We start from the raw sequence: 142588 nt of genomic DNA on the forward strand, positions 1-142588 counted from the left end.
TTATTATTTCTCTCACACAAACTGCTGTCCTCAGTCTTCCCTAGATCCTGCAGTTGAGCGTCTGGAAGAGAGGATTTTTTTGTATAGTTAGTTTTGTCTGGTTTTCGTTTAGCCTGCGAAGTGTTTGTGATTCGAGGTGCTCTTTGTCCTCCGTTTGCTACATATGCACTCGATGGACACACTTTCTAATATTTTACTCAAATTGTTAGAGATGATCAGAACAGGGCCACGCACGGAGCCTGTGGCAGACCACTGGAGAGTTCCTACCAGGAAGACACTCGTCAGCATAGTTCAGTCTGTTACTGGTGTAACACGGGTTTCTTTCTAGGAGCCGTGTTGGAAACAGGGGTCGACTGGAATGCTGGTTTACTGGAATCAAAACCCAGTGGTTTGTGCGAATTACTTTTCTGGTTGGTTCACAATGCTTGAATTTTGGCCTGATCAATAGTCTCTTAAACATCTTCCAATAAATAACCTGTGTTTGCTCAAGAAGAAGGAGGCACGTTGTGACGGTCACGGATGACCACAGGAGCAACGGTATCCGTGTCCCCCCGAGTCATGCCTGCTCCGTTCTCTCAGAAAGTCTGAAATTGATGGGAAAACAGGGATTCTTCATGTGGCTCGTTGAGAAACCAGAATCCGGTGTCTGAAGGAAGGCTTCCTTGTAGGTTAATTCTGAAGATCCAGTTATTAATGGGGAAACCAAATCACTGAGGTAATGTTCAGATACTTGCTGATTATAGTTGAGCTGGGGAATTTACGTCTTGGTGCATTGTGAGGAGACATAGTTTACCAGCCTCAGAGCTGGATTTGGGAATACACGCAGCCAAGTTTGTAGGGAGCGCAGGGTACCCGCCAGGTCGTTCGGGGGGTGTCTGGGCCCTGTGAGAAACTAGGTGCTGTCCCTTTGGTCAAGTCTCTGTTCCTGGGCTTTGAATGAGTAGTGAATATCTCAGACAACGAGACTGGCTATTTGAGGGCTCGTGCATTTCTTCCCCCCCCTTTTTTTTTTTAAAAGATTTATTTATTTATTAGAGAGAGTCCATGCGGGAGGGAGCAGAGGGAGAGAGAGAATCCTGAAGCAGACTCCCCACCAAGTGCAGAGCCTGACCCGGGGCTCAAACCCAGGACCCTGAGATCACGACCTGGGCGGAGACCCAGAGCTAGCCGCTGGCTGACTGACCCCCAGGCGCCCCGACGCTCCTGCGTTTCTTAATGAAGAGCGGGCCGCTAACCCTAAGGGCAGACTCAGAGCCTTCTCCCCTTGCCCGACCTGAGTGTTTGCACAACCTTGAACGATAACCTTAACTGCATGGCCTCATTTTCTCAGGCGGGTTTCAAGACTGCATGCGTGTGAGGAGCAGAGGGTAGGAGCAGAGAAATATTCACAAGCCTGGAGAGGCCCTTGCTGGGAAGGAGTCTTACGTTTTGGAGGCACAAGGGTTCTGGCCCTAGTTGGAACTGTGGCTACGCAGCCCGTCTGCCTGGTGGCGCGCTGTCGTTCCCCACCAGGGAGAAGTCACGGTTCTCGGGGATGACCTTGGAGCGTTGCGACGCACTCTGCTGGGAAGTCACTTCCCCCACACTGACTGGTCTCGCCCAGCCCACCTCCTTCTCTAACACTGATGGTACTTCTCATCACATTCTCACTTACGTTTACTTTGTGTTTTGTTTCTTCCCCACTGGACTGTCGATTCTTGGTACCAGAGACCAAGCCTTGTGTCGTACATCAGTGTGTACGTTGGCCCCCAGCAGAGCGCCTGATGCGTAGGGGGCACTCAGCTTCAAACCAGAGTTGAAATCAAATGTGTCATGAAGATCTGAAATTTGAACCTCTCATGCTTCTTCCAGGATTATGCCAAGGACTCATCCTCGGGCATCACGTAGGTGGTGGGGTTGGAAATCCCATGTCCCCACACTGGGCGCCCTCAAACCAACATGGGTTTAGGACGAAGGACTCCCCTGTGGCTGAACCCTGTTCTGGAGTTCTGTTCCTCGGGGCTCTGGAGATCACAAAGGAGGAGTCTGTGGTCAAATTGAAGGGTCTAGACCAATTCACGCAAAGCGATCAGTGCTCATTACTAGGTAACCTACAGCCACGGGCTCAGGCCACGGGACAGGGGACTCCAGGAGAAAGACATGATTGCTTACCAGCCACTCTCGAACAGCCCCAGTCCTGGGCCTGCTCCCCAGAACACGCTCTTGTGCTGTTTCTCTGTATTCGCGTGCGTTGTGCGGAAGGACGGCGGTGACGGGCGTGGGGACTGGCTGTCGTTGGACTTTGCCAGGGAGCTGTGGGCATGCAGCTGGGGTCCAGCCCTGGACAGAGGCACAGACATTGTGTTCAGATCACCTCGTACCCCTGTCAGCGGTCTTGGTTTCATGCCTCACTCTTGGCCTCGTCTCTCAGAGAGAAATAAACAAGGGCACAGGAGCAGACTTCTGTCCTTTATTTCCGTTCTTCCCTGGAAAGGACTGAATAGTGTGGCTTTAGGGACACATGGTGGCTGCTCAGTGCCTGTGGGCCCCCGGGGACATTTGACTCTGTGCACATGCCTGGGGCCATGTCGGTGCGGAGCCATCTGGAGAGCTGTCCGGGCGGTGGCTGTCCAGGGAGCTTCACGCCACTGGCTCGAGCCTCAGGGACGCCTTGGCTGGTGCCTCTCACGCATGCACACGCACACCCCGTACGAGATCCCGGGACCCTCTGTGGTCTCTATCAGATGCTAGTTTCTCCGGAGATGTTGCACCCCGTCCTGTGGCAGCGGCTGTCATCTGAGGAGCTGTGCCCAGACCACATACCCTGGGTTGACTGAAATCTGGAAAGACCACCGTTGGGGTAGCTGGAGAGGCTGGTAGGGAACCAGTGCTGGAGAGGCCAGTCACGGATAGAAGGACGGTCGCTGGCTGGGCTGGCGCGTGGGACGGGGATCTGCAAGGACAGAGGAGTGGAGGCGTCAAGGAGCAGAGTAGTGGGCAGGTGCGCACCAGAGAACGACGCCAGAACCTGGTGCTAGCCCGGGGCCGTGCACGCTCTGCCGTCTGAGGCCAGATGCTTCCAGCTTCCCGGAGCTGCCGGTGGGGGCGAGGTGGCTCCGCATGGGCAGGTTGTGCATGAAGGATGGGGCGACCGGTTACCTTAACATTAGCAACAAGAATCAGTTCAAAGTTACTTCTTTTAAGCTATTTGTAATTCAAAAGGAGGAATGACTTTTGCATTCAAGGAGGCCATTTTAAATTAAAGGATAAATTTGGGGGCAAAGGAGGTCATTTTGGATGACCCGTCCCTCAGGAGGGACATCTATAACATGGTCTCATTCTTCCTGGTCACAATGCTGCCTGGATATCTGGGGTGTAAATTCTTTTAAAACATTGATCCGAAGTTATAATCGCATCCAAGGGAAAACTCTTGTACTGTTTTTGTGAAGTTGGTGAACTTGCTGTGTGTCTCCCTGTTTACGGGAGAGATCATTACTGAGCAGTCTGACACACGCTCTCCCTGCAACACAGAACATTCAAAAGCTTGTCCTGTTCTAGCCGAGTAGAGACCTGAAAGTGCAAAGAAGACCACCACTCCAAGATCAGTTGATTAGATATTCAGCATCTAGCTGTGTGTGTCGGGCACTGTGGGCACAGAAGTAAAGAATAAAATCCAGTCCCTGTTCTCTGCTCTCACGAGACAATAAACAGATGCACACGTCCTTGCGTCATGCACGCGTGCACAGTTTCATTCATTTACTCGTCAGCTTAACAAGTAGTTATTGAGCATCTGCTCTGCGCTGGGCCCTGGGCATACAGCAGTAGACAAGGCAGAAAAATTCTTCTATTCACGGAGCATTTCTTCTAGTGTAATGAGGGCGATCAGCGAAACAAGTAAGTAAGGTGTGTAACACGTTAGAGTCGGGCGTGCTGGAGAAGGGCTGCAGTTTTAAACGGCAGCAGAAGAGCCGAGTGAAGGGGGAGGGGGGAGGGTGCCGCCCAGACGTCCGCGTGCAGACGGTGACCCGGACCCTCCAGCAGGCCAGTGGGCAGGAGTGAGGAGCTGGGAGGGTTGGCTGGGTGGGGGCCCAGCTGGTGGGTGGCCCGTGGGCAGCACAGAGAAGCAGAAGGGACCCGGCTTGGGTTTCGTCTGTGTGTTTCTAAGTTGAGTGCCCTCAGGGAGCATTCGTCTGGTGACGGGAGTCTCCTTGTACAAAAGAGAGACCCAGCAGCATGGGAGAGGGAAGCGTGGTTGTAGGGGTGTGAGCCGGCGGGTGCACATTGAGGGTTGGTCTTAGACCCTCTGTTTGTGCAATAGCAGAGAGAGGGGACACGGGGAAAGATGCAGGTAATGAGGGGTCGGCAGGTGAGAGGGACATAGGACCGTTACGGACCATTGATTTTGGAGGATGGGGTACCTGGACGTTTAGAAGGGAGGAGGAGGCAGGGACTGGCTGTCAGTGACGTGTGGGCGTGGGTTTCACAAGGGGCCGAGCAACACTGGCCTGCGTCCTGGGACCACTGGCCACACACTTGATATGAGTCTTGTTAGGTCGAGGGATTTTTCTCCAGGGACTGTCCCCTGATCCGATGCAGGTACCACACAAGCAGGTAGCTGGGCTTGACCAGAATCAGCGATTTTCCAGGTAAACCAAATCTGCATTAATTAATCCAGAAAGGAGAGCAAGGGAAGTAAAGCTATTAGTAACAGTTGTAGTGAAATCTCAGAGTCTGAGCCAGAGGAGGGACCGAGGGCGCACGGAGACCCGGCCAGTGTGAGCAGCGCACTGGGAGGGCGACGGGGCCGCAGCCAGTCCAGGCTGAGGCTGTGGAAGTGGTGTGGTCTGGCGGTTACCCTTTGAGGGTGTCTCACGTGGGCAGAGGATGTGATTGTGAGAGTTAAGAGGGTTAAAGAATTAAAAGTTCAGATAGGATAAAGTAAGAAATCTTTGTGGAAAGTGTCACTCGGGGCCTCTGATAACATCTGGAAACATTTTGGGGTGTCCCAGCTGGGAGGGGCTCCTGGCCTAGTGGGCAGAGCCCAGGGATGGTGCTCCCCGTCCTATGATTCTCACAACAGCACCCACACAAACTGTCCCCCAATACTGGTAAGTGCTGCTGTGGAGAACGGCCGGTGCACGCTGGTATTGGAGCCGGCAGGGCGGATCGAGGTGGTGGGTTCAGCCATGAAGAAGGGAGAGCCACAGAATAGGAAGGGGTAGCCAAGTTTGCTCCTGTGTCCTTGAACAAATCTTTTACAGAAGAGGGGGAGGTGGTTTGCACGTGCAGGGAGGGCATGGGGTCGTGTGAAGGCAGCTCGTGAGGGCAGCGTGCCCGGAGCACCACCAGCTGTGGTCGGAGCAGGAGGAGAATGTGCGGGCAGGTGGGACTTGCCTTTGGCAGGCAGGACTGCTGGGGCCAGGAGCAAGGAGAGCAGGGCGGAGGCCCGGAGTCCTGTGGGGACTGCTCATCAGAAATGAGCATTCGGGTGTGTGTGAAGCATAAGATGGGTCCTTGAGGCTGAAGGGGTTTGAGATTTGGGCCAGCTACTTTATGCCCTGAGTACACAGTGACCAAACACCCCGGGGGAGTGGTCCCACCCAGACGGAGGTGCTGTTTCAACCTGCGGCAGAGGGTCCAAATGGTTGTCATGAGGAAAATGGGAACGTTTCCCTCTGAGCCTGCTCTGAAAACACAATGGCCTTTATTCAACATAACCGATGGGGGAGCCTGGTGGTGGGTATCAAGGGGGGCACGGATTGCGTGGAGCCCTGGTGTGGTGCACAAACAATGGAACTTGGGACACTGAAAAAGTAAAATGAAATTTAAAAAAAGACAATTTATGTTAATGCCAAGCTAATAAAGGTGAGGAAGAGGAGAAATGCTTAGTATTTTAAAGATTTTCCATAACTGCCTTCACTGGTTCTCATCAGCCATCTATGATATGCATTTGGACAAAACATTCTGACATGTAAATGTGTGTAACAGGGACCCGTCTGGAATACTTGAACCACCAGGAAAGCACTGCGGTGCTCGTAGGGACAGTGATGGCGGCAAGCAGGTGTATTTCAAGCCTTTCTTAAAACCCCGAAAGCACTGACGTACTCAATATTTCGTGGCTTTCAGGGCCATTGACATTCCTTAATTGTATTACAGTTTAAAGACGTTACTGTGAAGTAGATCGATGAGAAAGTGTATGAACTGTAAAGGAAGGCTGGTAAACAATTTTAGCAAAAGTATGTGGATCTACACTCTTACCATATTTTTCCTTCTCCTCCCCAATTTCTTTGACGTGAGTGGGAATTATTTCCTTGGTTCTCTTTATCATTTTGCCACCCATTTGTGCCTCCTGAAACCACCAGTATGGAAAGGTCTACTGGGGACTTTAGATTAATTATATCATGTAGTCTCTATTCTTCCAGGTCTTGCTTCTCTCACCCAATATCGTGTTAGTGAAGTACATCCATATTGTTGCCTGTCATCATAGCTTGCTTTTCATTCCATATGGTTTCTTTTTAATTTATGTTTGGTTTTCCATTGTTTGAACATACCAGAATGTATTTATCCCCTCTCCCATTGATCACTAGGTGCTGCTTTCAATTTGTGGTTATTGCACAAAAACACTGTGGAGAATGTTCCTTTACATGGGCCTTGCTGTACATACGCATGAGATTATTTAGGGAATAAATGAGAGTGACATTGCTGGGTTGAGGAGTATATCTGTGTTCAACACTACAGGTTGACAAGATTGACAGTACTAAGTGTGGGGGAGACGTGGGCTGTTTATAAATTTCATCACTGCCAGTGGATGTCCACATATTCTCCTAAATGGTATGGCAATTTTCACATCCACCGGCTTCTCAGCACACCTCCTGCCCTCATGTTTCTTGCACCTCTGCGTTAGAATGAGTACTGGGACAGCCTGACCCACAAGTCCCATTTCTGTAGCCTTGTGTCACAGAAATGACGAAAATCACAAACACTCCGCATCTCACCAACACTTGGTATTGTCAAGCTAATGGGGTACTGTGGTATTTCATTGTGAGTATTTCTTTTTCTCCGTTATTTAAAAAAAATCATTATCATATTATTTTCATCAAGATACAAAGCAATGGTAGCTACTTTCCTTTTAAATCTCAGAATTAAATATTAAGAATTTTATTCTCATTTTGAGTTTGTGTTGCCCTATAGAGAAAAAAGGAAAAAGAAACATTGATAAATCCTGGACACACTGTTATGATTAGCTGGGCTAGTAAACATGGCTGAATATTTCCCAGGTTTAGGCTCTAGTAACAAGAAGCCCAGGTTACAATATTTTTAATGAATAGTACAATAAAAAGGGTTAATTAGTTCTAAACCAGGTAATAAAAGGGGGCAAGAAGGTCATTTCGTTCCAGAAATAGATTTTTTGAAGATTCTCAATTCATCAGGGTATTTTTTTCCTAACCCAAATGAGTTTTAGGGGATACAATTAATATGACCTTCAAAGTATTGTCTATGGGAGATGGTTGTGGTTACCTTTCTGGGGAGGGGGATGGCAAGTTGAGATGAATTCTCTGATACTTTTCAATGTACTGCTCTACTTGGCTTGGCTTCAGGGTCTGAGAATTTCTCCACCAGGGGTCCTGACACGGTCCGGTCTACTGGACTTGCTCACAGTACTGTGAGAACTCCTGCTAGGAAAAGTAAAGGAAGAGAAACATCTCATGCTGGTTCAGGTTCGAGTTTTGTTGTAGGAATTATTGATCTTATGGTGGTACCGGACTCAGAATCCACTATGTGCAAGTTGAAATTTGTGCGAAGGGTGGAAGAGCTCAGTCCGATGAACTGATCCATAGATAACCTCAGGGTCCGAACAACTGTATGTGTGTCTGTGGGGGAGGCTTAAAGGAGTGTGACTGGTAAATAGTAGAACTAGAGGGGAGGCTACCTTTTCAATTCAAGCACTTGATTTGGTTAAAGTTTGGAGTTCACACATCGTTGCCTCTGGTACTCCACTGTCTGTGGCTTTGCACAGGAGAAACTTTGCATGTTTCTGGACTGGGCTGTTAGAATTTGGAGCTGGAAGATCATCTAGAAAGAGGGAAAATCCTGAAAGAGAGAGTGCCCCAAATCTGCACCTAAAATCCACCCAGATAACAGGCCAACCACTTAACAATGCTTTGTGCAGGGGAGATCTCAGAAAATCTGGAGGAAGGCAGCATCTGAAAGCCAACGTCCTTAAACAGAGATGTTAGCAGTTGTCTGCTGCAGAGCGTGGAGTTTGAGCCTGCCTAATTAACTGCTTTCTAAAATAAAAATCATTGTCCAGAGCAGCATAAAAGAATCCAGAGACTACAATGTGTTACTCATAATTACTTGTATTTAATAATAAATCAAAAACTAGATACACGAGGAAACAAGAAAATGTGACTCATAATCAAGAAAAAGGCAGCGGCAAATAACCAACTCTGAATGAAACAGAATTGTATTGTAATTGAGCAGACAAATACTTTAAAGCCTTAATAAAGCATGTACTAGAACCTGAAGGAAACCAAATGCATAATAACTGAATAGGTGGCAACTATGGCCAAGAACTGAAAATAGAAATTATAGACCTTAAGTGTTCAATAAGAGAAATGAAAGATTCAGAGTTGACTTAACAAAGGAACGTTGGTGGCAGAAGAATCAGCAAACTTGAAAATAAGTCCATAGAAATAATCAGTTCAGAAGTATAAAAACCTTGACGAAAATGAACAGAGCCTCCAAAACCTGTAGAGAAATACTGAGTCATCTAATATATGGTAATTAGAGTCCCAAAAAGAGATGAAAAAGATAATGGGACAGAAAAATATATTTGAAGAAATCATGGTTAATAATGTCTTGAATTGGATTAAAGACATCAAGTTACAAATCCAACAAGCTCAGAAACTCTGCGTATGAAAAAAACAAACCCACACAAGTAGGCGTATGGTAGTTAAGTTACTAAAATACAGATGTAAAGTATTAAACAGCAGTCAGAGAAACTGGCATGTTACATAAGGTGAAGGATCCTACAGTTAACAGCAGATTTCTTGCCAGAAACAATAGAAACTAGAAGACAATGGAATGACATTTTTAAAGCAATGCAATAAAAAAAAAAACCTGTCAGGGCACAGGGGTGGCTTAGTTGGTCAAGAGTCCGACTCTTGGTTTCTGCTCATCATGATCTCGTGGTTGTGAGACTGAGCCCCATGTCAGGCTCCACACCCAGTGCCGAGTCTGCTTGAGATTCTCTCTCTCCCTTTCCTTCTGCCCCTCCCTCTGTTCATGCTCTCGTTCTCTCTAAAATAAATTCACAAATCTTTAAAAAATATCAACCTAGAATTCTATAGTGATGAAGCTAGTCTTCATCACTGAAGCAAAGAGATGTTCCAGGAGTGTGCCGTCCAGTTTGCTGGCCACGAGTGAAGGCTACTGAGCGTTTAAATATGAGTCATCTGAATGGAGATGTAGGTGGAAGATAAGCCAAATTTAACAGACGAGGCATGAATGAAAATAAGGTAAACTATATCGGTATTAATTTTATTACATTGAGTGCATGTTGAGATGATATTCTAGATATGCTGAGTTAAATAAAACATTAATACAATTTTTAAAATGAATGTGAAAGACATTTTGGATCCACAAGCTCTAGGAAAATCCATGTGCAGCACAGTCACACTCATAAATGCTAAAGGAAGTTCTTCCCATCCAAGAGAAATAATGGGGGGTGCTTGGATCTAGAAGACGTAGTGACATCCCTGGAAATGGTGAACACGTGGGTGAAGACTATATTGATATTTTTCTTTTAATTCTTAAGAAAGACAGAAGAATCTTAAAAAACACAAGTTATAAGAGCATTCTGTCATGAATGAGCAGTAGTGCACTGAGGGGAGGAGACCACAGACTGTAAGATCCCTCTATGTCACAGGAGGTGATGAAATAGCGAATATAAGTAATTCTCTGTAATAAATTACACATGTACAGTGTAATCTCCAGAGCAACCACTAAAAAAATTTGAAGAATATAGCTAAAAAGCCTAGACAGAGATTAAAATAGAATGCCAAAAAAATCTGTGATTTACCTAAAAGAAGGCAAGAAAGGAGAAACTGAGAAACCAAAATGAGAAAAGATACATAGAAACAAAGAGAAAATGGTAGACCTAAATGAAACCATGTTAATACTTGGTAGATGTATAAATGACTAAGACACTAATGAAAAGGCATAGACTGTCAGACTTAAAAAAGCCAGGTCAACTGTATGTTATCTTAAGAGATACACTTTAGATTTATATATATTTAAATTTAGTGTGTGTGTTTATATAAACATACTGCAAACTGTAATCATTAAAAATTGGAGTAGAAAAAAAAATTGGAGTAGCTACGGTAGTACTAGGCGAAGTAGACTTTGAGGCAAAGCACATTACCCAAAGTAAAGAAGGACACTTTACAATAAGGAAAGGCTGCATCAGCAAGACGAAATTAAAATTTACATAAACTTAGTAACAGAGATTCAAAATACACCAAAAAACTAAAGAAGAGAGATACATGCAGTATCATAGTAAAATTCTGTTCTCAATAATCTATAAAAACGAAACATTAAAAGTCAGTAAAGATATAAGATCCAAATAATAAATGATGATTATAAATCAATACATTTATAAATCTATACATTTAAACTATAAATCTAAGTTATAGGATCTAAATGACTTAATCGACATTTACGGAAACTCCACTCAACGCTGCAGAATCCACATTATTTTCAAGCATATATGGAATGCTTATCACAGTAATTCACATGCTGAGCCATAAAACAACACTTAATCAATTTCAGGAGATTGAAATATTACAGAATCTGTCTTATGACCACAATGGAATTGCATTTGAAATCAATAAGAATAAGAGCTCTAGAAAAACAACAAATATTTATGTTAAATGATGAACTTCAAGAAAACGGAAATGTCAATGAAGAAATCACAGTGGAAAAGAGAAATAATTCAAACTGAATGAAAATGGAAAATACTACATATAAAATTTTATGGAACATAGTTGAAGCTGTACTCAGAGGGAAATTTATAACTCTAAAATGTTTATTGTAAGAAGGAATTGATTTAAATCAATGATCTAATTTCCCACTTTAAGAAACTACAGGAAAAATGAACACGTGAAACCCGAAGTCAGTGTGAGGAAGAAAATAAACGAAGTAGGAAGGGACAAAAACAATGGAGAACATGACAACACCCAGTGAGGCCTTTGGAAATAATAATAGAATAAACCCTGGCTGTAACTACTCAGAAAAAAGAGAAAACATAAATTAATAATTTCAGTAATGGAAGAGGGAAGATCATTATAGATCCTATGGGCATTAAAAGTATAATAAGGAGATATTATAAACAACTTTGTACCCATAAGTTTAATAAATTTATTGATAATTGGTCAATAAATGTCAAGTTGAAATGGACAAGTTCCTTATAAAGAATCACTTATCAAAAATGACATAAGAGAAAAGGAAAAGTCTGAATAGGTTTATAGCTATCAAAAACCTTAAACTTTCTCAGAATAACTTCCCACAAGGAGAACTCTAGGCACAAATGGTTTTATTAGCGAATTCTTTCAAACACCTAAGGAAAAAATATTACCAGTCCTACAACATTATTTTAGAAAATAGAGAAAGAACACGGAGTGTTATATGCAACTAACGAATTGTTGAACATGACACCAAAAACTAATGAGGTACTGTATGTTGGCTAGCTGAACATAAAAAGTAGGTTTAGAAAAAGAGACGTGGCTAGAAACAATGCCATATTACTCAGCCATAAAGAAGGCATCTCACCATGCGTGATGACATGGTTGCAGAGAAGCAAAATGCGTCAGGCAGCGAAAGACAAATACCACGTGATCGCACCCATATATGGAATTTATAAAGCGAAATAGATGAACATAAGGGAAACAAAAAAAGGAGGCAAACCATAAGAGACTCCTAACTTTATTTTTTTTCAAGATTTTATTTTATTTATTTGACAGATAGAGATCACAACTAGGCAGAGAGGCAGGCAGAGAGGGAGAGAGGAGGAAGCAGACTCCCTGCCAAGCAGAGAGCCCGATGCGGGGCTCGATCCCAGGACCCTGGGATCATGACCTGAGCGAAAGGCAGAGGCTTTAACCCACTGAGCCACCCAGGTGCCCCGAGACTCCTAACTTTAGAGGACACACTGCGGGCTGCTGGAGGGCGGTGGTTGGGGGATGGGCTACGTGGCTGACGGGCATCAAGGAGGGCACTTGGGAGAGCACTGGGTGTCATATGTACGTGATGAATTACTAAAATCTACTCCTGAAGCCAACACTGCCTGTTAACCAACCGGGATTTAAGTAAAAACTTGAAAAAGTAAAAAAATAAATTAAAAAAAGTTAAAGAAAATAGAGAAAGATGATTGTCAACTCGTTTTTTGAGGGTAGCGTAGTTGGGACACCTGACGCTGGAATCACGGAAAAAGACAGTTACAGACCACTAGCTCTGAGGCACACACAGGATTAAATCTTTCACAAGGTGGTGGTCCGCTGAGCCCAGCAGTACCGCGAAAGGGTACCTCGGGGCCAGACGGGCTTCATCCTAGGAACGCGAAGTTGGTTTAATGTTTGAAAATCAATATGTTCCACCACAGTCATTGAATAAAGAGAAAAGGGTGTATTTATCTCAATAGATGCAGAAAACACTGGGATCGGGAGGGAGACAAACCATAAGTGACTCTTAATCTCACAAAACAAACTGGGGGTTGCTGGGGGGAGGAGGGTGGGGAGAGGGGGGAGGGGTTATGGACATTGGGGAGGGCGTGTGCTACGGGTGAGTGCTGTGAAGTGTGTAAACCTGGCGATTCACAGACCTGTACCCCTGGGGATAAAAATGCATGATATGTTTATAAAAAATTAATAAAAACTTAAAAACAAAAAAAAAACTAATGATGTACTATGTGTTGGCTATTGAATTTAAGTAAAAAAAAAAAAGACAGACAAAAAAAAAAGGCTAAAACCCCTTCAGGACAGAAAATCTCAGGTACCAGCGATAGAGGAAACTTCCCCAATCCGGTAAAATGCAGCTCCAAAGCCCTTCATGTAACGTGATAGCCCATGTTGAAAGACCGGGTGCCGTCCCCCAAGACGGGGACAAGGCAGAGCGGTCTGCTGTCATCACGTCCACTCAGCATTGTCCTGGGGGTCCTCGCCGGTGGGCGGGGGGGGGCACGCCTCTGAATCCGCAGTGAGGAAGTGAGGCCGTGCGCGTCCAGGCGGCCTGATCACGTAGGAAGTTCTGCATTGTCGACGGCAGTAGTAGCTTATAGGATCCGTGTGAGTGCTTAACGATGTCTTGGGATAAAAGGTCAACGTTCCAAAATACAACTGGATTTCTATATACTAGCAGCGAGCAAGTGGAAAATAAAATAAAAAGTTCAGGTGTGATTGTACCAAAAAGCATAAAATCTCTCCCTTCTCCCAGAGCTACTCCTTAGGGGATGACTGGCATTCTTACGGGGGGGAAGAAAAAGGGCATTGATTTTCAACTTTTGTCATCCCAAATAGGATTTTTTAAAAAGATTTTATTTATTTATTTGACAGACAGAGATCACGAGGAGGCAGAGAGGCAGGCAGAGAGAGAGAGGGAAGCAGGCTCCCTGCTGAGCAGAGAGTCCGATGCGGGGCTCGATCCCAGGACCCTGAGATCATGACCTGAGCCAAAGGCAGAGGCTTAACCCACTGAGCCCCCCAGGCGCCCCCCAAATAGGATTTTTATGAAGACAAAATAACCATAAAGTCCAGGCTTTGTCAAGAGGGATCTTGTCTACGGTCCTCCCCTCCGTCCAGGCTATGGAGAACAGGCCGTGGAGCAGCGACGCGCCGGAAGGGGCAGGCCCAGGCCAGGAGGCACAGGCATGAGAACCGCGTGCTCCTGACCCTCAGGCTGTGGAAGGGAGGGAGGAGGAGAGCGGGATGAGGCGAACAGAAGACACCACCCCTGTCTTGGCCCCACAGGGCGGAGGTTCCAGAGGACACCGCTTGCCGGGAGAGTCAAGGGCAAGGGCGTCCCCTCGCCGCCCCCAGCGCTGCTGCTGGAGCCAAGATGGTGCCACAGCATGTGTGGGTCTGGCCGGGGTGTGGGTGCGCGGCCTGAGGCCCGACTCCAGGGTTTCCTGGGTCCACAGGGAGGGACGGGGCCTCCCGTCATCACCCTGGGTCCTGCCGAAGGATGCAGAGGGGCTGGGGTTCAGTGTAGGGGCCGCACCTTGGGACGAAAGAGAGACCTTTGAATGGGGTTTTCAGAGCTGGTTGCTGCTCCGCCGTGACCAGCCGCAGGCCCCGGCGGGTCAGCCGTGATGCCGTCTGGAGGGCCCCCGGGGTACCAGGACCCTTCGGTCCTGCTGATGTTGGTCCCGGAAACCGCGGACGTCTTAGAAATGCCGTGCGTTTGCCCCATAGACGGGACCGAAACAGGGGAGCCCGGATGCCCCCTCTGCCGTCGACCCGTGGCCCTCAGCCCGGCCCGCTCCAGCCACGGCCCCCAGGTGCCCCTGCTGGTTCTTGCCCTCCGGGAGGGGCAGACCCGGCAGGAATAGGTCTGGAGCCTCAGGTCTAGGTGTTGACCTTGCGGCGTCTAGTCTGGCTTCTTAGGGGTTCAGCCAACGCTGGGCGTGTTCCGGCCACACCACACCCAGCCCGGCGCCCCGGAGCGCGGTCTGATCCCGGCTCTCCCTTCTTCCAGGAGGACACCGAGGCTTCTGAGTGCACGGATCTTTTTTATGTTTATTTTAGCGAACAGCAATCAGCATAAGCCCCCCAAATAAATGCCCAATAAAGATCAGCTGACGGAAGCGGCGTGGAAGGAAGCGGGTCAGTTCTGCACGCTAAGGGGCCGCGTTGGGCTGGGATCCGCTCCAGCCAGAACCGGCTGCCTTCGCCAGGGTGACGTGTGGCGCTCGAAACAGTGCGCTTGTTGGTTTCGTATTTCTTTTGTACATTTGATGAAAGAACGTAACTTTAAGGATGCTGCTGTGGAATGTGTCTTCCCATGATGGCATGAAGTAGCTGATATTTAGACATTTCCAAGTTCTTGTGTTCCAAACATTGTCTCTGAAAGAGGGAGAAGCGGCCGTGTTAGACAACATTGCTCTAAGTGGAGAGGTGTGTGAGTGCAGTACGTCGTGTCCAGGACTGCTGCGTGGAAAGTAGATCCCACTGTCCAGCGCATCACCGGGTTCTCCTTTGGAAACTCTCTCAGAGGGGTGTTTCTGTGGTTCAGACACCCACCCGGTGCCAGTGGGGTTCCGGTTATAGGGAGAGCCCCTGGTCGGGTCCTGCATCATGCTTGAGGTCTTGCCTCACACCAGAGCAGGAGGGTGGCCTGCCGCCCGGACAGAGCAGCCTGTCCCCTACGAGGGCAGGTGTGGCGGTCCCCACTCACTGCGCTGCCGGGCCTGCATCCGCTCCTGCGTCGTTGACCCGGGGAGGCGGTCCCGGACGCTGTGCGTCGTCAGCAGCCACCATAAAGGTGAGATGTACCCGGTTGCCCCTTTTAAGATGCAAACCTTCAGGAAAGGGAGTAAGAATTTTGGAATTTGTTCCCCAGCATACAAATCCTCCCCATGAAAACTTATTTGCAGCTGCGCCCGATGCCGATTGACTTATCCCATAAACCAGGGATCCATAAACACTGCGAACCTCATAAAGAGCCGAACAAGTCCTTGCTCATCAGCCGCTTGATTGCAGGGGCTCGATCAAAGCCCCACCCACTGAGTCACCAGCCGCAGGGCAGGCTTGTGTTGGACACGGGTGTTTCGGTCCTTGTTTTTCCACCTGTTAAAATGAAAGATTCTTGGAATATCTCGTATGTGAGGCTTGTTTATGATGCAAATACACAGATGCCCTTTCATCTCCCAGTGGCTTTGATGTCGTGATAGCCAGCCACCTCCTCGCAGACGCACCGAGATGTTATCAGGCTCACGAGCTCGCGGCCCGGTGTACAATGTGGGAACCGATTACGGATGAACCGGCCACTTCCCAATTAATAGAAAGACGAGAAGGGCTTGTGGATTCGTGTTTCGTTGAGGTTTTGGGATTGCGTCTGGAGTACCAAGGTGAGGGGAGTCTGCTGAGACTGGAAAAGGAGGCGGCCCTGGACGTTGGGCAGTGCGACTGGGGACCGTTCCTCCAGGGACGTGGCCATCCGCGCCCACAGAGACGGGGTCGCCTCTCCTGTCCAGACGAGACAGAGCGTTCTTGTTTTAATACACATTCAGCGAAGAAGATTGTTTTTTTCTCCGCCACAGTCCTGGGTTTCAACTCGGGTTAGAGTCTCCCTGAACAGTGGAGGTACGCCCGCCTGGGCCCCAACCCAGAACATTTAAATTACCAAAAAAAAAAAAAACAAAAAAACAATCTCAGGCACGGGCCTGGGTGTGGTCTTTTTAAAAGACTCCTGGGTCATCGGTGTCCTCGTGGTGCACGGCCAAGGTTAACAACTGCAGACTTACTGGACTGCGTGACCTTTTCATCTCATTTTCTTCATTTAGAAGTTATTCTTACTAATCAAGTGCTTCTGAGCACAGAGGCATGAATTAACCTACATGTCCCAAGCCCGAACCCCGAAACAATAGTTAATACATTCTTTCTCTGTTCATTAGATAATCTTCGAGTGAATGGATATGAAGCTGAAGAAAAGCCGGGTAAATATGCCAGATTTAATTTTAACTGCTTCAGTTTCTGCTGAGATGGCTGTTAACATGTGTGACCAAAATAGAATTTTATAGGGAGAATACTAATTAACTAATTCCTGTAAGGAGAGACAGACAAAACTGTGGGAGTGAGGAAACGCCTAACATTCCGGCTCCCTGCAAATTTCCTCCAACTTTCTCCTCGTTCCTCCTGAAGCCTGGAAACCGTGTTCCTTAACTACCCTTTGTCGAGAACCGGAGCTGCCGGGAAGGCGGCGTAGCGCGCTGAAGTGTCGGCTGGTGAAGGCGGCGGGCCCTCGGACACCTGAAATGCAGTTTCACAGACGATCGGGAGTCAGGGAAGACTTAATCTTCTCCTTCAGGCGCGCTGCGTTTCTGGGACAGAGGCTTCCTCCAAGCCGCTGCCCAGCCGTGCAGCACGCGGCCCCGGACGAGGTTGTCCGGTCGTTCTGGAATCGTGCGGCTGCGTCAGGCCTGGTGTGACTGTAGGCCTGCGTCTATCTGATTATATCCTGATTCTGTAGAAGCTGGCCTTCTGCATATATATGTTCTCCTTTTACTGACCCGAATGTTTAATTAATTAGAACACCCCATCCTACCATCATCCTCTGTAATGAGAGTTTACTGTACAGCTATTTTCGGCAGGCTGAACGAGTGGAAAGCTATTCACGGTGATGAGACCTGAATCCGCTGATTGTAGACGCGGGTAATTCACAATATCCCATCAGCGGTGATGGGGAGCAGACAAGCTAATTGGCCCACTTAAGGGATGGAGCTCCCCAAAGAGGCCTGTCTTTCATGGTTCAAGTTCCATTAATCAACAAATACTCATCGAGCTCCTGCTGGGTGCCTAGCATGATGCTGGAGACGCCAGGGCGCGGGCGTGAATGCGGGCCGTGTCCTGCAGCTCTGATTCGGAGGGAGAACAAGACGTGACGCGCACTGCTTCAGTGAAAAATACGGTCTTTATCAGACCGTCCCCGTATGTACCCAGGAGAGGAAGGGCTCCCTTGCTCCAGAGTGGCACCAGGAATAAAGGAGTATACGGGGTAAGACAGCAGCGGCGGGCCCCACACAGGGACCACAAGACGCAGAGCCCGATGAAAGTCACCCGGCGCAGGAGATGTCCCGCGTCCTCGCACACGGCCGCCTGCGGCCACCCTTGCCTCAGAGAGGGGGCAGCTGCCGAGACGGCTTCTGGCTCCCGTAAAGCCAAGTCTGTCCAATTGTGGGGGTTGGGGCTTTTGTCTGTTGGGTTTGCGCTGCCCGTTTACCCCAAGATTTTGCTCCCAGGAACGCAGAGTGGGTGCCTCTTAGATCTGGGCCCCGGAGTCAGCGTGGCCATGCCAGGGCCAAAGCAGAAAGCGGAGGGAGCGGCCGCTTCTGCTCAGTGACATGGCTGCGCCCTGCGAGTCGGCCCGCGAGCCTGGACCCACTCACGCGTCCAATGTGTGAGTTTTAAAAAATATTTTCATTCACTTACAGGCCCCAGGCTGACATCAAAATAATCTTCGTGTCTGAAGACAGCCTGGGTTTCCCTGAGGTCGTGGGCAGGCTGTGGGCCTGCGTGCACAGAAGGTGGGGCAGAGAGAGGGGACAGGACCTTGTGCTTCGTGTCCGTCCCATCACTACTTCCCTGACTGCTTTCACGGGGTGAAGCTTCAAGAAGCCTGGGGCCTGTCCAGCCTCCCGGGCAGGGAGCGTGGAGGAGGAGGCCGTGGCCGCTGCCCCTTTGCACATCACCCGAAGAGCTTTCTGTCCATGGATGTTTGTGAAAACAGTTCTCAGGTGTGCACAGCTCTGCCACGAGCGGCCAGTCGCCTGCGTAGCCCCAAGGATCCCCAGTCCAGGGGTGGTGCCTGTGGGCTCTGCTCTCTCCGCTTCCAGGTTTGGGGTGAGGCAGGGCCGGGGGCGAGCCGGGGGAGGGAGCCGGCTGCACCCCAGCCCACGGCCGCGCTGACTGCCCCGTACCTGACTACACACTCCCACCGCGGGAGCCCTGTTTGCACCAACCTTGTGCTAAAGGCGTGACAGTGAAGCCAAACTTCGTGGCAGGTTTTAGGAAGATCGGGATAATGGTGACGTGAGGCAGAAACTATTTCAAGAAACACTCGATAGTCTGCGTCGGAACTTGCACCGGAGGGAAACTGTTCTGCCAAAAAGTGATTAGTTCCCTCCAAGATGGTCTCTCGTTTTTAAATTCAGCCTCACAATGCAATATGTTACCCCTCCTTTGATTTCATCCCCACTTATCTCTCCCACTTGGGCTCATTTCACAGATTTTGATTTGATTTACAAATTCGCGATTGGGTTTTAGAGGCATTATGGAGCCCACGCCCGTGCCAAAATACCCATCACCGGCGTCTGTGTTCAGCTCTCGTGGGATCACTTGTCATCCTATACCCCTGTCGGGACATGCCTGAGCACTACCCACGACCCCCCGTGGGGCTGAAGCCACAGAGGCGAGCTCTGAGCCTGACCCCAGCGGCCGCGCTGTCCTTCCTGCCCAGGTGCCCTGCGTCCCCAGAACGTGTGGCCCTGCGGGGTGGCCCCAAGCGGCCCGCACCCACCCTCGCAGACACTCTGCCTTCCGTGGGTATTTTGTCTCTCTCGTCCTCTCCATTCGGGCCTCGGATCCTCGTGAGAGAAGACCTGTGAGGCAGCAGGGGTCAAACGGAGGACACGTGGCGGAGCGTGAGCGTGGCAGCGTGTTGGCGGAAGGCAGCCCTCGGCCCCGGAGCGCGCGCCCTGTCACCTGTGGCCCGGGGCTGAGCTGGCTTCCCTGAGGTCCGGCATCGGAGGTCTGTGTCCACACCCACCCCTGCGGCTGTGCTGGAATCCGAGCTGCAAACAACGTTACCCGCCTGCCCTCCCAGGTGGGGCCTGTGTCTACACAGGTCTGTCGCCGGACCCTGCTGGCAGGGGCAGGACACCCTGGCTCCTCTCTTCGAAGGCCTGGCCGCCCACCCCAGATGCCCGGTCATGAGTCCACCACGGGCTACTAGGGTGACCTGGTTCTTGTCCCCTTACGGTCATGTACGCTGCTTAAGTATGTCCCAAATAGGGTTTTCTTTTTCTGTTTGTTAATATGGTTGCAAGAATCATCTTTTCCCTCTTCTTGGCCGTCTTCCCCAGAAGCCGCCGGTGCTCTGCCCGGCCCCCGAGCGTCCTTCCTCCGTCCGGGGGCGTCACCGCTGGTACCTGCGGCTCAGCCTGCTCTCCCCACGCGGAGCCCCACGCGGAGGTCAGACGCGCTGGCTCGCTGGTGTCCCCGGTGTCCTCGGCAGCCGCCGGGTGGATGAACGGCACAGGCGTCTCCCGTCTCAGGCAGGGCCCCTTGGAGTGCACTCCTGCGCCGGCTCCCCGGGCCCTCGGGGCGTTTCTGCCTCTCCTCTGCCCGTGTCGTTTCCAGCTGCTCGTCCTCAAACCCTCAGCCCCGGCCCGGCTCTGCAGGAGTCTGAGGTCTGTTTGTCTGCGTTTCCTCTGGAAACAGTGCTGCACAGGAGACCCAGTCACGGCTGGCAGTTTGTTGTCGAGGGCTCGGTCCGTCTGCTGCCTCTGTCCCCTTCTGCCTCCCCGCTGCCCCCGCACCACAGGGACGGTTTCCTCTGTCCCTCCTTCCTCCCTCCCTCCTTCCCTCCCTCCTTCCCCTCCTCCCTCCTTTCCTTCTGAACTTCCTTCCTTCCCTCCTTCCAATAATGTGTCCTTTTCCCAACTGCTGAAATGTCCTTCTAGAACATGACATGACTCTCTTGTAAGGATACCACCCGTCAGCCTCTCAGTGAACACCGTTCCTCCAGCTTCCGGTTCAGGATTCTGCTTGGCTGACAGACTGCGGCCGTCCATGACGTCTTAGCTTCAGACCCCTGGGCCCGAAGCCCCCAGACCAGGCTGCCTCGTGTTGTTAAAGCTTTTGCTGCGGTTTCCAAATGGACCTCCCCAGAGTTTAGGCCTGTACCGTCTGCACGGGATGCGTCCCGCTTCCCCAAACACCTGACGAGGGTGGGCTTTAGCCTTTGCCAATGGGATGGGGGAAGTGCAGACTTGCTGATTTTTTTTCTCTGAATTACCTTGCTTTAAATACCACTTTGGATATTACATCTCCTGTCGTTAAATGACCTCCCGTTTGGGCCATACTTTCCCTAGTGTACTTAGTGATTGTAGCTGCAAATGTCTCAAAAGGTTGCTAGTTTTCCTTTTCATTGTGTTTATGACATGTTTTAATTTGCAGAACTGACAAGTGATCATGTTATAAATCTGTCAAGGTTTTCCTTTCGGTTTTTCCCTTGAGGCTGTGCTGCCATAGGCAACCTCAACCTTAAGGTTAGAACAGGGTTTTCTGAAAAACAAACTACACTTTCCTTGGTGTCTTGTGGTGTGTTTTCAATCAATCAATTAATCAGTCAGTTCATTATCACTTATTCTAGTCTGTTGCTCTCTTAGTTCATTTAGGATTCTTGCAGGTTGTTTTTATGCAGTTTGGAATGAGGTCCTCATTTTATTTCTTTCCAGACGGTCGAGTTTTCTCTGTATCATTTAAAAAAGGGTTACTTGTTGCCCCACTAACTTTGGACGTCCACCTTATCCCATCCTAAATTCTCACTCCTGGGAGGGCTCGGGGCCAAGGGTACGTGGTATTCGAAGAGATGTCAGGTTTGAAACAGGCCTGCTCCATTCAAACCGTCCTCTGGAAGCTGGGGAGGAGCGAGATTAACCTTCTCCCCTGTAGGAGTTCTCAGTCTGTGTGTGCTTGTGCGCACGGGGGTGATGGCAGCCGTGGGCGGCCCATCCGAGCGGTGGCGACCCGGCCAGTCCTGTTCTGAGCACGTCCCGCGTGTTCATGGTGTAACTAAGTGTCCTCTGGTGCCGTTGCAGCCCCCACGGGACAGGCCAGAAACTGAGGCTTCAACACTGGGACGGTGCGCGGCATTGCTAAAACGCGTTGACCCCGTAGGCACGCGTGTGTGCCGTGGCCCCACGAGGCTCTTCTTCACCACCGTGGTCCCTCCGGAGCCAGCGCCAGCGTTTCCCGGGCTCCCACCGCGCTCCTTCCCTCGTCCCCCTTCTTCCCCATCAGACTGTGCGGCTTTTCTCTTGACATTTTCAGTTACGTTTCACTTTTTGCCAGATTATTTTTCATATACATTTTAGATTCACTGATCAAATTATAAAACAGCAATCAAGCTATTTGAAATTGAAATTGCAAGATGCACACGAGCTAACCTGAGGAACGTCGGTCGTGGCATAATCCTTCGTTTAACGGACGTGGCGGTGACGCTGTACCCCGCCGTTTCTGCAGAAGGCCTTGCTCATGTCTCCCAGCTTAGCTTCTGAATCTGCTTCCAGCGTCCCCCACATTCCCCAAGATGTCCTACATTTTCTGTTTTTGCTATAACTTCTTGTTAAGTGAGACCTTTTAAGTTATAGACCTTAAAGTACAGAAAACAAAGAAGCAACGAGAAGTCATCAAATGGAAACGTAACTATTAACAAGAGAAATAAAATATCAGCTCTGACAATAAATACAAATGGGTTAAGATTTTGAATGAAAACCAAAGCCTTTCATCATGGCCCAGAAAGAAAAACAAGCCACTCGTAAAATACATACCTAAACAAAATGTCAGAGCCGGGGTAGGCAAGAGTACATCAAGAAAACACGAACAGAGAGACTCAGCGATGGTATTAACACGAAAATGTCCTTAAAAGCCAAAGTCATGACGTGAGACCGAGTGTCATATAAGAAGGTAAAGTAAGCCACACCATTGGAGCAATTATTAATCTTTAATGCCCCTCAATTACGGAAGGGTAGACAATAAATGTGATTATAAGTAGACAGATAATAATTTTTCCCTATGTTATCTTTAACCAACTTCCTTGTTTTTCTTCTTGTGGTTCTTTCTACAGTCCACATGTAATGGATTTATATGCACAGTGAAGTAATAATCAGGGCCTTTAAAAATATATACTGTATCTAATTGCCATAGAATCTTCTATTACAAATAACTTCTCTGCACTTTTGCATCTGATTGTCCTAGAATCTAGTATTACAAAGAACAACTCTCCCCGTCTTACTGCCACATTTGTGTTACAGTGACTGTACATTTAGGGGCCTGTCTGGCTGCCTGTTCTGTTCTGATTGTCCATTGTCATCAATACTAGGGCACATTAATTCCTGTGACTTTAAAAGACCTTCGTGTGGAATAGAGCGCGTCTCCTGCTTTGTTCTTATTCGAGCACATTTTGGCTATTCTTTGCTCTTTGAATTTTCATGTCGTTTTTAGAATCAGCGTGTCAAGCTTCTAAAAAAGGTCTTCTGGGTTTTGATTAGCATTGTGTCTGATGCATAGATGAGTTTTGGTGACTGGATATCGTCACCATACGCGTCCTTCCAACCTACAAATGCTTTATGATGCTCTTTCGCGGTTTTCTGCAGAGAAGTCTCGCATGTCTTCCATAAGGTGCGTTCATAGTCACACACTCATCTGAAGCTCTTGTACGTGGTTTCTGTTCATGCTGTCCTGAAGGAGAGCCCGAGGCGAAGATATGGGCACAGGGAGTTTACTTAGAACCTGGCCCCAGGATGCAGAGCAGCGCCTGCGGGACAGGAAAGAGGAAAGCCAGGAAGGCAGGTGCTCGTGAGCACCTGTGGACAGCGGGGACTCCGTCTCATGGGAAGCAGAGAAAGGGTCCTGGGATTTTCCCACCAGAGGACAGACTGGGACATTGGCCGACGATCCCGTTCCCGCCACGCTTGAGGGCTGCCTCCAGAGCTGTTCTGTCTCCGTGCCTCTGCCCGTCTCTGTGCGCAGACCGAGAGGACGCCAGGGCTTGGACGGATGCCCGCAGCAGACAGCAGACCCCACACGCGTGCTGGCTGTGGGCCGGCCGCGCGCCTGGAGCTGTCCGCTGCCGCTGTGCTGAAGTCGGGCCAGCCGGCCGGCCGCCGCCCAAGGCACTGCGAGCAGCGGCTCCGTTATCTTTCTTCTTCCCCCCAAACTGTGTGTGTGTTTGCCCTCAGGACGAAGGTAGCCAGTTGACCTGTGTATGTCGACCACAGCCAGCAGCCCCTGAATTCACTTACAGGTTCTAGTCCTTTTTATCTATGGAGTCTCCTGGATTTTAGACTTACGAAGTGATACCAACTGTGGGTATGGACCATCTTGTTTTTTCTCCTCTCCGTTCTTCCGCACTCGGTTTCGCTCTCGTCTTCCTGAAGCTCACAGGCCTCCAATGCCGTGCTGGACGGAAGTGGCGGGATGGACGCCGCTCCCTGCCTCGCAGAGAACGCTTGCGGCTCACAAGACGACGTTTGATGCCGATTTCTTGAAGATGTCTTTTATCTGGTGGAGAACGTCTTCTTCTGGTCATTTCCTGCAAGCAGCAGGCAATAACTGGTTCTGGATTTCACCATCTTTAATTCATTACAGGTAGTTTTTCTTCTTTTTCCTCATTTTTGTGTCGACTTACTCTGGACCCCGCGGCTCCTCAGTTATTATCAAAAGTCACTTGCCCACAACGGCGTTGATGGAGAAACCTCTGAAAGAGATTCAGCGCATGTAGCATTTTCTTAAATATGTCGTTATTTCTTAAATCAGTTGCCTACAGACCGGGGGTGGGCCCCTTCTCAAGACAAGATTTTGCGGTCAGGAAACAGGCACTGGCTGTTTCAGGGGAAATGTGTGTTGTAGGAACGTGAACCTATCGGTGGCGTAGGACGCTTCTGCTTTCAGAGCTGCTCAGGGGTCGGACCTGGTGGCTTCGTGTCCCCTGGCCCTGGGGCTGCGCTGAGTCTGAGCACTGTTTTGTGAGATCTTCAGCAAGGTCATCAGATGTGAAATTTTCTGTGATCTCAGGGATGCCCGTCTTGGTCACCTATGTTCATCACTGGAGGAACACCAGAGTTCAGTGAAAGTTTAGTGAAAATAAAGATGTGCTTTTTCCAAACATCTGTCCGCAGACCCCCGGGTTCTCTGCTGGACTCCGGGGGGTCCAAGAGTGCCCTCACCCGCTCACCCTCCCATCTCCCCTGGAAAGCCCCCCCCCCCCCCGCATGAGTGGCTCCTTCTCGGCCTTCAGGATGTGCTCAGGACACTGCCCCACCCAGGATCCCTGCCGCCCTCTGCACGTGTGCTCACATCCCTGCACACGCTGGTCGCGCGCCGCGTGTCTGTGCAGCCTGCGTGCTTGCCGCCCGTCTCCTGCTGGACCATCAGCATCTTGGGACTTTCCTGTCCTCGCTGCACGACCACTGCTAGCCGGGCACTGGGTCCTCCCTGGTTGTTGGAGGACTAAAAAGTGCTCCTTTCTGAGTGACATTTTAGCAACGGAGGCCACAGCGGGAGGGGACCCAGGACACGGCCGTGAACCCGTGAGGCTGCCGCTGTGTTGTTTGCGCCCGTGTCTTGAGGGGCTGCCTCGGCGCCTGGGAGAGCGGAGGGTTCCCGTTTGTTTGACACTAGACGCTTGGACCCAGACCCGTGGGCCCCGCTCAGACACTACAGGACCCCAAGCATGTCGGCTGTGCCCCGTCCCTCCCGCTTCATCTCACTGTCCCCGTCCGTCCTCTTTGTTCCTATTGTGCTCATTTAGGAATCTTATTTTTTGTGCTGTACTTATTTCTAAAAGCACCGATTCATCATTTTCTTTTTAAGTATGTTTTTCTGTGGCTATCGGGGAGGGGTGGTGAGTAGGGGACGGTAAACAGACACCTGGGTCCCTCTCCCCCTGCCTGGCAGGACCACGTGCTGCCCAGCGTGCTGCTGGCCCCCCGGACAGTAACAGGCGAGGTGAACACATGCTGCCCAGGCTGGACGACGTTGAGGCCGCTTGAGGACTGAGGTGGGCGGGTGGGGGGAGGCAGGGAGCCCTTGTGGAGCAGGGGGCGGGGCAGGGCCCTGCACTTCACCTTCTGGGCACGCCTTGGAGAAGAAGGAAGTTGCTGCTTGCAGGGCCCATTGGTGGAGAACTCCTGGTCATCAAGAGAAGTGCCGGTGACTGTTGAGACACCACGTGCCAACAGCAGGGCATGCTCACTTCTGTGTCTGCCCGTGGCACACCCCATTCATAACGACCCCCGTGCACACTGGCCTGCGCGAGGGCTGCTGGAGGGTGGCTTCTCTGGACGCAGCGTTCTTGGCAGGACCCGTGAGAGCTCTCAGCGCCTCTGCGCCTCCCAACCTTCGTCCTCCAGGTCGCGCGCTGAGCTCTCTTCGTTGTCGCAGACCACCTCGCCCAGACCCCACGAAGTTAGGGAAACCTGTCCGTGGTGAGCAGCACGGACGGAAGCCTGGTCTGTGGCCCCGAGAGGACGTGGCTTTCTGTTGCAGAGACGACAGCATGGAACACCGTCGTGTCGTCTCTATGGGGACCGCGCACAGTGTCCTGGCAGGGTAGTGAGTGTCTGCCTGACTGCAGATCGTCTCTCCAGTGAGCCCTGCTACAAACACCTGCTTCTGCCCACACGAAAGGAAAAGAGACCAGTTCCTGCCCCATGTCAGCCCTTCATGCCGTCGCAAAGGATTTGGGGCTGGGCAGGAGACAGGCACTTCCGAGGCCACTGTCCTTCTGAATTCCAAACATACCTGGAACTCCCCACCTCTTCCAAAAGTCGGGGCTCTTATCTGGGAAGCACACTGCTGTTGGGTTGGGCGAGAATTCTAGAGAAATACGGCCTGCCTCGGAGTCACCTCTCTGCGTGGCCCAAATAAACCAAGAATTATGTAAGACCGCACACTCTTGCCGCCGCGGATGGACACTTGATTGTGAGCTACAAAACCGTCTTGATTTTGCAGAAGCCATTAGATTTTGGCACCTGATAAATATTGCTGCCTGTGATTATAATCAGCACCTGCTGTCTGTGGAGCCGTCTGCGGAGGAGACACACTTGCCCAAATTAATTGGAGGGAAATGATGAAAGGCAGCTGTTCTCCGCGCTGGGCCCCGTAAATGAGCTGTACTCGGCTGGATGCAGCCCTCCCCACTCCCCAGGAGGGCGTAGGCCTCAGGATGCCAGTGCTCGGAGGCCCCGAGAGCACCTTGCTCGCACAGGTAGTCTGGGGAAGCGTGCGACACCCACGGCACCAGCCACGACACAGACAACACGCTTCCACGTCAGTGAAATCAGCCTCCATGGAGACGCCACGGTTCGCTACAGCTGAGACACTGGTTTCCTTCTAGATCCTTTCCCTTTCCAGCGCATCTGATGGAAAAACAGCCTCGTCCCCTGCAGGGGAGCTCGGGTCCGGCCGGCGTTAAGGGTTGGATCTGGGCGGGGGGCGGCGCGGGAGTCCTGGAGTTGGCCAGGGCGGGACGGCTCTCTGCCTGGCTCCCTCTCAGGACGCCTGGCACTTGCAGAGATGAGGAGAACTAGGCATGCATCCTAACTTCCGAAAAAATCACTCACAGCAGGTGACCCTGGTCAGGCAGAGGTAGAAATCGCTTTTATTCAAAAACAGACAACACACTCGGGCCAGAGGGGAGGAGCCATCAGAGCCGCGGGGCCTGTCCTCCTAGGAGGGAAGGGCAGCACGCAGCCGGAGCCTTGGAAGGAGCTGTGCACACACAGGGACTCGTTCCTGAGCCGGCCGCTGGAGCCAAGGTCCGTGTGCGGCCACGGAGCAGAGTGTCGCTGTGCCAGCCTGGCCTGCGGCTTGATGAATGGGCTCCAGCTGACGGGCCCCAGGGGCTGCCACTGCCCCTCCAACAGGGACACATGCCAGCAGCTCCCCGGCTGGTCGGGGACCCGCTCTGAGTTCACAGAGACCGGCGTGTGGGTCGCAGCCCCCTTCACTCGCTCTCCGATGTGCCGTTGGCCCTCCGGGCACATCCATTGGTCCTTAGCTCAAAAGTGGGGCTAATGACCTTCTCTTTCATACGGGTGAGTGAGGGAGTCCGTGTCTGACGTGGCAACTTAGGCACCACGGGAAGACGGCATGCGGCACAGCGAGGTCACCCACGAGGACGGGAAGGGGACACGTGGTGGGCCGAGGCGCTCGCCCCCACTCGCGAGCACTTGCTTTCGTGCACAGTCCCCTGGGCCAGCGATCCCGATCTCAGGCAGTAGTTCCTGCTTCCGCCGGGGGAGCGCGTGGCACTTCCACGCAGTCCAAAGCTGGGCGCCAGACAAAATATAGACAGACAGACGGCAGGCCGGTGCGCTGGGGGCTCACGCCGCTGCTTGGCATCCCTCTCCCATGCCTCTCTTCAGGAGCTGGGCCTGGGGGGCTGCCGGAGGAGCAGGGACCGTGGTAGGGGTGTCTGAGCCCTTCTGACCTTCACGGCGGGGTCTTTCCCACCGGGCAGGTGTTGGCGGGCGTCCAAAGCAAGGTGTGCCCACAGAGTCATGCCCCCGGCCACGACGTCCCCGGAGGTGGTCCGAATGCAGGCTGCGGTGCAGAGTGTGTTTCTGCGGCGAGCTTGGGCAGCCCTTGCCGGGCCCGACGAGTCCATTCTATAGTCTCACCTGATGTTCGGGACGAAAACGTACTCACCGGGGACACCGCGCCACCTGTGGAGGCTGGGATCTGATGACAGTTGGCAAAGTCATTTTAAACTAAGAGTATCTGTTCCAGCCGCACCTGCCGGCTGAGCCCCGCAGGGCTCCGAGCTCGCACTGCGGTCTGCTGGGAGTGCGGGGACCGCCCGGGGCTTCTCCCTGCTGTTCTGGACGGGGAGCACCTGCAGGTCACTCCTGCAGGACCCAGTGGGACCCAGGGGCATTTCTGCCTTGGGTTCCTCCAACTTGTCATCGTGGAGGGGCAGTGGTCCGTCAGAGACTCCCCCCGACAGCGAGGAAGGGGGCTGCAAACACGTCAGATGTCAGGACTGATGATGGCCTTTCGACAGGTGGTCTCTGACTCACAGACAGCCGTCTCTCCAGGGAGATCTGCGTGCTGGCCTTGTTGCCCCACAGGCGTCGCATTGTTCGAGGACACATGGAGAGCAGCGCAGTGACTCCACAGGCTTCCGTTGCGTGGGTTAGATGGCCAACGATGCCTCCTTCCAAAGAAGAAGAGGGCCTCGGTTTTCCCTGCCGGACAACCCAGGCATGCCGCTGTCCATTACAGGAGCTCCGTAACAAGACAGTCCCTGCTCGTGAAAATACCCCACTTTCCTCGTGCTGGGAACCCAAGGTTGGAAGTTCTGAGCTCCAGGACGCAAGCTGTAAAATGCCGGCCCAGGAAGTGAGAAACGTCACTGGGGAGCCTGAGAACCCCTGTTGGCCGCCCACACTCAGAGGCCATCTGTGCCCGTCCCGGCACCTCTGGCCACCAGGCAGGAAGTCCTTACCCGGTTCAGATCATCAAATAGTTTCCAGGGAATTGTGTAGGTTTTCACCGTTTTCCTTCTAAAGGAAGCTGATGAGTTCAGGGATCACTCTGGGTTTAGACGCATCTTTCAAAAGCACAAGCCAATCACAAGGTGGTTATTGCCATGATTTTTCTTCCGAAGCTCATGCTCCCTCCTGGAATGCGGGTTAGAAGACCGGGGGAGCACGGGGAGAGCAGACCTCAGGCTCTGCATCGTCATCTGTCCCATCGGGAGGCCCTGGGCGACGCTTCCCACCCTCTCTCCTTAGGAACTAATGCTCTCTCCTCCTTTGAAGAGCAACGGTATTACCTTAACTTTTTCAAATGTCTGAGAGTTAAAAGCTACCTCTTGAACCTGCGGTCCTTTAAACTTTATGGAGGAACATGCCGCATCAGGCTCAACGAGGCTGGCCCCATGGAAAGTCAATACTTGTCTGAAAGCAAACACAGTCTTCGAATACAAGGTCAGAGCAAAAGAATGCCCTCCCCCTCGCTCCCCCAACCCCTCGTCTCCTTTCAAAGACGGAGGTGGTGACCCGGCCCCTTGCGTGGGTCAAATGCGTGTCATGGCAGACGCTGGACTTAATCGTCAACTAAAAATTAATAGATTAGATAACTGTTACATGCTTTTAGTGCCAATTAATTTAATAGCTCTCCCCCCCCACTTTTACAAGGCAGGAAAGCACAGAGCACAGTTTCCTGTGGGGGGGTCCCGGGTACATCCTTTGTGCTGCCGTTGCCACCAAGTGACGGGGCTGACGCAGGTAATCCCCTCGGATCCCGGCGCGGCCCCGTGTCAGGCAGGAGCCCCCCGAGCAGGGCCATTAAAGAGCTCGTTGGACGTGCTCCTTGTCGTAAGATTTATGCGAGCTTATGCTAGAATAACAGTGATGCCGTGGTATTTGTTTGAAAACGAAAGGATTATATGGTCTTTGTAAAATGAGGAATTCAGTTTTGGGGAGGGGCCGCGAAATGGTGATTTATTTTTTGTGGTGTTCCTGGGAAGCCTTTGATATGTCAATTTCTATCACTGCGTATTAGGACACTCGTAGTTTCTTGAATCAACGCAGATGAAATGCACGCGGCCTCACATAGCTCACGTCGAAAACTCAACTGTGCTACAGGAATGCCGACGCCGCTGTGAGAGCAGCGTGGGGACGGGCGGGCCGGTCTCTCGGGTCCACAGTGATTCCACTCTGTTTCAGGGGAAAAGCCGCAGTCCTCCCCGTATTGGTTATTGGTGAGAAGAGTGTGTCTTTGAGTTTCGTTCCAGGAAGAGATGGTGAAAGCCATGTCCCCTCAGAGTCCTGGTCGCTTCCTCAGGAGGGCTGGTCCTGCCCCAGAGACAAGGCACGTCCTGTCAGCCAGTGCTCGGGGGCCTACCCTTCCCGTGCAGAATGTTTCCACAAGAGGGATCGGTGAATTTGGGGTATGACACAAAATGGCCCTACAGACGGAAGATGCCAGTTTCCCATCATGCGTCATGCTGTGTCCCCTCCCTGGGCTCTGCCCGGCCCCTCAGACACCCTTGACTTGCATCCGCGGAGCATGTGGTGAGTGAACGCAGCCCCGTCCTTTAGGTGAGGACCTGGAGCCCCGACGGGTGAGGACTCACCCTGCTGCCTGGTGACGGGCCTGGGCCTCCAGCTTGGGCTTGCGGACTCCGGACCTGGAATCTGAGCAGAATATGGGGTATCTGTACTCACGAATGGCTTGCTAGTGACACTGTCCCACGGCAAGCAAGCAAACGAGGAACAGACAAAACTCCACTTCAAAACCCAAACCACCGTGGCCGTGACTCCCCCCAAAGGTGCTTCACGTGTGGGTTTCTGGAAGCAGTGGTGCAGGCTGGCATGTTTCTCTGTCACTGGTGAAGACGGTGCGTAGTTAAATCGTACACTTACCACCCTCTCCCCATCTGGTTCGTAGCGCCGTCACGTGACACCTTTCAGGGAACGTTTTCTATGGAAAACTGGGAAGGAAGCCGGAGCATCATCAGCTCAACGAATCGTAACGTGTTTGGAATCTGGGGAGGGTCCCGGTGCTTCCTGGCAGGAAGCCCGAGGGACACGGAGCACCACGGCTCGCGAGGGGCGGTGGGCTGCAGGGGCGACGCGGACCTGCGCGCTCTCCCCATGGATGCTCGTGCTTCTTGCTGTGCCCACCGGAGTCGCGCTTGGCTGGGGACGTGGGGCTCTGAGGAGGCGCTGGCTCGCGTCGCAGCGTCCTCGGGGTCTGCCCTGCAGCATGGACGCTCTGGCCGTGGCTGTGCATGAAGGTAAAGCCAGAGGGCGTGGTTCTTGCTTTGGCGAGTGTCTGTCTCCAAGCCGGGTATTTTCTTACAAAGGGAAGTTTGTCATCGAGTAAGCTGGACGAGAGGACGTGGGGTCATGCTTGTCCCGCTAGTAATGGTGCGTGAGGATCGGAGGCCTGCAGGAGCATGGGGCACGCGAGGGCACGGGGCCCCCTTCTTGGCCCTGGGAGGCACAGCGGCGTGACCGCACGGATTCACAGCCTGTTTGCTTGTCGCCAAGTGGAGAACACCGGAGCTGTGTGGGAGAACGAGGTGGGAACAATGGCGTGAACCTGTGAAAGTCTCTACGATGGCCATTTTCATGTCCTCTCTCTAGCTCAGCGCTCTGGGCTCGTCACTTTCTTATGACGGGCCGCGCCACTCTGCTGCCTCACCGGCCTGTCCCTCCAGACTCGTCTATTCACATTCACGTCTCCCTCGCCGATGGCGTCTGACCGGGCTCGTCTCGCAGAGCGGAGTGAGGCCGGGAACCCAAGAGTCTGCTCCCAGAGGACGGCCATGCGGACAGAGTCTGGCTCGTCCCCGTCCCCTCTATCTCACACACATGTGCACACACAGGCACACGGACACACAAACACGCTCCAACACAAGCACACACCCGCACAACTTGGAAATATGTTTATTCCTGAATCCAGTCATTCTGGGCGCTCCGTGGCCTGACCATGGACAAGAGGAAGCAGAAAATATTTTTTATTTAACTCTGAGAAAGCTGAGAAAGGCTGAAATTTATAAAAGGAGCTTCACTAGAAGGTAAAAAAAAAAAAAAGAAATTAAATAAAAGGCAAAGCAGGGTTTAAGATGCAGACCCTGCTGTTGTCATGACCCTGGCACCTGGGCTCTGGGGAGGCACAGCTCGGACTGCCACCAGCTGGAAGACGCCTTCGAGCTGTCTCTCAATCTGGCCTTTTTGCTTAGGAGGACACAGTTTTTAGTTTCTTTGGGTGAGACTTGACCTCTGCATAGTGCTGGGGCCTCAGCATTGGCCCCGGGCAGAGAAGCCCCTTCCTCAGTCCACCACCAGGCATCTGGTCTCCTGCCCCAGCCCAGCCCCTGCCTGGAGGTTTCAGCAGGCATTCATGGCTTCAGGACCTTGGGGAGTCTTACCGTTACCCATTTCCCTCTCCGTGTTTAAAATTCCACTCAGAATTTATTGAGAGATTCTTATTTAGAATTAGCTATGTGAAGATGGCATTTTCCATCCTCTCATCCTGAAAGTCACCCGAAAGCAGCAAAAAAATTGAAAAATAAAAATGCAAATGCCATCTTTACAACAAAATCAGGAGACATCTGTAAGCCTGAAATACAATATGGGAGGGAAGGCTGCCAAGGAGAGAGAAGGTCAAGGAGAGGCCCAGAGAGACCTCCAAGGAGCAACCCCCTCCCCCCCCACAGCTGCAGATCTCAGGACACACAGTCACAGCCATCCTCTCCAAAACAGGTGACGTAGTGATTGGGGAAAACCAGTAACTATTTCTTTGGAATGAGGGAAGGTGATTGTGCTGGCAGCAGGCGTTTCCTGGGTGCTGTGTGGTGTCCAGTGTCAAGAATCAGTGCAGGTAGGATCCCACTGAACAATGATGCAGTTAGCTGTATTTGTGATGTATAAATATATTGATCTGGGTAGGTTGGTGAGGCAGGGCAGAGGGAAGTGCTACGTTAGGACAGGCTTGCATGGCTGTTTTGATTGGCTGGAACAAAGTGAGTCTACATGAATTTATTCCTACAGACAACTCTGCACATAAGGAGAATTCCCATTGGCTAAGGACATGACCTTGGAATTTCCATTATGTGTAACTTCATCAATCAAATGGTTCATGGGAAGACATCTCCTTATTCAGTAATAAGTTATAATTTAAAACATCTATTTTGAAATAAGAAAGAGATATATATTAAATTAACAGGATGAACAGATGGCAAGTGAAACTCCTATTTGAAAAACATTGCCTAGAGGTAAGCAACAATCATGAGCAAGCACATTATCATGAATTTTCAAAACCAACCCCACAGTTTACCTCAATAAAACAAGAGCACAAATACAGCATATAAGAGCTCATGAAAAAGAAAAGGTCTAATCACAGGTAATAATCAATGCTAGGTTGCCAGACTTCAGGACAGAGGTGAGTAAATCTACCACATGATCCAGCAATCTCCCTTCTGGGTATATGACCAAGGGAGATGCGATGGAGGTGTGGAAGAGGTGTGCCCCGTGTTCATGGCAGCATTATTCACAGCAAACAGCCAAGACAGAGAAGCAACCTAAGTGTCCATGGGCAGAGTCGGTAGAGATGTGGCAAATGTTACAACCATTCTTGTCTTGATTCACGACACCTGGGGGTGTGTCTTATGTTATTTTTATCCTTTCTAGCAGGGTGCACACAGGGTCTCGCAAGTATTTTACGTTGTTACTAAACGCAGTGTACTCTTACCCCATGTCGTGAGCTCTGCTTCCAACTAGGGAGATCCCTTGCAGCCCTCTCTCCTATGCGCCCCTGCTTTCTACCTATGCCTTCGTTTGTGCTGCTTCTGCTGCCTGACTCATCCCCACTCCTGTGCAACCCACAACCCAAGACCGGCTTGCCTCATTTGCTCTTCCTCCAAATCCTCTCACCTACCTCTGCAAATCCTAATCTCTTCTCCCTCAGGATGCTCATGGAGGGCACTGATCTTCCGATTCTTCTGCTTGGACAGTCGTGGCTCTTTATCAAAATGATAAACTCCTTGCATACTTTTCTAATGCAGTCTAAACAACACCTGCAATAAGGCTGAGGAAAGAATAAGGGCTTGATAGTTGCCTTTTTATTAACTGATGGACTCGAGTGGAGGGGACGGCCACGGGGCAAGCATAAGCAAGGCCATCCAGCTAACCAGCAGCGCTGCTACTGCAAAGCTCTGTAACTATGTTTAACTACTTTGCCGCTGTTTAACAGAGGGTATTGTGTTTGCATTTCTGACATTGCCCTGGTGTATCCATACCTGATTTAGGGGACGTGCAGGCTAACATATTGGTGGTTTAAGGAGGACGGAAATGTGAGTGGTGTAGATTAATAATTGCTGTTGAAGTGAAAGCAGAGATGAGTTTTTAAGCCTTTGGCAAGGGGAACGGTAATGATTCTCTGTGAAGTATAATCCTAAGAAAAGAGGAGTCACCTTCCCTAAAATACCCTCTCCATCCTTGATGCTTTATGATCGTTCTCTCTAAAATATTCACCTCTTGGCAGTGTCTCCTACATGGAGATGGGGTTGTTTTTTCAAGAGCTGAGCCAGTCTTGGCTTAACTGATAAATTACAATGGAAAATGAAGCTGGAGAGCAAAGAACTGGGTCTGGCAAGTGAAATTATTACCCAACACATGTCGTCCTCCTGATGCCCATCACCTCTGCCTCCTGGCTCTGCCGGGCATCCCAATTGTAGGACCAATACTCCTAATGAAAGATTAAAGATTGAGAGAAAGATTTTTTTCCCCAGCAGAATTAATGAAGAGATTTAGAGGTTTTCTCTTACTGTTCAGAGGGAAAGATATGCCCAGCTTTGGCAAAAATGGATTCAAAGCCTGGGGTTTCACCATGGTTGTTATGTCCCTTTCTCCATTTAACCCCTAAACCCCAACTCACCTACAGAGTCCTCCCCTGAGAATCCAAGATCCAGGAGTGGCATTATTAGGAATTAAATTCTTAAATTCTGTAGAGGGAGGAACCGAGACCTGGAAAAGGTGATGGGATCTGCCGAAGGCCGCCAGACGGTACCCATTCATCCTCCTCCTAACTAGCCTCTTATTTCTCTACTTACTCAGCTTATCTGAGCATGGATTACAGCATACTTGCTTTTGATTTCTGCCTTGTCATCTCTATTAGAAGCATGGGCTGGTTGATGCGGAGAAAATGCATTATGTATTTTTATTTCTGCCATTATATTCCCATTGAACAGGTAGCTAGAAGCAAATGGTGCACAATGCTGTGAATTTCCATGAAACAAGTACATTATTATTAGAATATAAATTGAGTCATATCAAACATTTAACCTCATAGGAGCAAAAATTGGGTCCAGCCTGGCAGCGCCACGGTGGAATTGGTCAGGAGGGAGCTCTGCAGAGGCGGGAGCCAGGGGGGCTTTCGTGGAGAAGGTGTGGCCATATTTGAACGCCAGTAGCTTGGAGCCCAGCTGGCTGGCTGACTGGTGGTCCTTTGACTTCTACCTCACACCCCTGAGGCATGCACAGGCTGGGCTTATTGTTCGCTTCCGTGGGCGCAGGGGCCTCCCTGTTCAGTTGGTCCCTTGTTCCCGGGTGGCTGAGTGTCGTGAGGGGTTGTGCTCACTAATCGGGGTCCCGTTGGGGTTGTGCCTGTGGGTAGCTGGGCTCACGGCATGACTCGTCCTTTTTTAGTTTGTATCGTAGACACGTTCTTTATTTTGGAGTCACTGGTAACGTCAGGCTTCGGAAGTGCGCTCTGCATTGATTCTTACTGTGTTTGCAGACCCGCTTCTCCGTCTGTAAGGTGAGGACGGTGTCCCTCCCAGAGTTGTAGCAGCAGATAGTGCTGGAGGCTGTGAGGACACAGGACACAGGAATAGCAATTAGGAGGCTTGGAGTTTTGTTCAAATATTCACATTAACTGATGTGACCTTGGGCAAATAACCAAACCTCCCTGGGTCTCTTCTTTCTCTGTAAAATGAAGAAATGGGGCCAGATGTCTGCAGCGGCCCTTCCAGCTCCGATGCGCAGTGCTTCGACCAAGAACAAAGAGGACATTGCCTGTGGTGTGCACGCCCTGCTCTCATGGCAATAAACCTCCTGACCTTGTCCGTGCAGAGGTGTCCCTGGAAGTGCGGCCTGTCACTTCTGGCAGCAAACTTGGAAACCTGTTACAGTCTCAGGCTGAGGAGTGTCTGCAGTGACCTGAAGACAAATGTGCAGAATGCCCCGTGTCATCTTAACAAGCGGCTGTGGGGACAGCGGGTCACTTGGAATAGAAGGCTCCAGAGAACGCTGAACTGCGTTGTTTCCGTCCTCTAAGTCTCTGAGTCTCTCCTTGACTCCTTCCAGCAAGGTGTGGCCCAGAAGGTGATCCCCTGTGTGCCCCAAAAGGGGTGCCCTCAGAGGCAGGATGATCCCTCTGTACCCCAGGGTGCCCTCAGAGGCAGGGCGATCCCCTATGTGTTCCCAAAAGGGGGTGTCCTAGGAGGTGGGGCGATCCCATGTGAGCAGTGTATCGGGGTGACCAGCAGCCCACTGACATAGTGAGGAGGACTGTCTCTGTGCTCAGAGGATGAAGCAGAAAGACCGTGCATCTAGGGTGGTCTGGGCCTCCCAATGCTCCCGATGTACTGCTTCCCTGTGGTCAGTGGGCACGGGAACTAAGTCCATGTGTCACTCAATGGTCAGCTCTCAGCTCAGCCCAAGCAGTGTTCGGTCCTTGGCAGTGAGAGGGGAGGGGAGCTCAGCAGTCCACACCTTAGTTTCATGAGATGCGGGAGCCCATCTGGCTCTTGGCGGTTCCTCTGGTCCACACTGGCAGACAAGAACTCAGATGTCCCCCATGAGCTAGTGGGTGTTAGGATCTGAGGCCCCTGCCTCGTGGGTCCAGCGCCTCTGGCTGCTGAGGGACCGGGTGCCCAGCCCTGGGCCACCAGCTGCCAAGCTCAGCATCAGAAGACGCAGAGCTGCCTGGTGCCCGTGCTGTTGGTCTGACGAGAGAAGCGCTCGGGACCGGCCACTGTCCTCGCCGCGTCTCAGCTCCCTCATCACGATTTTAGAGAGGGACACCCACGGCACAGGGTGAGTGGTCAGGCTGTTCCGGTTCTCATGCAAAACTGCCAGCCGAGCTCCTGGGTACACTGGACGACGTGGGCAGTGTCCCAGGGCTGCTCGCCATGCACTCTTGGGACAGGCCCTCGCTGAAATCGCTGGAAAATCCTGGTAGAGACAAGGAGATCAGTTCGGTCCAGTCGAGCATTTGCACCTGGACTCCCGGGAGAGCTGGGGAGAGTTGAGATACCAACGCAGTCGTCAAGATGTCAGGGCTCACTGCCCCGGGTGTGGGACTCCCGGAGGGAGGGGCTGGTCACTGCGGTGGGCGAGAGCCGGGCGGAGCCCCAGGACGAGCTGGGCAAGGCTTCTAGCTCAGCTGTTCCCGCATTGCCCCATGGATCCGCCCGGGCCTGTGACTGTGTGACCGGGTTCACAAGTGACCACACGAGGCCGTGGCGGGGGCTGTGCGGTAGCCGGTGTCACGTCTGGGGCTAGTGGCCTGAGAGGCACTGCGTCTGGCTGCATGAGAGGGGCCCGTTCACATGGGTCCTTGTCGCTCTGCGGGAAGCACCCCGCCAGCCGCGTAGCAGACCCTGGGTTTCTCTGGGATCCCTGATTTGCGTGTGAACGTGGCCCTAGGCAGGGGTGTAAAGGGAGGAGGGTCTGCTCGTACCAAGCACCCCGTGGGCGTGAGCTGTGCCGGGTGTGTTGGTAACCCTCCGTCACGCGGTCAGCGGGCTTCCAACCAGAGGTGAAGAAACCGACATTCCTCACTCGCCAGCTGTAATCTGTCACCTGCGACCCCACAGCTGGGTCCTGCCCCGCCTCCGCACCAGGCACCCTCGGGATCCCGCGGCTCGGGCCGGGCTCCTTCCCTGTCTCGAACCCCACCGTCCACAACCTTTTCTGAACTGTGCTACCTTCCCGGGGTCATTTCCAGAACTCCTGGTTGTCTCTCTTGTCCCATTCCCTAGTCCCTTTGGGAAACGGAGATTTGTGGCTCCCCGGCTGGCTCCAGTCCCCAGACCAGCTGGGCCGTGCTTTAGGCGTTCGGGCCCCGAGACCTGGGCCCCGTATTTGTCACTCGGTCACCCTTACAATCAGAGCACCTTGAAATGCCCCCTTGTAATGTGATCTCGTCTCCGTAACCACCAAGAATGCTAGGGAGAGCCTCGCTGTCCTCAGACAAGGTCTTGCCAGAAGTCCTGTTAGTGACTTCGTGAGATTTGGAAACGTCTGTTCTGTAGTTCCACGTGTTTTAGGTAATAAGAATTGTATTTCCTATTAAAATATTTTAATTAAAATAATGACTCCAGCCTCCCACATGGAGTCAATGACTTTTCTACCCATACGGAGCGTTGCCTTTGAGCCCAGAGGGAACGAAGCAAAGTGGCCTCCCCAGGGGAGGCGACAATTATGGGCGATTCTGGGTGCGCGTCTCCGTGTCTGCCTGGAAAACCCCGCGTCAGGGGCTTCAGGCTCATGGAGCAAAATGACACGAGGAATCCCGAGCTGGACCCGAAGGCCGGCCTTCTCCGCCTCGCGGTCAGGGAGCGGCGCGGCCGTGGCCGAGGCCCGTGACCACGACGTGGACGCTCCCAGCCACTCTCTGCGTCCCCGGCACGTGGCGCTGCTCCTGAGACAGTAAAGACGGTGACCCCGTGGTGGTTCCCGTGACGGACACTTTTCTGATGCCTTTTGACATCTCCACAGCTGGTCATGTCACTCGCCTTGCTGAAGTCTCCCTCAGCGACGCGACCGAGCCAATCAAGCAATGAGGTGACCGTGTGGTTACCCGACCCCAGCGACTACCGATTCTCCATTCCTTGGGGGCCCAAGAGGCGCTAGACTGGTTTGCAGTGGTTGCGGCCTGCGCGGGTGTGTGTGGACGCGACCTCTGCTCTCCACTGGGGGCGCCCCGTGCCCGCCGCCCACACCGTCAGAGGCCGTTCTTGCTCTGGACGCCACCGCGTCTGGGGGCGTTTCTGCGTCCCGGGGACGTGGCAGCGGAACCCCGCAAGCAGGTCTGCCACTGGAGACCGGCGGCTCCCATCTCTGAGACACGCGTGGGATGGAGTTAGAGACGGACACAAGCCCAGCGCCCACGTAGGACCTTAGCGCCGGCCGTGCGGTCGCTCTCCGCGTCTGCTCTAGCTCCTTCCCGGCTTCCCGTGCCCACCGTCGGGGGCTTCGCTGCAGCCGAGACCCTGCACGGCTTCCCTGATGCCCCCCGCCTTCCCCGCTGCCTTCCGGTCGCCAAGTGCTCATGGTCTGCCCCTTTCCCCAGAAAGAGGCTGGTGTGTTTCGGGAGTTATCTTTCTGGACAAGACCATCAGGGGACGCAGATCAAACCACGAGGCAGCATTTCGCAGCGGTTGGGCGGCTGTGACCGAGGAAGAAAGTCCAGGTGCTGGCGAGGACTTGGAGGGCAGGGCCGCAGGCACGGTGCGCGGGACGCAGTTTGGTGCTGACATCACGGAAACGGGACGGGGGCCCCGAAACCAGAAACGACCGTGCGATGCAGCGGCCCCGCTTCTGGGTGTTCCCAAAGGAAAGGACGTCTGCAGCCCCATGTCTGTTGTAGCCTTGTTCTCGGTAGCCAAGACACGCGGGCAGCCTGAGTGCAGGACAAGAAGTGGGGCTGGACACGCGCGCACCTACGCAGGGAATTTCACTCAGCCTTTAGGAAAGGAGAGTCTTGAGGCTGCGTGAAGGCAGCCAGACACAGGGAGGAAAACCTGCATGATCACGCTTCGCAGGGAGTCCTGACGCAGGGGGTCGCTGTCAGGGTCCCGGGGCGGGGGTGGTGGTGGGGAGATGCTCACAGGGTACGGAGCGGCAGCGCTCTAGGAGGCCTGACGCACAGCACGAGGACCATGGTTGGCAGGGCTGTGCCGAGTCCTGGGGGTTTGCTAGAGGGGGCCGTTCAGGTGCTCCCACCGCGTGTGTGAGCACACACGCACACACACGCACACACACACAGTAACCGTGCGAAGAGGTGGTATCTTAATGAGCTTGACGGGAGTGAGCCTGTCACTATGCCTGTGCGCATCAGATCAGGGCATAGACCCGTAGCCACACATAGCTCGTATTTAAGAGTTAAATTAAATCTAAAATAAAGCGCATGGAATCTTTGATCTTGTCAGGAGGGCGCGGAGTGCCCACCACCTCCCGTGGACGGCAGCGGATTGCGGCCTGGCTTGCGGGGTCCCCGGAGCTGCCCCGTGTTCAGCGTGGGAGGGGAGGCTAGAGGCGAGGTCCGTTCAGGCAGGAGAGGCCATGCCGGGGCCCCGCCTCCTCTCGTGTTGCCACAAGGATGCCCGAGGGGCGGCCGCCGCTGTGCGGGAGAGGAGAGCCGCCTCCCGGGCCGGCTGGCCTCTGAAGCTTCGTGGGGACACACTCCCCCACCGCAGTCTCTGCTGTTGTGGCCTGTGGCTGGGCTGGGGCGGGGCGCGGCAGAACCGGGGAGCCTGGCTTCCTTTCCGCTGAGCACAGTTACTTGGCTTTACGTGTGGTCGTTTTGTTTGCTCTTGAAATGACCTTGAATACGGCTCCTGGCTGAGAGGATGGGGAAGGTCCCCACGGACCAGCCGAGCTCGGCGGGAGCTGTCTATTTTTAGGTGTGTGCTGTGAGTCAGGTGTTGACTTCACGGAAATGACGTCATCGTAATGGTTGCCTGAAAATGGACTGTTCCGAATCCAAACCCATTTCTTATCGACTGGGTAATAACCTCAGAGAAGGAAATCCTACCCTAATTTCTGATTGATTTTCAATCAGCCTCAGCTCCTGACGCATTAAACGTCTCTGCCTGATTCCTTCGACAAGTAATTAACAAGCTACTGCCAATGCTCACGGTCGCTCAGAAGTTATTTCAAGGGGAGACAGAGACGCATCTGGTCCAGCAGAATTCTGAGCCTGTTTCCTGGGGCTGCGTGGGTGCAACTTTGCAAGTTAAATTAAATGAACGGGTAATCATCAGGTTTCTGCTCGGTTCCTCTTTTAAGTCCTGGACTTGTGGTCTTGGATTTCACGGTGTGGTGGCCGCCTCAGGAAGCCCATGGCCGCTGACCCCAAGCGTGGGTCTCTAATGCCTGTCCGGCAGGCCGGGCCCCACCCAGGGCAGAAGGCTCTCACGGGCAGCTGTAACTGCCCCACCCGCTGAGACGGGTCTGCTCCCTGGACCTCGCCCAGGCACTGGGGGACCCTGGGACTCTCTGTGGCCTGTCATCATGGCCGGCTCGTAGGAGAATGGCCAGTCACTCGGTGGCACACGGTGGCACACACAATACCATTTTCGGCATTGTCTCTTGTGAGGCCGGCTTTTCCCTGATCCCTCCTCCCCCCACGTCCCGCTGTCTCTCCTCTGCGGTGCCCAGCATCTCCGCGGCGGTGTCCCCCTTTCAGTGAGAGCTCTTGGAGCATCTGCCTCCTCCCGGGACTGGCGGACGGGGCCTCCCTCTCCCGCCAGTGAGAACGTGGAACCGGGGAAAGTGACACGTAGTGGCTTCTCGATCAACACTTAAAAACCAGCGAACGTTGATTGAGGCAGGTGCCCCACGTGTGTGCCCCGTTACCCTTTGCTTTCAGAGCAGCCCTCCTCACTCATCCTGAATCTCAGACGCGAGGTAGTCCTCTGACCTCCATGCCCCCGTGTTCTCTTTATCTTAGCAGTCCTAAGTGTAACCTCTGTTCATTTAAGTAATAGGCACATCTGTCATAAAAGTCTAGCCACGGATAATGAGCGGCCATTTGTGGCACTAAACCCTCCATTTTCAGAACTTGGGACTCATTACATTTGATGGTGATTAAATATGTCTCATAACAATATTTTAATATGATTGAAAGTGCCACGCGGCCTCCTCCAGGATCTGGAGAAAAAGCCTAGGCAGATGTCAACGTGAAGTGAAAGGATTCACTTCCTCTCCCCTCCATGCCCCCTGACTCCCACACCAACCTCCCCACTCTTCCAGAAGAGCTCCGTCTTCCCTGCAGGCAGCCGCCGGAGGAGTGAGCCAGGGAGCTGCTGTGCGGTCTCCGGTGGAGAGAAGGGGTGGGGTCTTGTGGGGTCAGCCGCTCGCCCTGGCCCGTCAGGCACAGCCATGGACCCCACTCTAAGCACCCGAGGCAACGGGCTCTCGCCCTGCTCCTCCCAATCCCGGGTCTTCTCCCCGTTTGCGGGAGCACCGGACCCATCTGAATGTGGACGGCCCCGAGAGCGTCGAAGGTCGGGTTTGTCCTGTCCACCTGGTCACGAGAGAAACGGTAAAGCAATTATCAGCCTAGATTTCAATACAAAAAATAGCAATGGCTTCTTTTTAGAAAAGATTTTATTGATGTAAAAAAAATAACAATAGTTAACTCGCCGGTGGTGGTCCCGGAGAGACCCTGAGGCATAAAACAGGGCGAAAGGAGAAACTTGACTTTTTAAACAAGAAATGCTGGTATTGCTTGTGCTTTACAGACAAGTTGCACGTGCAAGAACGTTGTACAAAATTTGCTTTCCTGATGAGCGTGGGAGCGGTCCCCAGGGATGAAGAGCTCACGTTTCCGAGCCTCCGACTCACTCGTTAGTTGCAGCGAGGCCCGGTCACACACCTGTGAAGCTGGAGGCCATGCGCCGGCGTGGGGAGGTGGGAGGACACTGCCCCGTGTAGTCTGGGGGACGGACAGATCCGAAGAGTGGGAAGGAGCACAGCCAGCATCACACGTAATGCAGGGTCCCTGGGACAACAGCCCTGGCGAGTGGGTGCACCTGCGTCCACCCTCCGGTGATGGACGCGGCGGCTCCGTGACAGCAGGTGCGTTTCTCTCGTCCTTGCTTCCGCGGCTGCAGAACGTGGCCGCTTCTGCTTGCTGATCCTTCTGGTTCTTTCTCTTGGAGCTGCACGGAAGGCACCGCAGAATTCTGGAGAAAGTCAGTGTGACTCCCTCCCCGCAACCTGTCCCCTCCCCGTTTCCATGACCATCCTTGTTGGCTGTGACTATTTCGCATAATGGAGGTGACCGGGGTCTCGGAGTCAGGCGTGGGGCTGGCCCCTGACCAGCAGGAGGCCGGGCATCGTCACTGACCTACTGAAGTCGCTCATGAGCCTACACTGGGGGCTCCCGTGTCGAAAGGGGATCGCTCTGAGAACAGTCAAGCAAGTCTTTGTGACCGTGCAGCGCGTGGCCGTCCATGGCAGCAGGACCGTCAGCTCCTGCCCTGTCCTCTGCTGTCCCACCCTAGACTCATCCCGCGGGCTCCCGGGCCTCTTTCCCATCAGACGTGCAAGTGTGAGCGTGCTATTTGTGGAATGTCCGTCCGGGCCGAGGTGTGCTGGTTTCGTTCACGGTTTTATCTGCACGCTGGCCCGTGGACCCTGACGCTGCTCATTCCCAGCAGCCTCCTGTTGCACGGGCTGCACAACCAGGAAGCTCCTGGAATTTGTCATTCCACCTGAAACCTCAGATTTTTGTTTGTTTGTGGTGAAGCTAGGTTTCCTGGCCCCAGGGGTTGGCAAGTGATTTTAAAAGCCCGGGGGCGGGATTGTTCTGCTGCTTCTGGCCGGACGGTAGGTTTGCTCGCGCAGCTATGAGATGCGGCTGAGTCTCGATTGCCTGACTTTCCTGCGGCCTCTCTGCGCTGTGCGTCCGCTGCAGTTTGCTGAGCATATTTTATTTTAAAATTTGAGGCTGATCTGGCTGCAATTTCTTTTCTTCATCGATCACCGGGGTTGGATCCGCATTAAGGATTGCAAAGCAAGCATCCACACCTCTCCTTCAATGTGCTTTCAGCTGGAGAACACGACCTTCCAGCTTGGAGGAGGCATTTGTTTTCAGTCAAGGACAGGCCGTCTATTTCCTCATCCTGTCAGCCCGCAAGTGTACGAAAGGGAATGTGGCCTGGCGCCGAGTCCTGCCTTGCGGACCTTCCTGCAGGAGGGTGCGGGGCCGCGCACCCTTTGGACTGTGTCCCTGCTCAGCTCCCCGGGAATGCGTGTGACAGACTCTTGTCCATCACGCCCTGTGTCAGCAGGCAGAACGTCACAAACGCGCCCTGTCTACTCACAAGGCCTTACCAGTAACGACGGTGGTGGGAATTTGCCGAGAGCATCGCGCTAAGAGATGTCACGAAATTATCACGAGGGAACTACGTGTCGAGTACGATTCCTGCCCTTACTTTACAGCGGGGAGAGCGAGGCTTCCGGAAGTTCAGGAACTTGTCCCAAATCATAGCCTAGAAAGTGGAGGGGCTGGGTGTGGATGCGGACAAGCCGGCGTGGTCCTGACCATGACTTGCTCTTGGATTGGCTGCAGGAATCAGCCCTTATAACGTGGACAGTGGTCAGACGTTCTCTGAGTTGGAAGCGGAGCCCAGAGAGAATCTTCAGGAAAGAGTGCGGTGATACGCTCGCTGCAGACAAAGGCAGAGACTACTGTTGCCTTCTGTCCCGCGGCAGGCGCCGCGTCAGGCACAGGAGTACCCGCTCTGGGACACGTTCCCTTTGAAAATGAAAGCGCAAATAAGTAAAACGCACGATCCTGTAAACGGCGTCCCCGAGTCGTGATGCCGGCAGCCCCTGCCCTCGACATCGACCCCCACAATACAGGCAGGGGCGGTCGGCCCGGAGCTGCCAAACAATGACCTTGAGTCACGTTGCTGCATCTCCAACAAGAAAAGTCACTTAAAATCCACTTACCGAGTCGTGCTCACAGAGCAGTGACGTGGGGAGGGACCAAGGATTTCCTATTCTTTCTCTTTGCTAATTACAATATTCTCTTCTCCGCTGTCCCTGTTCAGAAGCTCTTTGTAAAAATTTAAAAAATATATATTTAAATTCAATTTAGTTAACGTGTAGTGTGTTATTCCTCTCAGGGGTAGAGTTTAGGACTCACTGGTGTGTACAACACCCGGGGCTCACCACGTCACGTGTCCTCCATGCCCCTCGCCCGCCCCTCGCCCGCAGCAGCCCTCACTTGGCTCCCTGGAGTTCACAGTCTCTTACGGTTTGTCTCCGTTTGTGTTTTTCTCTCATGCTGTCCGGCAGTGCTTACCCTCCTCCCTTAGAGGTCATGAATCACTATTTCAACATCCTCAAAAACGTGTACTATGCGGTCATGTTACATGAAAATCTGTTCAACAGGGAATCTTGATTTCTCTGGTCATGTCTCACTGATTCAGATCGTAACGACCCCAACTTCGGTTCCTTCCAGTTGGATCCTGTCTTGAGCCACATGTGGCACGATTTTTAAAGCCCTCAACCTACTGCTTTTTATCAGAGAAAACGTCGCTAAGAGCTGGCATTTTCTTGGAATCCCTTAACTACTTGTTGTCACCCAAGACACAGTGAGACATCCGGCCCCAGGGAAGCTGTCCTCCCGGTGAGACACGGAGGAGGTGGGCGTATGGGCCCCGGGGACCTAGAACCGTGCTGGGGGGCTTGGGGGCAGGCGCGCTGGGTCTGCCTCATTGTCCTTCGTTTCCAGCGATGCGGCCGCCAGTGCTGACATGGTTGTTTCCTGGGCCAAGATGTCCATTTAGCGTGCACTGAGAGTGCCTCTTCGCTGGCCCGCTGGCACGGGCAGGCTGAAAGCTGGCTCATGTTGCAAGCCCCGCGCCGCGCTCTCGGACGATTCTGGGAAGGCTCTCTGAAAAGTGCCCCACGTGATCACTCGGCCAATGTCAGCCAGAGGCAGTGGCAATAAGACCGGGGAAAAGTTCATTTTTCTTTTAGAGACCTCAAAATACTTGACCTTGCTCTCGAGTTCATCGAAGTAAGCAAGCTCTGCCTCGTGCCCGTAAACCAGCGGCCCCGCCTCTGGCTAGTGTAGATGGTAGCAGTTTAGGGAAGGGCTCTCTCCTCTCATGCACGCGCCGTGGAGCTTCCTCCAACGCCCGTTTGCAGCCCCAGGTTCGGCCGCGCCTGCTCACGAACGTAGGTTAGCTGTCTTTGCCCACAAGTGCAAAGGGGCCTGGCCCGGCAGAGACCAGGGCTCCGGGGATGGGACTGTCCCAGAGAAAATTCTCCGGAAAACACAGGAAATGCGTGGTGGAGAAAATGCGTGTGCGGACAGCAGAGTGCATGTTTGGAGCCACAAAACTGACACGAGGAGGAAAAGTCACGGCTTTGCCACAGAACGGCTTCATGGACAATGAGACACAGCCGAAGGAAAGTCTCCAGGGTGACAGCGTCCGCCTGAGGGCCCAGCGAGGCCAAGAGGACACAGAGCAGTTGGATTTGCACAGGATGACACATGGACAGTGTCCGACCACCGAGAAACCAGAAGCCGCAGCAGGCATGGGGGGATGGCCCTGGGCTCAGAGCGCTGGCGTGGACTTGGGGAGAAGATGGTCTCGGCCGTACAGCATCGGTCCTTGGCATCGTTCGCACCACCTGGGGCACGGACACCTCGTGCGTCTGGCGGTGGGCGGGCTGGTAACACAGCGTGGACAGATAATCTTGGCCACAGAAAGGAGGAAATCCCGCCGTTCTCAACACCATGGATGAACCCGGGGGCCACTGTGCTACGTGAAATAAGCCAGAGACTGAAAGACACACGCTGTGTGATCTCGTTCATATGTGGCGTTGGAAACAGTCCCAAGTCACAGGCGCAGAGGGTAGAGCTGCGTCACCGGGGGTCCCGGCGAGGATGCCGGAAGTGTAGACGTGTGTAGTTATCGGTGCCGTGCAGGGCGCTGGGAATTTGCTGGGGCAGGACACCCAGGCGTTCCTGGCACGTGCACATGGACACGGGCGTCTCAGTTAGCTGGCCCGAAGCGGTCATTTCACATGTGCCCAATCATCATGCCGTACAACTTAAATATGTAACTTTCATGAGGAATAAAAAATAAAATGTTCTTAACTTAGAAAAGGATTTTAGGCATACCAAAGCTTCTTTTTCCAAGACCCACACCTTTAAATATACACGTAACCATCTCCCATAACAGTATTTTGTCTTAATATGTTAACAGGTTATTTCGATTCCTGTGCATCTATTATGACATTATTGACTTACAAGGGAAAAAAAATAAGCCAGTGGGACTAAAGCCTGTTTAGCTGTAAATGCTCTCCAATACCTCTGGGGTGTAGACAGACCTTACACACGGCAGCATGCAGATTCGTGGATGGACTGTGTTCACGTGGAGAAAAATCTTTGAACAAGGGAGCAGCCGACTTGGAGCAGTTAACAGCCAGCTCACTCAGAACCGAGCACACGCCGGTCAAGAACCTCCAGAGTTAAAATGACTTCAAAAGACTTAAATCATGTCTTTGACACGTTTGGCAAATACACCCAAAAAGTCACAATATACCCTGTAAATAGCAACGATACTTTAAAAGGAGCACACAGGTTTCTAGAATAACAGAAGGACATGTTGTTGGTATTTCAAACCCACAGTCTCTGACAGTAGGGACGGCAAGACTCCCTTGAAGGGGAGTCAGGATCCAGGGCACGTCTCCGGAAGCCGGCGCCCCGGCAGAGCCTGAAAGGCGAGATCATCGGAGCAGGCCACTGCCGCAGCGGGAGGGCAGGACGTGCGTCAACATCCGGCGTGGCCCCGGGCTTTGTCCTTTCCGGGACGTGCAGAAGTCAGCACCTGCAGACACCCGTCGTCTCACTGTCCGCCCCTCACCCTTAAAGGAGAGCAAGGAACCAAAATACGAGGCTGTAAATCCAAAAGACACGGGTGGGAGACTCAACCTGATGAGACCTACGCCCGTTTCTCCGTGTCATTCCTCAGTGAGATCTTCCATCTCCTATGTCCTGTCTAATTTTTGTGACCTCTGGGAGGTCAGGAAGAAACTGACTAGATTAAAGAAAGAGAACCGTGGCCCTCGGGTGAGCAGAGATGTCATTGTTGAAGGTCGAGTGTGACAGGAACCGCTCTCTCCTGTGCCTCCACGGCTCTCCTGTAGAAGTGTCCTTGGATCCCAGGTTCCTTGCAACGGCTCTTAGGAAAGCACTGCATGGCATGTTCTGTACTTTAGTTCCGTGGAGCAGTCAGCCCCGTGGCGGGGGTGGGAGGTGCAGACATAAGGGTAATGACTGCTGGAGGCAGAGACAGACAGAGGGTCAGACGCCAGTGCTGGGTGTGTGGAGGCAGACGAGCAGGGGAGAGGTGTTCATCGACGCTGTGGTGGTGGGATGACCAGAAGGGCTCGGTTTCCAAAGCCTACGGGACGGCTGAACGAGCCGCACGTGATCGTTCATTTTCTCTGATTCGTGTGGTTTTAGGGCAGAGCCTTTTCCTGATGTGCTGGGCTGGCATCATTCTCCTTCAGCCGCCCTCCGAATGTGAACCAGTTACTACTTTTGCTCTGGACACTTTGAAGAGCATCTAAAGCGAAGCACTCAGCAGTCTCAACGTCTCGCCCATCGTGCTGGGGGAGTGGTGCAGCCCTGGCGGGTCGGACGGAGGAGGGGCCCGTCAGCCACGTTGCCCACAGCTCCAGGGAGCCCACGAGGCTCTTTTTTGGATAAAGTGGATGTCAGTGTTTTCAGCTCAGGAAAATTTCAAACTCATGGGGGTGTAGAGGGCATGGGATACGGACACCGCATTTGGTAAAATGGCCTCCGACCTGCCCTTACGGAAATGTTTCCATCCTTTCTTCGGCTGTTCTCCCGCAGCGACATTTTAGAGTGGACTGAGGCGTAGTGATGATTTACTCCTGCAGTACATGCTTCTAAAGCTTGGGACCGTTCTCCTCGGACTCGCCGGCGCAAGAAGCCCTCGCGCTCATGCCGTGACATGGAACGGTCACGGAGATCCGCCTACAGGCCTCATGACAGCCCATGGCAGATGCGAAGGTCACCGTGTCTGCTTTCAGAGGCCAAGTGACGAGCGCGATGACGCGTGAGTATCAGGTCGGTCCTCCCCCCGCTGATGGGAGGCAGGTGGGCCGCAGCGAGGGGCCGCGGGCGGTGGGGTCTCTACGGCCTGGACACAGCGTGGCTTCCGCAGCTGCTGGGATTTCCTGGAACGTGGGTTACCTGTAACCAAGAGCCACTCTCCGTGTTGTTCCGAGATCAATTTGGGCTTAAAGAACAGAAAACATGGGAAAAATGAACGTACCCAAAGTAGCATCGGTAACTTAGGATGGAAATAATATTTTAGTGTATTTCTGAGAAATCATCATAAATTTAAGAACTTATGAAACAGATTAATAATGAACAGTTCAATATTTTAAATTAATTTCAGTTATTCATGACTTATTAGTAATTAAGAATATTAATGATTATTAAATATGAAATTATTTTGGTCTGATAGGATAAAAATCAATTTAATGTTAACTTTACTATTTAATGCTTAAAATTAATAATAACTTAGAAATGAATGAGTAGAAATGTGGAAACTTAGCATGAATTTTAGAAACTATGAAGGTTTTGTACTAGTTGAATTAAGTTTTTTGATTAAAATGTTTACCTATAGCTAGAGTTTCTTTGTTCCCAGCAGAAATTATAGACTTCTGGTTTTTGTTTTTTTCCTTGCCTGATTCACACGGCCCCTTTCATCACGTAAAGAATTTTTCAGACCTGATTGAGTTATGGTCATTCTCTGATTATCAAGAAAGGAGAACACAACAAGACTCACTATTTTTAAGATGTCTGTTCTCAGCTCGAGCCACAGATTCAACTCAGTCCCCGTCAGAAGCCCAGCGCGGTGTTTTGTGCTATCAACAAGCCGGTTCTGAACGTTGCCAGGAGGCGAAGACCAGAGTGAGCACCACGGTGTCGCAGACGAGCAAAGCCGGGCTGGCAGTGCCCGACTCACTAGATGCCCCGTAGATGGAGTTGTGGGTCTCTTCAGTGGTGATTTCAGAGGATCGTCCCTGTGTGATGGGATCATTCCCGCCGTCCGCTCTGCGACCGTCTGGAGGCGGATTGCCTGCGTGTGTACGTGTGCGGCCACATGTGACGACCGTGTCTCTGATTCTATAAGCAAGTCCCACTGGAGAAGCGTGACTTTATTTTAAAAGATTTTATTTATCTATTTGACAGAGAGAGAGATCACAAGTAGGCAGAGAGGCAGGCAGAGAGAGAGGAGGAGGCAGGCTCCCTGGTGAGCAGAGAGCCCGATGCGGGGCTCGATCCCAGGACCCTGAGATCATGACCTGAGCCGAAGGCAGAGGCTTAACCCACTGAGCCACCCAGGCACCCCAAGAAGTGTGAGTTTTAATACAAAAACTCCACTCCTGGCAAGCCTGAGAGCACACGTCCCTTCTGAGAAATGAAGCGTCCTCTACAGCAGTCACAGGACGTAACTGGCCTTGGTCTTGAGACTCGGCCGTGCTTCTACAAGTCCTGCTCTCCGAAAGCTGGGAGAACGGGTGGCAGAATGAGGGACCCAGTTGGATCTCAGGGCGTCTCTGGATCCGTCCCCGCTGCTGGCGGGTATCACGATGCTGCAGGAATGCAAGAATGCAGGAGGCCCAGCGCTGGGAGCAGGAGGCACGCGAGGACACGGGTCAGTCCCTTGTTGCCTTCTGGGGATGGTGGGCTCAGTGTTCAGACACCTGTGTCCTGGTCCTGCATCCACTGGGCACAGACACAGCCCTGTGGCAGCCACCATCCCTCCGGGTTCAGACACCGCTCGACGAGTGAGGGCTAGCGGGGGTAGGGGGCACCCGAGGACCCTTTCTGACCTCCGCTTCATTCGTGAATATTTACAGATAGCTTACTTTCACTTACATTTGTGTTTTTCTCCTAAATGCCCCTTTCATGTTTCATTCAGAGGGTTGCCCCTCCCATGTGCTGACATATCTGTGAGGAGAGACGGAGAAGTCCCCAGACACGTCTGTTTTACTCATCCCTGCAGAGAACCTCAGGGGTGGGTATCGCGGCGTTGCCGTCAAGCCCGTTGCCTCGCAGGAGGGAGGCGCGATACGCTCACGCATGCAGCCCTGGTCACGAGGCACCGAGAAAGGCCAGAAGCCATGGGCAGGGACGAGCCCAATGCCACCACCACCAGCACCGCACTGGGGCCAAGAGTGGGGGGTCGTGAGTCCTCCTCGAACCTGCCCCATCGAGCCTTCATCCTGGTGGGAAGATGACTAGAACCTTCTCTCCAGGGCCAGTCAAGGTCACACAAAGGGCACGTGGAGGCATTGGACGGCCCGAGCCAGTGGTCGCTGCTAATAGAGCTCGGAAAGATGGACGGGAGCCCGGGCCGCCTTCCACGGGGCAGCCTCCGTTTGAAAATCAAGAGAGCAAAGGGGTCTTTCCTTCGACTTTTACTTAGGGCCCTCAGGAGCCCCAGGCTGAATCGTAGTCCTTCCAGGGACCAGACAGCCGTGGCTGTGGGGACTCGTGGTCTCTGGGCCTGTGTCTTCATTTGAAACCTCACCGGGGTGACCGACCTGCCAGAGTCCATGGGATCAACGCGGCAGGAGGTGTCCCTCGCCTCCCCCTGCGCTGCGAGGCCGAAGCAGCCGCTCTGCGCCCGGAGCCCGCGTTTGAACCGTCGCCTGCCCTCGCCTGTTGCTCTCCTGGAACAGAAACAGATGCATGTTACTCAGGGCAACTGTGTGCCAGGACTTTAAGAAAGTGCTTTCTCTCAGCTGTGGCACGTCTAAACGCCCCAACCATCTCAGGAGACAGTTAACCTGTGTGCTTTCATGAAGGCGTGCCTGTTCCGACGTGCTCCGGCACTCCCCGGTGGGGCGGGCGGTGGGGACGGGGACCAGCGGTGGGGAGTTTTCTCTCCTCCCCTCCCTGTACCATTTTAACTCTCGGCTCCGTCCCTGCGTTCTCCCGTCATCTGCACACGTCGGCGTGTAGCTCACCACGTGGGGACCCAGATCGGCGTCAGGCGGGAGCCGATCATGCCGGTCCCTGGGTGCAGGGCTCCCCCGGCTCGCGGCAGAGGGGTGCACCTGAGACAGGGCCAGCTCTGCTCCTGCGGGGAGGGGCGGGGCGGGCCGGGGCATTCCTTGTTTTGTACCGTCTCTGCGTCCTCAAAACGACCGCCAGGGAAATACCCTTTGGTTCTGCAAGCAGTTGAGATCCTATCTCTGCTCGAAATCATCATTACAGGAGAGAGAAGTAATTTCAGCGAGACCATTAGCTGCACGCCCGAAACATCTCTATTAACTTCTCCTTCTTTTGTGGTCCATCTTTTATCCGAGTCTATCTGCGCTCCGCAGCGGCCCCGCGCCAGGACATTTTAATAATAATACGTTGTACTTTTCGGGGACCCTTTCATCCAGGGAGCCCAGAGCACTTTCCAAACACTAATTAATTAAGCTCCACACAACACCCCTTTGAGGTAGGTTTGCCCCTGCCACGGTACAAGATGGCTCAAGTGGTTCTCCCTCGGGCTCGCCCACTCTGGAGCTCAAGCAAAAATCCCAACAAAGGCTCCCGGGCTCCAGGGTTCAGCTGGTCCTGGATGAAAGGAGAGTCCCCAGCCGAGGGGCTCCTGGCGGGGACCGCCTGGCCCTTCTTCTGCGTCAGCCGAGGCGGCTTGGCAGAGCCTGGCTCCGTCCCCTTCCCCCTCGCTGCTGGCTCTGACGTGAACCTCGGCTCCTCCCCGGAGACCAGCGCGGATTCTGGAACCATCCCCCCTCGTGGGAACGTGAAGGGGGGGGGTGCACCGGGCTGTTTTCCAGTCCTGTTCCTGTGGAGGTCAGAGAAGAGACATGACCTTACGCGTCCCCGGTCCCGCGGCATCACGGCAGAGGCGTCACGGGAGTCAGAAGCACAGGACGCGGCAGCGTGGGCTCCGGCGGGTCCAGCAAACACGTGTCCGCGCCACGCCAGGCCCTCGGTCCGGAGGAGCAGGAGGGACGCGCCCTGCCCCGCTCCCCCGGCCGCGCCGCGCGTGAGGCCCGTGTGTGCCGAGACGCTGCAATGCGCCTTCGGGAATGTTTGGCCGCGGGGACAGAGCGGGGAGGTGCCGGGCGGGAGGTCGTCACCACGGAGCGCGTGGCTGGGGGGGGGGGCCTTCGACACCCCGGCGGGCACGAGCCCTTCTCCGGGGTTCTCGAAGGCGAGCCACCGGGGGGCCAGGGCAGTGAGCTCGGCGTTCTTGCTGGCCCTACGCGACCTTTCTCTGCGGACCCGCGCAACAGCCCCTGCAGACGGTAAACGGAGCGACCCACGGCTTTTCACGCCTCAGCGTCTTCGACTCCGTTTGTCTGAGAGGACGAGCCAGACCCGGGCTTGGTGGGTGAAAATCTACCCATCTCCGACGGGGAAGTTCGTGCGAGCGCTGCTGCGCTTACTCAGCCGTTGGCTCGCGGGCGTCTCCGTGTGGCCTGCTCAGAGCCCCGGGGACACAAGCACCAGCCCCGAGAGGAAACGCGGCGTGCCCCGAGTCTGCCGGCGTGTGTCTACATGAGGGTGTCTACATGTGTGTCTGCGGGCGCCCTTGTGTGTGAGGGCCGGGTGTGTCTGCGAGTGTGTCTGCGACTGTGCCTGCGAGTGTGTGTGTGTGTGTGTGTGTGAGGGCTGGGTGGCCACCGGGGCTGCGGTCCTGGCTGGGAGGGCCGCTGGCTTCCAGGCACCTGCGTGTGGGGCCCTTGGGAACGTGGCGCATGGCTCAGTGTGGCACGCTTTCCTCCGGTGCCAGGAGGGGCTGAGTGTGACCCCGCGACCGAACGTGTCTGGGTTCTGAGCCTGACAAATCCAGACTCGACCTGCCGTGGCTCTTTGTTGCCTGGTGGTTCACTTTCCCAGACTCGCTCTGACTCCAGCTCCTTGAGGAACCGTCCACGCGGTTCTCAGCTTGTGACGCTGAGCGGCTCCCAAGGCTTCTGTGTCCTAAGACCGGCCGGGGAGCTTTCAGAAGTCCCCTGCCCAAGCTCGGCCCCTAACAGTGACTTCAGGGTCTTGGGGACGGGACCCTGGTATCCCTCGGGCGACTCCAACGCTCAGCCAAGTGGAGAGTCCACACCCCGGGTGACCCTCTCCCTGACGCTGACTCTGAGATCATCTCCGCTTCCAGTCTTTTCCGTACAGCTCAGAGGTGGAAGGTGCGGCCGGCCTGTCTGAATTACCTGGACTCGCTGGCCTGCGGCAACCGTGCAGGACCCCTGTGCGTGGAACGGGAGGACCATTCCTGACACCGAGCACCTCGATCCCTGGAAAATGGGCCCAGAAGCTACATTTGTGTTCTTTTCTAGATCTTTTCTGTAGCGTTCCCTGTGGCCAAATCTCGGTTCACACTGTTGGTTTGAGCTCTGGGGGTCTTAAGACAAGGTCCACCTCGGCACAGCATAATCTTCCCAGATCTCAGTTTGCTGGATTTTCTGTTGAGAAGTCGCTGGAAGAGAAGGGAAGAAAACGAGATTCCCCTTCCTGTCTTGCACCCGACACAAGGTCCCCCGTTATCTGAGGGTGGCTCTGTGCGCGTGCGCTGGTGCAGACCCTCTCCCCGCTCTTCCAGCGAGCCCGCTCCTCTGTGGGGATCCACGTTCGCTGCACCGTGGCCAGGACGGGTCTCAGCACACACAGCTGCGGCGCTGTGCGGCGCTCCTGGCTGCCGAGCCAATGCCTTTTGCAGGAAAAGCCTCCGTCTCAACCGTTGGGAAGAGTGGTGTGTGTCCTGGGCCTACTGGACGTCCAGATGCGACCCCAGGAGAAGGAGATGCCTGTCCAGGTTGCCTCGCAAGCCCCTGGGAGCTCGCACGTTGATTGCGAACTCGGACTTCTCTCCAGCTGCTGCGGGTCGGAGACACCAGCTGGAATGTGCCCCACGTTCACCACGTCCGCCCCCGGGAAATTCCCTTGTTAGAGGTTCTTCCCCTGCTCGCGTGGCGCAGGAAAGTCAGAAAGCCCCTCCCAACGATCGGAGCTTCCTCTGGCCAGGACGCGGGGTCTGATGACAGGCGGTGGGAGGCGGGCCTGGAGCCCCTGCCGCCAGCCTGCTCCTCGCTCCGGATCCAGCCCTCGGGTCACAGGACGCCGTGCGGCCTCAAGAAGAGCACGGATGTCCAGGAACCCGATTTGGGTGTCGGCTTTGCCCATAACGTTGTCGTATTGAGTAAATCCCTTGTATTTTTTCCCCAAAATTCAGTTTCCTCATTAATGAGATGAGAACTAAAAATGATCTCACTGGCTTGTGGTCAAGTCCAAATACATTGATGGCTGTGAAACGATTCTGGAGACCGTCTGCGGGGACTCCTACCCGCTCCTAGGACCTCGGAAGCACTGGCCAAACAGAACAGTGAATCGTTAGGATAAAATTAGCTTGTTAGATGCTTTTACAATAATAAATGGCAGGTTTGAGGGATAGAAAAGGCAGGTTTGAGATTTATTATTAATATATTTATGGATTTTTAAATGGATTTTTATGTGGGTCTTGGTGTGCGCTGTTCCACCTTCCTTTGGACTCTAAGATCCCTTTGAGTTTGGCTGACACCATATGGCACAGCAGCGCGCCCCAGCCCTCGCTCCCCCTCCCACAAAGCACTTGGTTAACTGGCTCTTCAGAGGCCATTTTCGGAAGGGCCTGTACCCTCCCCGGAAACAGGACATTTGGAACCTTTTAGAAAAACCCATTTTGAAATGCTCTGACAGTATTTGGTCCAAAAGAATAGCACCATTCTGCTGGGGGGCATGAGGACTTCTCTTGCCTTCTGACCAGAGCAGCCTTCACGGGATCCGCCAAGCAGGGGTGAGCGGCCTGGACCGGGAGGCAGCCCCAGCTCCCGCCCTCGGCAGCCTCTGCGACTGTCCTCTGCACAGCGGGAAACCGTCCGTAACTCCTGCTTCCAGCGTCTCTAGATGCAGAACAGCAACAGAATGTTCTGGCTTCACTCTAATCCTTGCTGTTAAAGGACACTGGGGAGAGCCCAGCTTTCCTGACCCAAGGGGTGGGAGGTAGCAAAGACAGAGCGTCTCCGTCAAGGGTACCAGGGCCCTCCCGTTTCACACCCTGATGTCCCCTGAAACTGTGCTTCTGAGGAAAAAGAGAGAGAAGAAAAGACCAAATTCCCTCCATTTTGCTAAGAAAAACTGGTTTATCCCAGAAAGGAGACTGCTCTGGTAGACTGCGCCCTCCTCGTCTGGACAGGAGGAGGAGGAAGGCCTGGAGAAGGGGGCCATGGCTTCCAGACGTGGACGCTTGTGCATGTGTGTGCCGCCCTGGAGGTGATCCCGTGAGGACCGCTTCACAGCCAATGCTGTAACAAAATAAACTATAAAACAAAATCAGTCATTTATGAAATACTAACCTAATTGCACTCTCTTCTAATCAAATTGTCAAATCTAAGAAAAAACCACGGTAATGTCCAACAAGTGAAAACTTGGCCACTCCGGTATAAACTTCTGGAAATTAAATTTCCTAACATTTATCAAAAGTCTTGAGACAATTTCCACGTGGCAGAATCCAGGGTTGTGCATCATCGTTATTAGTAGATATCCCTGGGCTTTATTTATAAAAGTGAAAATTGCGAAGAGTGCAAGTGTGAAACGAGAATGACACGGAGAAGTAAGTCACAGGCTCTGTGCTCTGCAGGACGCCGTGGTGTGACCCGCACCCTGTCGTGACCACACGAGGACACTCGGGGCGGTCAGTTCCACAGCTGTTGGAACCGGAAGGGGCAGAGTTGGAATTCTGGCTTCGGCAGATCACTAGGTGTGTGATTTTAGCTACGCGTAGAGAGACGGGACTCACAGGCTAATTCGCTTGCCCAAGCCTCACCTTCCTGGTCCAGGAAACGGGAGGGATTACACATCAGGCATGTTGCAAGGATTACGTTTTATACATTGCAAACCGCCTGCTGCATATACTCGGTAACTGTTGGCTGGCATTAATGGTATCAGCTCAGTAGGACGAAAATTCTGTAAGAAGTGAACAGAACGCTCCACCGGCTTTCCTGTAAAGGTGAGGGGGAAAGGAACAATATTAATTTCCGTTTTTGTTCTCTCTCCTGTGCTTCAAGTGTTCCTATAGTGATTGTTTATTATTTTTGTAATAAAAATTAGTTGTATTTAAAGATTATTTTTAAAGAGTACTTTTCATGGAGACAAGCTGATGAGATCAAGTGAAAGATGCAAGAAAAAGTAGACACACACCATAAACCCTCTGTCTTTAATTTCTAGGTAAGAGCGTAAATCAAGGACTGAATTGAAGTAAAATGTGACGGTTCGGTTTTTATTTTCTTTTCCATACTTTCCGTTATTTAAGGAATTTTCTCGGTGCCGTGTTTCATAGTGAGAGAAGAACCCCAAGGACAGTCAGACCAACCAGCTCCTCGTCGTTCGTGGTTTCCCTGGTTGTGAATTACTCACTTGCCCACATTCATCTGTCGCCCCAGGCTCCGTGCCGGGAGGGCGCTGGGTGCTCACAGGCGCGCGCAGGGCCTCACGCCGTCAAGCCGCCGGGCCGCCCCTTCCCAGCTCTGCTATCTGGTGTCCGCACATCCTGGGAACAGGTGTCCCTTTCGCGGTCTAGCGTCCCGTGTGTTCCACGTCGTGTTCACATTGGCGTCTCCCTGTCCAGCAGCCGCCGGGCCTGACGCCGCAGAGTAGTCTGGGCTTCCTGAACCCGAGAGGCTGCTCGTGCCCGCGGGGGGCGCGCGTGAGGGAAGCTTCCTGAGGCTGAGCCACAGGGCGGTTGGCATGAGTGCGGCCGCAGTGCGCTGGCCGGATGCGTCCCGGAAAGTCTCTGAAACAGAAACACGCATAAACGAGATTCTGTACTCGCCAGCGGATGAAAAGGCTGCGATAGAGCCTTGCGGGAACGGCCTGTCTCTCTCCTGGGAGCCACGGCCTGGCCGGCCCGACTCAGCGGCTTCCTAGGACGTGACGAGGCGCGGTGACTGCTGAGACCAACTGCCGGTGCTTTCAGTCTAACGTCAGCGGCACCGGCAGTCCAGGGCGGAGAGGTGGGGTCTGGCTCCGAAGCCGCTCCTGACCTGAGCCCCTGGCTGGGCCCGGCCCGCGCCTGCCCTGGCCCTCCCTCCCGTGGAGCACGCGTTGCCTCTGCGATTTCAGCACCAGGTCACTGTGTCCTTCCAGTCTTCTGCCCATCGCTTCCCACCCGTGTTTGTCTCCTCTACTGGACGCTCAGCTTCCTTCCCCCACTTTCTGGGCGTCGCAGAGCGGAGTCCTGGGGGCCTGAGCCGAGCCGGCCTCTTTGCTGTCCTGGAGGCTGGCCGGGGCCGGGCCTGACACCTGCCTTGGCTGTGCTCCCCCACGGAGCTGGGCTGGCGAAGCCGGCGGGGCCCCGGTCTCCCATCTCGCTCCCTCGGGCTGCTGGGCAGCGAGCGGTAGGTCCCTGCCCCTGGGCTCCCCACGAGGCAGATGTGAGCGTTGGCTGCTCGGGAGACCGTGGACGGGGAAAATGAACCCCTTGCCCTGCTTTGCTTACAAAACCAGGTACGAATTTGTTCTTTTCTCTCCTCGTCTACACAGTGAGGGAAGCTCTGAGCGGACCCCGTGCCTTCCCTGAGCTGCCCCTGGAGCCTCCCGCGGCCGCCCCGAGATTCAGCCTTTGGCCTCCCGCTAGCCCGTTCTCGCCCGGAGGACAGAGACGGGCACTGCCCCACAGGCTCAGGGTGTGAGCCTTCGCGCGTGCTTGTACATTCAGTGGCAACCAGCATAGACGAAGCGTGTAAAAACAGAGTGAAATTATGGCAATGATACAGTCTCTCACTCAGTGCAGTGTACGAAACACTACCTTCCCACGCGCCGCTGTTGCAGAAACCGTGATGGGACGTCGTCCCCCCTTACCATCCTGGTCTTCGGAAGCCACGCCTGTAGCTCGGGTGAGCCCCGTCTGGGGCTCCGGCCCCTGCTCTGGCCTTGGCCGTGTCAGGCAGACCCCGGACAGTCAGGCTGTGCTTTGCTGCCTGCTGTGTCCGAAGAACTGGAGTGTGTCACTGGACATACAGTCAGAGGAAGATGGGACAGACAAGCCTCCCTGGGACTTGAGGCCAAGAGACCAGGAAATCTGTGAGGCCAAAAGGAGGAGAGTTTCAGATACAGGCAAGGGACTGGTCCTGGTCCTGGTCTGTTTAGAGAAGGCGTCTTAGCCTTTAAAACTGCGCCGGTCATTCCCAGTCTAGTGAAGACAGGAGATCTCAGAGCAGACTCTGATGGAGAAGACGGGTGGCCGGGAAGAGGCCGGAGGGAGGGGTGGGGACTGCGATGCCCACGTCCCAGCTGAGCGTCTCCCCTGTTGCCCGGGAGATAAAAGCGTTTCACCAACAACGGAATCATTCATTCAGGAAGGCTTTGCGTAGACGTCGTACGCGAAGGAGCACCGTCAAGTCCTCTAGCACAGAGAGAAAGCTGCGCGATGAATCGCTGAGCTCCAGCCAGGGCCGTGGAGTCGCTAGAAGATGACGCCCGCCATGGGGCATTCCGTAAGGATTTCGTTCGTTCCTTAGCTTGCGCAAGGTGTTCAGACCAGCGCCTGGCACTTCTGGATGTGTGTGCAATTCTCATCACCCTGCTGTGGGCCGGGTCGTGTCCGCTGAGCTACGGTGACTGTGAGCTCACGGAAATCCCCTCCGCGGCGGCGAGTGGGAGCTCGTTCACGGCTCTGCTCGTGCCACGCCCCCCCGTGCCCGCCCGTGCCTGCGTGCGCCGGCCTTGGGCCTAGCAAAGCTTTGTGTTCTGGACGCTCTGCCGCGTTCTCGCTTGCCTGGACGCCCTCGCGGAAGTGCATCTCCGCGTTTGTTACAGACGAGCGGGACACGCTTCTGGATCGATGCTTACTGCTTGAGTGTTCTCCTTAATGCTTGTTACTCTCACGGTTCTCTTACACTTAGAACATGGACAACGGAACAGGCGAGTTACGGGGGAAACCCCTTCCCAAACTCCAATTTTACCAACAAGTCCATTATTTGTTCTTGCCTCCTCCAGTCAGGAGGAAGCAAGGAACGATTCCGGCTCTGGCTAATTATCGCCGACATTTAATAATGTGACTCAGGACGCCTGCGGCAGCTTTCCCACAGGGTTGCAGTGTCCTCTGGTAGCGTGGTGGCTCCGAGCATTTGGTTGAGGGCAACCACCCGACTACAAAAGGCTTTTCTTCCAGGCTCCAGGCTGCACCTTGCCGGCCCCGAGCGGCTCCCACGCCCATCAAAGTGTCCTCAACTATTTCTTCAATTTGCTTTTTGCTTTCCAGACGGTAAAGAAGACTTTCAAGTCGAACCGATAGCAGGAGCATGTGAAAAGGAGTCTCTAAGACCGTCCTCGCTAAGTTGACCCAAGGGATTGTGCGGCAAAGCTTCGTGTTTTCCTTGTGGTCTGAAAGGAGTTGGGGAATCTCGCAGGAGGGAAGGGGGGTCCCTCCTCACACGGGCTCTGAGCTCTTGTCGCTGCTGCCCCTCCCGCCCCCTGCTGAAGTGCAGCCCCAGGCTAAAGAGGCCCGAGTCCGTCTTTAGCCCTCGTTGGCTGCGGGCAGCCTCAGGGCTCACGTGAGAGCACGGTGCCTGCTTGTAAAATGGCTTCTCTGGCCTGAATGAGCGGGGGCTCCGGAGGGAGCCAGGTCAGCTTTCGGGCCCAGCTGTGACGGTTGCTCTTGTCATCCCTCGGGGCTGAGGCTTTTTTCACTGCAGACACAGGCCCGGAGACAGACCTTACCAATTAAGTGCCCCGCTAAGCTTCCGAATGTTTGCACAAGACACCTCTGGGAATGCGGACCTATGGTGGCTTTAGCCACTCTGGATTGTGTGGAAATCCCTCTTTCTGGCCGTGGAAGCTTGCAGCAGGCTGTTGGGGGTGAGCCTGACAGTGGGATGGGGTCAGTGCGGTGATCCCCAAGCGTGGTGTCCTTGCTGAAAACTCCCGAGTCCAGCCGTCAGGAAAGGGTGACCGGTTCCAATAGGGACGTCCGGTGGACGTGAATGCCGTGTCTAGACTTGCTTTCCCCTTGGGATTACAGCCCAGCTAGTCAACTCAGCAGTTAAGGCCCACGTAGATGGTGACCTGCCCTGAAAAATCTGTGGCTGCCGTCAGATTCTACAGGGCAGCCGGGAGTCTGTGCTCCATTGAGGGAATCTGGACGGCAGCTCTTGGAGGAGGTTTTTGGTGAGGCAGCAGTATGACCTTTAGCACAGTATGGCTCTGCTGTACGCTGGTATCGGACGGTATCGGACGGTATCGGACGGTATCTGGCAGCGTCGGATGGTATCTGTTGGAATGTGCCGGTATCTGATGGTACCGTTTGGTATCTAGCCGTATGTGATGGTATGTGACAGTCTGTGTGCCGGTATCTGGAGTGGCTGACGGTATGCGCTGGCATCCGATGTTGTCTGGTGGTGCCCGACGGGGCGCGTTGGCACCTGGTAGAATGTGTTGGTGTCTCGTAGTGTCAGATCGGATGTGTTGGCGTCTGACAGTATGTGTTGATGGAGCTGAGATTGGGACGTGCAGTTTATATATGGTTCCTGGAGTCACTGTCCTTCTGGACTTTGCCACACTGTACTTCTGTGTAAAGAGGTTGGAGATGTCCGATTTGATTGACAGTTACAGGTGGGTTTATAGCTGCTGAACACGGAGCTGATCTTGTGGAAGGAGGGATGTTTTGTGCAGGAAACATCAGTGAACTACAAACTGAATCAAATGCTGCTTTGCCACTTTCGGTTACATGAGCTTGAAAAAGAAATTACTTGGTATAATTTAATAAGCAATTATTGAACAGTTACCTTGAGTAGCCTTCTGTGTTGTCCACGTGGAGAAACGAAGATGAAGAAGACAATGGGTCCCTCAGAAGATGTGGAGTTGAACGGGGGTGCAGCTTGCGGACAGGGACTCGGATGATGGCATCGCTGGGGGAGGGGTGTGCGGTCTCACCGGGCAGAGGAAGCCTCAGTGCAGGACGGATTTGGGAAGCTCAGAAAAAGGCGTGGTTGGTTCTGAGCAGAGGCTTCACAGAAGGCTTCCTACGGGAGAGTCCATTGAATTGGGTATTTTTAAAAAAAAATTTATTTTCTTTATTTGAAAGAGAGGTGTGGGGGGAGTACACGGGCACAAGGGTAAGTGAGCAGAGAGGGGGCAAGGGAAAGACTCCTCTAGGCAGGCTCCCTGCTGAGTGTGGGGCCAGACACGGGGCTCGATCCCACGACCCGAAGATCAGGACCTGAGCTGAAACCAAGAGTCAGTCGCTTATCCGACTGAGCGCCCCTAGCTCCCCTGAACTGGGTCTTGGCGGGAGCCCGGTGAGCGGTCCAGCTGCGGCACGGGGCCCCCGGCTCTCACTTCCGTTTCCCTAGAATGAAGGCCCTGGTCGCACGAGCTTTCTTCCAGCTCACGTTCCCACACATCAGACAGGCGTTTTCTGGTGTTGGGGCATCTCGAGCATTCTTCTCACGGCACGGCTTCAGAGACGCTTTGAGGCTAAGATAAACGCTGCTTTGTATTAGAAAACCGAAGTTGTTAAGACTTTGCCAGGACGAGGACAGCCATTCCGTTTCAGCAGCGGCTGCCTTGGCCAGCCTGCCCGGCTCCGAGGTTTCGAGCACTGCCGGAATGTGGCATCCACTCCAGACCACGGGGCCCCCCTCGAGTAATCTGTTGGGAAGATTCTCTACACAGAATTGACTCCAAAGTTAAAGCTAACACACGTGTGCGTGCACACACACACAGACGCACACATCTTTGAAATTTAATCTGAAGATACGGTAACTTGACTTACGCTGCAGCCCACTTACACTCTAATTTCAAATCGATCAGTCGATAACGACCCAGAAAAGCCATAGACCAAGAAGGAGCCCTGCCAGCCGAGGGAAGCCCACGAGGAGTGGGGCTTGTGCCGTCCTAGCCGCCTTGGTCCTGGACTCTGTCCTCACACGAAAGAACCGGTGACAAGCTGGTGCCTGGACATCGGTGTCGGGAAATCCCACTGTTCCGAAGATGGACGAAGTCAGCCTGTCACGGCAGGGAGGGCGGTGGGTAGTGTTTGTTGCCCCCGGTAAAATTCAGACTTTGAAGAGAAAGCTAGAATTTTGGAAAAATTGAATTTGCCACCATGAATCTGACAACTTCCCAATGCTAAAGGCATTTACGAGGAGGTCGGGGGACACAAACCAATGTGATTTTTGACATCCGACGTGAGTGGAGGCCATGTCTGGAAATCTGCCGAACCCGTAGGTGATCCCGTGTGAGGCTGCAGAATCACGAGTGTGTCTGAGACCGCTCAAGTCCGATGCTGAATGAGGAGATGTTACGGGAAGCACGCTGCTTGTCCGATGTGGGGCAGTGCGAAAGAAAGTCCGCTCCTTTCCCCACCACACATTTGTGGGAAGGTGGTTGTCTTCGGGAATCAACCAATCAATCAAAGCGCTGTGTTACCAGACATCGTAGGCGGGGGCATGAGAATCCCGCGTCTCCCGGGAAGCCGGGCCCGGCAGAGGCCGTGGGGAGCGCCACACAGCGTTGCCCTTCCCTGCGCTCGTCTCACTGACGTGCCCCCCACCCCAGTTCTGCGGAGACAGAGCTGACCCTGGGCTGGTTCAGGGGTACGCAGTAACGCTCTGGGAACTTACCAGGAGTGCTGGATGTCCGGTGAACGTGGCACGGGGTGACTCAAGTTCATGTCCGTCATCTCGCAGCTACACGTGCGTTCTCCTGTGGTGAGGACGTGTAAGGTCCGCCCGTCTTAGCAGCATGTTGGCCGTGGTCACCGTGCGGACGTGGCCTCCCCGGGCTCGTTGATCTTACAGCTCTGGCCCCCTTCACCCGTCCCGTGCCTCTGGCAACCACTCATCTGTTCTGTTTCTGTAAATTAGGTTTTTTTTAGATTCCACATAATTGTCTTTCTCTGTCTCACTTATTTCACTGAGCTAATGCCCTCGGGTCCACCCACATTGCTGCCAATGGCAGGATTTCCTTCTTTTCCATGGTGAGTAATCGTATGTGGACGTCCACGTACCTCTCACATCTCTATCCGCTCGTCCACTGACCGGATTGTGGGGTGTGTCCGTGTCCTGGCTATTGGAAATAACACTACAATAAATAGGGGCGTGCAGATGTATTTCTGTCTCATTTGGAGAGGAACCAGAAGTGCGATTGCTGGACCATAGGGCAGCTCCATTTTTAATTTTTTTTAAAAAAAGATTTTATTTATTTATTTGTCAGGGAGAGAGAACAAGCCGGGGGAGTGGCAGGCAAAAGGAGAAGGAGAGACAGGCACAGCGTTGAGCAGGGAGCCTGATGCAGGACTCGATCCCAGGACCCTGGGATCGTGACCGAGCCAAAGGCAGACATTGAACCGCCCGAGCTACCCAGGTGCTCCTATTTTTAACATCTGAGGAACCTCCACACTGTTTTCCATGATGGCTGCTGCGGTTTTCACTCCCAACAGTGCACAAGGGTCCCCTTTCTCTGTGTCCTCGCCGATACCTGTTTCTGATCTTTTTGATGTTGGCCGTTCCGACAGGTGCGAGGGGTCTCATTACAGTTTTAGTTTGCATTTCCCAGTAACGAGGGATGTGGAGCGCCTTTTCATGTGTTGTTGGCCGTCTGGATGTCTTCTCTGGAGAAATGCCCGTTCACGTCTTCTGCCCGTTATTAATCACATTGGTCCTCGTTGTTACTGAATTGTGTGTTTCCTATGTATTTTGGGTACTAAGCTGGATCAGATATATGATTTGCAAATTTGTTCTCCCCTTCCGTGGACAACTTTTCATTCTACTGGTGGGTCCTTGGCTGTGCAGATGCTTTTCAGTGTGATGAAGTCCCACTCGGTATTTTTATGTTGTTTTGGAAAATGTAACTATTTTTCAGAAGTATAGGCTATTTTTTTAATCCACTAAGCATTTTTATTACTGTCAATGCACACAACGGAAATAAATATTATTTAGCGAGTCGCAACGGCCCCAGTCTACACAGGGGACCAAGGACATAGACTATTTAAGAACATGAATACATGAAATACTTGTACGACTATTTTAAAACAAATTCATAGACATTTCCTACTCTGCTTTAATTTAATTATTAGATAAACAAATAAATAAATAAATGTTTCGTTAATATAGTAAATACTGACCTATGGAACACACGTGAACACCTGCGCTCGGGGTCCTTTGTCATTTGCGGGAACAGGAAGCAGTGCTGTGGCCGAATGTTGGAGGCCCGGCGCTTCCGTGATCTGCTCCCGGTGACACCCTGAGCCCACGTAGGCGCGGAGGTAGGTCCTGTTGCTCCCGATTCTGCGCACCTGGCCCGCACCTGCGCGTCACGGTAGCAAGAATTCTCCCAAAGGTGAGAGTGCCTGACCTAGCACGTGCCTTCCACTCTCGGGGGGGAAGGGATTTGGGCCACGGGACATGGGCAGCCGGAGCTAAGCATGTGGGTACCGACTGCCAAGCCCCAGAGCTGCATAAAATAAAAATCTCAAAGAACCTTCCTCCACTCTTCTCCCGTGCACCCTCCCCACAGCCCAGGGACCCCTGGCCGGTTTTCTCACTGCTTGGAGCTTTGCCTATGGAACGAGCTCACGCAGCTGCGACGGTCAACAAGGAGACATCGGCCTGCGTTTTAGCTTCATTTCCAGAGCATACCCAGGACTCTGTCCTGCAGGTTCCCCACGAGAGCAGTGGTTGCAGGAAAGGATAGCGTCCCCGCATGCCACGTGCTTAATTCCCTTGGATTTTGTCTTTTCAAGTGTATCCCATGAAACATCAGGCAAAAGAGTGAAGTTTACATTAAACCAAGAAACCTCCCTTTAGAAAACAATACTTTCGGGTTTTCTCTTTGACTTAACCATGTACTTTGTTTCTGACATTTTTAAAAGGGTCTTGAAGATCAAAGATTTTCCTACGACACCTGTTCCAACATTACTTTCAATGGCTATTGACCCATTCTTGGAGATTTTTATTCTGTGCAGGTGGTTTTTTATTTTTCAGTTTGGTTGTGGCATTAACCTGAACAAAACCGGATTGTGTGCATTCAGGTGGCTCTGTGTGTCTGTGCACACGAGTGTTCAGGGTGGATCTCCCCCTCCCAGAGACCGGGGAGTTAAATCGGGCGCAGCTCCTCCGCCGAGCTATGAAGGTGCTTTTGATAATCTTTCACTCGCAGTAAACTGAGTAACTCTGAGGGATTAACACAAAAAAGGAAACAAATGTATTAAGAAATGTCTTAATGGTTGTCCGTCCAGTCTCAATCATCCATCTTTCTCTTGCCTGAGCAGGAAGGGCGGTGTGCCAGGCAGAGGACTGAACTGGAGGCAGTCCATCTAGGGAATGGGACTGTGAGGCCACACTTGGGGAACATGTGGACTGCTATTCCGGAGCTTTTATTTTTGGTGTGTTCGTTGCACAGCTGTTTGAAATGTTTAATAAAGCTTTATAAACTTTAAAAAAAAAAATGTTTCAAATGGAAAATGCGTCTGGCCGTGGGTCGTTGTCCCTGAGTTTGCTTTGTGTCATCGAGGAAAAAAGCCAACTTTGAGAATCTTGATGCCCTTCAGGAGACTTTGATACAGGAAGACCAAGCAGGTCAACCACTGTGCCAGCCGGAAGGCGGCCACTTGCTGGTCCCCACCGATGGGGCGTGACGACGGTTAGCTGTAAGCGACAGTAAGCTCGCGGCTTGTATTTCCGGGATGAACAGTTACGTTTAGGTACGCATTCGTGTCTACACGGGCCCTGGCCTCTCGGTGGATGCCCAGAGCTGGCGCTGCAGACCGGACGGCCGCTCCAGGGCCTCTCAGACTCTGCTGGTGTGAGGGAGGCACCGTGTCGACCTGAGGAACCCAGAGCTGCGTTCACAAGCCCCTTCTCTGCGTGTCTGGGCCGTGGGGCCCGCCGAGGCACTGTGGGACAGCGGCCTCCTGTGAAGAGGGACCGGGAAGGTCAGAGCGGGCAGGGTGGCTCCTGGGGCCCTCGGTCCGCCTCGCCCCTGTGTCGCTCCAGGACGGAGGGTACCAGCGCCCCTGTAGACCCCAATATGAGCTTCAAGGTGTCGGTCCTTCTACCGACTCGCTTTAAGTGTCTTCCCCAGACTGAGCATTTCTGAGTCGAAGAGTGGCCTGCTCCGGCCCCTCCTCCCCACCACTCTCTCCTTTTCCTGAGCGTCTGCCGCGTGAGTGATTCTGTTGTTTTCTGTGGGCTACGTCCTGCCTCTGTGCCGTCCTCGAGGTCCAGGGGCCGCAATCTGTGCGCAGACCCTCGAGTCCCTCCCAGACCTGGAAGTGCGTCTCCGGCGGCGGCGTCACGGCTCTCCTCCTGCGCGAGGTCACACCAGGGGGAGGTCGGGCGGGCACGCTGTCCCCCTCCGGGCTGGAGGCAGCAGGCAGGGCCGTGAGCCCCGTTTTGCAGATATCTGTCTCCTGTTCATGAAGACGGCGATTTCCTGCAGCCCCCCCCAGCGTTAGAGATGGGGCCCAGCCCAGGCCCGGTTCCCTGGACCGGACTCCCTCGCCACCCGGACCCCTGAGCTCAGGTATGTGCAGCAGGAGCCGCGACGCCGCTGTGGGTCTTTATTCTTTCCGCGTTGGGGGATGCATCCGATGTCCTAACCTCCGCATCGTGGTGTCGGGGCCGTCTCTCCACCGTTGCTTGGACCCACGTGATGCTGGCACAGACAGGTTGAAGTGTGGCGGGTGGTCACGCGGCCCGTGGGAGCCCCGCTGCCGGTAGAGCGTTGGCTCCGCACCCTTCCCTGCACCGTTCCCGTGAGATCGCCTGTCCTTCGCCCAAGGACTCCCCGACAGCCCCCTTTCTGGAAACTGGCCCATTAAGGATGAAAATAAGACTTCTCACGTCCTCGGGAGCCCAGCCCGCGGCGTACGCCAGACTTCAGCTACAACGACATCCGGACTCGCGTGGGCCTCCCACCTGCATTTGGGCCAAGACATCGTCTCCGTGGTGTCACAGAGGCGGCTGTGCAGCGGACAGGTGGGCCTCCACCCCACGAGGAGGTGCTGAGTGAAAGGGACCAAGGGAAGGAGTGAGGGGACAGGCTCTCCCGGCAGCTTGACCGGCTGCCGTCCGGCCAGCAGCAGGCCCTCGCCTGGGAGGCCGGTGCGTCCCAGCTGCAGACTTGTTCCGGTGGCTTCTGCCCGCACCGTGGCTGGCTGCCCGGGCACGTCACGCCGCCTGTGCCGCCGCTGGCCTGGCAGGGCCGCCCGGCTGGCGATGGAGTGGGTTGTTGCGTAGCTTCCTGGAACGGAGCGAGAGATCGGCCCACGGCTGCCCGGGGCTCGCCTCCCGAGGAGGGGCTGCTGGTGTCGGTGAGTGTGCGGGAGAGCGCGAGGGGCGCCTCCCGGGGCTGCTGCCTCGGCCCCGAGCCCCTGCCCACACGGTGTCCCAGCACCTCTGCTCTTCCTCCTGACGCTGGGGTGGCCTTGCGATCCCGTAGACGGTGTGGGAGTGGGGGTGCCCATCTCAGGCATGGCCACTGGTGAGGGGACGTCAGGATTTTGAATTCCTACTCCGCAGATAAATATATTTTCTTCCCTGCTGCCAGAAAACATTCACGTTTTCCTGCCAAAGTCAGTGCAGCTTAATCAATTAGCAAACACTGAACACAGTCTGCACGCAAAACATCACGGCTGACATTTGGGGACATGAGAAGTGTGACAACAACATCCACATTTGCCGCGTTTCCCACCGCGAAGCCCCGTCCCAATTCCGCTCCGTCTCTCTGTCTGCAGGCCTGGCTTCTCTGGGGCACAGACTGTTCCCGGATCGTCTGTGTCCCGTGGCGCGCTGTGGGGACCGGGCGCAGGGGCACTAACCGGCCGGACGGTCCCAGCCTGCAGCGGCCCCATGGGGCTGGGCAGACACTCCGGGGAGCCTGAGCCTGCTCGCTCGGAAGGACCAGCCTCTCCGCGAGGCTCCCGACTCTCACCCTGCAGCCCTCGGGTCACTCTCTAGATGAGCAGGGCGTGGCAGGAAGTGGTGGCACCGATGGCCGGGACTCCAGGCTGCAAAACAGAGGGCAGGGCCCTGGCCGGCTCCCCGCCACCCACAAGGTCACATCCTACAGACCTAGCGCTCGAGCCCATTCCCTTTCAGCAGAGACATGTCCCCCCGGGGAGAAAGCACGGGTTCTGCTCTTCTCCCCTGAGGAGGCGGCTAACACGAGCCGGAGGAGGGAGAGCTTCGGGGATGCCTTCCCCAGAGTCCAGCCAGAGTCTCTCATGGTCCCCAGGGCCCCCGGCCATGGTTGGTGGCCCAGGATCACCCTGAGACCCGTATATCTGTGGGGCGACTCCCTGCCCAGCACAGCGAGCAGGTCGGGAAGGACAGTTTGCTTCTCTGCTTCTCGGGGGCGGTGACCCGGGGCTCCACGAGCAGGGGAGGGTCTCAGGGAGGAGCACTCGGAGTGGGTCTGCGGGAACCCCCAGGAGATGCGGAGGACCTGCTGGCTGTCGTCTCCGGTCCTCGGGAGGACTCCCGATGTCACAGGCCTGACACACAACAAGTTCTCATTACGCTGGGCGTCAGGAAGTCGGTCCTGTTTCCAGAGAACCCGCTTTCCGTCCCATGGCCTGGCGCCTACCTGGCACCAAGGCCTCCACGTCTCACCGCTGGTTTGGAAATGAGTCCTGCCGACTGCGGGTGGTACCAGGGACCCGTCCTCGCTCCCCTCTGAGCTCAGCTCCCCCGGCCTGCCTCCCCAAGGCCGCCCTCCCCTGGGGAGCTCAGGGTCCCCCCGGTCCTGCTCCCCCCAACCCTGTTCCCCCACTGGCCCCGCTACCTCCTCCCCCGGCCCTGCTCCTCCACGCTCTGCGCTGGGCCTGGGTGGGGGCCGTGGACTTCCCCACCAGTCTGCTGGCTCGCCCGCCCCGGGGACCCTGCAGTCACTGACCCGTGACTCAGCACCGCTCGCACCCCGCGCTTCCCTGTGGAGTGTCCCCGACTTCCACTCTGCCCGCCTGGGTGACGTGCGTGTCTTCGGCCGGCTGAGGGTCACCTTGGTTCTGGGGGCCGAGGCCAACGCTTGACTCTGCCCCTATATGCAATAGTGTCTCACAGGCGGAGCGGTCTCTTTTAAACATTGTCGACAAGCCCTGTAGTGTCGCTGGACTTGGAGGCCAGAGGATGGGCTCACGGTGTTTCAGGTTCCCGGGTGGAGAACTAGCCGGCCGGGTGGGGGAACGGATGGGGAGGTGGGTGGGAGGCTGTTTGTGGCTTCATTTTTTAAAAACGTCTTCATGTTGACTTCGATCTAGAGTGGTTTAAGGTTCGCAGAACAATGAAGGGAGGGTACAGAGAGCCGTACCCCTCCTACCCCCGCATGCACAGCTCTTCCTTACCAGCGTCCCCTCCCCCCCCGTGGCACGCTGGCGACGACTGACGAGGCTGCGGTGACGTAATTATGACCCGGGCCCGTAGTCCACACTGGGGTCACAATGGCTGTCCCACACTCTCTGGGCTCGGACAAAAGTATAATGACGTGCTTCTGCCGTTATCCTGCAGAGTAGCTGCGCGGCCTTAAAAACCCGCTCTGGTCCCCTGTTCATCCCTCGCTGCCCAGCCGAGCGCCCGGCAACCACTGATCGGCTTTCTGTGCCACCGTCTTTCCCAGGATGCCTACAGCCGGGGTCACACAGCCGTGCCCTTTCCGGGCGGGCTGCTTTCACTCAGTGATCGGCCTCCGGGGTTCCTCCGTGTCTCCGCAAGGCTTGATGGCGCGTTTCTGTTTAGAGCTGATTAATACTCCATTGTCTGGACGGACCACAGTTCATTTACCCCTTCAAGGGCCTCTTAGATGCTTCCGAGTTTTGACAATTATGAGTAAAGCTGTTATAGACACCCACGGGCAGGTTTTGCGTGATCATAAGTTTTTTTCAACTCTTCTGGCTAAGTACCGGGCAATTCGAGTGCGGTGTTACGGGCGTGTTTGGTTTTGCAGGCGGCGGTCAAACGGCCTCCCACGGCAGCTGCGCCAGACCAGCGGGGCGTGGGCGCGGGCTCCGCCTCCTCGCCAGCATGTGGTTGATCTAAGCTCTGGGGTGGTTCTTCCCTGACCACGTGCCTGCGATGGTGATCGGTGTTAGCTGCCACCGCGGACGGCCCCGTGCAGATGTCTGGAATTCTCCCGTGCAGCGCGCCCCGCCCAGGACCCTGCCCCGTGAACTGCATCTCCCTGGGTGTCCCCACACTCCAGCTCTGGTCCCTGCATTCGGGGAGACCGCCAGCTTCTTCACGGTTCCTCCCTCCTGCCCCGTAGCCTGGAACTTTCTGCTCGAGGTCCGCCGGGGCAGGAGTAGGTGTGGCCTCACCTGTTTCTCGAGGGATTGTTGCCTTCGCTGTCGGACACCCGGGTTTTAAGGACTGCCGTCTCCTCGGTTTCGTCCAGTTTCCTCATTGTTTCCTGCAGAAACTGAGTCCAGTCCTGTGACTCCATCCTGACCCGAAGCACAAGTCTTAACATTAATTTTGATGGAACCGTTGTTTTAAAAAATGAAGGAAAATGGTGGCTTTGGTTACTTTCTCTGAACCTCGGAGGACCCTTGCCCACCCGCGTGTAGGATCTGCGTGTACGAGTAGAACAGACGTCGGGAGGAGACCAGGGCTGCCGGGGAGGAGCCGTGCGCACCCAGGAGCAGCCTCGGGCCCGTCACGCACCGTCGGGTCAAGACTCCGGAGGGCAAGCGGCAGGAGGAGAGGGACGCGGCCTCTCCTCAGCTCCAAGCCTCCGCGATGACACTGGGCGTTTTGCCTAGACTGCCCGAAAGCAAACGTTCACGGGCACTAATTTAGAGGCTGCGAGGTGCCCGTCAGCGCTGCAGGGGCAAGTGTGCATGTGACGCGGCTCTGCCGGGCGTGTCGGGCAGTGGTTGGAGATGTAAAGCTAGCTCATGAGAAAAAATGAGAAAATCACTCATTTATTGGACTGAATATCACCACAAAGACCAGAAGGGTTTAAAAGTTGGGTCATTTTGAATGGAAAAGTTGTTGTAACGTTACAGAGGACGTGGTGTGTACCCCTCACGACCGTCCGGAACTCACGAGTGGTGGACAGTGCCTGGATGGGGAGAACAGCGCAGGGGCCGTCCCCGGCTGCAGGGAAGAGCAAAGGGGCAGGGACAGGAGGCAGGCACCCTGGAACCTTACTCTCTACCGAAGCCACGTCACGCTCGGTGAGCACTTATGTCATTTTTTAAAAATAGGAATTTAAGTTCATCAACCAATAGCTTCTTATTTGTCTTTGTTAAAAGACTATTTTGTAGAAGACCCAAGCAGCGCACTGTATGGCCATCTAGCTCAGACTGAGAAGGAGCCTGGGAGGGCTTCCTGGAAGAAGTGACATAGAATCAAACCTGAAGGGCAAATGGGAATAAGGTAGAAGGGAAGAAAGATGTATGTTGGAGAGACGGGACAGCGTCAGCAAATGTCCGAGGCCTGAACATTTATGCTTCAGATGACAGCTGGCGGGACTCAGTGGGTTCCATGTCACAGTGCGTGAGGGGACGTGGGGTAACAGTCAAGGACAGACCTCCTGGGACCTCGTAGTCACCAAGGTTTTGTTATGAAGGGACGGAGAGCATTGGAAAGCCAGATTTGTGCGTAAGGAAGAGAACTCTCTTCAATAAAGAGCCTGAGTGGGTTGGGGAGCTGAGGCCTTGGCACGGGAGAAGGACGGGCTGCTGGGCTGGGCTGGCGGCTGAGGCTGCACCGGAGGGAGGGGCAGGGGGGCGTGCTGAGTTGGGAAAGGGACAGCATCTCAGGGTTGATGGGATGCGGGGAGACAGCGGGAGAGGACCCGGAGCGAGGCCGTGTTTCTGGCTGGAAACTTAAGAATTGCCACCCCTGCAGAGGAAGAACGCCGGAGACAGAAAGGCTCAAACCACAGGCCGCTGAGGACCTGGGACTGGTGGAGTTGGCGGGCGTGAGCCCTGGTGGGGGCAGGGGACTGACTCACTGGTCCGTGGCTCAGCGGGGGCAGGGGGGGTGGGCTGCAGCGGCATCTCCCTGGTGTACCCCATGTCAGGACCGCAGAGGTGACCTCGTGGCCACACACGTGCACACAGGTGGCAGCTATGTCCTCGCACGGTCCCCTCCCTGCTGCGGGACCCCCGCCTGGGCTCAGCCGGCAGGGCACAGGCCCCTGGCTCTGTCAGAGCAGATGGACGCCAGGGAGGGCTTCCTCCGCCCCAGTCTACAGCAGCAGATGCAGTGGGTTGGGGTTGGGAACTGTCGGGTGGTGAGTGGCTGCAGCGCTTGGCGCCCACACTTCCTTCGGGACATCGGGGTGAAGGGGTAGGGACCGGAGCTCTGGCTTCCAGGCTTAGCCAGGTCACCCGATCTGCGTGACCTTCGGCAGTAACCCTACCTCCCAGGACCTTAACTTTTTCAGATCTGGAGAAAGGAGATGGCAAGGATAATGCTCCGTGTTCGGGCACGAGGATCAAATTATGAGCTTACATAGAGAGCTCAGCACGGTGTCTGTAGGGCGAGCGTGCAGCGGGTGATGCTGTCCTGTCGCGAGCACGTGTGCCTGAGTCACGGGGGCATTCCTCTAAAAGCAGCCCTGCACTCAGTAGGCCTGCAGAATGGTCTCCGTGACCCAGCGTGAGCTCGGAGCTCCCTGTGTGAGTGTGGGGGCGGGGCGCAGCCCGGGGCAGGTGGGATAAGGAGAACTGAGGGCCAGGCCGGATGTGAGGCACAGGTGTCTGAGGGACAGGCCAGGGGTGAGGAGATTTCGGAAGATTTGGCAGAGACTGGAAGGTTGGGAGGAAACCGACTATGCCGAGCTGCAGGACAGAGTCGTCGTCATAGTCGGGGGGGGGGGGGGGACTTTCTACAGCTGCTGTAGAAAATGACCACGAACTTAGCGGCTTAGGACAAATGAACTTAGTGTCTCACAGTTCTGTAGTTTACAGCCCACCTTGGGACTCACGACTAAAATCAAGATATTGAGACAGACTTGGTGGGAAAGGTTGTGGGGGAGAAGGCCAGTTCCCTGCCCGCTGTGGTTCCCGGAGGTTACCAGCTCCTTGGTGCACGGTCTCCCTCTCCACCTCGCCACCTCTCTGCTCCACGCCTCCGAGAGGATTGTTGGGGTTTCGCTGGGCCTGCCAGATATTCTGGGATGATCTCTCCAAGTTAAGGTCATCTGGCTAACAACTATCTGCCCTTTAATTCCCCTTTGCGGTGGAACTCACCATTTTCACAGATTTCACAGAATCTTTGGGGAGTGAGGCTGTTTTCCTGCCTACCAGGAGGGAAAATGCTGTCAGGTTGAGTGAAGTAAATATAGAGAGGTTCCCCTAAATCAAGAAGGAAGAAGGCAACGGGAGAACCATGGTAGGGGGAGGCGAGTTGGAAGTGGGCGGAGACCTGCTTGGCTCACCTGCTTGGCCCCGACTGTGTGGGAAGGGGGATGGAGAGCCTGGCCTCGATGCAGAGCTGCCCCGGGCAGGCTAGTGAGCAGGGAATGAAAGCACCCCATGGGGTCTAAGGTCCTAGGGGAGTAGAAGGTGATGTTTCGGGTCTTGCCCTCCTCCCTGGTTCATATTCAGCTGTGGGCGCTCCCAGGCCCTGGGATCACACTTGGTGTCTTCCAGAGCTAACCCTGAGACCATTCTAAGACTCACCGGCAAGGGCACAACAGCCCCGATTTCCTTACGAAGTCACCCCAAAGCCCCAGAGTTATTCCACATCCCTTTTCTGGCTCTATGGGTCGACCAGTTATAACTGTTTTCCTCTTCTCAGAGTTGGGTTGTCACGATTGGAAATCCTGTTTTCTTATTTGTGCTCCCAATGCATCGAGGTCTTTGCTTGCACCGTGTCCCCCTCCCCAGCCCTGGGAGAATGACCGTGCTGAGTGCCCAGCTTCCCGTGTCCCTAGAGATCGCTGTCGCCTGGGAGACTGGGTTGCCATGTTGTCCCAACCCTGGCTCGGAGGATTCTTTCCAGATGGAACAATGAATGATCCAGGATTTATCTTGTTTTAAAAACACAGCACAGTGTCTTAGTTTCCCATGGTAAATCATTAGATGGTTAGATAAGAATGCATGGTTGGCAGCTAGGCCTAAAATAAGTTCACAAGACATCCACCGAAATGGCGATTGTCATGCGGCGTTTGTCTGGGACAGAGTGCCGGCTGGCTGCAGACGTGAGGACTCAGGGAGAGGAGGCTGACGAGATAATTAGCATCAGGAAACCACAGCTGAGAATTCTTTAAAAGGACATTTACCCTCACTGATGGTCCCGGGAGGAAGGCCAGAGCCCGGCCCCTCCCCAGCTGTTTCCATCCTGAATGTTGCTGTGAAGTTGAAGAAAATGACCTTTGAGGTTTAGGACATCTTGGCTGGACTAATTATAACTGTGCTCAGATCCACAGTAGCTCGGCTGTGAGAAGAATCACAACATTTTGCTGGACACATTCTGATATAATGAGTCCCCGGTCGGGGAGGCAGCACTGGGATGAGGCCCAGGAGGGCAGGAGGTAGAGGGGTGAGGCCATCGAGAGCAGGTGTCCTCTCTTCATCCTGCTGCAGGCCACGGCCAGACACAAGACTGGTCAGAGCGGAGGCGTTGTCTCTACCCGCAGAGGGTCCAATGCTGATTTCCCAACTCACGGACTTCAGACTCTCATCTAGAAAGCCGTGCCAGAATTGGGTTTATTGCAGAAGTCTGGGGGCCGGGGGGATAATATGAGGAATGATTTCCTCCCCTAGTAATTTCTTGGGCTTCAGGGAGCAGAGAACACAGGAGGGAAAAGAGGGAGAAAGAAGATGGGATAAATGAGGGAGATATAATCATCTCTTTCATTTTAAGAATTCTACCTAATTTCTACTTCCCAGGAGTACAGAATAAGTAGTTTTTCCTCTTTATTTAAAAAAAGAATTAATTTGATTTTCCTAATTGGAACACTTTCTACCTGCTGATTACCAACTGGAATCATGAATAAAAGTTTAGAATTACAATTCAAGAGAATCCTATAGCTAAATAATTAAGTTATCTGCAGAAGGGAAAAGTCTGGATAAGATGAAGAACAAATCGGGGCCATTGGCCTTTCTCACACCTGGGGGTGCCACAGGAGCTGTGGGGACGGGCTGTCTGTCCCAGCAGCTGACAGGGCGTCCTCTCTAGGGGGCCCGCGGCAGGAGGGTCCAGGGACGTGGGTCCGGGCTGCGAGCATCAAGACCTAAGGGAGAAACGGGACCCGAAGTCTTTCTGGTTTTCCTTCCCTCTCCCCACCTAGCCCCGTCTGGGCCTCATCTAGCCCATGCCACGCTGGGAAAGCCACAGCGTCAGCTGGAGGGATCTACGCACCATCGGGGCCAAGTGGAAGCTGGCTGTGGGTCAAGTAGCCGTCGAACAAGCTGGCGGCTGCCCACCCTGAGTGGTCTCTCCCACCCCTGGTCGGATGCAGGACTCAGATGAACCTTCTGCCAGACGTATGAGGGGACAGACAATGAGGGAAGGGCGGCGGCCTCCGCCAGAGGACAGCAGGAATAATGGAAAAATGGAAGAGCCAGGATGGCAGCCTGCCACGACCGCTGGAACAGACTGTGAGGATGGACGAGGGCGCTGGGCGTGAGCGAACGGCTACTCATAAAACATTCATGCGTTTCCACTGGGGCCATGTAATTAATTCCCTGTTGGAAACTGCCAAAAAAGAAGAGAATCCAGACAATATAATAAAACAATGGTTTTTAAGAAGCTGGGCATCAGGGATGAAGGGTTGGTCCTTAAAGCAGACTGGAGAAAGCTCCCTGCATGGAGGACTGAGGTGGTCTGTGTGAGATGGAGCCAGGAGTCCAGGGCTGAAGGTCTCAGAAGAGCTTGGAGGGAAGGGCTGCCTGGGAAGCCCAGAGCTGGGGCCGGGCCTGTGTGAGAATGCTGCTGGATCCCGGAGGGTCTGGTACGCATACGTCCCAGAAATTACTGGTGCTCAGTGGCTGAACTAGGAAAGGTCACGGTTCATGGGAAGTCAGGTAGAGTATTCAGGAAGGCGCTGCCTTGGTGGACAAAAATAATTCCCCTACCTTGGGCTCTACTCCAAGTAGCACATCTGTGAAGAAGCAGGAAAGTCCAACTATGGAAAGAGCCCCAATGTCCATCGACAGATGACTGGATAGAGAAGATGTGGTATATCTACACAATGGAATACTATGCAGCCATCAAAAGAATGAAAGCTTGCCATTGCAACTACATGGATGGAACTAGGGCCTATTATGCTAAGCGAAATAAGTCTGTCAGAGAAAGACAAATATGTGATCTCACTCGTGTGGGATTTAAGAAACAAAACAGATGAACATAGGGGAAAGAAAGTAAAAATAAAATAAGATGAAAATTGAGAGGGAGATAAGCCATAAGAGCCTCTAAACTCTAGGGAACAAACTGAGGGTTGCTGGAGGGGAGGAAGGTGGGGGATGGGGTGACTGGGGGACGGACATGAAGGAGGGCACGTGATGGAATGAGCGCTGGGTGTTACATGCAGCTGATGAGTCACTGAATTCTACCTCCAAAATGAAAAAAAAAAAAAAAAAAGAAGCAGACCTATAGCGAAGAGAAAAACCAATACAATCTAATCCAGAACTCACAAGTCTTATCATAACAGAGGACATGGTATTATTGATTATTGTAACTGTATTCTGTATGTTCTAAAGTTAAGTAGAGACTTTGAAGAGTTAAACATTCTGGAGAAACAGAATTTCTAGAGGTGAAAACTACAATGTCTAAGATGAAAAATGTTCCGGAGGGGACACATAGTAGATCAGATGTTGTAGAACGAAAGACCAGTGAATGTTAAGGTGTTAATGCTGAAACTATCTGAATGAAAAAGGAGGAAAATGAGAATTTTTAAAAATTAAAAGAGCATTAGTGAGCCATGGGACAAGTTTGAGCAGCTTAAGAAATGAAATCCCCAAAGGATGCAGGTACAGAAAAAAAGCATTTGGAGAAATAATGCCCACATTTTCTAAACGTGAGGACAACTGTAACCCACAGTTCCAAGAAACACAATGAACACCAGCAGCATTTTAAAAACCTATACTGAGGCTAGTTTTGCTCAAATTGCCCAAAATCATTGATAAGGAGAAAATATTAAGAGCAACCAAAAGACAGGTGGAGAGAAGGAGAGGGGTATTATATATTGAGGAATGAGGTCTTAAATATGGGAAGGGCTTTTACTTGTCTATGGCCCAAGGTCATCAGTGCATGAGGTACAGCGCCGCAGCTGGGGAATCGTACACACCATTCCACAGCGACGGAAAGCCCAGAGCACTCCCCCTACCACGGCCTCCTGCTGCTCACGCTCATGTGTCTCTTCATGCTGGATGTGGGCTGGACGTAGTGATCCACTTCTAATTAATAAAACCTGGCATATTTAGTGACCTTTTGCTTAAAAGATAAGGGTTCACGGAGACGATGCCTGTGTCCCCGGCTCCCTCTCTCTCTCAGCCACCCTCTCTGCAGTACTCGTGCCACCTTGTCATGAAGGGTACTGTGGGCAAGGAACGGACTCCCCGCTCCGCAGCTCGCAAGGACCTCAGCCGGCCTGCGGCGACCTGCCGGATCTTGGAGCCCGGTCCTCTGGCGGTGAAGCCACGAGATGATGACCCCAGCACTTCTGAGCCAGCAGCCCTCAGCAGAGCGACTCAGCACTCCCAGTCCTCAGACACCCGAGAGAGACAAAATGTCGGTCGTTTTAATCTGCTAAAGTTTGGGATAACGACAGGTAGCCGACACCGTGCAAAGTGTACATGTGCATTGAAAAAAGTGACTGGGTCTCCTCTTACACTGGAAAGACCATGAAAGACAAACTTGTTGATAAGCCGCAAACATCTCATAGGGAAAATAATCAGATATCAGGGCCTAACAATTTGTGGGTAGCAATAACAAAAATAAAAGTAGAATAAATAACACCAGTATGACAAATGTATATATTCCAGGTAAGACAGAAAAAGAGAAAGGAAATTTAAGAAGTTTTCTAAATGGAAAATGTGCAATTGAGATGAAATAAATTTCTCAATGTCATAGTATTTACATAAATGTAAATGGTATAAACTCATTGATCAAAAGAAAAAAGATTCTAAAATTCTGAAACAAAGAAGCACAAAAATATATCATTAGCATGATTTACATTTAAAAGGATCCAGAAGGCAGTCATTGGTATGTCTTTTTTGGAGAAATGTATGCTCGTGTCTTTTGCCCATTTCTTAACTGGAATTTCTTTTGGGGGGTGGTATTGAGTGAGATAAATTATTTATAGATTTTAGATATAAGCGTTTTATGTGATAAGACATTTGCACATATTTTCTGCCATTCTGTAGGTTGCCTTTTAGTTCTGTTCACAATTTCCTTTGCTGTGCAAAAGCTTTTTATTTTGGTGTAGTCCCATTTACAATGATGTGGGTAGAACTGGAGGGTATGTGTGAAGTGAAATAAGTCAGAGAAAGACAAACACCATACGATTTTTTAAAAGATTTTTAAATTTACTCATGAGAGAGAGAGAGCATGCGAAGGAGAACACAAGCAGAGGGAGGGGCAGAGGGAGAGAGAGAGAAGCAAGCTCCCCAGTGAGCATGGAGCCCAATGTGGGGCTCGATCCCAAGACCCTGGTATCATGACCTGAGCAGAAGGCAGATGCTTATCGGACGGAGCCACTCAGATGCCCCCAAATACCATATGATTTCACTGATATGTGGAATTTAAGAAACAAAACAGGTGAACATAGGGGAAGGGAAGGAAGAATGAAATAAGATGAAACCAGAGAGAGAGACAAACCATTGAGACTCTTACCTCTAGGAAGCGAACTGAGCACTGCTGGAGGGGAGGTGTGTGGGGGGATGGGGTAACCGGGTGAGGGACGTGACGGGGGCACGTGATGTAATGAGCACTGGGTATTGTCTGTAACTGACGAATCACCAAACTTTACCTCTGAAGCAAAGAAACTAAAAACAACTAAAACCCCAAATATTAAAAGCGGACTTAGAAGGGCTGGAAATAAGCAAAAAGAGATGATATGCACCCTAGAAATGTGAAGCTGAGAGAAGCCAGAGGAGGAGTTTTAAGTTTTCATAAAGTATAACTTAACAGAAACTGTAAAAAAAGATCAAAGATGGTTGGACTCATAAAAGTCACCTTGCCCTCCCCAGGATGCAGTGAAGGGTGGGGAGAGTCGAAGTGTGCTTGGAGAGCCGGTGGTCAGGGACACAGGGGGTGTGGCGAAAAGACGATTTCCTCACCGAACACCGAGGGATGTGGGGGGGATGGATGAGGCAGAGACGCTTGCTTTCAGGGCACAACCTCTCAGATGCTGACGGATGGCTAACAGGAAATGAGCCAACATAGCCCCTTCCAGGAAGGGCGTGCCAGGCAGTTCAGACCAGAACTCACGCTGGGAACAAGAACAAGGCTGCGCAGACTGTAGCTCGCAGACGCACACCCATATGCCCACCGTGTGTGCAGACACAGACACACGCACATCTCGGAGCATCAGGAGAGTTAACAAATGTAGAAGCCCTGGGCCCAGGTGAGCGGGCGCCCGACAGGTAATCCCGGAGCTCTGGGGGCCGGGCCCCCTGGGGAATGTGCTGATTCTAGGGGGCGGGTAGAGAAGATGCCGAGTGGCCACAGGGCCCAGTTGTGCCTATGTGTGCAGAGTTGACAGCTCTTTGGGCCGGGGGACAGGCCGCCAAGGGGACCCAGTGAGCCACCTCCCATTAGGGTCCTGAAAGCCTGCACCCTGGAAGTCATTTAGCAATGACTAATTTATTCCAACTTAACTTGTGTATTGTACGAGACAAGACTAGAAGTTTATTGCTATTTTTCACGTGTGATATCTGGCACCACTCGCCAAAGAGACGAGTCTGCCCCACTGAGTTGTCGTGGAAATGTGTGGAACGAGCTGACCACGTCTGTGTGGGTTAATTTCTGACTCCCGGCAGTTCCGTTGCTGTCTCGCACCTTAACTACGCTGTGTTGTGCACTGTGATGCTTGGTCTTGGGATCAGCTAGTTAGGTCCCCACAGGAGTTGCTTTTCAAAATTGCCTTGACTGTGTGAAGTCCTTTGCAGTTCTATGGAAAATTGAGAACATACACGTCAGCATGCCGCATAAATGCTTTCAGGGATTTTTATTGGGATTCCCTCAAATCTGTAGATCAATTTGGGAAGAATTGACACCTCAACAATTTTGAGCCTTCCGACACAGAAACACGGTCTGTCTCTCCATTTATTTAGGCTTTAAAAAAGATTCAGTCATATTTTATATTTCTCAGGATCCACATCTTGTATGTACACACGTACGCACACATGTATCCCTCAGGATTTCATATTTCTATGCTGTTAGAATGGTTTTAAATTTTAATTTCCAATTGTTCACTAAGTGGGTGATTGTATCTTCGTATCATACGAACTTGCTTATCTCACTTACTCGTTTCAGAACCTTCTTTGGGGTGGATGTAAATTCCTTAGTGTGTTCTATGTGGACAATCATGTCATCGTCAAATAAAATCAGTTTTTCCTGTTCTTTTCCAGATCGTATTCTTCTTACTTCTTGGCCCTACAGTAATGCTACAGTGAGGTCCTCAAACACAGTGTTGAGTAAGAACAACAAGAAAATAACTTTACGGTTTATAGTCACAGGGGAAATTTTCATCTTTTACAAGTAAGGTTGATATTAGCCCTGGGAGTGTTCAATGACATGCGTTTCCCTCAAATTGTTGCTTTAATTTCAACCCACAAGTTTTGTTATGTTGTGTCTTCCTTTTCAATTCAAGCTATTTTCTTTTTTTTTTTTTAAAGATTTTATTTATTTGAGAGAGAGACAGTGAGAGAGAGAGCATGAGAGGGGAGAAAGTCAGAGGGAGAAGCAGACTCTCCAAGGAGCAGGGAGCCCGATGCGGGACTCGATCCTAGGACTCTGGGATCATGACCTGACCTGAAGGCAGTCGCTTAACCAACTGAGCTACCCAGGCACCCCAATTCAAGCTATTTTCTAATTCTCCCTGCTAATTCTTTCTTGGCACAGAAAAAGTACAAGGATGGAAAAGATATATTTTGCAAATAGCAACCCTGTAATTCCCAAGCTGTGCACTGAGCTATCCTGTAAGGCCAGGACAAGCCTAGGGAGCTGACATGGGACCTTTTAAATTTTTAAAGGAACACAGTAGATCTGTTGGGTCCTGCACGGATTACCAGCTCAAGGTAGTCGTGGGCTGTGCATAAGATCTCTGTGTTCCTTGCGTTGACGCCGACGGTCTCCGAGTTACTTGCGATGATGCTGATGGTCTCTGTGTTCCCGATGCTGCTGCTGATGTGGTCGGTGGTACCTGATCAGAGGTTCTGAGAACTTCTGTTCGGACACGTGCAAAATTTACAGAACATAAATCCTCACCAAATGGTTTGGGCCTAACGGTTCAAGCAGTGGAACAGTTGGGTCTTATGTTCGTCCGAGAGCCGTCCTGACGCAGTCCCTGAGACCCTACGGGGACTGTGAGCAGAGGAGTTTGGGACCCTAAACAAAACGAAGTATAGCTATATTCACATCGAAGTAAGTAGTACGAGAGAGACCCAGGTTGCTTCGTCATAATAAAAAGTTCACGTCTCCTGGGAGATATAAGAATTCTGATGTGGCCCCAATTACAGGAAGGAGGACAGGCAACACAAAATCATAACCATGTCGGGATTAAAAAAAAATCATTACTGTTATCTGATAAAACAACTTACAAATTATGGAAAACACTTACTTAAATTATAAGATTAGTGAGGATTAAAACATCTCAGTAACCAGCAAACCTGACCCTGTGGGTGTAACTTAAACACTCACCCAATGTCTGCAAAACCCATATTATTTTTTGGATGCATGAAAAAAGGAAAGCTCACCAGATTCTGGCCATAAAGCCGACACATCTCAACGTATTTCAATGAAATAAAATCGTAGAGTGTATATTTTGACCATAATTTATTTAAACAAAAAAACCCCAATAATAACATAACGAGAAACATCCCACACATTCATTTGAAACATAAATAAACGCTAAATAACCTGCGGGTCAAAAGAAAAGTCATGGTGCAAATGAGAAAATATTTTTGAGCTGAATGATAACAGAGATGTGATATGTTAACACCCGCGAGGCTCAGACGAAGCCTCGCTTACCGGGAAAGTCATGGCTCTGCATGTGTTTTTAACAGAGAAAAGGCTTGAAATGTATCATTTAAATTTCTCTCTTGGGCACTTGGAAGACGATAGCAAACTAAACCCAAAGGAAGTGGAGGGTGGACGAAATTAGAAGCATGAGTTGATGAACTTGGAGAGGCACGTTGAAGAGGATCGGAAAGACCAAAAGCTGGGTCTTTGTAAAGATAAGAAAATTAGTCAAACCTCTAGTGAGTTCAGTCAGAGAAGAGGGAGGAGGAGTAATTAATGGTGTCTAGAACGAAGAATTCTAGAACGGGTTCCCACACCTGCCCTGCACGAGTACGAGACACCCTTTCCTGTTACACATCCTCGGTGTGAGGTGCCGGCGACCCGTGACGGAGCCTGCCCTCCTTGGCGGAGAAGCTCCTGGCGTCCACGTTCACGGTCTGTTTCCTTACAAACTGTGCATCCTGGAGATCTAGACGACAGGCTTGAATGAAAATAGGTCAACAGTACTTAAGATAAGTAACACTTTAATCAATTTTGAGATGCTTTCTGATGGCTAGCGCGTGATGGCGAGACGCTGCCCTCCATGTTCCCTTCGAAGCAGTGTAGACATCTACAGCCCTTATGGTAGAAATCGCTTCTGGAAGACACAGTCCCCCATTCTTTCTCCCTCAGTCGATGCGCCTGTTACAACGGGTCAGAGCAGAGTTCTTGCATTTTCCGTAATTACTGGTGCCCAGCAAACGTCTTGTGAATCCACACGCCCTGGGAGAGCGACAGGTGACCCAGGCTGTCCTCGTGGGTCTTGGGCTGCAGAAGCGGACTGACTGCAGGACTGACGGTTTTGAGATTGCCAGTCCTGCCGCACACACGTCCTATTCAGTTCACACCGACTTTCCTCAAGCCCGCACTGTACTATCCCAAAGGGAGGACGGGGGTTGGGACAAAAAGACATAAGTGAAGGGAGTCACGGGACCCTGAGCGGATCGCTGAACTTTGCCGTGCAGTTGGGCAGGGTGGAGGCGTCCAGGCAAGGAGGCCTGCAGAGAGCGAAACACTCTAAAGGGGTTTCTGCCAAATTATGGGAGACGGGGCATGGGACCCTGGGGACGTGTGGTCCTGGCCCGGCACACAGCCCTCACTGCCATGTCGCGTGTTGACTGAGTGGAGTGTGGCGTGGGAGCAGGTGCAAGGACTCAGCTCCTTCCCCAGGCCTGGGGTGATCCATCCTGCCTCAGGGCAGACGCCTCATAGTCCAGTGCGCTCTGTGCTCAGAAGGGGGGACAGACTCCAGGCCATCCTGGCTCTTGGCTCAGGTGTGTCCTCACGCACATGGGTGAGGGGCAGCTCCCGGAACACACGTCCGTCATCTCCGCCCACCAGAGCAGGCTGTCCGCACGACGAGCTCGCTCCTCATTCAGCCCGAGCAAGCCTGTCCTCCTGGCTCTGCCTTCCCAGGCTCCACGGACTCAGCCACTCTCACCCTTAAACGTCAAAGACTTGTCCTAAACCACGTAGTATTGCTTTAAACCTGCATGTCTGTTCTCTCTGTTGAATCTTGGGTTTCCAAGATTCTTTAATTTTTTTGTTTCTTTAATTTTTTCGTTTCCTGCGTAGTACATCTCATAGGTACTGAAAAATAGACGAATAAGTGAAAATGAAATTTAATGAATGTGAAAAAACTTTTCGTTTCAGTAACTATAAATGATCATATCCAAGCCCTGTCAGTGTTTCCCCCAGGATGTGTTTTCTTTTATTGCAATAATGCTCGGTAATATTGGGTCGGGAGGAAATGGAGCCCGCGGTCTGGTCGTGCTTGAGAAGGAGGCTTAGAAACGAGCTGCTGATTTAGGCTATCAAAGCGGCTGTGATTGTGACCAGAGCACTGTTGAGCCCGAAATGCTCATCAAGTCGGTTCCTTCTCGCGCTGGCTTCCAGCACGGCGGTTCCGCCGAGTCCATCCGGGGGCTCCGTGGACACGTGTGGGCTTGGGTGGCACGTGGGAGTGTGTGCCTGTGCGGTGGGTGTGCGTGCACGCCCGTGTGTCCGTGTGTACGTCTCGTACACCCATTTTAATCGCCACGTGACCTCAGCACAATGACTTTGTGATGATTCGAAAGCGCTTGTGACCAACAGAGCTGCAGAGTAAGAAACCGAACGTGTCAGTGGGAGCCGCGTCAGTTAGAATTCGGCCTGCGCAGTATCTGCGGTTTCCGATGAACCGCGACAATTAAAGACTTAAATTTAGTATCAAGACGGAATAACCAAGAGACCCTTATCTTAGTGTTTCCTCGCACACGGATTAATTACAGTTTTCATTCAGGTTCGGACAATGCAGGTGCAGAGCGTTTCCCAGCCGACGGGGGAGGGTTATGGGATGCGGCAGATCGGGTCCGCGTTCGCAACGAGCCTCCCACCAGATCAAACGGCCTTAGGGACAGTCACGTGACCCGCTGTTTGTGTGCATCTCTGCTATTTTCAGTGGAGTGTGAATGTGGCTTGAAGGACAACGGAGGGTCTTAGCGAATCTTTAATTTCATATTCTAACTAGTTAGCCCCATCTGTTTGCTTTGAATCCCCCGTTTCAATAAGGTGAAAACCGGTGCTAATCCTCCTTTCAGCAGTTGCCTGGATGCGTGTGAAATGGATCGTGTGGACAAAATAGGCCCTCGGCAGACGCCATCGGCCATTGTCCCCTAAGCTTCCTTGAGGGGACTCTTCACAGGTACCGAGAAGCCACTCCAGCCACTCCACATAGTTGGGAAGACCCTCTCCTTTCTCTGCACACGGCACACTGCTCCGTACAGAAGAAAGGCCGCCACCGGGCATCAGAGGGAGGCAGCGCCGGAGGGGCCGGAGCCCGCGTCCGCACACACGGAGATAATTGGCCCGGCAGCAATTTCGGAGGCTGAATGAAATGAATACATGTGGCCTGGGAAAACTGAAAAGGACAGCAGTTTCCTGGCTCACACGGGATCGTTACCTTGGGCTGGCATTTTTCTTGAAGACCAATTGATAAAACAGGACAAAAATGTTTTTCCCCATTAATTGCTTTCAAACACTGCCCCGTTAAACACCCAATTAAAAGGCAGACGTGTGGTCCTCTGTTTGCTTCTAACGACCATGCGAGAGAGGCGGGGGCGGACGGAGAGAAGCAGGGGGAGGGACAGCAGGGAGAATGGACGGTCCCGCGTTTCTTTCATGGCAGAATAAAGACATCAATGGAGAGGGTTCGTCCCATCTCTGGCCGGCGGCAGCTTCCTGAGAGACCCGGGCCGCAGGAGCACAGCACAGGCCCACGTGAGCCCTCCGAAAGGCAGTCCTTCCCCGGCCTCCGTCGGAACTGGCCCGTGCAGCCAAGTGTCTGGGGTGATTTCTGCACAAGAAAGCATACGGCCTGCTCGAAACATCACCAATCAGCCGCCTTGGCCAATCATAATAAAGTAAGCATAACTGGTTATGTTTTGAGCACGGAGGGGCCGCTGACCTGGGGGAGACCCAGTGCTTTCCTGCTGTAGCTGTGGCTGGTTTGGAAGGACCAGGCTGTCCCGGGCGGGGAGCAGTGAGGGAGGACAGGGCCATCCCCGGCGTGGAGGAGCAAGGGGAGGACGGGGCCGTCCCGGGCGGGGAGCAGCGACGGAGGATAGTCTGGAAGCCGCCGTGTCCGGAAACTTTGCTCTCTCTCATCCCTCTTGCACTTTCTCACCTTCTTCTCCTTTTTTCTCTGAAATTTACTACTGAAAACAGAACAGGCCTCGAAGGACAAATCAAAATGAACTGTCGTAGGACCAAGGCAAACGGAGGCAGCCGTGGAGGCGGGTCTGCGGCCGTCAGTCCCACGTGGCTCCTGACGGACGCTTCGACGACCTGTGTCCAGAGGCTGGCATTCCCCGGGACGTAGCGGGCGTCTTTCCCCCACTTGCGACGTGCTGTGGCAGATGCCTGTGATGGGCAAGGCTGTCCCAGGGCTGACACAGGAACAGAACGTCAGACGACACGAGGGCTTGCAAGGCGGGAGCAGCAGTTGTCCTGGGGTGGGGTAGGACACAGGAGGGAAGGCGGTGCGCAGGGGGCCTCTGGCTGCAGGAAATGTTCTCTGGCTGGATCTGGGTCCCGGGAACGTGGGTGTTGACATACAGAAGATCCATGGAGCCAGACAGACGGTCCACACGAGCCGCAGGAGCCTGGCGTCGTCGGGGGAGGGCTGGGCCGGCCAGTTCCACGGAGGCCTGGGCGGGCCCCAGCGTTTCTCACCTGGCCAGGCTTCGTGCCTGGGTCCCTGCTCCCCGCCCTGCGCCCGCCCGCCCCGGACAAGCTGCAGCCTTTCACGCGAGCACGCTCCTCCAAACAGACGAGGGGCTCTTTGCCGAGGGAAAGGGACCCGGTGACCAGAACCTAGGACTGAGGGAAGGTCGTGTGATGTCCCGAACCGATGCTGGACGTGGGGAGGGAGCGTCAGGAACATCTAGTATGGAAGGGAAAGCCGCTGTCAGACATGATGACTGGCTCCAGGAGGGGGCTCGGCCTCGAACCTTCCAGCCCGCGGGGAAGACAGGGAGGACGGGCCCAGCCAGCACACTCTGTGGGCTCCGAGTACAAATCACGGAGATGGAAATGTGTGTGCAGGGTTTGATTTCTTCTGGGAAATGTAATTCCATATTCAAGAGCTTCCCCTCCTTTCCTCTATGAAGATATCCTTTTGTTTTGTTTTAGATGAAGAAAGCTCAATACCATACCCAGGTTGGTTCGATCCTGTGGAAACACCTGTCTGGGGGGCGGGGCCATTGGAGTGGGGGTGGGGACTGTGCGGGGTGGATGAGACTGAGGCCCTTTCCCGGGGCACAGTGTGGCGGGGCTGGGCGGCGAGCACACGGAGGGGGTCTGTGTGATAGGAACACAGCCCCACCACAGGGTGAAGCTCTCCGAGTCCCTAACGGATCTTGGGCTCATCTCTGCCCTGCACTGAGCTCCCAGGACAATGTGCATTTAAAATACACGAGGCATTTGGATCGAGGCGCAGGGATCAGACGAGGGACAAGAGAGGAATTCAGATTGGATGAGCCCCCGTAGCGGAGAAGCCCATATTTAGAGGACACTGCTGAGGCACGGATCGCTCCTAAATCACGAACGTCCGTTCCATTTCTTTCTCAATTATTTTCCAAGAAATGCAGGGCTTTCCTTTAAATCACGCTTAAATTACCTGAAATCTATGTCATGTTCAAACCGAGTCTCAACAGCAAGCTTATCAACAACACACGCATTTTTAAAGACCTCATTAAAATAACTATCTATTAAAGTCCATAGTTCAGAAATAAATTTAGGAACTAAATTAACAGGAAAAGCAGACAGAGGGGAGAGGAGATAATTATCATGACGTGTCACAGAGAGTGTTATTTAATTAACCATAATAATAAGAATTATGTGCTGTTCCACATTTGCAATTTCTTAGCTATTTAGTTTGCTGCGAAACATTAAAGAGGAAATAAAAGAGGAACAAAAGAGAATAATTGCGTATGGGCATCCTAACGGACGTGCCGAAGCCTCACCCCCGATCAAACCTGTCGACCTTGGAGCTGCTTGTCTGGTGGGTGTTTTATGGGCTCGGACGGTGTCCAGTGCTGGAGATCACGGAGGACTTCCTGCGTGGGTCCCCACCCTTCCTGCGCCCCCCGCCCGGGGAGAACCAGACAAGGGGCAGGTGTGTGAGTCTGAGTTCTGGTCCTTGCTGCCTCTCAGACGTGCCCGCGGGGCTGGGCTGGGCTGGGCTGCGCGGGCCTCTCCCCAAACCCTCCCACTCTGGGAGACTAGCATGGATCCTCTGATGGATGATTTGCATTTTATTTAGAAGCCGTTTGCCCAAAAATATGCAAATGCTCTTTGTTGAATAAAGAGATGCTCAAAAAAAATCCAGTCCCTTATTAAAATGGTTTTCATCTTCACACTTTGTGTGATTTGATCACTTGACATGCACCTTCTCCTAAAACGGTGTCCCAGATGGCGCAAGGCTCCTAGGAGAGCCCACAAGGCGTATTTATGCCGAAAATGCAGCTGTAACACCATGCGTGTGGGGACCAGTCGTGAAATTGGGGTGAGAGCCTCCCTCATTTTTTTCAAAGTCCCCTGAACATCAAGGCTGATGCACTCACTATTTCTTCTACTGTTGCCTAAAAATAGGCTGCTTTATGGGAGGAGGAGGTCGCCGAGCGCTTTGGGAAGGCAGTTTCCGAAACTTCAGGTTCCTTTAGAGATCCGAAGCTCTCCACGTCTCCTGTGTACAATCCGAGATTTAGAACGCGGCGCTCCGCTTCGTCTGCTCACGTCACTGTCCGCGCGCAGCTCTGTTCACCGAGCATTTCCCGTCGGTCTCCAGCCCTGCTTTCTCCGCCCTGCGCACAGGGTCCCCTCCGAGCTGGACACTTGCTCTCGCTGCTTGCCGTCGGATCTGCCTCCCGTGGCCCGGCGTCTGCCCCCTTCCCAGAACGCCTCCTGTCCCCGGGTCTGCCGTGACCCGAGCACCCCTCTGGCCTCTGGCTCCAGGCTCCCTGGGCCCCCCCAGGACCCCAAACCCCACTCTTCCTGTTCCCAGAACCTTCTGCTGATGGTTTTGTTCATTCGTGGAATCATAACTTTCAATTCGTAACAGATTTGCTCAGTAGTTTCCCTGTCTGCCGCCCTATTTGTATGCGCAGGGCGTCCTCGTCAATCTCTCCGAGTGTACTAACCGTCAGTGTTCTGTTTCACTCTCTTCCATTACTCAGAGAAGCATTTTTTCCTTAAAGAGATATTTCTGTTTTTGTACGGAGCTTGGCACCTTCCTTCAGTTGTTGGTTTTCCCAGACGCCGGATGGCTCTGTCCTGGGTGTGGTGAGGCTCTCTGGACGGGGCCGGAAGGAGCGGATTGCATGAGGGGGTGTGTGTCCCCAGCCAGGCGGGCACCCAGGCAGCCGTTCTTCCTGCGGAGCGAGGGGCCCTAGCCTCGGAGGGAGCAGGGGTGGGGCCAGAGCATCGTCGGGGAGCGCGGATTCCCCACGAAGTCAGAGGCTACCCCTGGGTACAGCTCTCCAGGCTGGCCCCAGAGCCTGCTGGGGGTCTTGGCTGTCGGAGCCCAGGCTCTGAGCGGCGTGTGGGAGGCCGGAGGTGCCTGGACCGCTGGTCTGTGAGCAGGAGCTCGCCACGCACCCTGCTCCTCACGGCTCAGCCTCTCCACGTCCTCAGACCCGTCGCGCCTCCGGCGGGTGGTCGTTCTGGGCCCCGCCGTGAAAACTCACCCTTCGAACTGTCCTCCCTTTTCCTGTGCGGAATCACTGACTCCTTGCTGGTGTCCATCCTCGGCCCGGTTCCGTTTGCTAGAGATCTCCAGCGGCTCGTTACGGCTCAGGCCCACGGGTGGGAGCCGTCCGGAGCTGCGCCGGGCACTTCTGCCGCCGGGGCACGTGCCCGTCCGCCCATCTTTAAAGGAGCTTCTCTGTTATCTTCCTTCCGATCGACTTCTCTCAGGGCCACATCCAACTTCGAGACCAAGTCCTGGAAAAACGGGTCGTGCTTGGGGTCCTTCCCTCCGTCTCCTACGGGCGGTCCTATGTGCGAGGGAGGGACGCCCGCGTGGCCCAGACAGCCTTTGGACGGACGGACGGCCGGCCTGCCCCAGAAGCCGCTGCGGATCGGAACCGAGGCTGGCTCGCTCTCCTGTCCTGACGTCCGCTGGGAGAGGTGGCCCGACGTCCTTGCTGTGCAGGGCTTGCTGGAGCGGGTGGGCCTGTGCACTGGGATGGGCGTCCCTGCGTGTAGGGGGGAGTTTGGAAGCAGGCAGGTGGGGAGAAGGCTGTAAGCCCGTGGGGCACAGAGGCAGAGGCCACTCGGCGGAGGAGGGGGAGTGTAAGCAGAGGTCACTGCCGAGGCCAGGCGCAGAGAGAGGCAAGGAAGGACCCGTGTAGTTTTCAGAGGGAGTTGGGCCCTGTGGATGCCTCCACCTCCTCCGGCCCCCAGAGGGCGAGACAGGACACCTCCGCTTGGAGCCCCACATGCGGTCCTGCGTTCCGGCGGCCTCGACACAGGCATGCCTCCATTTCTCAGTGTCAGCTGAGATGGCCGTCCTGTCTGCAGGAAAGGCTGTTGTCCAGAAGTCACTCCCGTGAGGTCACGGGGGGCTTGGGCTCCTTCCATCCGTGGCTCCGCCTTGTTGAGGGCCCCCCTCGCTTTGTTGCTCGGCTGGCAGATGGCCAAGGGGAGAGGGCAGAGGGAGCCTTAGAAGACTTTCAGGAGCCAGGCCTGGAAGTGGAAACCACTAAATTTCTCTCTTTCTCTCTCGCTCAAGGAAAAGCACGTAGACGTGACCTCTGTGAGTGGTCTGGCCGCTCTGGCATGTTCCCCGTCATATTTCTGCCCTCTCTGCTCAGGGTGCGTAAGGACAGCCTTCCATCCTCGTGGTGAAAGGTGGCTGCCGCGTTCCAGCCCTCACATTCCCGCTGCAAGCCACAGAGAAGAGCAAAAGCAGAACATGAAACAGGCCGTGCTGTCCGCTGGGTCAGCTCCCTGCTCTCCCCTTTCTAGAAGTTTCACTCCCCATTTTGACTTACCGCTCGCTGGACTTCCTCAGAGAACTCCAGCTGGCTCCAAGGGGGGTTGGGAAACGTGTTCACCGCGGGTGGCTACCTGTCTTGCTAGAGTTGGCGGCTGTTGGACCAAGGGGACAGCAGGGGTTGTGAGGAAACAGGCAACCTGAGCTTCTGCAACAAGCCGTCCTCGCTTTTGTGGGAAGCAAGATGAGTTATTTTCTGCGCACCAGCTTCTCCCCACTGACCGAGCCGTTATGAGTCCGTATGTACAGAAGCCGGCAAAACTAATGCACAGAACAGTGTCTCAAGTTGGAACAGCCAGAATGTTCTTGCCATTAGTCACGGTCACTGTCGTCAATCAGCCTTGAACCGCGTGAGTTCTCTTCTCGGGGAGCAAACGGGGTCACGTCCTAGAACCCCCGACCACTCCCTGAGCTCCCAGCAAAGTCTTGGTCGTCAAGACGGGATTTTAAAAATTCTTTGAAACTTTATTAGATAAAATCAATTAATTTCAAACATCTGAAAACACCTTTGGGGGGTTTAGTGTCTGATTCGGTTTTGCTCCTTTTTCACTTGCCTTCACTAGAGCTTCCTCGAAACTTCATTAAATCTTTAGAATCTGTGGATTTTTTATTTGTTCTTTTTTTATATACATTGAAACATTTTGTCTAGATAAAACCGGAAGAATAAAGAGGCACTTAAAGTCCAAAGGGCAAGTCTTGCCTCTTGCCTGGCCCTCCGGGTCCTGTGTGCCCCTCACCGACCACGTCCTGGACGCCTCGCCGAGGCAGCGTGCGCGTGCGTGTGCGCGTGCTTGCGTGGTCTTTTCCCAACGTGGAAATGCAGGGGTTCCCCTGACGGTCGCCTCCTTTGGTTCGTGGAGCACCGGGGATGTCCCTCCATGGTGTTGCACACACGTGGCCTCCCCCGTCAGGCAGGCACAAGGTGTTGCACCGCTTGGCTCTGGCGGAACGGTTACGCGGTGTTGGTGTGGAGGGGAGGCAGTGGCTCTTGGTGCCGCGGGTGTAACCAACAGCCTCGTACACACCTGCGCCCGTTTGAGTGCGTCCGTAGCCGAATTCTTAGTGACGAAAATGCTGGGTCCAGGGCTGTGCACGTTTCGGATTGTTAAAATGATGTTCAAGTTCCCGCCAAAGGCTGCTCGGACAGAAACTGTTCTCTTTCACCACAGCACACGCAAGTCCACCCCGCGTTCTTGTCGATGTCGCATGCGACGGGTTTCTAACCCTTGCCAATCAGATAGACATAGTGGGTTTTGTTGAAGGGACATCGTTAACCGTCTGTAGAAAAACGGACAGGCTACATGAAGAAGCGCTTTTCAGAAAAAAAAAAAAAAATGCAAAGAGCCAGGCGCCAAAAGTCTTAGGTCAAAACGGACTTTAACGGGGTCTGGTGCAATTTCTTACTGCCCTGAGCCACTCCGGGAACGCCCCCGACGGGTGGACTCCTGCTGCCCCAGAGACACAGAGATCTCCCTCACTGACGAACTTCAACTGTTAATTGACTTGTTGCTTCTTTTTGACACCAGAACAAAAACATAGCATAAATATTCCATTACATAAACCTATTTCCTAAGTGTCTTTTAATTTTAAAAGCAGCTTGGCCGACATAATTGCAGTCTTCGAGTTTCTGCGTGGCTCGATGTGCGTATGTCAAGGCGGGGAAGAAAATTGCCAGGAACCCCACCACAGCTCGGGATAAAACTGAGCTCCCGAAGACGACGGCAGCTCCCGGCTGGAGGCCTGGGAGGGAAACGAGGTCCAGGCGGTGTTACTTAAGTTTGCTGACGATCACTCCCACGTTAATTGTTAAGGGGAACTCGAGGAAGATCCCAAACAAATTCTTCGTTTTCAGGTGCTTGTCATGGGAGAGGAGTACGGTGTCTCTGAGTCCGAGCCGGGGGTCGGCGTTCACGGCTGTGCTGGGCACGGAGGTTGGGGGTTGAGGAGAGGAGGACGGGACGCACGCCGCGGGCGGATGTGACATGGCCAGGACTCGCTGTGATCTCCCGGCCAGACCGGGGTGAGGGGCCAGAGGACGGGGCCGTCCCGTCTGCTGCCGACAGCCACAGAGCCAATCACACAGCAAGACCTTAGCTGGGACTGGGTAGGGCCTGTGGACCTGGCGCCTCCAGGAAGGCACCTGCTCTCCATCCCCAAGACATAGATCGTGGCCCGTGTGTCGGGACCCCTCAATCCCAGCGCCACTGTCCTTGGGGAGGGCAGTTCCCTACCTGGGGGCTGTCCTGCGTGCCGTGGAGCGGTTAACGCTCGCCCTGTCTCTGCCCACCCGATGCCCACAGCGCAGACCCCTGCCCCGCAGGACGACCAAACACGTCAGCAGACACACCGGGCCGGCCGGGTGCCGAATTCACACTCTCCCGTTCTCTGGGTGCTGAAGGGGCCCGGGAAGACCCCTGGGAGGTCCCCGGGGTCTGTGTTCTTCTTGGAAAAATGAACCAACGCCCCGGGAAAGAACGCTTTGCTCCTGCCCCCCTTCCCGGCTGAGCGCACCGAGCCCTCAGACAAAGCCCGTCGGTACCTGGAGCGGCCCGTGGGCCACCGGTGGGGGAGGTGGTGTGCCGGGGAGGGCGGTGGGGCCACAGGGGCCAGGGGACATCCCTGATGGCTTCCCCTCACTCCGTCGGAGGCAGCCCTGTGGTCATTTAAGCCTCTGCCGTGCTCAGGGACAGGCCATCTGGGCGTTCGGTCCTGGCAGCCAGGGCGCCTCCCGGCAGACTCGCGGGGCTTCCTTCGGTTTGCCCTCGAGGTGTGGGGGCCGTGAGGTCGCTGGAGCTGGAAAACAAGGGCCACGACCTTGCGTATTATTTCATCCTGGGGTAGACTCTCTCTTCCTTGGCTGAAAAGCTCTGCATTTTAGGTTTCCTACGAAGACAGGGAGACTTAACTCGCGCGGTCGCCGTCTTCCACGCCCTGGTTGTGGGTCCGTCTGGATTCTCTGGGGCGAGTGTGGGCGCGTGTGTGCGTGTGGGTGCGTGTGAGTGCGTGTGGGCGCATGCGGGTTACCGGCACACTGCTGTGTGAAGGGAGGCACCAGTCCCCGGTCTTGTGGGGTCTCCCGGGCCCACCCACCCGTGAGCTCCCTTCAGCACGCGGCTCCTGCCAGCCGGCATGGTTTCCGTGACCGTCACCAGCACCCCCGGCTGGAAGGCACCTGGGGACCAACGGGCTGTGCAGATGGGGAAGCTGAGGGCCAGGGAGCTTCAGCTGCTGAAGCCGCACGGCTGCGGGCAGTGTCAGCGCGGGGGTGCCCGTCCCTCGGTGACGTCCTGTCGTCCCCCACGTGCCTGTCCCGGACGCAGCTGGGCTCTCTCTCGGGGACGCTGGCGGCATTTCCAGGTCGCCCTGAGGAAGGCCTGGCGGCTCCAGCTCTCAGGCGGCTCGAATGCGCTTGCCGGAGAGGACCCTCTGCTCTGTGGTCACCGCCGACCAGATGCCAGCGCACGGCCCAGGGGCTGTCCTCCCCCGAAGGGCCCCATCTCCCCCGGGGGGAGGCACAGCCTCAAGGATGGGCCTCCAATGGGGCCAGGAAGCGGCAAGGCTGTTGGGGAGCGGACTTTCCCCGTCAGCCAGTGAGGCTGCTTCAGTACGTTGGAGGCCATGGCCGGGGGTCCTGGCCAGGGACCGGGCGCTGGCTCGGGGCAGGACTGGCGCATTCTCTCCGAAAGCGTTCCCGCTCTGTCTCCCCCTCCCCAAATCCGTGGCGACCCAGACCACCTGCCCGGCATCTTCACGCTCTGAGCTCCTTGTTTCGGAAGGTCCCCGGTCTCCGGGTTCCAGCTCGCACGCCTGTCACGGAGAGGGAACCGGAGTCCCTCGTCCTGAGTCCCGGGTCCCGATACACACGCGCTCATAATTTCTGTGAATAGCAGCCTAAGTGCTGGTTCGCGTTCCCCGAGCGGAGCGCGGTGCAACAGAAACGTGCGCGGCCGCCTGTGAGTATCAGTCACTTCTGTTGTGGTCCTCACGCTGGGACGAGCGTCTGGGCACATCAACAACGGCGGCTCCTGTGCTCGCGAGCGGCAGGAGACGTGGAAGCCGGGCGAGTCGCAGCCGCGTCTCTCTGCGCAGTGAGCACAGAACAGCTTTCTTACGGGACTCTCATTCCTGGGTTTCCAGGCGGTTATGGTGTGTGTCTTCTGTCGATGAGAAATCATGGTGCTGCGGGAGGCGCCCGGGCCCCGGAGGTCTGGACGCGCAGTGGCTCGAGGAGAAGCCCCCCTGCACCTCCCGAGCTCTCGGTACCCGGCCCTGGGCACTGCCGTTTCTGCCACGCTCGGGTTCCCCTCCCTTGCCTCCGCGGCCCGGCTCCGTCCCCCTGCCCCCCGACCTCGCCTCCAGTCCCAGCTGCCCCTCCTATAGGCCGAGCATCCGCCAGTGACGTTTGCCACCAATCCCAGACCTTACTGGAAGCAAGGGGATGTCTGACGTGTTTGAGTCCCTCATTGGCACTTTTCTAGAAACCGTGGTGGGGAAGTAGCAGAAAGGGCAGAAGGGGAAGGGACTCCCACTTGGATCTCTTGTGGGGAAGGAGTGGATGCCGGACACTCCTGGATGCCCACAATGTCGAGCAACGGGCCGGGTGGACTCGTGGGGCAGAACTCGGGGCCGGGACGGGAGCAGGAGCCAAAGCCCTAAGATGGTGCTGCTAACGCTCGCTTGGCCTTGTGCACAGTGGATGTGATTAGTGAGGGGACAGTGAGGTCCTCAGCGTGGGCCTGAGCCCCAGAGGCTGGTGTCCTTGCCCAGGGGCAGTGTTGAGCGGGCGTGGGCACGGGGCGTGCGGAGACCCAGGGATCGGTAGAGACGCAGCAAGTGCCAGAGGTCAGGGGACAGGCAGGAAGGAAGGGGCCGACCTCATGACACCTGGCCTCTGGGCCGGGGGAAGACTGGCAGCTGTGGCTTGCAGTCACGTGGGGCGTGGGGTATGTCACCGTGTCCCGGGACACCACCGTGGCCGTGTACCCAGTCACGTGTTGGCCAACGCCGGGGTCTTCAGTGTGAGCTCAGCTTTACCCAGACACCTGCCCCCCGGGCCGTGCTCCAAGGATGATGGGCCTCTCTTGTGAGGCCCTGAGCTGGCTAGCCGCGTCCCCGACGCCGTGCCATTGCCAGACTGTCGCCTCCGCCACCATGCTCCCGCCCCTGCTCTGAGCTAACACCATCATGTCTGCCTATTAAACTGCAAGCTGAAATGCCCATTTTTAGGGCACTTTTCTGGAAGCCCTGCACCTTCCTATCACGAGAGCTCTGCCTCCTCCTTACCCACGCACGAGTCCCCAGCTGCGGCCACACCGGCTCTCCTTCCCCTCCAAGCCTCTTCCCATGTCTCCTCACTGGCACGTGTCCTCTTGGAGGCGGGACTGTCGTGGGCCTGTCCCGCATTGCCGTGGCGTGGCGGCTTGCACTCGGCGCACGTTGGTATCTTGTCTGAGTCAATTTCTGGTTTTTCTGGACCCGGCCTTTGTGGGCTGCTTTTCTGGTACCTACGTGACCCGCCCTGGCCATGACCAGCCCTCCCTTCGTGGAAATGGTCTATTCCCTGCGTTCTCTGCAAGCGGGAGGAAGCCCGCCTTTGAGGTTGGTGCAGAAGGCCTGGTTGGCTCAATCCCCAGCATCGAACCAATTACATTCTGCCTCCTCTCGTGCTGTGCCATGGATCAGAACCGGCACAGCCCGTCAAGGCCCCACGGACCGAGAAGCCAGCTATGACGGCGAGGGCACTGGCCAGTGATACAGAAATGGCACCGTTCTGGGAGCTGCCGAGGGCAGGCAGGTTGTTGCAATGGTGGGCAGTCCTTCTGGGCGCACTCATGGGGGTCCCTGCGGGCTTCGGATCACGTGTCCCTCTTACAGCACTAACTCAGACCCCCTGACAGACCTCCCACTGACCTTTGGCCTTTTCTCCAAGACCCCTCCAGGCGGTGTCTCTGTTTCTCTATTCAGAAATCTACGTGCTCGCGCCTGGCCCCATGCTACCTCTCCCGGTTCCACACCTGAGCTTTCTTGCTGTTGCAAACATCAGTGTGAATGACCCACAGCCTCTAGAATGAGGATTCCTAAACCTGAACTTGTTGTCTTCCTCCCAAACCTTACGGGACCTCCGGGGTCTCTGTCACGGTCCAAGGCGCCACTCTGTCCCATAAGCAATCGCTGGTCAGATCCTCCTGCCCCCGTGTTTCTAGCTCCCACAGGCCTGTTGGTTCTGCGCCCTGCCTGCGCCCCACTCTGGCTCCGAGCTACTGCACTGGCTTCCGGCCTGCCGCTCTCCGTCCGAACGGCCCTGCCCCAGTCTGCCCGGAACTGTCATTACACAGCTGTCCTGGAACCGTGTGGGTTTGGTTACGCCAGCCTTATGAGACTCCACAGACCCCGACCGCAGGGGCAAGCCACCACCCCCGACTCCGACGAGAGGCCCTCCACGGTGGCCCTCTGCCTGCCTCAGCCGACTCAGCTCTGGCAAGCCGCACCCCCTGCCCAGTGCCTTACAAGCCTAGTCCTTACTCCCCAAATGCCCCAAGTCTTCAACCCTGTACGACCGGCCCTTCTCCAGACCTCAGTTGGGCCTTACAGCCTCCAGACCAGCTGCTTCCGCTTGTCGCCTCGTTGTCTTCTGTCCTGAAATCCTCCGGGCAGACCCGTGTTTGCCCACCTCCTGGAGAAAGCAAGGCAGCACCTGTCCCACAGAGCTCACGGCTGACCATGCACGCCGAGGCTTGACCTTGAGCCCAGAGGTTGTGTTCTTCACGCGTGTCCTTGGAGACGGCACGGGCCACGCACTTGGGGGCTATGGGGGCGTGAACCTTAGGGCTGGCCGGCAGGAGGATGGTTTTGCCACATACGGGATGGCACTCCACTCTGCTCTCTGAACGCTTTCGTCTCCTTTGGGAGCGTTTTCTCTTCTCCACCTGTTAATCTGTGGATAGATGATCTGCTTTGTGCGCTGCCCCAGCAGGCCTGCCTTCTCTTCTCCTTCACTACGACTCTCTTGTACCGTGGGAAACTAAATAACAAAGCTCGTAGTATTTCTCAGTAAAACGGAGTTGCAGGGAGCTGAACCGAGGCTCCTCTCACTGCCAGGGCATGAAGCTCTTGACCTCAGCCTTGTTGCCCAGAAGCCGTCCTCGCTTACCGTGACCTCCTCAGAGACGTTAGATAGTCAGGGTTCCTGGACAATGGTCCTCTCGAGAGACGGGGTACTGAGTGTGTCCTCGAAATGTTCAAGTTAGCTTCATGACCATGTTTGAGTTCCAGGGAGTCCGTGCAAGGTTTCAAGTCATGGGGAATGTGGAAAGGTAAATAAAAGCAGAAGCAAGAGCCTGATCGTCTTAGCCTCAGAGTCAATCTGTCCGTGAAATGACTGTGAATGGACGTCACGGAGTGCTTGGCTGAAAGTGTGTGCAACCAAACTGAAAGTGACGTCAGGGAAGTCTGGTCATAGAACTAAGGACACGTGCAAGTTCGTGGACACATTTGTTTCTCAGCCATGTGGTCCCGAAGCAGGTGGGGTCCACCCCGTGTCGGAGGCCTCTGCACTCCCACGAGACGTGCGGAGCCCTTCTGTTGGCAGGTAAACTCGTCCACCCCTCTGGGCCCATGGCACATGGGTCACGACGTGCAGAGTTGGGCCATCCTGATCTTGTCCCCAGAGAGCCACGTGTCTCCAGAGGGGCTCTGCTTTGGGCTAGAGAAGGAGAAGACATCGATGAGACGCAGCAGCCCAGCACATAACCCAGGTGAGGAATGTGTGCCGTGACCCACCACTGAGAGCTGGGGACTGTTTGTTACGGCAGCAGACCTGACCAGCACAGGCAGTGGGGAATATTTAGTGACTGATCTCCCACGCTTGGGTTTAGCTTGGATTCTCAGCTTTGGGATAACTTCTGGTGCATGAATATTACAGGAAGAGTTGGAGCCATAAATTTATTTTGAGCTTCTCAAGTGAATAAATTATCATTATAACAACTGCTCAGAAGTATCGCAAAACCCGCAGTGGTCTAACCCTCCTCCTGCCAGGGGCTCCTGCAGACGCCCCACGGATCGTCCCTCGGCCTCTCTTGACTGTCTTCACACGACACTGCGGATGGTTTCACCCCGATCTGCGGGCAGCTCCACCGTGAGGAAAGCAGATCGTTCCCGGTCAGGGTGTGGACTTGGACTTCGGATGGGTCCCCCAACTCCCCATGGCAACGTAATCAGTTACCACAAAGACGGCACACATTCACATCTCTCCATCTCTGTGGGCCAGGGTCTGCGCTCAGCTCTGCTGGGTTAGGGTTAGGGTTAGAGTCTCCGACTTCTTCAAGTATTTCTTTCAGGGAAAAATCTGGGTTCACCTGCTTAGGCCAGGCCCACCCGGGACAATCTGTCTTTGCATGAACTCAGGTCAGCTGAATGAGGACCTTAATTACAGCTGCCAGGTCCCAGCACCTTTGCTACAGAATATAACCTACTCTTGGGAGGGATACCCCATCAGCTCGCAGGCCTCCCCACATCGGAGCGGAGGCGATCACACAGGGCTTACGCACCAGGGGCCAGGATCTTGAACCTCAGCCTTCTCTCTGCACACCTGGGGTCAGGACTGATCTCGGGATACTGTCTGGTTGCATCAGGTTTGTGTGGTCAGTGTCCCTGCCTGCTTCGCTGAAGCAGGGATGAAGACCACGGGACCGTCATTGTGGGGCCGTGACGGGGATGATGGGGCTGTGAAGCTGGCCACAGTTTGGCCAGTTACAAACGTGGGGTCCTGCTCCCAAGACGCCAGGTGGGCGTGTGCCCGGGAACTGCATCGGTGTGGCCGTGGCTCATGCCAGAGGCCACTCTTCCATTCACACACGCCCCAGAGCCACAGGTGCTCTGGGGACTTCACCGTGAGCCCTTCGGGTGATCTCTACAACGAACACGCATTTGGGCTGTGACGCACTCTCGTCAGCAAGAGCGGGGCCTGGCCCTGCTGGGTGTGGGTTCACAGGTGTGGGTGGACACACGCGGCTGGGCCATGCCCTTGGGTTGTCTGCTGGACCCTAAGCCTCTGGGGATGTGTGACGCCGGAAGGGCGCTGCTTCTGCTGGACTCCAGAGCATCACGGGACAGGACTCCCGGAGAGCTTCCCAGACGGCGGGTGTGACCTTCCCCGCAAGGCTGGGTGCCCCCGCACCAGCAGCTGAAGACATATCCCGCACACTTCCCAGCTGTGGCTTGAGGCCGAGGGGCCACCCTGACGGGGTGGTTGTTCCTTCCCTGGGCTCCCTGGGTGACCTCTGGGACCACAGGAGGAGACGTGTTCGCGCCTTGGTGATCTCACATGAACTTGACTTTCCCCAGACCTCACGGAACACGGATTCTGTTTAGTTCCAGGAGCGCGGCTGTTCGTGTCTCAGTGTTTAGGAAAACGGGGTGAGTCTGCCGCCCAACGCGATGGGGTTGACGGCCTCTTCGGGGGCCGCAGGGTGCGGGCGTGCTGGGGCTCTGTCCTAGGATTCTGGATTTTCCTCTACCTTGAGGAATCGTGCAGCTTGTCCCTGGGCAAAGGCAGAAGCTCCGGTTGCTATGGCAATAGCCAATCTGAGGAAGCTGTGACCTAAATCATGACTGAGAGAGCGTCCCTTGTCAGTATCGTCACGGCTACCGCTTCCTGGGATTAGGCTGTGAAGCCGGATCACCTAAAATGAACTCTCTTACCTCAGGAAAAGGGAAACCGCGCTTTTCTGATGGCCAGAACTGTTTGGGAGCATGCGAGGCCGAGGCTGTGTGGCCATGGGGGGAGTTGACCCCGAGCACCCTCGGGGACACGCGGATGTGCCTTTCTCCAACGGCCATCCCTGCGCGCGGCCGGGCCCCCAGACGGCGGCCACCACATGCTCGCCGGGACAGCAGCCGGACACCAGGGTCTCCGCATGAGCGTGCACACACCCTAGACACACGCACCCCACACACCCACAGCACACAGCACACGCACACCACACTCCACACCGCACGCACACACACGGCGAGGACCCTCCTGAGGACTCGGGGCTGCCAACATTGGGAGCTGTTTGCTGGAGCTCCTGCGGGGTCCTTGGACGGAGGGGGGACGACGTCCGGCTGGGAAGTGCAGCCCGTCCAGTAGCTCCCGGAGGAGCCCGGCTGCAGGGGTCCGTGGGCAGCACCCCTCTCCCCCTGCACCCAGCTGAGCACCACTGCGCATCTTTTGGGGTGCCCGTCGGCGTGAACTAATTCACGCCCCCCAAGTGGCAAAACGAAGCATCGGGAAGCTGGGCTGAGGCAACACAGGGGCCCCATAAGAAGCCCCAGAGCCCCACCCCCTCTCCTCGCCCTGCACATACGGGGGACCTGGGGGCGGTCAAGGTCAAGGCCGCACTCCCGCTCCTTGGGAGATGGAGGCAGACGGCCCGCCACTGCCGGGTGTGGATGGAGCTCGGGGCTTGTGGCTGGTGCTGGAGCCCCTGCCCTGGTGGGCTGCCCGGTCTCCCTGACTCCAGCAGGACCCCCGAGGGAGGCGCCACTGGCCTCGTGCCCATCACCAGGCTTGGAGGACAGTGCATCCGTGCCCAGGAGTCACCTTCTCAGGAAGGAAAGCAGCCGTCCCTCCCCGAACGGCAGGCCGAGGGGCGTGGGATTTGTTACTGAGACAGGAGTGCCGTCGCTGCCTGGATTTTCTCCTCACTCCAAAGCCACGTGGGTTTCCATGTGACTGTTTTCAAGCCGGCCTGCATTTCGGCACCTCCCCTGCACGACAGGTCTGCACTGAGAGAAGCCCCAGGTCATGCACTCTTGAGCAGATGGGGAATCGGGCCCCTAGAAGGGAAGGCCCTTGCCGCATGCTCCGTGACCTTCGCTCCCCGCAGTCCACGCGCGCCTGCACCAAGCCCTGCCCCTGAGCTCGGCTGCGGGGGACAGTGGCCTCATCCATCACTCTCGGCCAGGAGAGAAGCACTTGATCGTGGCCCAAAACCCTCACAGCGGGAATCAGTCTCTAAAGGTAAGGGGTCGGGTGCCTCTCTGCAGAATGTAACAGGGAACTCAGGTTGGGGACGGGGCAGTGGGCTTCTGGATGGGTGTGAACGTGAACGCGTCCATGTGATGGTCGCTCCAAGTGGGGAGAGCCCCCTTGTCCCCACTGCCTCTGCTCTTGGCCGGCCCGGAGGACACCAGACTCACGAAGGCTTAGGCGCTCAGGCTGGCGTGAGCACCCCGTTGCCCGGGGACCGGCGTGTCTGCCCTGTCATGCGTGAAGTTGTTGGGGAAAGTAAGAGTATGTTAAAGTCAATGAGGACAATCAGCCGTGCAAATCACGTCCGCAAGCTACAGTGACCTTTACTTCTGGTTTCTTCCTCATTTTTGTACGTCAGCTCCGTGACGTTGTAAACAGAAGTTCGTACAAATGCATTGACTCTGTGTAGTCAGATAGCCCGAGTGGCCATTTCAGGTAGGTCCTGAGGCAAGCGTCTTGCTGGCCGGAGAGTCTCTCTGCTCCGACGCCCCCGCAGAAGGCGTGGGGGTCAGGACAGGAGCTGAAATGTTGCCATGAGGGGCTCTGGGGGATACGTCTTCTCCCCCATGTGCTGGTTTTCTGCTGTGAGGAAGTCCTAGGAAAGACTCAGACCTGTCCATCATGAGGTCTCCTGCATGCAGCCAGAGGCGGGGACAGACCCGGCTCCGAGGAGGGTGCCCTGCTGTGTCGCTGCCCACCACACTGCTGGAGCCCTTCATGGTCCTCTTCTGCCTCTGGGACCCGACTCTGTCCCCCAGGTGTCTGCAAGGGGACAGGCTGAGTGTCAGGGGCACTGGTCCTGCAAAGGCACTGAAGTCTCTACCCCCCACCCCCACACCAGGGATGGGGTCTAGGGCCACTAGTCCTGGCTCATTTGGCCACAGAAGGGACAGACTCCGGGACCCTCCTCCGCAGGGACTGTGGATGTATTTGTGAGACGGGAGGTGGATAAAACTCTCAATTTCTTGCAGTCAAGCTGCCTCAGCTCTGAGCCACTGAGGTCGGGGATGAGCCAGAGACCGTCCGGCAAATGTGCAGCCCAGAGAAGGTACAGATCGTCACCGCGCCTGCACTCGCTGGTGGATAATGCCGGCAATGGCTGGGGGTCCGCAGGGCTCTCTGGGGGATTATGCGCTTTCGTGCCCCTAAAGCACATAGGACAGTGCCCTGCACAGGACACGCGGGTCTTGTTAACTCGGTCCATGTTGGCATTAGTGTCCTGTTAGCAGTCACGTCAGCACGCGCTCTGGCTCAGCGTCAGTGACACTTTCACGTTAGCATTAGCCCCAGTGTTAGCGTCGGCTTCAGCTACTGACGTTCACATCAGCTGTGGGCACCCGTGTTGCCGCGGCCTCAGCTCTGCGCGTGAACATTAGTGTGAGCCTTCGTGTGGGTGCCCACGCGGGTCTGTGCACGCGCAGCTGTCGGTGCGGGCGTCGGTGCCCACGCGGGTCTGTGCATGCGCAGCTGTCGGTGTGGGCGTCAGTGCCCACGCGCAGCTGTCGGTGTGAACGTCGGTGCCCACGCGGGTCTGTGCACGCGCAGCTGTCGGTGTGGGCGTCGGTGCCCACGCGGGTCTGTGCACGCGCAGCTGTCGGTGTGAACGTCGGTGCCCACGCGGGTCTGTGCACGCGCAGCTGTCGGTGTGGGCGTCGGTGCCCACGCGGGTCTGTGCACGCGCAGCTGTCGGTGTGAACGTCGGTGCCCACGCGGGTCTGTGCACGCGCAGCTGTCGGTGCGGGCGTCGGTGCCCACGCGGGTCTGTGCACGCGCAGCTGTCGGTGCGGGCGTCGGTGCCCACGCGGGTCTGTGCACGCGCAGCTGTCGGTGCGGGCGTCGGTGCCCACGCGGGTCTGTGCACGCGCAGCTGTCGGTGCGGGCGTCGGTGCCCACGCGGGTCTGTGCACGCGCAGCTGTCGGTGCGGGCGTCGGTGCCCACGCGGGTCTGTGCACGCGCAGCTGTCGGTGCGGGCGTCGGTGCCCACGCGGGTCTGTGCACGCGCAGCTGTCGGTGCGGGCGTCGGTGCCCACGCGGGTCTGTGCACGCGCAGCTGTCGGTGCGGGCGTCGGTGCCCACGCGGGTCTGTGCACGCGCAGCTGTCGGTGCGGGCGTCGGTGCCCACGCGGGTCTGTGCACGCGCAGCTGTCGGTGCGGGCGTCGGTGCCCACGCGGGTCTGTGCACGCGCAGCTGTCGGTGCGGGCGTCGGTGCCCACGCGGGTCTGTGCACGCGCAGCTGTCGGTGCGGGCGTCGGTGCCCACGCGGGTCTGTGCACGCGCAGCTGTCGGTGCGGGCGTCGGTGCCCACGCGGGTCTGTGCACGCGCAGCTGTCGGTGCGGGCGTCGGTGCCCACGCGCAGCTGTCGGTGTGAACGTCGGTGCCCATGCGGGTCTGTGCACGCGCGGGAGCTGTCGGTGCGGGCGTCGGTGCTCACGCGGGTCTGTGCACGCGCGGGAGCTCTCGGCACGAACAGCAGCCTGTGTCACCTCTGTGTCGCCGCGGTCCATGTTAGCATCCGTGCCGGGGTCTGCATCCGCGTCCGTTCAGCCGCGGGACTCGGTGTCAAGGTCAGCACCAGACGCACGGCATTGGCGGCAGAACCAGCACCAGGGCCGGTCCTGGTATTGACATCGGCGCGAGCGTTAGTGTTCGTCTCAGCGCCAGCAGCGGCCTTAGTGTTGCGACTCTGGCCCGGTGGCGTGGGGGAGAGGCCGACCCGCAGGTGGGAGCCCGTGGAGCCCTGTCTGTGCCTCCTGTGCGTGCCGAGGGCTCAGGATGTGGCAGCCGTGGACGGACACCAGCACGGGGCCCTTTCCCTCTTTTCCACTCACCCCCGGGCCCCCCTGCTGGGATGCCTGCCTCCGTCCACGGTTCTCCTGTGTTCTGCCTCCACCCAGAATCTTCTTCCGATGGGCCCCGCGAGCTTCCCTGGCGCCCGGCCTCCTCACACCGCAACACCTGCGAGATGGAGAGCCCGATGTTCTCATTCCTGTGCCCCCAGACCTGTCCGCCCTGCTCACACGTCCTGAGCCCCCTCTGCCCGGCTGGCAGGCAGGAAAAGGACTGGTCTTCAGGCTGTCTCCCTCCCGCCCTGTGCACACAAGTGGGAATACATCCAGTGTGGTCGTTGCCTGGAGGCCTGGGCCTTCGGCCAGCCTCTCCCCACCCCTCCTGCCCGCCGCCGCCTCTGCCAGCCAGGGACGTGTCCATCCCGAAAGGTCCAGGGGGCTCGGGCCCACGACGCCCTGCCTGGTCCCGGTCTTTTCTCCTCCCATTCGCATCGGGGCTGCATCACGCTGCCTGTGAGTGCCGTCCCTTTGTCCTTGACACTCTGGTGCAGTCTGCAATCAGCGCGGGCGGCGGTGACTCTGATTAGCGGCTCTGGAAGGGATTCTTCAGACTCAGCAAGAACAGCCGCCTCGTCACCGTCCGGCATCTGCTGCTCCTGGCTCGGGGGATGCACGCTTGCCTCCGCGAGCTCAGCCCTGCTGGACGGCGTGGACTCGCCCCTCACCCGACCCACGACAGCACCTGCGGGGTCGGCCGGCCCAGGATATCAGGGGCCAGCCGGGAGGCCAGAGTCCCATCACCCAGTCCCTGCCCAATCTCCCTTTGAGGCGGGGGCTGCAGGCACAGAATGCGATTGGGACCAGGGTGTGTCCCCAGGGAGCTTAAACCCCACCTTTCCCCAAAACTGTGTTAAGAAATGTGTGTGAGTGTGTATGTATGCACATGTGCCTCAGGGCAGGGGAGATGTTCCGAAGTATAAGGTGAGACCAGAAGTCTAGGCGGGACCCCAAAATGGGAGCTTAAATTACAAGCTTTGAGTCAGGCCATCAAGTCCCTTCCGAATGCAGCAACGGATGGGAAGACGCGACGCTTTCCCAGCTTCGTCTTTTCTGGATCTCGTGTCGCACCAGCGGCTCAGTAAGAAAGCTTATTCAGGACCTTCCCCGGGTGCTTGGAGAGGGGACCCCAAGGCGGGGCCAAGGTGGGGCTTGTGGCTCCCGGATGTCCCCTGTGATTGTCTGTTTGGGCTGCACGTCACTGCTTTGTGCCGTGGCCCGTGGGATCCTGGGCACGAGGGGAAGGCAGGTCTACAAGGGGAGGAAGAAAGGAGAAGGAGACAGCGTTTGGTATTTCAGCTCAGTCGAGGGATTGCAGCAGAGCGGCAGGAGAACAAGGGGGTCAAGCCCCTGGTCCTGGTCAGCAGGCCGCAGTCAGAGCCCGGCCCAGCCGCTGGTGTCCTGAGGGGTGCCATGGGGCCTGCAGCCCCGACACCCCTCCCACCCCTCCAGCCTCTGTCCTGGGCGCTTTACTCCAACCCACACTCACGCCTGTCCCAATTCTGGGTCTCCAGGATCAGTTTATTGCGTTTTTTAAAAATTTTTTGAAAGAGAGAGCGAGAGAGCGAGCGTGAGTGGGCGAAGGGCAGAGGGGGAGGGACAGAGTCTCAAGCGGCCTCACCACAGGGGATGGAGCAGACGCGGGGCTCAATCCCACGACCCTGAGTTCACGAACCAGGACTCGGATGCTCCATCAACAGAGACACCAGGGCGCCGCCCAGGCTCACTCAGGATGACGGGTTCAATACCTGAATTACGTCGCGCAGATTTCAGATTTCACCCTCTCCCACCGCGAACACAGGAGGAAACAGTCGGAGCTTCCATGGACCCGTGCTTTTACGGTTTTCTCAGCTATCGTGAGACGGCCACGTGGCACCTGAAGCGGTTGTGCCTCAGGCATGACTGTCTCATTCATCCGAGGCTCCCACGGCGCCTGTGTGAGACCCAGAGCCACGCGGCACGTTCCGGCCACAGACCTGGGGATGAGCTCGGCCGAGTAGCAGAGGCCGAGGAGAGAGGGAGAAGGGAGCGGCGCTGGGAAGGGGCGTCCGGCCGCAGCACCAGCGAGCGTGGCCTCCGCAGAAGGAAGCACCGGCCATTGGAGAGGCACAGCCTGGACACATGGACGGGACACACAGACAGGACACATGGATGGGACGCACGGACGGGACACACGGATGGGACACATGGATGGGACGCACGGACGGGACACACGGATGGGACGCATGGATGGGACACACAGATGGGGCGCACGGATGGGACGCATGGATGGGACACATGGATGGGACACAGACGGTGACCTCCCCTCCCGGGGCAGCCCCACCTCCAGGTGAGCTCCTGCCACGGGTGCGGCATCACACAGAAATCTGTCCTCAGTCTGTAGAAAGCGCAGGACCCCACAGGGTGGACATGCCCCCTGGCCCTGTGTTACCCGGGGAGCAGCCGGGGCACGGCCGCCACCTCTGGCCTGCATGCTGGCTGCTGGCCTTGTGCAGGGGCTGTGTTTTCCGGGACAGCGTGATCTAGGGGGCCAGCCAGACTCCAGAACCTCTGGCTGGTCCTTCAGCCAGATCGCAAGCCTTCCTGCCCCCAGGAATCCTAAAGGATTCATTTCTCTAAAAACAAAACAAAACTAATAGCTTAATTTATATTTTGAGGTTTTTTTAAAGTAGAATTCAAAAATTATGAAAAATATAGAACAAAAAGAATTTCTCCCACTCTGGACCCTGCCACTGGGTCCCCTCCGTGGGGCGTGCTGGCCTCTTCCAGAAATACGTTCCCCACACACACTCTCACACTCACTCTTTTCTCCCTTCCATACGCTTCTCTACCGACGTGTCTCACGGGTTTTCTTAGACGGTGACGTCAATGACTCCTCAGCGATCGTAATGGACGTTTGTTCTGCGTGAGACGCCTGGCGCTGGCTCGTTCTCAGCGTCTGCAACGTGAGGTCACCACTCGCTTCGCCTCTTTCCTGCGATGCAGTCAGGCTTTTGCAATGAAAATCAGTTCTGCTGAATGCGTTTGTGCACAGGCCGTTCCCGTGTGCGGGGTGAGTTCCGGGAAGCTGGCCGGCCGGGCTGTGTGTGCCGCGATTTCGTTTCCGTAGTTGTCACCGAGCGGGCCCCCTGGAAGCCCGTCTGTTTGCACCATCATGATATCGTGATGGCAGAGACCCCAGATCTGTTTCCCTGCCTCCCGCCCACCTACCATGTGAACAAGCGCTTTCATCTCTGCCGAACCCACAGGCTTTAAGAACTGCGGCTTCATATTCTTAGTTCACATTCCTCTTGTTCCGAGTGGTTCCGAATTCTCTTTACACGCACAGGGACCTGGATTTCCTTGTCTGTGTACTTGCAAAAACTGGCCACTTTTTCTATTGTATTAATTGGGGTTTTTCTTACTGATCTGAATAAATCGGATAGATAAGTAGTTTCTCTTTTTCTCTGATATGTTGGGAAATATTTCCTATTTGCCGAATTTGCATTGTGTTTGGCCGTCCTCACAAGAGTTTTCCCTGTGAAGATCATTTTTGTGTCTGTTGAGTGTAATTCCCCGGTTTAACGGCCGAATGTCATACTCAGAAAGTCCTGCTGTATTCTAAGATTTTTAAAAAATCACTCAGGGTTTTCTTGCAGTATTTTTGCAGTTTGGGTTTAAAATGTAGAAGTTGAGCATTTGTGTGAGGAGCGGGCCATGCTGTGATGTTCTTTGTGGACGGCAGCCCCGCCGGGGTCTGGAGGCAGGGTCGCCCGTGTTTCCTCGTCCGGGCGTGGAATCCCACCTTTGCTCTGCACCAGCGTCTGGAGGGGCGCGTTCTCCCGAAGGACGTTCCGGTCCGCCACACTGTGCACTCATTCACGCGTCAGTACTAAAGTTCTGATAATGGTAGTTTGACTGTGAATGAGAGCGCTGGAGAGGATCTGTGCTCCTTCCAGGGTCTGTTCTGCAAGGGGCGCGGTGAGTCTCCTTTTCCGTGTCTTTTTTTTGGCTGTCTGCACCGTATGTGCCGGCATCTTCTGCCATCCTGCTCCTCTCGGGATCTCAGAGACCCTGTGTCAGGTAGCGGCCGCAGACGCCGACCTCCGGACCCCCTCTACATGTGGGAGTTTGTCCTGTGTGTTAAGTTGTGGGTGTTTGGTTACTGTGGCCGTCCCCCCGTGAGGTCATGCACGTGTCGATTCTGTCATTTTGGTCTTTATCATTTTTTTCTTTGCTTACCTTTTATTTATTTTAAGATTTTATTCCAGAGAGAGAGAGCATGTGTGCATGGGTGGGGGGGCAGAGGCAGAGGGAGAAGCAGACTCCCCGCTGAGCAGGGAGCCCGATGCAGGGCTCGATCCCAGGACCTGGGATCACGACCGGAATCGAAGGTGGACACGTAACGGACAGAATCCCCAGGCGCCCCTCTGCTCCTCCTCGGTAAGACACTACTGCTTTGCTTTGCTAAGCCTCCAAGACCGTAGGTGTAACAATTGTTTTATTTCTGGGAGAGTTTAGAAAATTATGCCCTGGGGTGCCTGGGTGGCTCAGTGGGTTAAAGCTTCTGCCTTCGGCTCAGGTCATGATCTCAGGGTCCTGGGATCGAGCCCTGCATCGGGCTCTCTGCTCGGCAGGGAGCCAGCTTCCTCCTCTCTGTCTGCCTCTCTGCCTGCTTGTGATCTCTCTCTGTCGAATAAATAAAATCTTAAAAGAAAAAAAAAGAAAATTGCGCCCAGACGTCGTCCTGCCATGTTACTTTACTTCTCTTTGGGGAGATGTGTGTGTGTCCACTGGCCTCGCTGGTCCGCGCCCTGAGAGCTGACGTTTTTGTCTCGCCCCCTTCTTGGGCCTCGGAGCAGACCCGTTTCACTTGCGTCTCCCCCACCGCAGCTGTGTCTCGGGAGGGAGTCCCTGCTCTGTGCCGTTTCCAGGACGGCTCCCGTCCACGAGGACCCCGTGTTCTGCCTGCTGCTCAGGCCCCTCCGGCTGCTGACTCACGCGGAACGGGTCTCATTTTGCATCTATGCCCACTGAGCTCACGCGCCGTCTGGCAATTTTGTGCCGTTTCCCTAACCATTCCGCTCTCCCACTCTCCTGGACTGCTTCACGGCCTTTGCTTTTTCTCTCAATCCCCCGTACCTGTTCCTTCCCGGCTCCACCCCCAATACCACACCTACCTACCAAAGGGCTTATGCTGATAGCCACCCTTTCCCAGAGACGGGTGAAGGGGGTGGGTCCCATCTGAGCTCAGGCCTCCACACCCTCGGTCCTTTCCCTGCTCGAAGGCAGCGCCCCACCCCCATCTCCCTTGTCCGGCATCATCCTTTACCTCCCTTAGGATCATTTCCGTTGGCAGCCAAACGCGCCAACCATCCTAACGGGAAAGCTGCCCTTGACGCCGGTCTCTCATTCCCCGCACGCATTGGTCACTGTTCTCGTCAGCCATGCACGCGAGATAAGCAGAACCCAAGCACCTGCGACGTTAGCCCTCCCGCAGGCCGGTCCACCACCTTGCGTGCAAAGGGGAACAATTGTGTCCGGTTCCCCCGGTAACAGAAGTCCGTGCGGATTTAATTATCTGGGAGCCCCCACTGTCGTCCCTGTTCGTGGTGACCGTTTCATGTGCCCTTTCGTTGTTGAGTGTGAGCTCCCATTTTATCTGGGATCTTATCCGTGGGGATTTTTCTGAGTCCTGCTTTGAGGTTAGGTCTTTCCAGAGAGGACTTTCCCTGCTGCTTCAAATGGCTGAGTGTCCTCCCAAGCCCCGATCACCATAAAACTAGTATAGCACTGTATGTTAACTATGTTAGAATTAAAATAAAATTTAAAAAAGAGAGAGAGAAAGAGACAAAATCTTGGCTTGAGATTTCCTGGATCACCAGGTGGTCTGTGCGAATCTGAAATACAAGAATGTATGAGGACAGCGTGTGGTTTGAAAACTCAGAGGAGCTATTTTTGCCCCTTTCGCTCAAGATAGAAAACTTGGGTTCTCTTAGGAGATACTTTTCCTAATTCAGCCGAAGTCATTTGGTGAGGACGATAAACGTTTATGAAGGGAGCTCCTCTTACATCCTCTGCCTAAGGCTAGTGTCCGCTTCGTCCACTCCTCCGTGCCCCCCGCGCACCATAGGAGCCAAAGGTCAAGGTCACCTGGGTGATCAAATCCCCTCAAAGCAGAACTGGCTTCTGTCTTGCTCTTACTTCTTTGTCAGTCCTGAGAAACCGGGATTTCAGTGTCGCTGTCCCTGTCTCTGAACCCCTCTGGCCTGCCTCGGACAGGACCCTGGACCCTGCTCCTCTGCCCGCTCTGTGGTCCTTTTCATGGTGGTGTTGGACTCTCCTGGACACTGAGCCGGCCGCGTGCCCTCACCCTGCCTGCTCCCTTCTGTCTTCTGCCTTAGGCCGGTCTCTGGAGGTAAAGCTAGCCTCCCGGTCTTCTCCAGTTTCTGTCTGTTGTCGCTCGTGGGCAGGACATCTACCTTGCAGGTGAACCTGAGCTACAGCGTAGAAAGATTTGAACTTCAGCAATCGGCCACATAAGCTGGCATGAGCCAGGCTCTGGGAGAGTGAGCTCGGCCAGCGAATGGGTAAGGCGGGGCTTTCTCTCTCTAGGGCAGCACCAGCGAGGGCCTGCGGCTTTATTTCCACGCACTGAGTTTCAGAAGACAGACCGGGTGCTGGAGGACTATGCCTCGTACACCCACAGACACAGAAGACCTCCGCTTGGCGGTCCTTGCACATGTAAACCAGCCTGAAAGGGGACAGAAGCCATCCCACGTGCTCTAGGTCAGGGATCCTGTCCATGCTTCCTGCTCCTGCCCCCTCGGAGCCTGGCCTTCCGCATAGCTCTGGAGGCTAGGTGGAGAAGGAAAAGATATCGATCATCATTTTAAAGATGAGATAGAGCAAAACATGAAAGAGAAAGAGACCCATGTTTAAAAAGCTGGCCCTTTCGTGAACTGCGTGCTTGTTTCCCATGGGGGGTTGCCTTGCCGTGTTTGAAGGGGCGCAACATGGTTCTGCTATGGGTGGGCCTCTAGGATCGCTCTGTTCTGATGCCTGCGTGTACTAGGGGCCCTTCGGTGCCAACATCTCCAAATGAGGGAGCAGAGACCTTGTTGCTATTGTTACGTTCATACTGGTGTCAAGCTAACTTCTCTGACGTAATTCATAAGGAGCCTCGAGTTTCACAGTCTATAGTTGAGGAAATAAGTGTCCGCATTGAGCTATTGGCACCTGCTGTCCCCAGCCCGTCTCCCCCGCCATGCCACGGGAGGAGACTGCACAGTGGAGCCCCAGGCTTAAGAAGGGCAGGCAGGCCCGTGAGGTGGGCTGAGCTCCTTTCCCCTCACCTGCTCCGCCTTCAGCCTTGAAGGATGAACCTTCATCCCGTATCTTACCTACCAATGTGCTCCTAAAACTCTGCATGAGCATCCAAGCCCTTGTCAAGATCCCTGATGGACGTGAGGTTTGAGCTGCACTTCTTCTCTCGTCCTTGCTCTGCTGGTGTGAATAAAATACAGAGTAGTCTGTTTTCAAGGGAAACAGAGGATTCTGAGAAATCAGAGGGCTCACAGACTCTACTGGGCCCTGTTTTCACAGCATGCAAGCTTGGGTGACATATTAACAGGTATGAATGGAAGAGAAATGTCATGGGTCCAGTATGGACAGCCTCCTCTTCATCAACATGTGGAATTGGAGTTCAGCATGTATTAATGAACACACGACTCTTGTACCCAGAAGTGCATCCCTCTGAAAAACTGTGGTGTTGAAAATGAAAAGATTCATGATGGTCATAAGCTTTTGTTAGTTTGAGGGGTTCAACGGTCTATTACTGTGTAACAAATTACCGTGAAGTTCAAGGCCGGAAAGAACAACCTTTGTTATCTCACGGTTTCTGTGGGTCACGAATCCGGGCATGGCTTGGCTGGACCTTCGGTTTCACGGTCTCTCAGTGAGGGTGTCGTCTGGGGCTGTGTCTCATCTGAAGACTCGGCTGGGGAAGGATACACTCTTGAGCCCACTCGTGGGGCTGTTGGTGGGATCCAGCTCCTCGAGGGTCTGTTGGAGGCCAGCTTTGGTTCTGCTTCAAGATGGCAGCTTCTTTCATCAAGCACGCCAGCCCATATGTCTGTAGAGAGACCCATACAAGAGACGTCCCATCTGTTTTGATTTGTTTGTTAAAAGCCAGTCCCTGGGTAGAGCCCACACTCTTAGAGCATGAGAAGGAGGCTATGGCCATTGAAGAGCATGTTTGAGAGTTGTTCCCCCAGCAAGGCTGCCTGCGTTCCAGCCTTCAGGGAACTGCCATGCTTTCTCACTGTTTGGCTGTCGGTGGTCTTGGCGAGGGAGGTGCTGTCCGCTGCTCCTACTCACAGTGGAACCGTTGCCTGGGAGCTGAGATGCTCAAGGGCTTTCCAAGGAGACTCTCTCAGGCTGGGAGTAGGCCTGAAGGCTGCGGGCATGAAGGGAGTCTGAGCCCAGCCTCAATAGAGGCCTGGGAATGCTTCATCACGATCCGAGACAGATTCTAAAGGTCTTGAGATGTACGCTATCGGCACTGGCCCATGGCTGGGGATTTTATGTACTGCAGTAATCCCCATAAAATCCTTTATCTTTAATTATCCAACCCGCAGAAACTCTTAAAATGGATGATTAAGTGGGAGATAATGAATGACTTTCCATGCAAACCTGCACATTTGCCAGTGGAAATCATCGGCTAGGAAGTTGCCTGAGTGCTCCTGCTGGCTGGAGATTCTGCCTCCATACTTCCAGAGGCTTGGGAACCCCCGTTTCCGAAGTTGCCTGAAGCCAACAGCAAATGATGACCGGCGTTTGGGTGGGAGTTTCTCCCTGCACACACCAGAAAGCAGAGGCGGGGGCAGGGTCTTGTTCCCCACCACCCAGAAAACTCCTGAAAGCACTTTGCTTTAGACTTTGAGTGTGCGTGTTCTCCTGTGAGAAGCTTAGCCTGATTCTCTGCTTTTCTTCCGATGGAAACAAGTGTGTATGCATGTGTGTGTGTGTGTGTGTGTGTGAGAGAGAGAGAGAGAGGGAGAGAGCAGAAAACATGAGACTCCAAAAGATGTTTGTTGTTAAGCTGTGCTGTCTGTCCTGAATTAGCATCCCAGCAGTGAGCAACAGTAACACCAATGTTCCCACACCACCAGCATTGTTCACAGAACGGGAAGAATCCTAACGTGTGTACAGAACCACAGAAGGCCCAAGTAGCCAAAGCAACCTTGAAAAAGAAAACCAAAGCTGGTGGCATCCCAATTCTGAACGTCAAGCTCCGTTACAAAGCTGTGATCATCAAGACAGTATGGTACCGGCACAAAAACGGACATAGATCAGCGGAACAGAATAGAGAGCCCAGACGTGGACCCTCAACTCTACGGTCAACTAGTATTTGACAAAGCAGGAAAGAATGCCCAATGGAAAAAGCACAGTCTCTTCAACAAATGGTTCTGGGAACATTGGACAGCCACATGCAGAAGATGGAAACTGGACCATTTCCTTACACCACACATGAAAATAGACTCAAAATGGAGGAAAGACCTGAACTCAAGACCTGGGACAAACTCTCCAGTGCTCCTGACAAGCAGGACGAGAGCCCCTTCGGTGGTTTGCCGGCTCCAAAGACCGCAGCCATGACTGAGCAGACCAGCGGTGTGACAGCAGCCGGGGGCGCCGCAGACAGAACCGCGTCGGTGTGTCTGTCTTCTGGAGAACGGTCTGTGCGTCTCTTTATTGGTGCGTCTTATCCTAAGTGGGGCCTCTTCCTCTGCAGAAGGCAAGGGAAGGGGAAGATGTCACGGAAGTGGACGATCAAATTATACTTGGACAACTATTCACGCTGGGAGGCGTGAGGGATGATGACGGCTCAATCACATAAGCCTCTAGCGAGTTCCCCTTTGTGACTCTGGGGTTAGTCCATGGATAGTCGGTAACTCCCAGACATCAGTTGTGATGACGTTCATGTAGCCTCGGTTTGAGTCTGCTCAGACCCCGCGGGGACGGAAGGTCCTGCTGCAGCGGGCTGAACGCCCCTTCCCCCAACGCTGCAGACGGGCTCCAGCCGCGGTGAGTCTGGCCTTGTCGTGCAGCGGCCCAGCTTGGCTGCTGCTCTTCACAGGAAGAGGTCGGACGGCCTTGTCACCCTACCTCTGCCTCCCGCTGGGCCAAAGACCTCTGCCCCTCCTCTCATCCCAAAGCCCTCTCCCCAGCACTTAAGCCGCTTTTCAGGCAGAAGAAAAGTGTCCATGCGGCCAGGCCCCGGCCTCTGCGAGGAGCACCGCAGGCCCTGACCCCATGGTCTCTGCGATGCACACCCCCCACAGCTCTTCCACGGCCGGTGCAGCCTGAGCCAAAGCAGTCACCGTAGGGTCAGCCCGAGAGCTGCCAGGTGGTGGGCATTGTGTGCGGCAGGGCAGTGGGGGTAACGCGGGTCTTCAAAGGGAAGGAGGGGCTGAGCCTCCGCACCCCAGTCAGCGGTGAGCACAGGACATTTTTACGTGCGGGCCTTGGGCTCTGTGGCCAGAGAGGAGCAAAAGAGAAGCCTGTCCTCAGGGGATCCAGCAGGCCAGGAGGAGGACACACACTTGCTGTCACTGCTGGTATTTGGGGATCTCTGTGCGCTCTGGGCAGCCCGGCTCTGGGGTGGTGTCCCGTGAAAGTGTCCTGTGCCCAGGTAGTTCATTTTCGAGAGCGGCCATAATCAAGCACACAGACCGGGGGACAGAGATTTACCTTCTCTCCATCCTGGGGGCCGGGTGTCTGAGATCAAGCTGCTGGCCGGGTTGGTTCCTCCTGGCCCTCTGTCCCCGCATCCTCACGCGGTCATCCCTCTATGTGTGTGTGTCTTTGTCTCCTCTTCTTATGGGGACACGAGTTGTGCTGGTTCAGGATGTACCCTAACGGCCTTGCCTCGGTCCCCTCTTCAAGGCTCCATCTCCAAATACAGCCACATCCTGAGGACCTGAGGTCAGGAGTCAACAGACCAGCTTGGAGGGGGTCACAATTCAGCCCGTAATCCCAGGGTCTATAAAGAACGAGATTTTAAGGCAGGGAGGAGAAAGTAGTGTTTCTGGGGGGTGAGGCAGGGGAGCTGGCAATCAGGGCCACCCCCCTCAGTCCCCAAACCCAAAGCCCTGTTTCCCAGCTCCACCGGCGGCGAGGAGGAACCTCTGATAAGGAGGAAAGGTTTTCTTTTGCAACCACAGCATCTTTCAGAGGAAAGCTTTAATAAATAGGTTCAACATGGTTTGATACCCATTTATAAGAAGATACTAAAACAAAAATTAGAGGTAAAACATCTATTATATCAACGTATAATCTGTTTGCAACTTAGGCTAATGACAGTCTTCGAACCTGTCATTTTTAGGCCAAAGGCAATACCAACATTAGAAAGGGGAAAGTGATCAATCCAGGTGTTTCCTTTCACAGGACGGTCCCGACGGATTTCAAAGCCCTTGAGAGACGCATAGGCTATGGGATCTCACGGGCTCTGAGCCCACGGAACAGACCCCGTCCACATGGACCACACAAGCCTTTCTGCCTCGTGGCCCTTCCCTTCCAGGTCACCCGCCTGAGCGCTGAGACCGTATGTGCGGCCGGCTCCCCCAAACAGGAGGACATGCGCGTGTCAGAGCCCGCCGGTGGCTGGAAGGTCCGGCGCCCCGGGCCTATTCTCCACGATGTCTCGTCCCCGACCCTCCCTCCGAGGACGACGGCGATGGTTTCACACACATCATGTGACGTCATCGGGGCCTCCTGTCCCCAACACTTGAGCTGCCTGAGGTGACTGAGTTCTCATCTGCGTGGCCAGCCCTCAGCAGGTGGTGGTGAGTAAGAGCCCACAGAGACGCAGGTGCCCCCGTCAGCCTCTGGTGCACGAGAGCCCCAGCACGTATGACACATGGCGCTCAGGGAAGTGTCGCCCGTCCTGCTGTGGTTCATGTCACAGTGAGGTCCAGACACTGACGCTCCGGGCGCGGGGCGTGACCCTCCCTGCACCCTGCAGACCGGCATTCGGGAGCGGAGGGGGAGACAGTCTGTGTGGAGAGGACCCGGACACAAGGAGGCAAAGGACACCCCTGAAGCCAGAAAGTGACGCCAGGACTGTCCGTTCCGAGCAGAGACGAAGTCCGGATTTCAGTCCAACAGATCACGATTCTGGAGCAGCCCGTCCGGTCCCGGAGACACCCTACGCCATCACTGCACGTCTTCCTGGGAGAGACGGGGTTCCCATGCGGCACCCAGCTCTCCAGGGCTGGGACTGTCTTCACGGCACCCGCGAGAGCTGCCTCCCTTCTCGAGCATCTGGAGCAGTGAGTTCACAGCCCGGGAACACCACGCAGCACCTGGGGTAACTCTCTGAGCTTGTCCCCAGATGTTCCCAGTTCTCTCGCCCGCGTGTCTGCCACATAAGACAGAGCAGAGAGAACTCAAAAGACACGTGGAGACCACTCCGGAGTTCCCGAGCCTTCCTTGGTGTCCACCAGTCTCTGGACCAGTAGTGTTCGATGCTGTGGGCCGGCCCGTCACCACCCGGCAAGGAGGGAGGTCAGAGGCCCCACAGGCCCAGGGCGGACACACACGCTCACGTCACCGCCTCGGGCGCTGTGTGTGCAGACATCGTCAGTGCGCTCCAGTCTGGCTTCCCTGGAGGAGGCAGGGGCTCTGCCAGCGCGTCCCGCCAGGGCCCCGTGGAGAACGGGAGGGACTCCGCAGGTGACGCTGGAGGAGGGGGACCTCCAGGAGCCAGAGGAGACGTAATGCGAGTGTCAGCCAGGGTACCCAGACGCGTGAAACCAGTGCGAGGAGGGGAGCCCGCCGTCCAGGGCCCCTCAGGTGCGGGGGCGCGGGCAGCGGTCCTGCAAGGGGCGCTTGCCTGGGATGGGGCCAAGCAATGCCCCCACCCCCCCAACGCGGGACGACAAGCGCTGGAAGGAGCCTGAGATCCACTGGAATCCTGGGCCGACTGTCAGAATGGGATCTTGCCTCGGGCACCCGAGTGTCCATGCTCGTGGGGACAGGCAGCAGCTCTGAGGGCCCTCCCTGTCCCCAACGACCCCCAGCTACGGCCTGGAGCAGTTAGCTCTGGGATCCCCGTGTCCATTCTGCGGTGAGGGCAGTAACTCCAGCCGCCCACTGAGACCGAAGGCTCCATTCGGACGGCTCAGGGGAGCCGTTCTCAGGGGCCAACGTGCTGCATCGCCCAACAGTCCTGAACCTAGAGGACGAATGAGTGAAATTCCCGGATAAAATGGTAAAATCGGAGATACTCATTTGCCACAAGATTCTGCGTTTTGAACACTTAGCTTAAGTTGGAGAATATTTATCAAATATGCAAATCATACAAAATTAACATGTTGCATAGTTAATCTCGTCTCCAAGAGATTGCAAGAGCTTTAAAGATTGCGTGTCTTTGTGCACTAATTTCACACAGCAATTTATACTAAGAAAATAATCAGATGCACAAAATGATTCATGCACAGGTCCATCTTCGCAGATTAATTAGGACTCTGTAACAATTAGGGACTACCTCAGTGTCCAGCAATAAGGGCCTCATTAAGTAAGCTGCGATAGGTCTCCAGAACAAAATAGAATCGATTTGTAAACAAGCACGTTTAATGATATTCACAGTGTGATAGCAAGTAAACAGTACATGGTATAACGTATCAATTATGTATTTTATGCGCTTGTGTTTTAAAGAGGGAGGGAAGGAACGAGATCGAGAAAGAGAGCGATCTAGAAAAACATGCTGTGGGGTATCGTGGGTCGTGCTGATGCCCTTCAGATCTCCTGTTAGAAATAGAGGGGGGTGTCGCACATCTCCGCAGCCTCTGACGGTGACGAAAACGCAACGAGAAATGGAGCCTGGGGCGGTGAGACAGTCCTCAGTCTGGTCTAAAAAAGTTTAACTCTGTCAAAAAGTAAAAAAGGTAAGAAAAAATTAAGTAAGAAATTACTTTACAAGTGATTTTACTTTTGTGTTCTGTGATCTCAATACAAGTTAACGATGAGACTTAAATTCTCCAAAAATATTCTCCAAAAATATTCTTTAGAAGCTCTTCACCGTTATGCATTCTGCGCAATGAAGGCAGTTCAGAGCACGTCTGAGGGTCGCGCCAGGTCTGCTCACCGCGTCCTTGGAGGCGCGCTGCTGAGCCGGGCCCAGACTCGGGGACGAGGCCGCGGTGAAGATTCTGGAAACGGGCCGTAGACGCGGCGGAAATGTGTGCTGAGAAGGCCCGTGGGGGGTATGAGAGGAGCCTTTAGGTGCTGGAAGGCTGTCGTGGCTCACATGGGAGACCCAGAGCCAGAGCAACGGGATGGACACAGTTTGCCCAGCAGAAGACCGACCGTTGCACATGGACTGGTGGGGTGGTGGGCGCCAGCCGCTAGGAGAAGGGGCGTGGATCCCTCGCTGGGGTTTCTGGACTAGTCCTCCTCCTTCCCTTCCCGAGGGCCTGGCCCTGCATGAACTTTGCCGCCTGCACCAGCGGGGCCGTTTTGCCCTGCACCCGTTTCCCGGGCTTCCAGGCTCCGAGCGGTGGTTGCAGCGGCGGGAGGAGAGAGGGCTGGAAGGAGCCGGTGCGTCCGGGCACACCCACAGCAGGCCCTTCGCGTCCCGGCTCCATCCACGCTGGGAAGACGGACCCAACAACCTGCGGTAAATCATCAAAAACGGGGGCGGGTTGGAAATCTGTCCAGAAAGTAAATCTGAAGCTAATAGTTAGAAAACGCATATTCTTCTCCTCCAGTCGATAAAACAGGACATGACCGCAACGAGGCTGATTTTAAAAATAATAAATAAATCGGGGCGCCTGGGTGGCTCAGTGGTTTAAGCCGCTGCCTTCGGCTCAGGTCATGATCTCAGGGTCCTGGGATCGAGTCTCACATCGGGCTCTCTGCTCAGCAGGGAGCCTGCTTCCCTCTCACTCTCTCTGACTACCTCTCTGCCTACTTGTGATCTCTCTCTGTCAAATAAATAAATAAAATCTTTAAAAAAAAAATAAATAAAATAAATAAATAAATAAATAAATAAATCAAGTGTTGATTACGTCGAGGCTGTATGATCGCGCGATGGGACACTGTCCGCTTCTCCCTGGAATTCCGTAACACCATCCAAAGAGAATCATTTCTTAGCATCCCGGAGAAATTTAATAGCAGCATCAGTTTTCCTAACAGATTTTTAAAAATTTGTTAAATTTGAACCATTCTTTCCGAGTCCACATTCTGCCCCCGTCTTTCAGGCTACTTCCCTCCGGTTTCTCCTCGGCCGAACTCTGCCGCGTTCTCCCTCGGGGAGTTTCTTAGTTTGTTAGTAATGCGGACGGCTCTCTTGTATCCCTTTCATGACTCGAAACCTATGCTTAGTGTCATAGTTTCGGGGTCTCCTTGGAGCTGATTGGCGCCGCATTTGCCCCTGTTCCTGGGTGTTGCAACATCAGACTGTCCCTGACTGATGGTACCCGGAGACATTGACCCCACGGGCAGAACGGTGGAGAACATAGGCTGTAACTTGAACGTCCTCGGTGGGTGTCTCCAGCTTCTGCGTGGATCCTACAGCGGAAGGAGCTCAGCTGGGGGAACGAGCCATCCGAGGACGCGGGGCCCGTTCTGTCTCTGGGGCCGGCGAGGGCGGCGTTGGGTGGGCTTCACGTGGCCCAGCTGTGTTTCAGAACCCAGACGGAGCAGGTGTTAGAAAGGTAGTAACAAACCCCGGGGAGGGGAGAAGCACCCCAGAATCAAGCACATGATTACTTCTGCAGCGAGACATGAATATTCACGTTAAGTGGAATAAATAGACTAAAAATAGCCTCCTGTCAATTCAGGACAGAATTTAACACTAAGCGAGCCTGGAAAGCATTCGGGGTTTGTGGCTGGGTTTGGAAGGAAGGGTCTGTGGACGGTCCCGCGTCACATCTGGGGGCCCAATGGCGAGAGGACCCTGTGGCTTGTTCAGTCTTGCAGCCGCTGGGGGGACCAGGTCCGGGGAGTCGAGTTGGCTGGCGTTCTCCGAGTCTCCTGGCATCCTGCCGAGCTCGGGTCGCTGTGTGGACAGGGACCAGTCGGCGTGTGTCTTAGCGAGGCCTCCGGAGAGTGAGGAGAACCCGAGCAGAGCCGTAGCTCCGGGAGTTACGACCAGCGAGGGACAAGCTGCGTGTTTAGTGAGCAGTTCGACCAGCCCCGAACTCCCCCGACTCGGACGTGTTTCTTTCTCTTCCGGCTTTCCCATGGGGCTCGGCATCAGATGCGGAGCCGTGTTGTGGGTTATCAGTAAACGTTCTGGAACGAGTCATCTGCTGAGTCTTGCTAAGCTAGGTGAGGTCCTCATCCCTGCAAAGGGAAACGGCGACTCACGCCCAACCCCACGGTGAGGGATGAAGTAAAACAGGAGAGAGCAGGACCAGCGGGGGTAAATCAAGACTTCCCTGTCGGAAGGGTTACAGGCGCAGTGGTCAGACCCTGGTGTCCCCTCCCGGAAGGCTTGTCGTGGGGTCAGGCCCTCACTTGGCAAAAAGTGGGGGTCGGCAGGTAGGAGGTCCTCGGCTGTCTTTCTGCTGCCCCGAGGAGCCCGTGTGGGGGCCGCGGAGCCACGCCAGGGCTGGGGGACTGGGGGCCTGGGGAGGGCCCTTATTTGTATCATTTGTCCATGTCCACAATGTAAATATACTCACCAAGCTTCAAGCTGCTGGAGGCTTAACAACAGGCTCGCTGACTCCCTGACCGTGAAGGACTGGTTCTCTCAAGCCAGCGTGAGCCCACCTCAGTGCCACTGGGATGTCCCCAGAAAACCCCAAGCTTCAGGAGGTGTGGGCTGAACCCGGAACGTGCAGGTGAGGGTCCCCGAAGCCACTGCTCCTCTCTTCGAGTCACGGTCTCGGTGAGCATGCGGATGAAATTACCCCCGGGGAACGGCCCCGAGCTCTGGACTGTGGTCAGCACAGAGCGGTGTTTGTCGAGCACACGAATGAACGAACACCAGCAATGGTGATGGCCGTGCAGCACCCCCTCGTGTTTTCACGGATCTTTGCTCTTTAAGGAACTCACGTAATTAGAACCCGGAGGTCCTAGCAGCTCTGTGGGACGGACAGAGCCATGATTTCTTGTCGTCATCTGCAGATGAGGAAACGGAGACAGCAAGCTTGCCCGACTGGCCTGGACCACCCAGTGAAGGCGTGGGTGTCAGGGTCTGCCCCCGGTCGTTCCCTTGACCTCCCCCCAACGGGCCAATCAGCCGTTCCCAGTCGTGCAGTGCACCAGGATTTTAGCAGCATTTAAACTTTCACTTCTAAAACAAGTCCTTTCTGACATCCTCCCGATCAAGGGAGTCATCGTGCCCGTGGTTTTCCCAAAACAGATAAGTGTGGGGCTGGGGAGCCTCCGCACACAACTGGGGTCTGTATTTCACGAGACATTTCCATCCAAAGTTCTTCCATCCCCTCCCCCTCACTGACCCGACACCAGGAGCTGGATGAGGACTTCACATGTTCTCCAGCTCCTCACGTGACGACTTTCTGGCCACACCACACACGGCAAGCCCCGGAGGGGGTGACTCAGCCCGCCCAACGCTGGAACCCCCTCTTCCTGCCGAGCATAACCACGTCCGGACCTTGCTAGCCAGCTCTGAGCGTCCCTCAAACAGGCTGTCGCTCACCCGCAGGGTCCCGGCGCCACCAAGCCGGGAGTGCAGGGGCAGCCTGGCTTCCTGTGTTGGGCAGAAAGCTGGAAACTTGAAACATTTGCTTTCAGGGTAATTTGGGGGGGGGTTGCAAATTATTTTTTGACTTCTGACAACACTACCCAAATCCATGCTAGGACAGGCCGCATGATGGATTCTTCTTCTTCTGGGACACAGCCTTGGGCCGGCAGGTGATTCGCAGGTGCCCACGGTGGAGACGGGCGGTAATGGTGCCGGGATCCACTCCCAAGGAGCCGCTAGCCCAGCGCCAGCGATCACACGGGGAGAGAGGGGGGAGGGACGACAGACAACCTCCTCCCAGGGGAGCAGCCCCAGGGGGAAGGGCAGCTGCCAGACTTGGCCGTCCTTAATGCTCTGAGACAGAGCGAGAAGTCAGTCGAGCCCGAGAGCTCTTATCTGCCCTCCCGGGGGCGGTGGCCTACGGGCCGTGCCGCGGGGGTGAGCGCTAGGCTCTGGGGCGGTGCCAGTCCGGGTGCAAGTCCTGGCTCTCCATCCATCGGCTTGGCAGGTCACCCTCTCTCAGTCTGCCTTTTGCGATAAGAATGGAATCAACCCAACGAGAGGTTGTAAGGTTTCTCTAAGGTCGGGCATATTTTATTATTTCTGAAGGCAGGTCTTGATCGAAACACCGACTCCAGACTGGCCGAAGGAATAGCGGAAAGCAGCGTGAGGTTCCGGACCCTTGACTGTGCTCAGGGGCCAGATCGCTCAAGCACCAGGGACAGAGACACACAGTTGGGAAAGGGCTGGGCCTGATCGTGGGCGTCCTTGCCGCCTGGTTACAGAGCTCTTCCCTTCCCGATGAGGAGCTTGGAACAGAGCATCAGGACCATGAACTGGGCAGGCCGCCCCGGCCCAGCACGGGCTCTGTGATGCACTCGGGACCGGAGACCATCACTCGGTCCTTGCTACCGGGCAGCAGGCTCCATGCTCGTTGCTGGTTCCTCCTACGACGTGTCGTTCAGCTGTCCCGCCTGTGCAGCGTGGTGACAAGACCCCATGGAGGCCCCGTGTTCACCGGGGCGTCTCATGTCCTTATAATGGGCACTCGCCTCACCCTGAAAAGTCCGGAAGGCACTCGTGCGTGCGTCTTCTCTCCTGACCGTCAGGTACATTGCTGTTCCTGTGGGGTTCAGGGGCCATGACGGAGGGTTAGGGGAGCAGGTTTCAGAAGCAAATGGCCAGGACTCACACTCCTACCCTGTCTCTCACCAGCTGTGGGCTCAACTCGGGCGTCAGGAAACGTTCTCGGCATTTGTGTTCTTCTTTGTGAGGTGAGGGTTGGACGTCCCTGCCCAGGGCTGTTGTAAAGCAGCGAACACGGGCCAGACCCACAGCCCTGCGCTGGCTGTCCCCACAGTTGTTACTGGCGTCGTCGGAAGTTCCGGCCAGTCGGGCAAGGGGACCGCCCGCTCAGATAGTTACTGTCCAGAATGTGACAGAAAAGTACCAAACCAGCCAGGTTTGGTCGGGGCCGAAGCTGACCCTTTGGGCTTATTAACAAGGGCCGAATCATCAATGATTTTTTAATCGTCGTTTTAATACCCTCGGGACTCGTGTGTGACTCCAGACTGAGTCAAGGAGAGGTTTTGGCGCGGCAGCAACTCGCACTAAAACCCGAGGCTCGTGGCCCAGCGGCAGAAGCCTGAACGCGGTACCTACTCCACTCCCCCGTCGCGCTTCTCACAGGCATTTTCCCAGGAAACAGAACGTCCTTCCAGGGGACAGTCCGTAACACATTTGGCGTCTGTGACAAAGGGAGCATATGACGTAAATTTAGACACTTGGCCTCTGCGTCTTGCGCCTGTAAATGGAGAATGAGACGGAGACCCCGGGGTCCCTGGAGGGCATCCACACAGCACCAGCGCTTGCACAGAGCGCCTTTGAAGCAACAGGTCTGACGTTCAAGCCAACGTGCAAATTTAGGGATCCAGCCGCGAAAGTTACAAGCACACACCAAAACCCGGGGCCCGGACCCCCGGGTCTGCCAGCCCCCAAGGGGCCGTGCGGGGTGGAGTCTGTTCACACTGACTTCCATTCGCCTCTTGTCATCTGCTTATTTGTTAATGACGGGGCTTCTTCTTTATTAGTGGTCTGGTTTGGTTGTTAATAACAGCGATGATCCTTACGGCACGGTTTCCTCTTCGATTTGTGGACGTAGTTCGTCCTGGGCTGAAATAAGAGCAAAATACGTCCTCCTCCTCCTCCTTCTTGTTATTATTATTTTGGCACTCAACAATGGAGTATTTTGTGGGTCTGTTACAATTTCTTGATCTCCCTCGGTAAGCTCTACCTGGAGCTCTGTTAAGGAGTCAGACTGAGCTCAGGCCCCTGTTCTCAGGTGTCCCGTGGTAGAGTCAGAATTCAAGTTTCTGAGAGCATTGGTTTGTTTTTTGTTTTTTGTTTTTTTTCTTTTACTGACATTTTGGATGTTAGCGATGTACTAATGTTAAATGCTATTAATTCAGCACCCAGCGGATCGTTCTGCTTCTCGGTAAATGTTAGGTCATTAATGAAAAGGAGCTGAAGCATTTGAGCTTTTAGGTAAATAGTGTAATTTATTCAATGTGGAAGTCTGAGTCCTGAATTGATCTCGTGAACATGGGTAATCTGGCCCCCGTCCTCGTCTGCTTCTGTGTCTGGCAAAGGGCACGGGAAGCTGGCCCCTGGCTCCCCAGAGAGTGGACGGCAGCGTCTCCCAGAGGGAGGAGGAAGGCTGCAGGCATCGTGCCCTGGGAAGCACTCTGGTCACTCGTGAGTTAACCGGCAGGCCCCATAAATAAATGATGGAGGCCTTTCCAGAGCACTTTGTGAGGAACAAGGATGGCGGAAAGTATCACGAGGCTGTCAGTTCCCATTAGAGCCCGACGACGCACCGGACTCTGCGGGGAAAACTGACAAGCGACAGTTTCTGTTGCGTATTAAAACATATTTTACTGACTGGCTGGTTGGGAAAGAAATTCATCCACAACTGTTTTCCTCTCCGAAGCGGCGATCTCCCTGAGCGCGTTCCCGATGCGCCATGTAGGGCTCGGCCGGGGACATATTTCACAGACATAAATATCATCCATTAGGGCCTTTAAAAGTGAAGATAATATCGTTTTTAATGTGGATTCCATTATGGAGAGAGCCGCGCAGTATGGGACGTTCTGTCTGGCACCATCTGCCCGTCTTGGCGAGATCCCCCTCGCCACTCGAAATGCGGACACCCTGCCCCACCCCCGCCCCCCGGAGCCGTAACCTTCGGGTCCCTCGCCGTGGAAGGCAGGGCACGTGTTTGGGCAATTGCACTAGGGAAGTGATTTAGGACATTACAGGCCTAGAAAAGGAGGAAAAAATCAATATCCATCATCATCAGATGGAGGTCTTGTCACCACGCCTGTGAGCTAGAACCGTCTCTCCCCTTGGCCTCCTGTGCGTCTGCTGGGAATCCCACAGGAAGCCAGCCCCTTCCCCTGTACCCACCGTGCACGAGGGACCGAAACCAGCAGAGCCTACGTAAGACCAGAACCCCCGGAACGGCCCTGCGTCACGACCTCCTCGTGAACCTCCCCGCTGTCTTTCCTGCCTGGGTCTGACTCATTCATTCATTCCCAAGCAACACGGGCGTTACCAGGCCCCGACTGTGTGTCAGGCATTGTGCTCGATGCTCACTTCCCCTCACCTGAACCACAACTCCCAGGTGATGCAGCGTACCCTTTCCCGGCGATCGCCTGCTGCGGGAGTCAGGCCGACGACCCCGGGGTGCGTTTTGTCATTTTCAGCGTCCCCGGCACAGTCCGTTCACTCAACCGTGTGCTCGTTCAAGCGTATTGATTGTGTCTCGCTCTCTGCAACTTCTCCGTGAGAAAAAGCCGACAACCGTGGTCTCTGGCAGTTGAAATGTGATGCCATGTCTTGGGTGGGTACGGGAGACAAAAGTCCTTATAAACGATGAGATTATTTTGAGCAGCTTGCTCGGAGGGACGCAGAAGTTCTGGGCGAGAAGGGGTCTCAGCCATGAACTCAGTTCCTGACGAGGACAAACATGGGAGCTGGGAGACGGGTCTGAACCGTGGGCGGGAACCAGAGTCCTTATGTGGGTCGGGTATGGGCGGCTCATCCTCCTGCTCTCCCGTGGCTGGAAAGGCAGTGCCCTGGGGCAGGGGATACAGTAGCAGGAATCAAGATTGCAGATCAGGGATCCTAGGAAATTCACAGCCAGACCTGGAGTCTGGGTCAAAGTACAGAAAATTTCCCTAATCCTTGGGGAACAGGATCCAGAAACCTGGCGCTAGAAGGGTCACGGCTTGGGCACGTGGAGGGGCAGATGGGAGGACAGACCCTCACATCTCTTATGATTTTCCTCCTTGCGGTGTTCTCTCCCTGCTTCCCAGCCGTGGAAAACAGAAGTGCTGATTCCAAAAAGTCAAGATTGCAATCTGCGCCAGAGACTGTTTTCGCCTCTGATCTTGGCCTTTCTCCAAAGATAAGAAAGAGAAGTTGCCCAAAAGCAATTCTCACTGAAGGACCAGCCAAGACCCAGAGAATCATGTCTGGTAACTTCTGGTTCCAAGCTCACCTCTTTGCCCCAGAGGGAGTAGAGCACCCATGCCTGCAGGGGTGAGTTTGGGACCCAGGAGTCAGCTGTCTACAGTTCTGGGACCTACGAAGGTGTGGATGAGCCTCCCGGGGCTCTTTCCATGGTCCACCAAGAGAGGCCTTTGCTGGAAGCAGATGAAAATCTTGGACTGAAAAGCCCCTCTGCTGGAACCTTCCAGACCGTCCCAGATAGGCTGTCTTCAAAGTGTCTCCTGCAGAGCCAAGAATTAAGGCCGCCGTGAACTCTGTGCATGAGCAGCTCCCTCCAGGATTCTAGATCAGTTAGGGACATCGGGGGGCCAGAAAGTGTTGCTGGGAGAGTGTGGCAGGGGCCGGCTGCCGGGCCCTCCTGGTGGCTGTCCAGCTCGATGCCACTCTCTCCCTTGTGTCGATGCCCCTGGCGTGATGCTGCTCTCCGGCTTGCGGCTGCCAGCGTGCTCACGGGCGCTCCGCTTTCGTTAGCACAGTTCTGCCCCGACGTGGCAACCTCTGGGTCAAAGGCAAATCTTCCCAATGTCCATGCACACTGTATATTTAGTAGGACACAGGAGAGGAAAGTGCTTTTTATAGAATATGAAACAGGAGGGAAGGTAAGACAGAACCCAGAAACCTATCGCCATCCCCAGTGGCCGGGTGGGAGCGGGTACGTGGGCCATCTGTCCCTCTCCCTTTTCTCCGTGCACCTCCCCGGGTGGGCACCTTGCTCGGCGGGGCGGCCCGTGTGTCCCATGGGGTCTGTGTCTTGGTTCCCCTAGTGCCCCATGCCCCCCACTTCCACTCGGAGGCAGAAATACGACATCTCCTTTTTCCTCGGGAATGAGATCCCCCCCCCCCATTAGCCTTTACTTACCTCAGTGGTCTGGGGCAGGCGAGCCTCCAGTCCAGGGCTGGGGAGTGTCCTGGACCCTGGAAGAAAACTGCTCTCCTGAACGGTGAGCACTCTGGACATCGAGCTCGTAGCTGCGGGGATGGGAAGCCTGTTTCTGCGGATTTTCCAGCACTTTCATCCCGAGGCAGTCATCCCATCCTGCGTCGCCAGGAGAAGGCCAGTGGGGGCTGCGGAAGGAGGACAGCTCCTGTGGGAGGACCTCCCTCCGTGAGGTGCTGTTGGCCATGTAGTCACCGTCTTCTTGCGGTAAGTCCGGCTCCTGGGCCTTCTTGAGGTTGCGTCACCTAAGGAGAGGCCTGCGGTGCTGGGGGCCCTGCATGTCTGCACGCAAACGGGTAGCACGCTTGCCCGAGGAGAACACGGGAGGGAAACTAAGGCAGCTCGGATCCAGAGGGGACTTTCCCCACGAGGCCCCCAGGGGTCTTCCCAAGTACAAGTTGCTGCCTGGCCTCAGCCGCCACGCAGAGAGGTCAGGGCCACCAGAAGGGAGAAGAGTTTCCTCCCCACCTTGTAAAGCAGAGACTGAGTCCAGTGAACCATGGCACCCGAGTGTCGGCGGGGACCCTTGTCCTGGAGGCACCCGTGGAGGAGAGTGGGGTCTCTCGGTGTGACTTTCGGAGGAGCTGACAGATGCCTGTGCCCCGAGGAGCCTGGAAGGGCTGGCCTGGGACAGAACTGTAGCGCTGGGGGGTCGTGCCGTTGGGGTGTTCACGCTTTCCTGAGGACTCCGCGTGCCCCTCCCACGGTTGCCTGCTGTGAGAAGCCACCCATGGTGTGGTGGAGGTCGTCCCTCTGTCCCCCCTCACATGGAGCGTTTGCTCATAAGCTTCTCTCACTAGAGAACAGACTGTCCCTAGTAAAAGAAATTTCAAGGACCCCTGCCTGGTAGAAGGATCCAGAAGCAAGGGTGCCATTAGGTGGTATGGGCAGTCCCTAACTGGCCTGTGCCCTTCTGCCTCTGACATGTGTCTGTGGGTTGGCCAAGGTACGGGCTCGTTCGGGGGCGGGGAGTGAGGCTCGCGTCTGTGGGGCTGAGCGGGGCAGCACGTTTCATCCGTCCTCAAACAGGACAGCAAACCTGGCAGAAAGTAACCCTCATCCCGAACGCCATGCGCTCCAGCCTCCCGGCCCTCCTTCCTGCCGTCCGCGTCCGCCTCGATCCCAGCAGCCTTGCAGTTAGGAAACGAGCGCTGAGAAATCGAAGACTGTCGGCGGGACACGCTGACACGGACGCTTGACATGAGTGACGAAAGCTCTTCCAGGAGGACGACAGTCACCGGAGAACGGAATTATCTCAGCTGCCCTCCTGCGGGGCGGATGCCGTTGCACACCCACCCCCAGCCCCAACCGGTCGGCGCGCCTCCCGCGCCCCGCCGTCCACGCAAACCCCCCATGCTGGTGTGGAACGGACGCGTCCAGCAACGCAGACGCCGGGCCCCCTGCTCTGCCCGGCCCCGGTGTCCTCGTTAGAGAGGAGCGGCCCGATGACTGCCCCTCGGGAGTCAGAAGCAGCTCATGACCGTCCTTCGAGCTCGAACACAGAACCGAATTGGCCCCGTGCTTCTTCTCGTTCTCCCAAGCAACTTAAACCCTTTATTAGAGCCTCAGGAAATCACTTTTCAAACGCCCTCTTTGTTCCTTCTAGGATTTATGCGGCGTTTTATTAGGTTTAATGTGTATGGAATTCTGAAACTTTGAAGCAACCGAAACACGTTCTAGGTCTGTTGGAGACAAAAGAGCTAGAAAACCTGAGGCCGGCGTTGCCCAGCCTGGGGGCGGCGGTGGGGCAGGGGGCCTGCAGACCAGAGGCTCGGCGGCCGGGACACCAGCTGACGAGCCAAGAAGGCCGTCCTGGGGTCGGAGCCCCTGCTCAGAAGCGCGAGGAGAAGACTGTTGGCGAGAGTGGGAGGCGACTGCACGGACAGACCGGGCAGTCCACACACAGGACCCCTTCTGCGAGGAAGCCCACTCGGGACTGAATTCCACGCGGGTTGAGGTCTCTTTACAAGGACATGGGCTACCCTGGGGCTTCTGGGGTCAGGCCAGTGGGGCAGATGGGCGGCTCGGCGCTCCCTCGCAGGCCTGTCCCTTTTATTTGCAGGGGCAGGTGTGTCTGACGGGCAGGAGCAGCCTCTCCCTTCCTTCCGCCTTGGGCCTGAGGGGCGGGGGGCCCGCGTGCGGCGGCGGTCAGGGGAGGCCTCGCGCTGGGAGGATGTCAAGGGCCGGCTGGCCGGTGAGTCTCAGCCAGGGTACCGGGTTTTCTCTATTCCTTCTCTTTCTGCCTGTGGAGATGATTCCGTAGACAGAACTTGGAAGAAAAAAGAAATGCCTGTCGGTTCACTCCTGAAAACCACTGTCCTGAGCTCTCGGGAGATCCACAGGGATGCGGGTCAGGGCGGTCTGGGAGGCGAAGCCAGGATGAATTTGGGTGGCGCTGGCCCGGGTGGGAGGCGGAGTTGGGAGCCTCTGAACCGATCGGGTCTGTGGGACGTGAGGATGCCCCCCAAAGAAACCAGGGCGCTTCCGGGGTGGGGGCTGAGCGCACGGCCTCCTGCCACTGCTGGGTGGGCCCAGGGACAAGACCAGCCCCCATGGGCCAGGTCGCAGCTGAAGCTCTGGGAACCTGGCCGCCCCTTCCAGCGCCTCCCGACCCAGAAGAGGGCAGAGCAACTCTGACCAACGGACCGCACGCCCACTGCTCTGCACAGCGAGTCTGTGTCTCGCTTCCTGCCCTGCTGCGTTTGAGGCTGGCGTGTCGCTCTGTCTTTTCCACCCAGAGGGAGCAGGGTGCTGCCGCGCGGAGCAGGGGGGGCCGTCTCACGGAGGCCCCCCAGCCGGCCGGCACCCCACCCGCGCCCCGCACCTTCCTGCAGCTCATGGACCCAGACGCCTTCTGCAGCCTGACCTCCCGCTACCTGGCGCCAGAGGGAACTTGCCACAGCTCCCGTGTCCGTCTCCAGACAGAGCTCTCCGCCCCCGGGATCAGCAGGGAGAGCAACGGAGCACCGTTCCCGAGCTGCAGACGAGTCCCTGCTGCCTTCATCTCTGGGGGAACCGAGGCTGCGCTCCCCCCTCCCTGAGAACCGGGTAACGGAGCGGGGGCACTGGCTGTTCACAGACGAAAAGAGCAACAATTACAGACTGAAATAATCCCAGTAAACAATTATTTGATAAAATTATGAATATGCACAGATTTTCAACTCACATAGCCTAAGATTATTAAAGTGCAGGCGTTTCGAATAGCGAAACAGACAATGGACGACATTCAGAAGTTCGGATAAATAAAAACAATCATTTTCCTTTGCAGTGGCAAATAGTTCAGTAAATATATGGGAACAGTGAGACACTCCCATGAAAAACACTAATTAAGTAAATTCTGCTCGGCGGAGGGGGCAGAGGATGCGGAGCCGCGACCCGCCGCCCGGCAGCGCTTCCAGCTCTTTGAAGACAAACGGGAATGTCAGGCCGGACGGGCGCGGTGGCCACGCATGCAGCCTGCTGGGACGGCCTTGGTCCCCCAACTGTGGAGATGAGGAGATGCGGCGAGAGGAAGTCGGGGAGATGCCTGGGCGGGGCGTGTCACCCTCCGGTGTCTTGGAAACACCACCGGAACGTTGTCTTGTTTATAAAGCACGATGCCTGCGGAAGGAAAGATGTAATTCCTTCCTCTTACTGTCACTTTTTTCCTGACTCTTCTTTTTTCCACCTGGAAGCCGGCCTCCTCTTTCTTGCCAGCCGTGCACAGGGACGTGGAGCTTGGAGCCCTCCTCTCAGTCTTGGGTCTGATTGGCTGTTTGGGGCTAAGAAGCGAAGGCGCCGGCCACCAAGTCATACCTACGTGTTTTTGCTTGCACCTAGGGACGCTCAACGTCTTCCTGGCGGGGACAGGCAGTGTCAGCGGGTCAGTGGGACGAGGACATCGGAGCCCCACACACAGGGGCTTGTGTCCTCTCAGAGGGGCTGGGCCTGGCAGGTGCTTCTAAAACATCGACAGCAGCCGCTTGTCCCCGCTTAGAGCCCCATGTGCTGTCCCTTGCGAGGGGCCTCTGTGTGCACCCCGGCACCCCTCCATCTCCACCTTCCACTGCAGCCGGGAATGACCGAGGAGCTCCGCGTGGTCGGATGGTGAAGACGAGGCTGCGGCCAGTGAGGAGAGGCCCGCTGCCGGTTGTGAGTGAATGCTTGTCGGCTCCCACACGGCGAGATCACTGGATGATCTTCAAGGCCTCGAGGTTAAATACCCAGGATGATCTGCACCGCAGAAGTGGGCAAATGCTACAGACGTGGGCGCCCCTGACCCCCAGGGGCTGGTTCCCCCGCACGCGCCGCGGGGGCCGCACACGGACTCCCGCTCCCACGGCGTCTGCTCCTCCTGACTCCGACGGCGGGGGCTGTGAGGTTCCAAAGGGCATGATTTAATCTATGCAACATCCTTGTAAAAACAAGTTGTGTAATAACAGGCCTCTGGTTTCTTTCTTAAATATCAGCATCCCCGTAAGCCGGCTTCCTGAAGGTGTTCGCTTCATGATGAAAGGTGAGAAGCGCGGCCTTTCATCTCCGCATTTCAGAGGCTCGGCGTTCCCAGGGCGAATTAATATGCTCGTGTTTGTTTTTGCTCTTTGGGCTCAGATGGATGACAAATGTCTTCTGGGGGCCGACGCGGCAGGGGGCATTCAGGGCACGGCTTGTCTGGCCGTGGGGACCCACGACGCTGAGCGCTGGACGGTCCTTGAGAATTCTTGGGGTTCATTTAGCGTCCTCTGCTTTGTTAATGAGACCGAGTTAATGAAAGCCCAAGAATTCTGATCCTTCTCCCCAAACTATCCGGACATTTCAAACAGACACACGGTTTCCATCTCAAGTGTCTGGGTCGGCTTCAGGGGCCCACGTTATTTTTCTCGCTGAGCCCTGGTTCGGACCCTTCATCCCTTTGCCGCCTCCGTGTCATTTTCTGGGTTAACGTCCCACAGCACGAGAGCCAGAGCTGTTCCCAGTCCCCAGACACTCACTGTCTTGTCTCTGACTCCTCTGCAGTCTGCGGGAGCCTCCGTACAGCAATTTTAGGTTGGTTAAAGGGAAAACCACCGTTTTCTGTTTACAGCCGCACGGCTCGCCGGCATATCGACATGTGCCACAGCAAATCAGCGTCACCGCGGCACGGCTGCAGCGGCAGACCAGGGGCCATCCCCCCGCGGGCTCGTCGCCCCTCAGAGTGCGGGACGGCGAGGCGCACCCCCACCCAGACCCACACCCTGCCGTCCTGGGCCCCTCGAACAAGCGTGCAGGGAAGGCGGGGGCTATAATTTACTTTGCCTTTCCTGTGTCTCTGGACACGTTACTGGTAGGAAAACTAATCCGTTAGTCCGTGAGGTCACTGGACACTCAGCAGACCCCGAAGTCGGATCCTGAGGACACACCGTGAGCGGCCGCCGTCGGCGACAGAGCCAGAGAGAAGGCAAGAGGGACGCGCTCGACTGGCTCGCTCTGCGACAGCCCGGGGCGTGGGGTCACAGCGAGCAGACGGAACCACGGTCGGTGCCGGGACAGAGGGCAAGAGTAACAAGGTGACTCCCTACCTGAGGTGAGTCCGGACACGTGGCTTCGGGACAGAATGACCCGGAACGATGCGGGCATGTCGTTTCCTCTTTCCCCAGCAAAGGAAGACGCGGTCACGTCCAGGGCAGCAAGTGTTGGGGAAGGACCTGAGCTGGAGGAAAGGGAGCGGCTGATGTGGGCCGTTGCAGAAGGACCCGGCCCCGTGGCCCGGGACAGTTGGTTGGCGAGGCCTTTGACCTCGCTCGGGCTTACAACCGCTGGATACCGCGTGGGACTGGGCGGGTTGTCTGCGTGCCTCCGAAACGGGTTAAAGCCCATCCTCCAAGGACCTCAGCCACCCCGCAGGAGGCACAGGAAGGAGGAGAGCAACAGCCCCCACCGGAAAGCGCCCCGAGTCCACACGCACAGACTTCGCTTCAAACGAGAGCCGCGGCGTTGGACAGTGCAAATGAGGCCACGAGGCCACATGTCAGGAGCGTCTCCTGGACGGAGCAAGTGTCTCACGAAGTGCCTGGTGTCCCGTGCAGGCGACTTAGAGACGAAGCCCCGTGACGACGCTCCTTTCTCTCCGCACACGTGCACACGTCCTGAGACGCGGTTCTTGCCTTCCCTCTGCGGCGAAGCTACCGGGGCTGGAACCGTGGGGCTCGGGGCCTGTTGTTGGAGAAGCCGGCTCCCGGCGGGCCCGGCGCCTGCGTCCTCATGAGGGCTCGGGGTGAGTCTCACGCCAGCAGTGAGAGGCCACAGATCTGGAGGCCACAGTTCCAGGCGCAGCTCTGGGGCACAGGAGTGAGAGTGGGTGTGACAGGGACGTGTCGCAGGCTGGGCAGCTCGGGGGGCCGGGCCTGCGGTGGCCATGGCTGGCCAGGGCGTGAGGAGGGCGTGTGTGGAGGCCTGGGGAACAGGGTTGAGCCAAGGCAGGCTGGGAGCCCGTGGCCCCGGAGCCCCCGGAGTCGGGTGTCCAGCCTGAGTGAGGGGCAGCGTGTCGGTCAGTCTTCGGGTGCGAACAGCTCCTGGAGGAGGTGTGAGCTTGAACAGGGTGGTCTCCTCTCCGACGTGATTCCCGACCGGCTGACAGGGAGGGCTGTCTTCAGGGGCATTCCCAACCGCGGGGGGCCCAGGACACCGCCCAGGGCAGGTCCAGCTGGCACACCCGGCACCCCCACAAGCAGGGAGAAGGCGGGCGGCATGCCTGACCACACTTCCTGCCCTCCCGGGGCCTCCGACCTTCGGCTCCTGTGGCCCCATTTTTCCTCATTTAAAACACAACCTTCCCCTTCCCCCCCGCCCCCCGCAGTCTTCCTCTCTTGATAAGTACAAACCAATGTCTTCTTCTCCTGTGATGTCCTCGAGACAGGAGTGACCTGTAGATTACTCATCGCCCGTCTCACGAGTAACTTCTTCGTTTGCCCTCAGCGTGGTCCTGTTTTCTCACGCAAAGTGCTCACAGTCACCCGGGTCTGGACCCGCGTTCTGCTTTAGGAAATGGCAGTCCAGTCCCTTGAAGACTAGGCCAAGAGCCGATGCTTCTGGAAAAGCCGTGGGGTGTGGGCTGACCCGGGCGCATTCCGGTCAAGGTGAGCAGCAGGTGGAGTGGGGACTTTGGGGGAGCGTCTCTGACGGGTTGTGGCCCGGGAGACCGTGTCGGCCCTGTGATGAGTCAGCTTATGGTAAATCCAGCTGAGTCACCGACAGCAGGAGCGAAATGAGGCGTGTGTGGCTTCGTTAAGCATGGGGCACCCTGATGGGCACAAGCAGGAGGCCGAGAGCTCGTACGTCAGGCACACCGGCGAGGAAAGCACATGCTAAGGGCAGATTAGAGAGAGGAGCTGGTGTAGAAAGGCATGCTTCTCGTGGGGGCTTCTCCTGCGGCACACGCCATGGGCCTCCCCGGAGCCGTCCGGCCTCACCTTACACAGCCCATGGCTCCGTGAGCACATGTGACCTGGGCACCAGCCATGGCGTGGACCCCGCGCCAGGACCGGAAACACGGGAGAAGGAAAGGCAGACCCCGCGTCTCAGACCACGAAGGTGCCGGGACCAGGACCGTGCTTGTTCTGGGGATGGGGATAACAGGGTCGCAGTGTGTGTCCAGGGGTGTGCCTGACTTCCAAAATGCCCTTAGATGCAAACTTCACAAGTTCCACACTCACAAAGTTATGGTCACACTCACAATGCTTCAGAAATCTTTTTGATTTTCTGTTCCACTGTTCCCAACCCCATGTTGCATGTCGGCTATGAGATAACAGGAAAGGTTAAGTTTGCAGGGCCCCTAAGTGCGGAGAGCCAAGGCTTCCGTGCCAAAGTAGCAAGATTAATACCTTTTTGACAGAATTTAATAATATGGTTTTATAATATTTAATTTTGTTCAGAAAATATCTCTCAGTAGGAAGCCTTTTTTCCTTTACTTACCTAAACATTATTACTTTAAAACAATTTCCTGGCACAAAGAATTTATTATGTAGACTTGTGATCTGATTCTTATAGGCCTTTGGGGGAGGGATGGATTAACTTCAAGTTAATTTGGACATTCAGCCAATTTTGACAAGCCCGGTCGTCAGTCTACTGCACATAAGGGTAGTTATATCTGAATTAGTCTTATTTTAAGGGCAGTTGACAGAGAGAAACTCGCTTTGCCTCAGATAACAAGAGGTCTTTCCATTCCTTGTCCTGAAGCTGGACACAATTAGTCACGTTAATTTGTCCCCCTGTGGGTTTCCAAAGACGGTTGTCAGCAACAGACTCGCTGCGTGGTACCACTTCTACTCAATGACCTAATTACTCTCTCTAACGCCCCAAACCGTGATTTACCATCCATTAGGAAATTCCTAGTGGAGTCTTCTTGCTAATATCTTGGTGGTAAAACCAGGGAAAATAAATTGGTTCTGTCGAAAGCATTCCGACGGGGCTGGAGTGGACACGGGGGTTGACGCGTGTGTCCACAGGGTGTGGGCACGTGTGTGTGCACACGTGTGTACAGGTGTACAAGGGCGTGTGCAGAAAGAGAAGGGAGGGAAAGATTCAACTTTCCCCAAGTGGTGATATTAGCCGATCAAACAGCTTTCATCAGTACTAAAAAGTGATTTCTCTAGACTTCTCTGGACAGGCTGTCCTTAGACCATTACACTGGCGGGAAGAAATCCCAGGTCTCAGCAGCAAGCGTCCTCCCCGCGCAGTGCCTCCCCTCCACGCCGGGGCTCTCCACGTGGAAACCCCTGGCAGCGCCCTCCCTGTGACGGATGGGGGGCTGCAGGAGGACCCGGATGAAGCTCGGGCTGCTCTGGTCCTTGCTGGATCTCATCCTCAGGGGAAACCCACACCGGACGTTCTGCCCCAGCCGTCTTTCCTCCCAGAGGGCTTGTCAAAATGCTCCGAGGCCCAGACATGGTTTTTGGGAGCAGAGGCTCCTGTGACGAGGCCCAAGCTGGGGAGGAGAGAGAAGAGAGGTCAGTAGGGTTCCCGGCGACAAGACTCACCCCTGCACGTCCAGAAAAAGCGTTCTAGGGTGCGCACCTGTCTGTTAAAGTCAGCTTTCGGTGACCCGCTCTAACTGGGGGCCGGACACTGGGCTGAACGGTTTGCATGCATCTTCTCATTCTACCTCAAAAGCCCTCCATGAATTAGATCCTGTTAGACCCACTGGACAGGAGGGGCCGCCCGGACCAATCAGACAAGCAGTAAATGACAGGACCAGCTTTCACCCAAGAATAAAATAAATATAGAAATGCCATGGGTGAGGGCACATAGCGTTCTCTGTATGGATACTCCAGCCTACTGAAGGGGTCCCTGTCACGTGACGTGGTGGACAGGGTGATGCGTCACTCAGGGCCCCTCGCGAGTGAGTGGTGCCTCCCCTGTGGGCAGGAGGCTGGGCCCCCAAAGCTCAGCCGCCCCTGGAGGAACCGCTTCGCCCAAGGCCAGGACCCGTTCCCGGCGGGGCCCCACAGTGGCCGACGGGTTGATCAGAGGCACGAAGGCCCATCACCACACCTGAGCGGGGGAGAGCTACAGCTCATCCCAATTCGGGGTTCTCTGAGGACTGGCAAAAGCCCCCACTCGGGGCTCCACCCGTCACCTGCTCTCTGCCCATTCCGTTCCGTCTCACAGCCTGTTGCCGGGGAACCTGGCGTTATGGTTGATATGAGGGGTGGTTGTGGGCACAGACTCGGAAATGGGATTTTTGGAGCTGAGTCCCCCACTGGGCAGCCAGAAACGAGAACCGCGCCGTCGGTGCTCGGGGAGGTGCGGGAAGCCCCAGCCGGCCACCGGGCGCGTGGCTGGCGCTTCTGCGGGTCTGAAGAGAGACGACGCGTCCGTGGGAGGGGACCGCAGGAGCCACAGCTCGGGCACCGGAGAAGTTCTGGAGAAGCAACTCCAAGGATCACAGGCCTGGATGGATTCTGTCGGGAGTTACGGAGGAGAAAGATTGTTCTCTTGGGGACAAGGACATCGGGCTTCTGGGGGACATACAGCAGTGAGCACAACGCGCAAGTATCTTGGCTTCCAGCATTAACCTCCAGCAGAGAATTCTCCTCGTGGCAGGTGCACTGAAATCTACATAAAATCTACACAGACACAGACCGCCACCACACGGTATCAGCCAGCCTCTTCCGGTCACCGCAGTGTTGGCCCACACAGACTGGCACGGACAGTCATGGCGGCCAGGGTGGGAGCCGCCCCTGGGCCCCTGGTTTGGGTCCCTCCCGCCAAGCCTGATGGAGCTTCCAGCATTGCCCCTGCCAAGTGCCCCACTAACCAGCCACAGACGTCGACCCTCCCCACCCAGCACCTCCTCTAGAGGACACTTGACAGCCACTCCACAGACAGTGGGAAAGGGCAGTGATTCATCCTGACGGGAACTAGCACGTATTCCAAGAAGGGGGAGACCCGCATGCCTACAGACTGACGGAAGCTTTGGTCTCCTGGTAGAGTGCACGGCGGAGCATCTCCCTGGATGAAAGCACCCACCTTTCCCGAAGAAGCCATGGCAGCAAGCATAAGATGATGGCGGACGCTGGTCCTCTCCCGAATCCCATCGACCATGGAGACTCTGTCTGGAATGCAGGTGACTCACCGGAGCCTCTCTTGGTGCCCTGCCCAGCTTTGATGGTGAATGTTAAGTGTAGCAGCTACAGCCTAAGAGGAACATAACGACCAGAAAGGAGGATCTGGTTTTCCTCCAGGCGTTAGCCGGCCTAGATCAGCAAGGGTGCTAGCGGGGGGAGAGGGGAAATGAGAAGTGTCTGTAGCAACCTCGAGATGGCTTCAGCAGCAGAACTTCTAGTCCCCAACTTTTCTGGTTGAAGTTTGCGCAAGATTAGAGACTCATCCAAATGCATGGAGCTTTTCCCAGGCAGGGTAAGCTTCGTATATGAAGCAAGCGTGTCTGGGACACGCAAGCAGCACATCGCAGCCAGCACCGTGGTGGGCACCCACACCCATATTCCCTTCCCTGGGATGCCCCATCCCCCTGGTGCTGGACCTGCTGGCTGCTGGGGGCTCGCCGCTGAGCAACAACGAGGAACTGCCATCAGCTGAACGAGATGCCTCACTGAAGATCATGCCCCTCCGGTCTGGGCACAGCTCACGTCCAGTGACTGGTCAAGGTGGATGCCCTGTTCTCCTGATTGGGGCAACTCTGAAAGACCGTTTCACACTCAGAACTCCCCACGGGATTTTGTAGCATCTCTGTTGCTCGTGCACCATAACCTGACTTTCTGCCCATTTGTGCTTCCCCTTGTTCTTAAGAGTTCTACTGAGGGATCCCCTCCCTAAAACTTTTGCAGACTAATCTGTCTTGGAGTCTATTTCTTAGTGAACCTGTCTTGTGATGACGATTTGAACGGTTTTTGAAAAATCAGAAACATCATTTCTGGAATTGTGCTTTTTTTCCCCTAGTCATGTTAGGAAACCTTTAAAATTTTTGACCCAATCTTTGATAAATCTGAGCACAGACATTCTTGGCTCCAAGACTCTTTTTTTCCAAGGAAACTCTCAATCTGCCCCCAACACTCCACTGGACAGAGACTCTTGTCCTGTTTCCAGTAATAGGGAGACTGGATACAATCAATATTGACACAATGTATATTCATTCATCAAGTTAAAACAGTAAAGATGTTGACTGTAGCTTAGGAGTAACTGAGGGGAAGACTGGCATAAATACTAGACAGGCAATTCCTTCTTCCTAACAAGGCACAAAAAGTAAGTCACTTCCACCAATGGCATCTATTTGATTATTAACAGAGTCAAACCATTGCTAAGTTGTCAAATGTGTGATGTTAGACCATATCACCAATAATATTACTACTATTACTTAGAACTCAGAAGACCTTATGTTGAGTAGCATTTTATAGATAATGAAAGTCTTTTAAATTACTATCTCCATGATTTGCAAAATGTACCCCCCAAATGTCCTAGGGCCTTTGTGGCACCGTCCTAGGGATTTGGGGTCAGGAAGTCTGTAGGGCAGGGTCCAACCCTCTTCAAACTTAGTGGCCCTGCTGCTGTTGGCTTTATGTGTCCCTCTTCCTTATGATATTTCCTCTGAGGAGTGAGGACTCCAGCTTTATGGGCTCCAATGTTCTTGATTTGCTCGGGCTCTGAGGACAGGTTCCTCCCCTGGCTGGGCTCGGCAGAGCAGCCCTTTTGCCTGAAGTGCCTTCTGTCCCCCATGTGGCTTCTCGACGTTGTCCTGAGAGTAGTTTTCCAGTGAACTTAACTGATGACCTTGCCAAAAATCTTTCAGGATACCATTGTCCTGCTAGCTTTTATGTGACCATTATCTCCCTAATGGTGTTTTCTGAGTGCGTGTGCCCTACATAGCTAAAAGCAGAAGAAACAGCCGGCTGGGTGAGTGAGGACAATGCAGCAAAGCAGTGACATTTATAGGCATTTTTAAGACAGTATTAACACTTATCATGTCTCATTGCTCAAATAAGACCATTTTTATTTTTAAATTTATTTTAGAGATAGAACAAGTGGGAGTGGGGGGAGGGGCAGAGGGCAAGAGAGAAAGAGAGAGAGAGAGAGTCCCAAGCAGGTTCCAAACTGAGCATAGAGCCTGACTCAGGGCTTGATCTCATGACCCTGAGATCATGACCTGAGCTGAAACCAAGAGTTGGGCGCTTAATTGACTAAGCCACCCTAGGCGTCCCTCTTTTTATTTTTACTAGAAAAGCTCACATGCATCTAAGAGGATTCCATCACTAGATAGTTTTCATCTGTGGTGATTAATTAGCCATAGTTATGATCTCCGTAAGATCAGTCAGCTTTGAGAACAGAAATGCTCTTTGTTAGTGATATTAATAATAGTACTAAAGCATCAATCATTTATGTAGGGCACTTCCTATGAAATGCAAGGCACTTTCTGACTGCTTTATTAAATAACTCATTTAATCCTCGTGACAACTCTTTGAAATGAGTTCTATTAACAGTTCAATATTACAGGAGGCAAAACTGTGGTCCAGAAGTAAAGTCATTCACCTACTGTCACATGGGTAGGCAGCGTAGGAAGTCTGTGATCTACCCAAGCAGCCTGCCTAGACTTTTACTGGGGTCATTGTGCGACAAACAGCTCTGCTAACATTTAGTGGTCTGTTTGTTTTTATCTGACGAACAGGAATTCCAGAATAAAAGAATGCTGGTTTCTCTGGCTTAACTATTCGTGCATCTCTTTTAAGGGCAGAACATGTTTTATAAAGATCAAATTTCAGACCTTGCTTCTCCTGTGTTGTTGGAGTCTTGTGGTCTGGGTCTTTCCCATGGGCAGTGTGCTGGCACAGGCTGGATGCTCAGTAATCTTGGGTAAATTGATTAATTCCACTGGGGAAGAAATTCCTGGGATTTAGGGGGAACAACTTTGTGGACAAGTGATGTGAGCTCTAAAATAAATAAATATGGCTATATTGATCCAACACTTCCCTTAGGGAAGGCCTAACTTCTTCATAAAGACTTACTCAGCCATCATGGACTACAAGATACCCACTATTTAAGTTTCCTAAGCAATTTTAAGACAGTTGTAGGACATCCTAACAGCAGCTAACCAAATGTGAATTGAAATTTAACATAGTCTAGTGGAAGGGGCTCCAATCCTGGCTATGGTGTAACAGCTGGTTTTAGACCATCCTCCCACCAAGGATGACCACAAAATTTCTGGGCGGGCACTAGGGAGCAATGCGGGCAGCCAAGACTGAGGCCCAAGAGCTTTAAAGAAGCAATATTAATCGAGGTGTTCTCTACACCCCCACCACGATTTCTTTCCAGGAAATTAGCTAATTCTTGACAAAATGTACAAGCATTATATCAGGTCCTTCAGGAAGCAGACACTGAAATAAAATTAAGAGCATAAGTAATTTTTTGAGGATAATATCCATGGAATATAAAAGGGAAAGAAAGCTGAATGGTGCCATGATGCATGTCTGAGTCCAGTGA

This window comes from Meles meles, chromosome 10, assembly GCF_922984935.1.
Source record: "Meles meles chromosome 10, mMelMel3.1 paternal haplotype, whole genome shotgun sequence".
Lineage (NCBI taxonomy): Eukaryota > Metazoa > Chordata > Mammalia > Carnivora > Mustelidae > Meles > Meles meles.